This window comes from Achroia grisella, unplaced genomic scaffold (genome assembly GCF_030625045.1).
Source record: "Achroia grisella isolate CSIRO2021 unplaced genomic scaffold, CSIRO_AGI_Agris_v1 utg215, whole genome shotgun sequence".
Lineage (NCBI taxonomy): Eukaryota > Metazoa > Arthropoda > Insecta > Lepidoptera > Pyralidae > Achroia > Achroia grisella.
Window position 1 is genome coordinate 1,630,540 of NW_026712713.1, and position 121,896 is coordinate 1,752,435.

The following is a 121,896-nucleotide window of genomic DNA, read 5'->3' on the forward strand; positions in this document are numbered from 1 at the left end:
GAATCGTTATTATACTTTTAGCCTCTGTTTAAATGGCAACTCTTTTATTATTGACACAGAACACTATTTTAAAGAACCTTTTATTTCTACACATACGTACACTGTATTAGTATTACGTAATTAGTATGAAATCAATGTGGAAACTCCATTAATTGCATAAAGAGTTACAAAAATCTGTGAAGAACTTCCGAAAATACCTACTTACAGCAAAAATTCATAAACAGTCAGAGTTGCAGAGGCTAGTCTAAATGTTATTTATAGAACTTAATAAATTATTTACTACATTTTTAAATGTCTAGGACATTGGAGAACTTGAATTATGAAATTTTAGAATATGATGGTGAACTTTCGTGTTCAATACACATTATTTATATAGCGAACCGGGTTTAAACACCAATAATTTTAGGAAAAATAAAAGTATAGTACCTCTCTCATGTATTTACTAAAATATTTTTATGTTAAATATAAACACTTAAATAATATATCTGTCGATAATATTATGCTGTATTTATTCAGTACTTACATACATAATATTATAAGTACGTATGTAGCATAAAATCAAAAACAAATGCTCCCACGAATTTATTCTCACTTCTTAACGTCTATCTAGAATAGGAAATAAAATCATTTGTAAATCGTATTGTAGCAAACTTGAAGTTGGCACATCTCCCAGACTCGATGTCTGCCTGTCTGCCACTTTTATCATTTTGGCAAGAGATGATACTTTTATGTGGCTATTACTAACAATATATTTACTTAGGATTTTGCCTATATGCTTTCAATTATTCAATGGGCAATAAATATAAGAAGCTCGAACAAATTAATACGATACATTGACGTATTTATTAAAGGTACTATAACAAATATGATAATAACGTAGTCCAGTTTAAATTTGATTAGAGTAATTTTTGTTCAGACATTTCCTATGGTTATGTAATTGGAACGGTAAATTGACTGACAGCTCAACGAGCATCACTTTGTAAGCAAATGCAACTTGTCCGGATTAGAAGAAAATGCCCTTAAATAAATTAAGAAAAAGATGACACAAATGGCATTATTCGTTACTGGACAATTGTTTTCATGATATTAGAGATTATATATCTGATGATTATTGTCATTTTTATATTGTATATAATTGCTACTATTAATATATAACTTTAATTGTGCATAAGACCTTAATTTTTAATTATGACGTTATAGATACCTATTGTTCTTTAATTGTAACATATGCAAAATTTTGCAAGCAATTTGGACAATTAAACTTGTCAATCATATTATTACCTGAACACATTACCATCATCTAACTGTTTTTTGCAAATGAAATTAATTTTATTTCGTGCAAGTTGTTTGGTGACTCAAAAGGGTGAGACTGAGATGACTTTTTACATTCTCACTCGGTGATTCGTAATAAATTAAACAAACTAAATATATTTGACAATATCCTAATGTAATCAGCAAAGAATTGTTAGTTGTACAAACCTTTATCATATTGTGTTTTCAGCTTGTCGACGTTCCCCCGTAGTCATAGCTGACTACGACCGCGCCAACGCCGGCTCCCCGACATTTTGTACTTCTCCCACGCTATTTTGTCAGTTCCAAATATTCCACTCGTCCATCAAACACTTATCAGAACGGCTTTAAAATCATTGCACTACCGTTTAATTGCACATTTAGAGCTCAATGGAAATGACTGGAAACTATTATATATAGATTCATTAATAAACATAGTTTGGATGAGGGAGGGTATTGTTAGTAATGATAAGAACTATTTCTCCCATTACCAACAATGCCGTCCCTCTGGAAGCAATCGTGGCAAACTCTGGATGAATTCAGCATGATGGATTAATTAATAACTACACGACCTCTCACACTATCATAACTGGTGACAACTGGTGGTGCAGGAAGGAGCACCGTTTCATGACCATTCAAATATTAATAATATTATTTAGGTACAGTATGGATCGTGTGGATTTTTATCTATGATAACATATTTGATAATGATGTAGATTCACTAATGTGACAATACCGGGGGTATATTATCTGCAGGACTTTAAAAGCCCGTGTTTCCTTAGTAAGCTGTTTAGAATATATTTTCTACTATATAGGAAAATCCTGCACTTTTGTCTTTTATAAGAATGTGTATAAAACTTTAAAGTAATATACCAAAGACTATTCTAAAGTTACCGTTGAAAAAATTTAAAAGATCTGTTTAATCATTATGATGAAAGTACATGGCAATAATTGTTCATGCACGGGATTTTCATTTAATATTAGACATAGAAAATGTAAGTAAAAAATGTTAATAAATTGGCTTTAAAAAAAGAAATTTAGTTTAATTTCTTGTCAGTTCTTCTCAATTGAATCTATACATATACCGAACTGGACGATAGAGAAAAAAATATTAATACTTACATTTGTGTTCATAAACGGCTATGACGTCTTGTCTTATCTACCGTCTGCCACTTCGCATGCTTCTATAGATGTAAGCGTTTTTTAAAGCGTTTATACATATATAACGAAAGAACATTTTTTTTCAGACTAACCGTATCTATGCGTGGTTCAATATTCTTTTAAAATTTCGAAATATGTATAACAATAAGTTGCATAACTAAAATAATTACTGTTTCGATAAATATATACCTAATATACTTTGAAAACAGTACATATAGTGCATATTCTCGATGACACACATGTTTGTTTTGCGCAAGTATCGAAACCGCGACCACCGAAAGGTTAGTAATGTTTAAAAAAAACTACACCACCATGGTCGCTCCATTAAAATAACTAATCTAACGTAATTTATTGCAAATACGTCTAATTTTAACGTATTTGCAACAATAGTGAAAATTATAACATTTGAGTCATAATGATGTCTTTTAACTTTCACAAGCATTACAGATTTAAACGACTTGAAAAAGTTGAAGATATCCAACTTTTGTCCTGATCTATAAATACAAATAAAAGCTCAATTATGAGATAAGTACAACTTGGTTCTTAAGACAAAGTTCTAAAATTTTTTTATCGCTTGCATTGTGGTGGATTTTAAAAATAAAATCGTTGTATTAATATTTATTTGCTTATAAATTATTGTTATTTGCACAGATTGGGTCTTATGTGACTAAATAACAATTTCTCAGCAATATTTACCATTATCTATTGTTTAGTTGTTATAGTCTATTGTTTTATTAATTACAGTGGCATTGCATTAAAGCCATAACAAATTTACTTTTACATGGAATATATGTATATGTACACTGCATGATACAATTGTATTGACGTAATGATATGACATTTCGATAAATTATTTTAGTTTTATATTTAGTATGACAAAGATTACAGTTCATTATAAAACTTTAAAATCACTGTCAATCAGTAAGTAACTCTAAGGCCAGAGTATAGGTGTCTAACCTATACTTACCTACTCTTTATTTACTTTTTCTTATAGTAGGGTGAAATAACATATATCGTGGTTCTAGGTGACACGATGGTCGTGATGACCGTGTATCATCGATCATCATTTATCATCAGATGGAACGTCACCTTGATTATAATTTCAATAAAAAAAATCACAAATCTGAAAACTGTTATTGGCTCCTGTTTGTCTAGAAATGAAATGTTTATTTTATTAATTTGATTGTACGCTGTTCGATTTCTAATAAATAAAAAAATAATTGAGTTTACAGTTTAATAAGCAGTAAATGCCCTGATGCATGTACAATATCAAGTGGGTCCTTGATGCACTGTATTATTACAAATCAAATAGTCAGGCTTGATAAAGGGTTTTGTAATAGGTACTCTAGTTAGAACAGACATCTGTTCTCACGGTCTCCGGATAGTTTGCTAATTTATTTACCATGTAAAGTAGAGGCTTTGTTGTAAAGAGTACTAGTATCTTTTTATTTATATTTATGAGAACATTGGTATTCTTAGTTTCTCTGCTTTATTTCCAGTTGTTGCGGTTCCAATTCTCGCACAACACAAACATTTAAATTAATGATTATCTCTTTGTAATAGTTTGGTATTATGACAGTGTATTTTATTTATATTACGCATGTTTATTTATCGGTTGTCTTGTAACTGTAGTATCAGTTTTGTTTAGTTAGAAACTTGATGGCTTTGTGTGGATTGCTTAGAGATGTTATTATTATTATACTCATAAGATAAATATATGTACTTTATTATTATAAAGAGGATCTAACTATAAAAAAGTATATCCTTATAGTTAGAAAGCAAGGGAGAGTTTTCTTTTATTGTCCCGCTAATGGGCCAAAATACTAGGACTACATAAAATGGTGGCAATTAAAATACAACTTATATATGATTTTGTGAATAACGCAACGTAATATAATCCAAATACTAGAATAAATAAACGTTGCAATAATTTCTTTTAATATTACGTTTCTTTAAGACATATTATAACTCTACTGTAACTCTGCCTTTACATTACAGAAGGTTGCAATATCGATTAAAAAGCATTATGCTTCAAGTATCAAGCTTTGAATAAGATTGGTAATAAAATCTGTGATTTTAATTACATAAATATCTATATAAAATATAGGTCTAAGGTCCAATCACTAAGGCATAAATCTAAATTCCATACAATACTGAGTTATATATCTTTCATTCATCAATCAATACGTTCAATGATTACTAAAATAATATTTGCTATCTGTTAGAAAGCCGATTACTTTTTGTATACTATCGCATCTAAACAACTAAAGTACTCAGGATGTTAATATTGACGTAAACATTAGCAGCCATACAGTCAGCTCCGTCTGATCTAAAAATAATAGTTGACAAGGAGCGGGCTGTACGTTATTGGATAGATAATCGTGCAGAACATTATCAAACAGACATTAGCCACGGATCGCCCACGTCATCGTCATTCATCCTCTTCGATCGCACACACACACACACATACATAACCCACGCGGCACACCACACCCGCGGCAGTCCCGCACACCATCATTTCACACCAGCCCCCAACCTGCACAAAAACCCAGCAGACACCATAAAGCATCATAAAAACCAATTACGCTGTCGCTCTACACTCTCACACGGTCGTCCACCATTTTAAATTCATTCACAAAAATCGCCATGGCTGAGCAACTATTTGTTTACCGTTTTACGCCTTTCTGAGCATTGAAAACACGATTGACAGTCACTAGATACTCCTTTAGATGGAGAACTTGTGTTATTCACTTGTTTTCGTAATGATAACACGGTTTAACTCGATTTTTGTTGGCAATACGGTCGTTTGGTTTTACGCGGGGTCATGATGTGGAGTCTACGCGACGTAATGTGTGAAACTGAAGAATGGTGGCAGGACTGCGGCGACCACGGGACACGCATGCGCTATTCCTACCCGCCAAAATACACCTACGCGCATGTATGAGTAATGTAAGTATTGGACCCTTACAACTTACATTGATATATTATTATTGTTTTTGGAATCATAATCATTGTTTTTTTTATAATTGGACTTTATTAAACTTCACGTAGCTGTCTACGCTCGGTTCGTACTTCGTAGGTAATTCGGTAGCTATTGAAGCTACGTCGCTACGGAACAGCGCCGCGTAGATGTTCTACGGTTGTTACTTTCAATACAAGTATACTCTACTTTTATATCTATGACATGATTTCATAATACTTTGTTGTGATTTCAATACACATTATTCAAGTACATATTTATGTTTTTCTTAGATATCCTTAAAGATAAAATTTATAATTGTAAAATAACTAATTTATAAATTAGACAGAAGAGAGTTTGAAAGAGGTCTAGTAAAAAAGACCAAATTTGAATATAGAAAATTTTACTGCTTATTTGCTTCTTCTCTTGATCTCAAAATATTTCACTGTTAAAATATATTTTAAGGTAAAATATATTTCAGCTAAAAATCTTAATAACATTATTAACGAGATGCATCTATTTTGCAAAATACTTGCAACTTAGTTGGGATTTGAATAAGTGTACAATGTATATAACGGCAGTCATATATAGACGTATCGTAATCGCATGTATTATCCATATTCCGGAAAAAATAACCGAAGCGATATTGAAAACTGCATCAGAATCATTAGCGAAATTTAGAAGAGGTAATCGAACAAACGCGAAGGGCTACTTTGCCACATAAAATATGTATTAAATTTGATGCAATTGAATTTGATATTGCATTTATCATTATATTCCTAGTCTATGTATCAAAATAAACGAACTTTACTAACAATTAATTCTGCAGATATACTTAGCTCTTATCTAGGACAAAGGGCTAGAGCTGACTGTATTTTTAGAATTTTGCGCTATCCAGCTATTGAAGACTGTGACGCAATGACGTAGGAAGATCTGAGACACTCTGGCGCCGATATGGCTAGACCGAGGTCATGGGTGCGCCGCCGCCAGATATGTAACGTCTTTATCATTTGTTTCGGAGAAGAAAAAAGTGTTCTCGGGGTTCTAATGGTCGTTATTTTTAGGGTTCAATTTATATTGGAACTATATAATTGTGTATTAGTTGTAACTGCGGCAAAAGCTTTATTAAAATAAAGCATAAGTAATTCTTAAGTAGTGTTTTGCCGCTAACGGAAATGAATATGAAAATATCTGCATGTTTAGGGTGACTCAGAAATAATGTATAGTTATTGATAAATATAGGACTGTAGTAGTACTATAACAAATTATTATTAACATATATTTCACTAAAATACAAACTAATTGCCTCTTTTAAGTAGTAGTAGAAGCAGTCTTAGAAGTAAAGGACCTTTGTCATCTTATCTTATCTTAATAATATTATAAACGCGAAAGTTTGTAAGTCTGGATGTTTGTTACGCAAAAACAACTGAACGTACAGTAATATATGTATGTACCTTATACATCAGAATAATTTTATTTTAGTAATTTTATTTTATATAATTTTATTTTACACTCATCTATATTATTATTCTTAATATTATAAAACTGAAGAGTATGTTAGTCTGTTTGAACACACTAATCTCAGGAACTACTGATTCGAATTGAAAAAATATTTTTGTGTCGGATAGTCCATTTGTCGAGGAAGGCTTTAAGCTATATAACATTGCGCTACGACCAATAGGATCGGAGCTACAATGAAAAATATTGCAAAAGGTGGTTCCCCACCTTCCACAAATTCAGACGAAGTTGCGCGTGTCAGGTAGTATAAAATATTTAGCTGATTAAAAGAAAATAATTGTTGGTTTGCACTAAAGCATTAACTTTAATCTTACTATATGTATGGAAACCACAAAAATGTATTATTCCAGTTTTACGGCTTACAAACTAGAGTCGCACACGCACTGTTACTGTCTCACCTATTTCTGCCGCCAAGTAGTAGTAATAGTAGTAGTGTAGTAAAGGCAGTGAAATTACAGAGTGTAGAGGCAAGACAGCTTAGCCCAATGAAATTGCAACGCATCACAGTAACTATGGCCTTCACAATGTCATGCATATGTGGTGTCTAATTACCACTTTCTATTAAATGGGTAGTTACGGTGGAAGGGGGGGGGGAGTCCTTAGTAATGTGGACTAAAGACCAAATTGCTAGCAATGTAACATATTAGGTTGACCTACACGCGGTACCCTCTGGAAACTATCGTGATAAATGCCTGGTAATTAGTCACCATGGGCTAACTGACCTGATCTAATGCTCATTTTATCATTCTCCACTGGTGCCCCGCCTGCGTAAACCATTCCAATATCATCGATTACAAAATATGAGTAGTTACGTTAGCTTATTTTATAACCAGGTGAACTATAGATACAATGTAGAGTGTGTGGGCCGGTCTATCTCATTTATTTTTACCGCCAATCAACTTACTTGCAACTTGTGTGACATAGTGTTTAATAAAAACAGTGACGAAACTGAGCTCAGACACAGCCCTGCTTTGTAAAGTTTATACGTTGTAAATTTTACAACAATAGAAAATTAAAGTTTATGTTCGGAATTTTATTCTAACTATGAACTAAGACGACAGGCAAATACGTTTTAAGTCTTTGCTTTAGGTACATTTGTATATCTGAACAACAATTTTGATTGAAAAAAGCTAAGATAATTTCTTTATTTGAACTATATATGTACATACATAAATATGAAATACCTACTAATAAGTAACAAAAAGATTTTACAATATTTTTTATTTGATTGCCTTTGTGGTGTTGCATATTAAATACTATATAAGTAATAATAACTAATAACACTATTTTATAACGGGGTTCATGAATCCGTTATTATTATTCTGTACATAATGTTGTTTATTTTCACATTATATTTTTTAAGTTAGCACAGACAGGTGTAACTTATCATTATCATTCACAAAAAATAGGGTAACATATTAAGAGATTGTATATATTACGTAAACAGATATATAAATATACGTAAACAGATATATAAATATCTGTTTACGTATTCCTTGAATGAGGTAACGGAAATAAATATCTAATGAGAAATAAGAGGCACTTGTACAAAATCATTTGCATTGTACCTCTATCCTACTTACTTAATTATTCTGTTAACGCCTAAGTAATTACATACATCAATGCATGAAGCCTATTGTTTAAAGTCCACGGTGTAGTTCTTGAAACTAGAGGACATTTACTATTTTCTATCAGATATGGTAATCTAGGTTCTTTTTCATATTATATTGTCTGAAAACATTGTTTTAAATATTTTGTAGGTAAAATAGTGTCAGATTTATTTTAAATCAAGTTTGCAATCTAATTCAATAATTTCTTATTTAGACTGAAGTAGCATATTAAACTAATTTATTTACTAACAAAACAAAACTGTAAAATGAGACAATATCGTAAATATCTGAATCACAGTTCTACCACATTGACGCCGGAGAGTCACCGCTCACCGCTACGCACGAGACGCCTACGGTTCCCATTTTCCAAGCATTCATATATGCTAGAAAGAAATGGAAATAGTGCATTTACATTGATCTACTCCAGTGGAAAAGAGTCAGTGAGAGTCATCGATCGGATTGCGTCACAGTACCCGCGTGGGCGCGATGACGTCACGATGAGCTATCAAATCAGAGTGCATGAAAAAGGCGCCATAATTCGGAGAAAAGTGGCGGAATGTCTGCATTTACTTTTTTCAACTATGGCTATTGATTATTACGTCAAGTGGTTAGAATTAAGGTCAGATAGTTGTAAGTCTAATATATTTTTTAAACATTTCTAATTTTTATAGTATTAAACTAAATATGTGGGCATAGTTTTATAACAAAAGTATTTTATCAATAGAGACTAATATCTATCTTTTATTAATAAAAAATACTAAATAAAAGTATGTTTTAAAATTAAGGTAATAATAATGTTTTATTTTATATAGGTTTCTTAATTAGGAATATAATGTTACAACACGAACACAATTCACTTTAGACAATCATTTACGTGGGTGTAGAATTTTCTTTACTAAATATTTACTTATTTTATTTGCAATACATTGTTCAATTCAATTTATTCAATATACAGAAATCCAATTATAGGTAGTAACGACATCTGTGTAAACTGGTTTATAGTTGTTTGATATTGTGGTTAGAGCGACATCTATCGGCACTCAATGTACTTAGAGAGTAGAAACTTTTTACTCAAATTATTATATTTTTCGCTAGATGTCACTAAACACAATTAATATTTATTACAACTTTTTCGTGTATGGTTCATTAAATAATGTGTACATATTTAGAAATGGCATAACAGCTGATGAAGTAAACAAGAGAACAATTAAATTAGTACAAGAAAGAAAAATCGAAATGACACCCAAAACCGTTTAATCAGTGTGGACTTTCTTTTATTAAGTTGGAATTTCTAGTTAGACAACTGACAATCCACATGTCGGAAAGTGCCAATAGTCGTCATGTACATGAAAAGCACGGAAGACTATGGTTGTAGTTTCCATGTGCTGTAATTTTACTATCTTGGGTAACTAACTACATATCTCATCTTTCAAACCGAAATACAGCTTCCAATGTATGCTGCTAGTTGGCAGAATTAAATGAAACCGAGTTACATAATTACGTAGGCGACTTATTATTAATATTTTTATTAATTTTAGAGTATTGACCAAACAATATTTAAAGGATAGTTGCCCTATTGCATAATACTCGTAGGTTTACATTTTGAAACGTGTAGTATGGCAATTATGTTACATATACTGTGACTATTGAATATCTGGATACCTTTTGAAGCTTCTTTTACATTTTTTATCAATATTATTTCTTTCTATAATTGGCTCTTAGATTTTTTATATTACACGATTTAATAAAGTTGTTTTATAAATTATAACATCACGTTTAGATATAATAATATAGTATTGGCCACTAACCTTTGGCCATGACCTCAACCGTTTGTTAAATTAAAGGCCAAATTAACTCATCGATGATACCTGTCTGTCATGTAAGAAAATAACAACTTTACAATACGAGTTCAATGAACTTTGTTTTGCTACATTATAATACAAAGCTTTATATAATCATAGATTCTAATATATTAGATGTCTATACGCGATATTATCTGTGTGAATTTAGGAATGTCGTTATTTGCGTTTTATTAATTAGGATATAATTTACTATGATAGGTTGCCACCCTATTGGTTATATAGTTAAAATTAGATCGACCCACAAAAAAAGAACTTTGTGTGTCAATTTATATTTCTGAATGAATTCTCGGTGAAGATCGGTATCTGGAATGGGAGTAGGAGTTCATCTTGTGATGAACTCAACACTTGACATATAAGATATTTGACAAAAACGTTTTCATACAGCCAAAAACCGTATCAGATGGAGTCAAATTGCGAGGAGGTCAGTCGCCAAGGAGGCCAACGAAGAGATACCATAATTAACTACTACTGAAGAAGAAGTCCCCATTGTCAAATACCCACCATTCATTACTTTACCCATCCGGCAATGTTGTCCGGGATAATAGTCGCGACTGTATGTAATTTTAGTTATGATCTATATTTATATATTTACTAAATATTACAATATGTTACGTGATCTCTAACCTTGATTGTGTATGCACCCCTTTTCTTCTTTGATGGTCTTTAGACGCAATACAAAAATAAACATATTGATTTAGTAACTTATAGTGTGAATAAAGCAAGCGTTGTATGTAACAATAGAAATCAATGGCAATCCTCTCCCTGCTTACCTCACGAGATATATAGCGTGAAGACTGATTAATTGTTATAAATAAAATAATGTAATCCACCGCTTAATAAGATGCTATTAAATATTATAACAATATCACTCGTGGGTATTGCAACTACATGTTTTCAATAGCATATAAAAATTATGTAGGAAACAAAATACATATTGTACTACAGGTTTTCCCACGTCCACCCTCTAATTGTGTTTCGAAACGTCCAGATGACGAAACACTTCCATTCTTTTAATGCGATACAACAAGCAATTAGCAGACCATGCTAAAATCTATTTCGTATTTGTATTATTCTTACTTACTAGACCAAGAAAAACGTCAAGAAGGAGCATTGTGTGAAGTATCTATGCTCGAAACACATTAACGGGCACTTTATGTATATTTTATACGTTTAACCAAAATATTAACATATTTTTCAAAACAGGTTGTTAACAGAAATAAACTATTAGAAGAAATTAAAATAGATATATTTACTTATGTTGATTGAAAACTTATTAAACAATTTATCTAGCATCAATTTATTTAAAGAATAAAAATTTATCTAAGAAGACTTGACTGCTAGGGCTGTCAATACTGAAGGAGTATTTCTATGATAGCAAACCGCGATGCATAAATATTTTTTAGCAAGCTATTTTTTACGGCAATATAGGAAATCCTGAATATAATGCCCACTTGTGAGATTAGATAAAATGCGGAACTTGTAAAAAAAATTATATTGATAACAATTCCATAGCATAATTTATAAAACATACATAGCATAATATACAATACATTTATAGAAAAATGGTCTTATTTTTGTTTTATATAGCTTGTCCCATCTTGACTTTTCATTGCTCTGAGATATTTACAAGCTTTTATTTGCTTACATCGTTCATATGTTTCCGCCTGTATTTCCGGTTCATTGTAATTTATTTTTCAATTACTTGCTGGCATTTGATTAAGCTGAAATTTCGCGTAACATATATAACTTCAGTACCATTGTAATAATATATGCGATGTCTTGGATTTGAACAAAAAATTGAGCTAGCTGATGGTTATAGGAATGAATAAATCTAGGCTGAGTAAGATATGATGATCTATGTCTAATTATGACAGCTGAAGGTCATCACAAGAATTCCGTCTAAGTCTGCCGTTTATTTCAGTTGATCTGCGAGATTGCGTCAGCCCGAATGAATATCATCACAGTGCATTTGTATGGGAATTTACCAATTCACTAGAATTAACGTTTTTGTGTCATTGACCCTATTGATAGAAGGGTGTTACAATGTGAAAAAGCTTAGTTTTTTTCAATCAACTGTTCAAGTTCAACTTTTTGCTCATCATTGATTTAATAGATTTTTTGGTCGGATGTGCATCAATAAAAAAAACAAAGGCCAATCGTGACAGATGATCGCTTAACTTTTGTGGGATTGTGTGTTTTTACGGTTGTTTTTGCGTTTACTCTGCCTGAATGTTTGATTTGAGCATTTTAATTTTGTTACTTAGTTTTTTTTTCATTACGTAAACAAGCTAACATACGTCGCGTCTGGTAATATCTGGTTAACCTGCCTGTCTGCTAGGGCTGTTACTAGTATAAGAAGTTTCAAAATGATACAAATTCGCAATGTTTATATTACCAATTAAAAGTAGCTAGGTATATAGGCTATAGTTTATATAATGCAGGCAATCCTGATTTCAACGACCACTTGCGAGACAAGAGAAAATGTGGAAGTTTGTAAAAATGTTTGAATATTCATTAGCTGCTAGCGAAAATGTGCAAATGTATAAAATGTTTATTACTAAAATCACGCTATATGTGTTTACATATAGGTACAATAAATAATCACCCATGCGGTACACACACCGACCGCATAGTAGACAAGTTGTTAATTTCACAAATTGAGAAGTCTACCAGTTCAATTTAATGAGTAACTTTACTTGGCATAATTCTACTATCCTTCTAATATCAAACCTGATGAAAAATTTGGTATCACATGTTTATTTTGACAAGTTACTTTACTGTTGTTCATTCGTAGATTTCTTTAAAGGTACCTACAATTTTTTTTTTAAATCGAAGATACTGGGAACTGTGAATTCTGTCCACGCTCAGAGATATGGGTAGTAAGTTAACAGATAAGACTAAGTGAAGATCATAAGTGACAAAAAGAATATAGGTTTTTGATAAAAGTGGTATATAAAAGTACCTACCTAAACTATTAGAAAGAGGCGCTATCTTTTACTTAAACAGACGAATTCGAGTCCGTCCTCGTGATATTAAACCACTTACATGTTTATATTGAGATCAACTTTCATCAGTTGTTTAATTATGAGGAGTAAACATAACAAAAAACTTCGATGGTCTAGTAGTTTAGCACACTGCTTTATTTCCGATGGCCGCGGATCCGATTCCTCACGGTTAAAACGTTTGTGTCTATTCATGAGTTTGATTGTTTTTATTGTCTGGGTGCTATATATATATGTATATTATGTATATGTTTAAATATATCTATCAATTATCTAGTACTCATAACACAAGCTCTGCTTAGTTTGGAACTAGATGGCGCTGTGTGAAGTGATCAGGGTTAGTATTTTTATATTAGTCAGATATACTTACACATTTATAATATTATAATGGATATCGGTAGTCTTTCTGGCGTAATCATCGATCTATTAGCCTTGTGTTGTTTCCACATCATTTACAATCAGCCGGACCCCAAGAAGGAAGTGAGTGGCTTATAAACAGTAAGGTATCGTTATTAAGTATTCGCCCCAGTTTTGTTATATGAAAGGTTAAGGTTATATGAAAGGTTAATCTTATATAGGCGTATATATATTTCGTTATATTTCGAACAACAAAATTAAATAACCAATTTACAATTGTATCTAATAAGCCGACAAATTATAATGGGTATGGTTCAGACAGGTTATTTTAGTATTTATTTTAATTAGTGAATATGATATGATGCTTTTGCCTGCGCTAACGGTATACTCTGGCGGGGAATCAGTAGAGGATATAGTAGTGGTCAGTAGGTCTAATGTAGGGGCAAAATGTCATAAATCAACCAGGTTGCTTTCTAGGGAAGCCGCTGGAAGTCAACTTGATACTAGCTTTCTTTAGTGGATGACAACGAATGCACCAGCGTTACTGTGATAGCACAGACGAATACAATGGTGGATCATTCCATCAACACCGTTGTTGACAGAATGAGAAAGAACGCAAGTCAGTTGGATGGGAATTTTCATGGAGAACCTTTTTTTCGGACTACTCTAATGTTGTTGCCCGCAGCTGGCCTTTACAGCTTCACCGAACCGATAGGGGGCGAATACAGATGGCACTCCAAACCCGCGGAAGCACTTATGTAGTGGCAAAAGGCCAACTCCCGCCGGTCGTACACGACTTTAGTCTGAGGGCACCTCTAGGGGTTCGAACCTCGGCTCAGGCCGTTGTAATTTAGATTCCCGTTTGAATTGGACGGGGAATCGATCGGAGGCGACATGGGGAACCGCGTGGAAGTAAGATGCATTTTTAGCAATTGGATGATTATGAACATGCCATCTAGAATCTATGTACCTACCACATTAATGAAATTTAGCTGCAGGTATGTAAAATGCAGTAATAGAATATTATTATTATTTTCATTGGTATAATGACCTTTTTCTTTTTATTACGTAAATATAAATAAAACCATTATACAACTATTATTAGCAAAATGATTGGATTGTATTTGACAAAATGGATCAATTGAACATTGAAAGCGGCTTTGACAAATAGAAACGCAATTCAATTGGGCACTTTCACTCGTCTTATTTTTAATGTCTGTAGTTTAGTTATGTCCATGAAAATACATGGCATGTTTACATTCATGTTTGTGACAACAATAACATGTAACATGTAAATTGGGTAGAGACACTCATGACAACGGCACATCAGTAAACGTGTATAAATGTGGTTTTAGCATACTAAATCACCTTCGGTATGTCTGTATTCTTAAAAATGTTGGATGGTCAAGAATGTTTTTATGAAACATATTTTCTGTCTATATTAACATTAACACGAATCATAAAGGGTATAAGTGCAGTTTAAAAGCCACGTTTGTGTTTATGAAACTTAAACTGATCTCACAGTAAAACAAAGTAGAAATCTTATCATAAGATGTACAGTAAGATGAAGGTTCTAAATGTTATTCAGTTTTATGAAAACCAATATTGGTGTATACTACAGTACAGTAGCATACTTTTCCCTCATATTCATAACTATACCTAGATTTCAAAAGTTCAAAAAAAGTTAATACAACAACTATGTTTTATTACTTTTTAAACTTGCAGTATAGAGTTACTTAAGTACCTCACTATTATGAAATACGGCTGTTATGTAGGTACAATATTAAATAATAAATACTTGTATTACAGTGCATCGGTTCTAATTAACGTCTATACATCATTACAATTAATATTGTTGACTACGATTATGTACCTACCATACTAATTACAATAATTTATTTTATTATGTCGATGCATTGAATAAATAAAGTTGTGGTGTTACAAACGCCTAATGGTTTTGACACTCCCATATTAAATCCCATACTAAAATATGGTTCCAAAAATATGTATTTTGGTATAATACCTATCATAATAATAATAATACGTACTTACATTGTAGTTGAAGTTTTATTGTAAGTGTAAAAAGAGTGCAATCTCTAATAGGCTTAGGAGTCACATAGTTAGGAGGCTAACACAATGTATGCCTTTACACATTATCACCTTATATTTATATGTATAATATCAATTATTTATAAGTGGCGTTTGCTTCAGCCACAGATAAGATAATATTAAATCTTGAGTTCATGTTTCTTTGGTCGTATCAAATGGTTTGTTATTTAAAATTAAATTATTAAGTATAGTAGCACAAAAAGAATAATATTTGTGTAAGCAAATGATTTTAAACATGTAAAATTATCATAAAATTACAAAAAAAGTTCCTCCCCGGCGGGGAATCGAACCCCGGTCTCCCGCGTGACAGGCGGGGATACTTACCACTATACTACCGAGGATACGAACCAATATGTCGAAATTATGAATGTATAGATTTTAGTACAACCAATAGCAAACATTACAATGTTTTTATTAAGATGGTATCAGTAGATTAACAATTGAAACAGTTTAATATCAAAGCAATATTAATAATATTCTATTCTATTTATTAGATCCTATTTATACCCATAAAACAGTTATTATTTATTTAAATCAAAATTCAAAGATCCTTCTTTTGTCTATATGTATGGTCAATGTAATTTATTAATTTAATTAAATATTTAAGTTATTATATTATAAATCAATATTTGATTTTAGAGTTTAATAATAATAATTAATTACTGTTAAAATAACACACCTGCAACAACAAATAGGCAAATAACAATAAGAATGTTATTTCCTGTTTGCATCAATATCAATAATTAAATTATAACGTAATATTAAGTACATTATAATTTGCTATTTTGTTTGTTGAGATGGTTTGTATATTTACCTGTTTTAGTGACATATGTAGCTACGTTACCTGATTATAAAATAACTACCTAACCCGTGCAAACTCATCTGCTTCACATCACCGACGGACAATGTCGGGTCATTTGCAGTGGAGGTAAAATCGAGTACATGCCATGATTTCGCTGCACACAAGTCGACCTATGAAGCGATCTCCCCACCACTGCTATTGTTGCGATATTGTCCCGATTTTAGTAACGTGGGTAGGTCGTTTTATAGTTCTGCTGTGTGTTCAAAGATGATACCACGGAATCTACCTACAACAAACATGTGTAATTGTACCTACACACGAATTAAAGTCACGAAACTTTGAAATTGCATATAGTAGATCACAGTAGATCCCTAGTTTGCGAGTGATCACTTAACAATTTTGTAACTATGAGTACTGTCATGTTAGATTGGAGTATTTCTCCCTAATTTTGGGGAATATTATAGTGATGATCTAAAATTTGAAGAGAACGAAGATGGGATGTGTGAAGGAAAAAGGTTAGGAGGGATTTTGAAAGTTTTTGATATTAATAAACAAATGCATCAGCTTTTTTGCATATACAAACAGTGAACAAAGTCTATAGAAAATCTGTTGCAGGTCATGCGACCTTGAATAAAATACGTCTTCTTTATCCGGGAATTTCGATAAAATTTGGGGAGAATACCACATAGTCATCTGACAACACTGAGTGAGTGTCTTTTAGTGCGTTCTGGTCACGATGTAGAACAGTCGTGACGTAGCCGACGCCCAGTCCATGCCCTTTTCTGTACTGTATCATGGCACCAAATAGAAATATTACATCTTGACTCACAGAATTTCTGGGAACATTTTTATTATGGCATATTAAAATAATTCATGGCAGTAGTATTTTATCATAATTGTAATTTCATTGTAAAGGGATTGTAATAGAAAAATATTTTTTTAATACACTTTTAAGTGTAAATAAATATATATTAACCATCTTAATTAGGTATATTATACATTACTTTTCGACAATTCATAAAAAAGAAAATTACTTTTCTTGTTTATTTCATCCATACACTACTTCTATTATTTTAAACTGACTACTTACAGTTTCATTTTCTTATTAATTGCGATTCTCCTCATCCCTCTTGGTAAGCCGCACAGATTTATGGTCCCTCTAAATCCCTTGCTACTCCACTTGTAGACCAAATTAAGTATAATCATTTAGTACTTCACATATAGAACAAGAAAGATTAAGTTTCTTTCCATAGTGTTTGACAAAATACAGAAAACGAATGTAATCACTAATTTCACATTAGTGCTCATCTGCCTCCGTGGCGCAATTGGTTAGCGCGTTCGGCTGTTAACCGAAAGGTTGGTGGTTCAAGCCCACCCGGGGGCGATTCTTTTGTAATTTTTTTTAAATAATTAATTAATAATATTAAGTTATATATACAAAATTTAATTTAAAAATTAAATACACATAAAATTGACTGTGATGCTAGCACTCACTATCTATGTACTTACAAAATAAAATTCACTAACAATAGACAGTGAACAATTTGTGTTATTAGAAAAATATATAATTGTATAAAAAGTCAATAAATTTAAGAATAAGTATTTCTGGTACTTAACAAGTAAGATAAAAATGATTATTTGGGAGATTAAAAATTGTGTTTTGTTACATTTGGAATATAACAAAACACAATTTCATACATTTGGAATTTCCAATACTACTTCATAGATGGCGCTGTTAGTAAAATAATTGAACGAGGAAGGTCTGTACATTATTTTATTATAGAAATTATTGATTTTATATTTTATTTACTCTATGATTTATACGTACATGTAATATTATAAATTATTATTACATTTTTATTTATATTAGATCAATTGTAAATTTGTACGTTAGAAATATATTTTTATTATTCAATAGAAAAATGATATCAGTAATGAATGAGTTATTGACATTATATATAGATTAAAAAAAAATTAAATGAGTATTTTTATACATTTAAAAAGTATTCCATACTTTCACCATCGTCGTCGTCGCCTTCGATAGCTCAGTTGGTAGAGCGGTGGACTGTAGAGGCATTAACGATTGTAATCCATAGGTCGCTGGTTCAAATCCGGCTCGAAGGAATCTTTTTACATTTTATTTCTCTATATCATACCTTGTGATATTGGAAGTTAATCAATAAACATTATCATAACAAAAATATATTTAATTCATATTTTTCAGAATATAGTCAAATGTAACTAGTTAAATGAGTGACATATCAATGAACAAATAAACGTAACTTAATATATAAATACCATAATATAAAATACCATAGACAACACACAATCTGGTCCCTTCTATTGCCATAGTATTATTTATTTATTGAGAATGTATAAAATTTAATAAGGTATTGTCACAATATAACTACCTAAATCTTATCAATTTTATTATCAATGTAAGTATTTCTAATATGTTTATTGCTGTGGTATATTGTTATTATAGTCCATATCACCAGATAAAATATTGTTGCATTTTATCTTTATTATTTTTTGTACAATAAACAAAAACTATTGATAAAAATATGCTGATTTTTTACCAATAGTTTTTATCAAAATAACAGTGCGTCAGAGTAAAGCTAAGTTACAGTTTATTTGACTAGGTATATGCGTATTGTTACTTTAAATCTGTTTAACTATTTATTAAATTCTAATTTTATAAATGCAGTGGTATCTCGACATACGAGTTTAAATCGTTCCACAACTTTGCTAGTATCTCAAAGCAATTTTCCCTATTGAAATTTCAGCTGCAGATCGTTTATAAGAACTGTCCAAGGAGGTTTGTTTCTTCGTCCCTTTCAGGAACAACTCCGATGCACGACCAGTTGCAACTTTGTCGTAGTGATTTTTATCTATGAACTCTACAACTGTCTCCCACATTCCCAAGATCTCCTTTATATCTCTTATAGAGATAACCTTCTGACAGACTCTGGCACTATACCGCTGTACACAATACCTTCATGCGCTTCGCATGTTGGGTTAGGTATAGTGTGCTATTCCTAGTATTTCGAATCTTGCTCTCATCTCAAAATAAAATATCTCTAGCTCGGCTCATATCTCAAAACACTCGTATATTAAGAGCACTTGTATGTATATGGAGGTACCACTGTAGTAATAATGTTTAAATGGATAAGATAACTGAGATCGTTACAGATCAGATATGTTCTAGTTTCAAAGTTCCTGTCAGATTTGACCGCGACAGATTGGCGAACCGCCTTGAATTTAATATGTAGATACCTTTCTAAGATTTTGTATACACGTGAGAAAATATTCGTACTTTAACAGTCCAGTCGTTACATCACCGAAGTTTTTTCGATTTATGATTATGGAAATATCCGGTTTTAAAGGTTAGCTACAAGATTGAAAAAATATATTATAATAACATTATGCATTTATCCTCCGTCCTATTAAGTAATATTACCTTATCTGTAGTCCTCAGTCCTAGGGGACACTAGAAGCACAGATAACATAATATTACATACTAGAAGGGACGACGGACGATAAGTTTACGGTAAGTATTTTTTTTTAGTAAAATAAATCAGTTTATATCAAAAGTTAATTAGAGGAGGCGGCATATTTCCAGTTGGCACCAGACAAAGAAAGGCCATACTACTTCACTGGCACTACCACCACTCCATTCCAAACACTAGTTACATATATTACGCACAGGATTTCAAAAACAATGTAGATGAGCATTTTCTTTGAGATGTGCTCAGAGGTCGTATAAATGTGGTATCTTCAGAATTATTCTGTTCATCAATAGCATCATTTAGAAAAATGTTTTGAAATATATGACACATTAATTAATGGAGGAGAAGTCCTCATACATGAACGCTTCATATATGAGACCAGTTATGAATAGGGAAGAAGCAAGAATTACTATGTATATATGTGAGGATTGGCTAAAGGTACTGTAAGTGTGAGAGATAACACTATTTATATTTATATAACTGTGTATATATGTACTCCTCAGGTTCTTTATTTACGGAGAACCATTACATCTACTCGATGATACAAAGTATAAACATATAAAATGAAAGAAAGTAAATTATATTATTTTTCTTAGGACACAAATTATAACAGATTATATTTGTCATAGTAAAAAGTGGCTTTTCTATATATATACTACATATATATAAAAGTCACATATAGTAATGTCGCTATACTTATAGCGACATTACGTGGAATCCACAACAGAAAGTATGGACGTTACGAGCACAAATTACACATAATTACATATTCCAGAGTTCAGATGTAGAATGCATATTTATTATGAAAGATTATAATTTCTATTAAGTTGGTGTTATATACACTAAAACACTCGGTTCACTCTGCACACCCGTTAGTGGTCTGGTGTGAAGATAAATAATCTGGATTCTCTAATATAATCTCTATACAGTTCATTTTATCGTATCTGCGACGATATATATATATATATATTGGAATATAAATGCATCATTTCAGAAGATAAAATTATGTTTTTGACGTAACAATGCGTAATGTTTCCTTTAAGTGTCAATTTTCATGTACGGCAATTTTTTTATTTATGTTATGAGAATGGATTAAGCCGTCATCCATGTCATCTAGATTCAAATTAAGCAAGGATCAGTCGATACAAGTATATGTAGACTTAAATGGCGAAATTATCAAAATATACTGAAAATAGAGATAGTATATCATTAACAATTATCAATTGATTTATTATCTCCTAATTATACAAAACTTGTATAATTCAATCAATTTATTACTAGTAATAGTGAGTATCTAACACTACGCGCCTGTTGAAAGTAGTGTTTAACAGACTTCATTATTATATTAAATAAGAATCATTGACAGTCTGCAATGTCAAGCAAATCAAAAGGTATCTGTTACAGCACTAAACATATATACGGCAAAGTGGTCATAGTAACCGGTGGGAATGCAGGAATCGGTTACGAAACGGCGAAAGACTTGGCCTTCAGAGGTGGCCGTATCATTTTAGCATGCAGAAACGAAACTCGTGGAATCACAGCCAGGGACAAAATAATTACGGAGACTGGTAATCAAGATGTGCACTTCCGTAAACTAGATTTGTTGTCGCTGAAGTCGGTGCGAGAATTTGCTGAGGGTATTCTAAATACTGAGAAAAGAATCGATATACTGATTAACAATGCAGGTATATATAGTAGCAAGTTTGTGAAGACAGAAGACGGCTTGCTAGAAGGAATGCAAGCTAATCACTTTGGTCCATTTCTGCTAACGTGCCTGTTACTACCAATGATCAAAGCGTCAGCTCCTAGTCGTATTATCAACGTGTCATCTGTAGCTCATTCGAGCGGAAAAATCGACATTGATAATTTGAATATGGAAAAAAATCGATCTTTCAAGGGTCATGAGATTTACTGTAATTCTAAATTGTGCAACGTCCTCATGGCAAATGAATTGACACGGAGGTTAGAAGGCACTGGTGTAACTGCTAATTCCTTACATCCAGGCGTTGTTAATACTGAGATACTTAACAGTGTCGACAATTGGATAGCAAAAACTGCACTCTCAATGTTAAAGTCACAGTTTAAGACACCATGGGAGGGCGCTCAGACTACAATCTACTTGGCTGTATCACCAGAATTGGAAGGTGTAAGTGGTAAATACTTCGCTGATTGTCATGAGGAAAAATCCTGCAAGAAATCCCGAGACCCAGAACTGGCTCGTAAACTATGGGAAGTTTCAGAAAAACTAGTGCATTTGAATGATTGACATATGTTTGTGATATATCGTTATTACAGAAATAAATACAAGCTGTATCGTTAGTGAATAAACCTATATTCTTCATTATGTAATTTGTGAAGTACATAACTTATTATCACAATACAAGGTCTCAAATATTACTAGTCCATTACTAGAACAACAACTGTTTGAAAGTGTGTTAAACACTTTCAAACTTAGTAATAGTCTGTAATATTATCTTATCTGTGGTAATAGTTACCTTATGAACCGTTCCTTGTTCTGTTCTTGTGACCTATAGAAAAATGGAATACTGAAATGATAATCATGATGCAATAAGTAATAAAGTCTTGTACAAAATTACAAAATATGATACATCTTAAGGGTCGGCAACGCGCATGTTACACCTCTGGTGTTTCAGGCGTCCATAGGCTACGGTAACCATTTACCATCAGATGAGCCGTATGCTTGATTGCCACCATAGTAGTATAAAAAAATTGTGACGCAGTCACTTGAAGATTTAATAAATACAATAATTAGAAAAATAAATTTTGAATAGAACCTTTGGTATTTTCAATGTCTATTGGTCATATGATCTTTTTTATTATTTCTTTCTATTTTCTTATCTTTTACAGACAACTTTTGAAAAGGTTAGCTAGTTAAGATTGCATAGCCATAAAATTGATTTCTGTAGATTCATATTTATATTGTATATATAAATATGTTTTTATGCTGCAATAAACTAATACAATAAAAGAATAAATAAAATTTTGTAATAAATTAGTAGGTGTAGACAGTGTTCACATAGATAACAAAACATCCGATAATGTTACTAAAAATAAAATTATTGGATTCGATTTGATAAAATTAATAGGACTGATATCTATGCATACTTGTTATTAATGTAATTTAGATATATTATAGATATAATATATTCATCCTTATCCCATTTAATATGTGAATTGTCACCGTTATTAGGATATATAGAAATTTAGATAAGTGTAGCAAATACTTTTTTAAAATAAGAAAAATAGATTTTTTGTAACTTTGAGTTTATCTAAGCATAAAACTACATTATGAAAAATCAAAATAAATAGAAATACTTAACTGAACAAGTTAAAACTATTTCGATATAATTCTATTGGTAGTTTTGTTTATCTTTTGATAAACATGCAACAAATATACATGTTTTATTTTTTATTGCGTTTTTCTTTTCAATAACTGCATTTTTTTTTATTTAAGTCAATGGAATGTCATGTAAGTTGAGCGCATCTGATAGTAAGCTGTAATCTACGCCTATATGCATTAACAGCACTTCGGACATCACATTATTATGTAACAACCGTGACAGATGAGTGCATGTGTTGCTATTCCAGATTACTAAGTTGTCATAGCTACTTCTCCTGTAATTTGCATTGTGTCCTTTGATCTCGTCACAATTTCTGTTTCTTAGGGTTTCATAGCTATACCTAAGTTACAAAAGAGTTCTAATTACGACTGATGTCTTATCAGTTGTAGACATTGAGACAAATTATATATTATTACTTCAGATTATTAAAAAAGGTAGATGGCGTTTTGTCGGATGTTTTATATCTTATCTAGTTATTCAACATAACGTGTAGGCTAAAAAGGTAGATAGATAGATAGATTTTAAACAATAGGCGTATCGTTTTTTTTTTCATAGAGTCGTAACTCTATGAAATAGACATATGTGTGTATATATTTTTAATGATTTTCATATCCATATTATACAATAATATGTTCTTTCAGTTAATTACTAAAATTTATTATTGTAAATATTCGTATTCGTTTTCCTGAAACTAATTTACTTTAACATTTATTCACCGCATATTAAGTCTAGCATAAAATATTGTACGATATATTATATATACAAAATATTCATGAATTGCACAGTATTCTAGAGTAAAGTCAGATATTGAAGAGAGACAGTAATGGATGCTGTGCTGCTATGGAGATTCGCATCAGTGAGGGACATTCAACCTGCGTTGACCGAATGTAAGGGGGAACGAACGCAGCGCTTGCCAAGTCGCAGTCGCCGTTTTGCACGGCACGCGACCACTCGTTCAAGAAATCGTAAAAACAAATACCGATTCGCGATTAATCTATTCAGACTGTACCCTGAGAAAGTGACCCATAACAAGGTTCCGTTTAAAAACCGGTGTTACCGTTTAACAAACGAAAGTTACGGATTTTGGTGGTGCGAATGCTGCATCTTGTACCTGGCGGTAAGTGAAAATTGTTATCAAACCGATTAATCGTTTAATCGTATGATACAATTGTATCGAGATGGCATGCAATTTTAATTGTATCGATTGAGTTTTCATTTCTTTTGCAGATTATCGTTTTGTTATGTCATTAAACTTGAATTTATAATGAGTTGTTTAACTGCTAATTATTGCGATTATGACATTTAGCATTAGTGGAATATATACATTAAGAATAGAGTTCAATGCACTCAAGTATATGCGACATAAATAAAATAAAAACAAATTAGAACCTAATACATTATTAAAATCTAGAAAGTTGTTACATACCGAAAGTATGTATAAGGATTTATGGCAATACGGGTTTAACTGACCATGAATTCACGAACAAGTAAGAATAATAAATTAATTAATTTATATAATTACATTATTGTTATGTAATTTTGCTGTTGTTAATTTAATTAAATACAGTGGAATTTCAGTTACTTTTTAATATTTAATTAAATAAACAAATTATCATGGTTCGTATAATTTAAAAAATAAGCATGATATAATGCAAGATGTTGGAGATTAAAACCTCCTTGTTAATACTTTTTTTATAGCCATATACTCTTTAATGTTCCTGTCACTGTTCTTCTTTTGTTTTTTCATTGCATTTGATCTTTTCACAATATACGGAAGCAAATTAATTTCATTTATCCACAATTACCTAGTTTTATTACAATCACCATAATAACCAACTGAGAAATCCATAATACTCCCCAACATGGTCCAAGATCGAAGCCGGATGTAAGAATTTATTGAATTAATTACAATTTATTAAGAAAAGGAGTTTTCCAAATTACAAGAAATTGTCGCTGCCGTTGCCGTCACGTTTTCCACCACATTCTGCAAGGAGTATCGCTTGGGTCTATACCAAACAGTGTGTGAGTATTATAGTTTATACCCAACACTTTTAATTGCATATTTTATTATTAGTGTGTTTATATTTTTGCGACACGACTCCCAGAATGACCGATGAAAAGGGATTAATTAGGAAGCGTGGTAGTTTCAAGGGGCGTTTAACATCATTTTCGACATACTTAAATTCATTAGATGTTTCATCAATGAGTCCCACTGATGTCAAGGAATTGCAGTTCCGGATTGGTAAGATTGAATTATTATATGACCAATTCGATGAAGTACAATTGCAGTTAGAATGTATTGTCGAAAACAGTGATTTACAAATTTCTGAAAGGACTGAATTTGAATCTCAGTATTATAAATTGCTTGCATTAGGACAGAAAATACAGTTTGATTTTAGTAGTACATATGACCAACATTTGAACGTAAATAGTGAAAAGTGTTCTCGATCTGGTAATAATTGTAAACCCGTCCGTCTTCCTATTATTGAAATAAAAAAGTACAACGGATCGTATGATACCTGGATTGAGTTCCGTGACACATTTACAAGTCTAATACATTCCAATGACGATATTGATCCAATTAACAAGTTTCATTACCTGAGAGCGTCATTGGAAGGTACCGCTGCGGTTGTAATACAATCATTTGAATTCTCTTCAAAGAACTATGAGATAGCTTGGCAGCTCTTATGTGAACGGTTCGATAACAAACGCTTGTTATTACAGAATCATGTTAGTGCTTTATTTAATATAGAGCCGGTCACAAAGGAGTCATCAACAGTGTTAAAACGGGTAGTAGATCAGGTTAATAAAAACCTCCGTGCTTTGGAGTCTCTAGGAGAGCCAGTTAAACACTGGGATACCTTACTCATTCACATTGTGACTCATAAATTAGATTCAAAATCATATCGTGAATGGGAGGAGCTCAAAAGTAACTTAGATAAAAATAAACCTATTACCTTTAATGATTTTATTACCTTCTTGCGTAATCGTGCGGATTTATTAGAGAGTCTTGAGTTGTCGCGTAATGTTAGTACAAGTAATCAGCCATCTCAATATATTAAACCTACGTCAAAGTGTAAGTCAATGGTCTCTGTACAAAATAATAATATAGTTCCAATGGTTTGTCCTAAATGCAATGGTGATCATAGTTTAGGTAATTGTCATCAATTTTTATCATTAAGTAACAATGAACGTTTTCAGTTATTACCAAATTATAAGGTTTGTTACAATTGCTTCCGTAAAGGTCATTTTGCCAATCATTGTAAGAAAACTGGCTGTAAAGTTTGCAAACGTAAACATAACACTCTCGTTCATGTGGTCGACCTTAAATCGGTTTTAAATAATGAGACTCTTCATTCTGATGTCTGTTCAACTTCAGAAACTTCGCGACCTGTTGTTAGGATACGCGATGAGTCTAATATTCCGATTTCTTTGTCAGCTAATGTTGCTGATATGAATGCCAAGAGGTCCTACTATCGACTGCATTAGTTAAGGTGTATGATATTCATAACCGCGAGCATGTTGCTCGAGCAGTACTCGATAGTGGTAGCACTTCATGTTTAATGACAGAGAAAATGTACAGTCAGTTAAATTTGTCTACAATTAATGTAAATAAGTCAGTAATAGGCATTAATAATATATCATCGCACGTAGGCAAAATGTGTCGAGTATCAATGAAGTCATTGAATAGTAGTTTCTCGGTTAATATTAATTGTTACATTTTGCCATCAATTACGGATAACGTGCCTTCACGTCAAATAAATTTGACGGATTTAAAATTGCCATCTAACATTCATTTAGCTGATCCCAAATTTTATTCTCCATCTGCTGTCGACTTAATACTCGGCGCTGATATATTTTGGGATTTAATAGGTTTACAGCAATTGAAATTAGGTATTGATAAGCCGATACTTCATGAAACCAAACTTGGTTGGGTGGTTTCAGGCCCAATAAACTGTGGCTACAAATCGTCGTCTTCACATAATATAAAATGTAATTTTTCTTCTATACACGATGAGACTCCAACTCAATTAACGCAGTTCTGTCAGTTCGAACAAGTCTGTCCTCAGTCATCTAATTATTCCGTTGAAGAAAAGTTATGTGAAGAACGTTTTATTAAAAATATTACTCGTTTGAAAGATGGTCGATTTTGTGAAAGGATACTGAAACAAAACTCTATCATGTTAAGCGATTCATTTCAGCGAGCTAAATATAGTTTTTCAATAGAGCATAAGAAAGTGAATAAACCTATATTTAAAATAATGTACACTGATTTCATATCAGAATATGAATCTTTAGGTCATATGACCAAATGTTTTAATAACAATTCGGATTCTGTACAATATTATTTTCCTTGTCATAGAGTTCTGCGTGAAAGTAGTCCTACTTCATTAAGTATTTCTTATAATAATTTACAATATGTCGGTCCTACTATACAGAAAGATCTTAGGTCTATATCTCTTTGGTTTAAGCAATATAAATACATCATAGATCTATGTTTAGAGAATATGTACAGGCAAATTATTATACATCCCGAATATAGATGCATACAATCAACTTTATTGCATGGCGACCCATTTAAGCCTTTTAAGTTGTATCAGTTATATATTGATTTAGAGTGTAAAGATGATAAAATCTGTGACATAATTATTCGTGATTTCAATGTCGCTGACATGCTCACTGGTGGGGATGATATTGGTGAGGTTAAGCAAATTCGTGAGCAGGTCAGCTCTGCACTTCTTTCAGCAGTCATTAATTTACGGAAATGGAAATATAGTAATCCAATTCCATGTGATTTTAATGACACTCTAGTTAATTTAAATATCGGTATGACTGATGAGTCAAGTAAGACTTTAAGGTTCGGTTGGCAACCAGGTTTATACAGCCTTTTACTATTTAGCTTGGACGTATTATATTTTTGTATAGTTAAGTTGGATCCTAAAGGACATACAAATTATGATATTTTGTTTATAATCGCGCAGATATTTAATTCCTTAGGTTTACTCTCTCCTTGTGTTAATATAATAAAATTATTGTTAAAACTCAGGATCACCTGGGATGAGCAAATATCACCAGATATTGGTCATATCTGGATTGAGTTTAATTATAATTTGTTTGCTCTAAATAATATGCAAATAGACACGACATATCGTGTACTCGTGTATGATTCATATAAGTTTATTGAATTGCATATTTTTACTAAATTCTATAATTTTATGATTCTTGTTTATATGTTTATAGTGTTGACAAATGTGGTAAGGTTGAAATATTATTCCACATCAATGTTTAAAACTGTCAACATAATTTTAATATCCAATTTAATATTTTCTAAGGTTATAATTTACTGCTACCTTTATCTTAGAATTTACTTATGAATAAAACTGTTAGTAAAGTAATAGTAAATTAAAAGAGCATTAATTTTAACTTTAATTATAGTTAAGCAATACTAATAGATATATTATATTATTTAGACAAATATATGATTAATAAAATTAATGATTTTGCATAAAAAGTATCCATTGTTAATGTTTAGAATTAATGCGTCGTCTTAAATAAATAAATAAAAATTTTAAATATAACAAAAGCACCTAATGTTATTATACAGTCCACTAATAGATTTACAAACTGCCTTCATTATGTGTTGTACTATATTCGTACGAAGGGTAAAACAATATCTCCTTTTATGAGTAATAAGTATACCTATTTATTTATAGTTAATTTCGGATTTCATCTGGAATTTTCCCTTTTAAAACTGTTGGTTTGGATTAAGCAAATCCATTCACTGTAGCTACTCGTCAGTACCGTGTCTGTAGGCTTGTAAAAGTATATGTTAACTAATACCATTCATTTAGAAAATGAATCATTTAATAAGGTAGGAAGTGACGAGTACAATTATTACTAGGTTTACGTAAATTTACATCTAGTATGGGAAATCCACATGATATGTTCATATATTCCGACAATTGTACTTCATTTAAGGGGACATATTATTTATCAAATTTTTTTGAAGAACATCTGCAATTCTTTGATTTATGGTGCAGCCAATGAGGATTTAATATTTCATTTAATACCGGCTTTTATTATATTGTAGTCTCTGGGAATCGGGCGTAATATCAAAATTTAAATTGAAAAGAGTGTTGGGAAATTGTCATTTAGCTTATGAAGAGCTCAACACTGTTTTGGTTCAAGTCAAGGACGTATTGAATTATCGACTGCTCACTCTGACAGCATCAGACCCAGAAGATTAGAAACCGCTAACACGTTCCATCAACGGATGTTTTGACATCATTGCTGGCGCCAAGCTACATACAAGATGCTCATCATCATTAGAAGCGATTCCAGCGAATTAAGCAACTATGTCAACATTATTTCATCCCGTTGGAGTATTGTATCAGAATTGTAGTAAGGCATTACATGGCGAACAATCACCGATATTTTCAAGGTGGTCATTGTTCTAAGATGAGAGATGAGAGGACAATCTTCCGTTATTTAAGTAGAAGTTGAGACGGTTAATTATCATTGAAGCAGGAGGACGCAATTAGTCTAGTTGCTGATATCAAGACAGATACTGGAATTGTCTGCAAGTCATTCTCACATATATCTCGTCCACTTCTTGAGTCTGAAGATGGTTGAAAGTCAAGGCTTTCAACGCCCGGGGGCATGTTGGAGATTAAAACCTCCTTGTTAATACTTTTTTTATAGCCATATACTCTTTAATGTTCCTGTCACTGTTCTTCTTTTGTTTTTTCATTGCATTTGATCTTTTCACAATATACGGAAGCAAATTAATTTCATTTATCCACAATTACCTAGTTTTATTACAATCACCATAATAACCAACTGAGAAATCCATAATACTCCCCAACACAAGATAATTTCGTTATAGACACAGAAATAAAAAGAAACATCATAAATGTTGCATTATAACTGTAGTAGTTTTGTAAAAGAAATATTTATTACTTTTTTTATTATCAATTAAATAAAAGTCTTAGGAATGTTTCAATGGAAATTTATGTAATAAAAATCTGGTATTTCTAGTTTTGAAGTACCTATATATTTATATATCTGAATGTTTACATAATTAATAAGTTCTTTCCGTTGCGACTGTTTTTCTGCTATTATCACATAACCGCTCGAAAAGACATCAACGAGTGTTAAAGTTACGCAACTTTACTGTACTCTTTAACTATAAGATAAATGTAACTAAAGGTATTGTATATAGAAACTGGAGCAAGTATGTCGGTAAGTTTCAATTATAGCAGCTACTGCCTATACAATTATTAATTGAAAACTTGTTATCAGAAGTAGCTAGTGTTTGTTATGTAAATTATATTAAGTACAATTTCAACTGTACCATTCGTATAGATTTTCAATGTACATTTATTACGCATCTTTGTAAGGAATATATTATAAAAGACATTTTATATGAAATTGAAGTAAAAATAAGTCCACGTCTCATGATTAAATAGTAGGTAGACAGGAAGGAATAAAATGTATAGATACATTTTAAAATATCTTTTTAGATGACAAAATATTCAATATTATAACAAAATTATATAAATAAGTATTTTATGAGCAAAGGGAAACTAAAATAAATCTGCATATTTTAAACAAATAAAACTAAATATTAGTATTTCTAAAATCTTAAAATATTATGTAATTGATATAAAATTATATAATATGAAAATATATTCGGAATAAAACTTATATTTTATATGTATAAGTCCAATATTTTATTTTAATTTGGCCTAAAAGAGAGCTTTGCTACAACTTCCAAAATTGTGTAATAAACGTTGTTACTAGTTCTTCATTAACCATTTTTCGTCTCTTATATATTCCTATTGAATAATATACTAATTTGAATATAAGCGTTTATACCTACAACAATGGTTGTGTGGGTTAAGAAAAAACTTTGAACATATTAGACACAAGCGCAAGTATTACGTTGATAGTAAACCTCTTTAATGTAGTCACATGTTTGTTGTATCCATTGCTTCCTTTATGTAAAAAAAATTAGGTTACAATTTAGAAAAAAAATATTTTATGAGCTGAACAAAATTGTGGACTACACAAGGTTAAAAGAAAAAAATATCATTACCAGTAGTAATGAAATTTAATTATTGTATGAATGTGTTTTATTTTTAAAACTTTCTCGCGGTATTCATACCGGTTCACAATTGATCCGGATATCGGAAATGTAGATCAAGACATCTATGAAAGTAGACATTCAATTAACGTAATTCACAATACGTAGGTACTTAGTAATTATAATAGTCGTAACCATAACCAAAATTCGTCTGGGGTAGACTGTACCTACTGACTGTATATTTCACCTATTTTAGGCACCAAGCAGCTTGCTCCGTAAGATGTGCTCCGTTGTTGGGTGCGATTATGCAGTGAAATTACAGGGTGTCGCTTGAGTCCTCGGGCAGAATGGCAACACATGTGATGAGCTGTATCACAGTTGTTACATGATAACATGATTCCCGTAGTATTGATTATGTACATATACATATGCGACGGTTAATGCTTAATATCAGGCGGACCCTCAGCTTGTTTCATCATCATCATCATCTGCTTCTTCCTTATCCCATTCATTTGGGGTCGGCGTAATATGTTTTTCGCTTCCATTCATCCCTGTTCGCAGTTATCGCGTTATTTACTTCCTTTCTTACCATATCATCTTTCACACAGTCCATCCATCTCTTTTTCGGCCTTCCTCTGCCCTTATAACCATCATCTCAGCTTGTTTATCATTACTATTACATTAAAAAAATAACCACAGTGTAATGGACGCGACAAAGTAAGGGTACAAATATCACGCTTCTTAGCCTTTTATCTCCAGAATGAGAGGTCGCCACTTTTGTCATTAAAATGAGAATTATCTAAAAGGCTTGATTATCATTTTTAAAAGTAGACTGACAAAAATATCATTTTAAATTTTGTTAAATTAAAATGTCGTTTCAGTATTTAATATTAAAATAGTAAAATTTGCAACTTAATAATACAACCTTGACTTTTGTGAAATACAAAGAACACGGATGTATTGCTATGCAAAAATGTAGAAATTGACCTGACCATTCACAGTGATGGCAGCTGTATCGAACCCGTAAACTGTACGTTTTATATATCGGTACCTACATATATGATGAAAGCATGTCGATTTTTATAGTATTTTATATTGCACATGCAGCTGTGAACCAATGTTAAACAAGGAATTTTATAAAAAATATGTTACATATAAAAATAAAGTGTTCTAAATTTATAAACGAAGAGATTATAAAAGAAGTTTACAACAGCAAAGAAGTCACCAACATAGCATACTCTTTTTGATGTCGTATGATGAAATTTGACCAGAATAATTTTTGATACTGTTTACTTGTATGCAGATTGGATATGATATGGCGCAGTTAGATAACTTCTATAATTCTTGTATTATATACGTGTATAATATTTTTTTACATTTTGATTTTAATAAATGAAAAAGGTTCATTTATAACGTCAGCCTTCCGAAAAAGTATATCTAATTCTATAAAGAACTATTAGCATTAAAAATTAAGCATAACTATGTAATATTAACCTATCTGTGGTATAACTAAAGTTTTATTAATCGTTATCTTTATATTGGCTTATTTTTTATTACCACTAGAGTTCAAGGTTCATGATAGAATTGATAGAGGTATCAAATTGAAAAACGTCAAATGGTATTTGTTAAAAATTATTGATTAAGTTTTAGCAAATACCATTTTTAATTGAAATGTTAGAGAAAAATTGTTAGTACCTGTACCTACAAATAAAAATACGTTTACAAGATAAAAATCTAATATCTGTTGATTTACATAATATAACATCTCTTTGATCCTAAATGGATCATAACACATGTCATTGTTCTGGTCGTTTATCTGGTTGTAAAGCGTAAGTTGTAAAGCACACGTATGTAGAAATAATGTTTTATTGTAGTCAAAGGCAACGGTGAGTGAGACTTTAAATACATAATAGCAATATCGTTATGCAATCAGTTTGTATGCTTAAAACAAGTGTACTTTCCGTTTTACTGTTCATAATACAGCTATATAGGTATTTATTTTGTATGTATGAACGGATGGAATGTGTGAAATATTACATGTTTAAATAAATTGAACCCGAGTATCCTGGCTGATGGAAATCATAAGAAAGAGACGAGAGAAGAGATCCGTAAACAATAAGAGTACTAAAAATCATATAAATTAGGTAAGTATAAATAAATATTAATTATTAACTTTTTTGTTATTAAAAAAAATATATTAATAAATTATATTGTTTTTATTATTAAAAAATATCACTGAATGTCTGTATGTAGCATTTAAGACCAACATGGATGGAAAAACTATACATTTCACAAATAATTATCGAAATCAGTTCAAACTGATATAATTAATAAAAAAATATGCGTTAAGAATACTTTTTATACGTCAATTGTTTCTATTTTTTATTCATCATATATTTTGGATACAACCTACAACATGCAGGTCGGAATTCATTTTGATATTGACTTAAATTGCGAGAAGGAAGACATATCGTATTACTAAAATATTACTGTATAGATATAGGTTTATTTTTCAATATGAGATATAAACATAAAATCACTATTACTCCTATATATGTACTAGTTATATTATTATTATAATAATATACCACACATATATGATATAATTATCTAACTAATATAAAAAAAGGAAACATTCAACAAGTGTTAAAAATAATAGTTATTTTCATGAATACAAGTGACGTACACTTCTATTTCATTCAATAATTCTATTTTCATTCCTAAGTACCTATGCAAGTACGTAATGTTTCTATTCAAGAAGCAAATAGGTCTTGTTGAATTCCGATGCAAATATTTGCAATAAATTCCGTATAAATTATCATATAGCGCTTGTTACCGAGGTTTCCTTCGATTTTTTTAATCAATGTTGGCTACATAGGTAATATTTAGTTGATATTGATTACAGATATCATAATATATGTAACATATATTTATATTATATATTATGCTTTCTTTTCAATCAAAATGTTTATAATGCATTAATTAAAATTTGTAGTTAAATTAGTTATTTATCATTTAACTAGAATTTTGTTAAATTATGTTAAAATTATGTCTAACTAGTTATTTATATTATGCATTTTTTAATATAAAATATTTAAATTTATTTTGGTTTCATTATTAAATATATTACAATTTAATAATTATCAATGCAACAATATTAAATGAGTAGTAAATAATTTTAATTTTTCATAAACAAATATATTAAACATTCAATCATAATTAAAACCCCATTACCTGGATCAATTTAGCCTTAGTAGTGTATTATGTCATTAGATCGTAACCTTGAGTTGTATAAGATCAGAACTAAAATCGTTTGCAAAATTAGAAACAAGTGTACGTAATTAAACAAAGCCTTTTAAAACAAAAAAGAATAATAAAAGCAAATTTATTAAATTGTCTGTAGCTTCGGGCTATTTTTGGTATGCACACCCACAACAATAGCTTCTTGACCATCAAGAGATGTTGTTTCTTAGAATTTCCATATATTTTTGTATTGATTAACAACATTACTAATTTAAGTAGGTATTGTTTATTTGTGCATGGGAGTTAACAAGAGACGTAACAGAATGTAATACTTACTCAATATTAGACTTATGAAATTATTTATAAAAACGATATTACTCAATTGTTTTTAAGTCTCATAAATATGTAAAGTGAGGTGATGTGGTATCAAAATAATATATAAAACACGTATATAGTCACTCATACTAAGTATATTGTATAATTTCTGTACAATCGAATATCGGGGAAGTGAGTTAAATATAATTTCCCTATATTTTTTGAATACTAACTATTTTTTAGTTATTAATGAAGTTACCAAAACTATATTATAATTTTTAACAATAGTGTATTTATCAGTAAAGTATGTATGTAATGTAGTAAATATTATTATATTCCATTTTATGTGTATGGCAGCACACACAGTCACTGCAGACTAGACGACGTCCGTAGTCATAGGTAAACCTTAGTATCTAATGCGAATATAATTGTACTTGTATATCACAGTTATGAAACTGGGACATGCTATTTTAGTGTTAGAATTTAAGTAATTTAGCTTACCTCATATTTGATGTTTGTATTATTAGTAATGATCTATATGCGAGCTAACTTTAATTAACCGTTTATAAAAAAATATTCCTATGCATGTTCTAAAAATAAATATAACAAATTTCATTCATAGTAACAAAAAAGTTTTATTTATAAGTTTGTTGTTATTATGTTTTACTTTATATTTAAAAGAATTTGATTTTAATATTATTTTTTTATTCGCATCCTTCGATGTGTAGTCAGACCTATCGGCTGAGAGTCGCTAACAAAACGAGTTCAATATTATCTAGCAATTCTAATATTAAATTACAAAGATATGCGAGACTATGAATATGCATAGTAACCTCCATAATAACTGAATTACTTATACCAGAACAAAATGAATACAATATATAGGCATAAGTGTAATGTATAATAGGTACTACAGATTCAAAAGATTATTTGTTAATTACTGTATTCTAGTTTTAAATAACATAATTCTAGTATGAATTAATTTAATTCTTGCAAAAATGATTTTTTAACGCTCACCTTGGTTAGTAATATTTGTCATATTATATTCTAAAAATAAGTAATCGCATATTCACATTTATATACAATTTAACCATTATAATCATACTGATAGAGTAGGAAATATGTTTAAGGTTATTAGTCATATTAAAGTATAGATTTTAAAATGTGGCACAATGTTGTTGCTTGTCGACTCCTCCCCTCTTAATACCATATAACGTGATTTATGGATGGTCTCTAATGGATATACAGTTTGAAATTACCTACTACATACCTGGATCCATACAATTATTACGACCTTCATGGTGTCCATTACAATTTAATGCACCGTGCACATTTGTAATAACGAGTCATTACTGAGTTAAAGATCAACTGATGCCACCTGAAGGTAGAACTAAAGTGTTAATTAAAAGGTCTAGACGGCATCACTGTCAATAAATCATAATAATAAAAATTCTGGTGAATAAATTATATATTACAATTATATGTATATACATACACTTAACCGATTTGAAAAGAGGTTTTCTTGAACATTAATTTCTGTTTGTTATATAAACGCAAAAAATATCTATTCTATTATACAATAATTACACTGCATTATAAATCTGAACTGATTTTGATGATTATTTTTCAATTACATGATTTTTATGCACATCGTGGGATACAGCTGTGTTACTAGCTTGTAACATTTATTTTATAAACGACGATGTTAGGGAAGCCGCCTTCGCTAATAGGCTATCAGTAAAAGATAACTTGATCAGAATTACGATCGATTAGGCTACCGTGAAAATGATTACTAAATCTACTGTATTTCCAGAGAAAGTTATTATGTCGAGGTGCAGTTATTAGCAATTCGGCCGCTTTTTTTCTCCTCCATCTTATATAGGTATGTGTAGGACACATACGAATATCTGTATATATATACAGATATTCGGGTGATTTTGTAGTTAACTACAATTATGTATAAACAATAATAACTAAGGATATAACAATTATGAAGTCTGCAAGTTTTGTTATAACTCATTGAACCTTGGCTAAATATTTAGACAAAAGCTTTCAATTGTATGTAGGACGTTAAATCGTAGGTTGCTGCCAAAGTTAATTGAAAAAAATACAGTATGTAATACCTTGAGGCAAATAATACAAGTATTTCAAAATAGTATGTAGATGGAGGTCGAAAAGATTATTGAATAACAAAATAATATAGACAAGGATTTTATGAGGAATTTTTATTGTCTCTGGTATGTAATAAAATTTTGCATAGATATATTTTATGATGGCAGTTATCAGACAGGTATGAATAAAAATGCAGTAATTTATTTGAACCATGTAACACGATTGTGAACACTTTACAATATAAGAGACATATCAAAATTAGACTAAACAATATAAGTTGCTAATATTACTATGTCAACACTTTTGTACCTTGTTGAAGTAACAATAATCTACAATATATTTTTTTTTCAATATCGTCGTCCCGGATATGAATTGCCAGGCATATTACTAGTTCATACAAACTAATTCTTTATTACATATACATACATTTTTCACGACTTAAGTACCTTATCCCATTTTCCTTATTTTTACAATTTTATTATTTACTATAGTTTGTATTCTTAAAATACAACTTAATACAGACTTATTTACTATTTTCTTTTACTCTTTTAGTACCTACAATAATAGATTCCCGTGACTTCGTCTATCTCTTTATCTATAATTTATTTATTTCGATCATTTGACATTACGTAGGTATAACGATACGATAAAGGGTGCTCTTCACATATGATTATGTAACGACACAATCATATGTGAAGAGCACCCTTTAAATAAAACAATTTGCGACATAAAATCAAACATTCTTTAAATTGCACTTTATTTAAATTAAAAATACAGATGATTAATAAATTCAAAGATAACGAAGATCACGCTTATATTAGGCAAAAAAGGAAAATACAGATGAATTGAGTACCTCCTTATTTTCGACATACATTATGATAATTACAGCGTGTTTCTTAACATTTCGCGGTTGACTCACAATGCAAGGTCGGATGGCATTAATATGAGTTTATTTTCTTTTATTGTTTATGCATGTTAACAGTATTTAGATTACAACCGTGAAGATAAACGATATTAAACTTCATGGATATTTAATGTTCTTGTGACCCATGGTTCACTCGCAGTTTAAATGACTACAAATTATGGCCTGGCACTAACGCATAATAAAGATGTATAAAAAATATGAAAAAGTATGTAGGTAGTATCTTCTTATTTGAATCATAAACCTATCCAAAAGTATTTTAAAATATATATTGTTTATTGTTTTTATATATTTTCTTTTACTCTTATACTTCATTTCCCTTTAAGAATATAAAGAGATCGAAGTTAACCTACTAAGCTAAGAGATAGTCACCGTAGAAGATTCCGTTTTATCCAAATCGAATTAGTCACGGAATCTAAAAAAACAATGAAACACGTGGAAACAGGGTTTGCATCATAAATTGTTAAGGTGTGATCGTAATAATATACTAACAGACCGAGCCTAATTATGTAGTATGGTCAATAAATTTTTTGGCACATAGCAATCTCATGTAACCCACCTGCATATATATTACTCAAACTATTTAGATCGTAATTATGGAACCGCCCCATTCAATTAAACAAAAGCGCTTCAAGCGCTTTATACCATATTCTTTTCTTCATAAAATAGAATCATTTATTAACACTATTGTAATATGAATACATAACAGATTTGTGAAGGCGGGCTCTAGCATGCGGATATGGAATCTAATGTTAGAGTTTTACAAACTTTGAAGGCTGGTCAGCAAAAAAAAAATAAAAAGACATTTAGGATTTTAAGAAATTTAGTCTAACTGTCTTATACTTAAAGAAATTTACAATATCTTTTTGTAAATAACTGAATTTTATTCAGTTTAGAAAATCCAGATTCAACTAACTTGACTTGAGCTTTTTTGTACAAAATTTATAAAACTGTGAATGTTTATGTTTTTGTCTGAATACGTTTAAAAAAAAGAGTAACAAATTTGATTACACGTGATTACGTGAATAACACATAGTTTTGACCACGTTTCACCAAATCATTTGATTTACAAAATGAAGAAATTCGCTGTCCTTAAAATATTTGTAAGGATATAAGAACATTATTCTAAAAAGCGACATAAATGCCCATCCCATCCATCCCAAATGAGATTGTTGTCGTGAACATATAATTACTTTAGTTAAGTATTAATTTCATATAACAACGCATATACTATGTCATCACACAAGTTTTTGAAGCATATTACAATTTGACTTGCTACAAATAAGTTATGTAATTATATGATTGATGTACAGTTATATTGGCTTCGTGAAAGCAAAATTTGTCTGGGTACATTGTTATAACCATTTGACAATGAAAACGTGAGTGGACATTTACGAAAATTCACGCCTTGGCAAATAAATCATCAAATCTTATAATAGATAGTAAAAGTATATAAAATCCAATATATATTACGAAATAAGCCAGGTTTTCATACCAAATCTGTTGCTGACGTACTGTCCATATAGTTTTATACTTCATATTTATATTGTATTTTCTATTAAAAATTTCATTAATGTATATTTTTTGTATATCGAATAATTTAGTCTAATAAAATTTTTGACAGACTACAACAAAATCCTTACTTTATTATTATGAAGAATATTGCATACAACTATCTTATGTACTTTACAATAGATATAATTCTATGTAATATAATAATGGAACGAGCTAACTGAATATATATATATATATATATATATATATATATATATATATAAATAATAATATAATAAATAAAATAATATACTTCTTTAATTATCTAAACTTTGTCTTCTGTGTCGGCTTCCTTTCATAACAAACGTAATGCGCCTTGCTAACACAATCACAGCTTTCACTGGTGTATAGTTAATAGTATGCAATTGGCCTCATAGTTGTGCGTGGTGTACACTAATAATATAATAAATACAATATTATTTTTCCACTAACTTCTTTAATTATTTCTAAACTTTGTCTTCTGTGTCAAATGGCCCGTCATTGTCCCTATCATTATTTTTATGTTATCCTGTCATTTATTACAATCGTTGATTTGTTCATTGCCAGTTTTGAATGCATCGGTTGTTCCCATCTTTGGTTTTGTATCTAATTTCAAATTACAATCACAGCTTTCACTGAGTGACAGATATATATGAGATATACGTGAATATATATGAGTAATACTCATAATATGAAACCGGACTCATTTGGGGCTCTCTAATTAAAAAGAAAAATATTACTTACTGGCTGTATCTAGTCGTTTAAAGTAAAAGATTTTTATTAAATAAGTATATCTTGTGTTTATCAATTACAAACAAAAATAGCTTATTTTTGGTTTAGGCTTTGCTCGCTCTGTAGACGGCGCTGGTTTACTGTCCCTAACGGAGATCATAATTACGACAACTTGAGCCGTAGTTCGAAATCCTTACAATGCCCTTACTAAAGCCGTATCGGCCAGGATTTGGCCTGTAACCGTTCCATAAATCCATCCACTGTTTTGGAGTGCACGCCCTTATTTTCGTCCGGTGAAGCAGTAAAGACTAACTGCGGTCAATATTAGAAGAATAGTTTGATTTTATTTCATAGTGGAGTGTAACCACCATCTATGCAACCGATTGCATTCTGTGGTGGTACTAAAGCCATTTATTGAACAACACCATTACGATGTGTCATTTGTGTCGCCAACTCATTTATGAAATCAGGAGCACGTTAATTTACCACAATAGTTTTTAGAGGAGGCCGCAGAGAGTCGCATAGTGTCCATTTTTTTATAGAAGGTATAGTAATACTGTTCAAGGCGCAATGGTCAATGCAGGTGAAACAACTGTGAAAGATGATAGGATATGAATAAAGTCAAGTCTGTTAGCCGACCGTATCTAATTTACCAGAAATTAAGCAATTGGTTTCTAAGAAACGCATGGAAATCTACCTAATAGTGTGCATTTGCCAATCCCAATACTACCCATTACTAACAAGCTTCACTGCCGATAGAATAATAATTTTCATTAGTTTTCTGTCAACGATGTTAAGTTAGGTGTACTAAAAATAATTATTAATGAATTATACTCTTGAAATACTCTGGGAGAAATATTCTTAATTTTGGTTAGACAACTCAATTTTGGTTGCTAAATAGCCAAACTATTTTATTTACTGATACCGCTTGTTTGTTCGTAGTAATTTTTTACTATATAAAGACTATACTTTAACAATAAAACCAAAATATTCTAACTTATTGAAACTTTTTTGAGTGTAGGTACAGTAAGACTAATGTTTAGAGGTATAGTTCCGTATCCTATTAACATTTATTTAAAAACTAACCACAACACCTATAGAAAGAGCTACTTCTTAAATTGCATCTAATGTGCTCTTACCCTTAAAAGACACTTAGTATCTCAATGTACAGTGTCGTAACCCATGAATAATCGTTTAACACGAGTTTTTACTTACGTCTATTCACGCAATTTATTGTACTGAATATATTTGCAATAGAGACGAGAATCGAGAACGAAATATGCGTAAATCAATGTGTTTCTAGTACATTGTTATGTTTTTGCTTATTTGCATGTTGAATCATATTCTTGAGTTAATGAAGACCTTGCTCATAAGTTCTACGTATGCAAAATTGGAGAGCGGTCTTTGTTTTATTTTTTTATTTTTATTCTATGTAGTTTTCACCCGCCATCATGTTTGCTGACTGATAAAAACTTACTCAATCTCAAACTGATGTAAAACGTAAAGAAAATAATTTTTCAGTGTTCATAAATCAAATGATTATAAATACCATAAAAATGTGCTAGTTGAGTTTGTTTCAAGTATTTCTCAACTGTTGTACATACATTTCTCAACAGTAGTTAGCCGAACGAATGGAGGATAAAGATAGTGATAAAATAATTTGATTTTTATATGTAAGTGTCCTATACGAATGAAGAATTTGTACTTAAAAAAATACTTACAACTTTAATTACAAATTTTACTGTAATCTTTTAGCCGCTAGCCAATAGGTAACAAAGAAACTTTCATATTTATTTAATAGTATCTAGTGAGACTTTCACAACAATGAATACACAATTGGTATTTAACACCTGTTATTATATATCACCTATACCTACCTAGGTATTATATCTTTCTTAAGTTGAAAAAGTATTCCATTTAGGCCACATTCAGGTATTACTGCGAAATATTAGGTATAGAATTTAATTTTCAGTTTTTAAATTCATAAAAATAAAAATAAATCGTTAAACAAACATTATTGGATAACTTCTTTTGATATAAAGAAAAAACCAACTCCAATGAAATGTAATATTATATTTGTAATTACATTTTGAATAGAATAATAAAATTTAATCAGTTTATGAATTATTTATTTATTATGTAAATTTTTACTTCGGTAACAAACAAAGACCCGAATTAGGACCTCCATCTTTTTTCGTCAAGTCGTCTAGTCAAACAAAATATTCCATTTAAAATATCCACCCGATTATTTCTAGAAGGTACCACTTGAAAGGTTAACCTGATATATACCATACATTGCTAATATATTATTAAAAATACTCAAATAAATTCAATAATTAATTAATACTTTTGTATGTACTATACATTTTTAAAGTGGGCAGAACGTATATATTAACAATTTATAAAATGTCAAACTTATTTAGAGTTATTAATTAATTCACAATTAACATGTAGGTCAAAGTAATTTAAATTGCATCTTTCACTGTAAGTAACTGACTGTAATTAATTATGTATAATAATTATATGCCGTTGTAATATATAACAAGCGTGTCAGTTAACTTGAAGAGTTAAGTGGATTGAAATTAGCCAATACATGTAATCTATAATACCGACATGGATTATGGGATTCTTAGTAATGGTATATTATCTTATCTGTGGTAATGATAACTATAGGAGTCTGGGACTCCTATATTAATGTTCATATATCAGTGTTTAAGACGATATCATCGTGTAACTGTGCCAGCAATAACATGTGAACCAAAACGCATTATTAGAAAATTTAAATATCCAATTCTATTTGTGAAAACAACATTTGCAAAGAAGCAATTTAATTATATAGCACCTCGGTTATACAATGCATTTCCTAGCAAGGATAATGATAAATTAAAGGATAAATCTAATCAAATCATGATATACTAAAACCACTCGAGTATGAAAACTGTGAAACACTAGTGTCCCCGTATTAATATCTATCTCTCCTTCTTCTTAATGGATGGATGCAAAATAAAAATTATTATTATTATTATTATTAACTATTACTAAGAAATAATTTGAATATTTTTTTAATAATATGATAGCAATCTATGCTGTCGGGTTAACCTTTCATGTGGTACCCTCTGTAAATAATCAAGTAATTCATTAATTGTAAATGATCGCGATCTGACCTCATGCTCATTCTATTATCCTCCATTGATGCCCCGCCAGCGCAGACCGTTTGCGTAGGCGGGTGCACCATTCATCACAAGAACAATTTAAACCATAATGTCCTATTGATAGTTATAAATAGATATTGTTGATTGTTAGTAATATGTTAATAATACTCTTTTTAAAGTTACCTTACCCTTATATTTTTATTATAATCTCTTCTGATCTTAGCAGTTCATTGAAACTTCAGAATAGAAAGACTTTGCTGACCGAGGAAAAGTGGAAAGAATAGTTTTTTGTATCAATTAAGAAAGTATATATCAACTATATATAAGTATACATACATACTACATATATATCAACTTACTACTTTCATATAAATGTCAGATTAAAAAAAAAGAACTGCTTATAAATGGTTTAGAGCTGAAAAAAAATCAGAAGCCTTATGGTTTTAATGATACTGATATGTTTATGAGAGTTACTTATTTAAAACAAATTTATTAAAAACTTGAATATATTTTAGATATTTATTATATATACAATCTATAGACAGAGACTAGATCCTAATAACTTATATTATCCTAATAATTTGTCCTAATAAATTATCAAAAATTCAACTTACGAGTACTTATTTATTCAATTATTTATATAATAATGAACTTAACTGTACTGTAACAAAGAACAAAATATTGAATAGCCATTTAAGATACATTCTTTGATGACTGAAGAAATTAGAATACAATGTACCGCAGAGAATTCCCACAGATCGCAACTCAATTAGTACTAACCTGTGTATCTATACAATGTACAGCATACTTACGAGCTTCTATTTGCAGAGTAATTCTGTAACGAATTATTTTATATATTTTACTTTTTTTAAATAATCTATATTTAATGTATGCTTTTTTATTTGAATAAAATAAAAAAGGGGTAATACTATTTATTAAATGCATTATGGATTTTAAATTACCATTATATATAGTTATTATATTATTTGGTATATTTGTATTTGTAAGATTTTTAGAGTATGTATACTTTTTTATTGTATCTTAGAAATTATGCGAAAATTATATCAAACGAAATCTTTAAATGAATAAGGAATGAAAATACGCATAATAATAATTCAGAAAACTTCTGAATATTTTTTTCATTTACGGGGTACACATAGAACTAAGTCCTACAGGTTTCGCAGTTAAAAAACAATTCTAATAATATAAAAAACACAATAATACAATCTCTTTTAGTGCCTCTAACATAAACACATCACAACTCTGGTAGTCACGTTGAAACAGTTTCCTTAAGTATTACAAAATTGGTGTAAATTGTATAAAGTACCGAATGACCAATTTCAAATAGTGGAATAGCCCTATTAATGGAGTACAAGTGGAGTAGAGCGGTTGCGTCACAGCTCGCGATGAACTGGCTTTGTTTTCTCCACTTTCGATTTTATTTCGCTGCGTCCGCGCACGTCATCGCACCGACTGGTTTCATGTAACTAATTTTATAGTAATGATGTCATAATGCGATAGAAGCATTTTTTAACATTTAATTATTCAAGTTGGAACAGAGAAAAGAATTACAGTTCTACCTGAGGAGGTCAACCTGACATGGTAAAAACTGCAATATTGTTCATATGTATAAATAGGACTTTAGAAACATCAGTGTTAATGTGTTGAGAAATTAAAATTACGAAAATTAATATATACGAAACTGGGTAGGTTACATCTGATATGAGTAGAGGTTCATCTGTGATATATCGTTATGATTTAAAAACGATTATATCATTAATAACATTTATTTTTTAATTTAATATTTTTAATTTAATTTATTTTTATTATTGTTCAATTCATTAATGTATATGTGTAATAATAATGTACTATAATATTTTGGGTTTTTTAAATACTTTATTTGTTAAATTACAAACATTTGTATTAAAATGGATTGTACTATGTCAATTATATGGTACCTAAATAAATAAAATAATAATATTATATTGGCAAGTACAAAGGTGACAGACTGAGAGAAAAAAGATTACGACATAATATAGTAATGTTCGTAAATCATTTCCTGGTTATTATGTTTTTCTGTCTATACACCTATAGGTATCTAAAGCCAGAAAAAATGCTACAAATAATGATAGTGTATTACAAGCACTTTAGATCTAAATACACATATTATGCCGTTTTCTAGCCACAAAAGTTTTTTATACCCAGAACACATCAGACAGAGCACCTACAATTCCAAACTAAGCTGACCTTGTGTCATGGTACATAGAATTAATAGAATATGTAATATTTATCTTTTATATAAGTTCCTATATACATATATAAATACATAATATACACGTACCTCTATAGTACACCATACCAATTATAAATAATCATAATAAAGATTGTATTGTACCTACTGAAAAAAATATCAACTAAATTATTTGAGTTACTCCAGAAGTAGCCAAAATTTAATAAAAACAACATTTGTATACTTAATTTCACAGATATGAGCTAAACAAATAATTAAATTATTTTAGTTACTAATACACCGAATTTGTCTATATATTATATTTTGCTTTTTATTACTAAAGCTTGCTAGTCACTTTTTTAATGTTTGTATTGTAATATTACTGTATACCTAGTAATCGAACCCGTGACCGTGGAAGGTACTTTATATTACTACTATCGCTACGCAAATCGCCATCGTCTTTCACATCATAGAACGTAACTAATGTGCCTGCAGCATTTAGGAGTGCCCTCTATCACTTGTATTATGAGAAAGTATAATATATACAACGTGACATACTAATTACAGGGTATTATAACTAACAGTCTCGAAATATAGGAGATACCCCGAATATCATTATATATCTATACTGTGATGTCAGAGGTGCTGTTTTTGTGCATAGGTGACGGCTACTATTTTATATTAAACATGTTCGCTTTTCTTTTATAAATTTATAAATAATAAAAAATACACAATTACTCCTCACTTCGTATATTTATCCCAGATGGAGACAGAGGCATTGTTAACTGTAAATGTTGTGGTGTGCACACTTAACATTTAAAAAGAAATATGATTTCAATCATTAACTTAATCCAGCGCAAACTTTACGCTGATTTCAACTGCCGTCTCTTGGATTATTTATTCTCTTTTAATATTTTCTTCATCGGGAAGCGTCATAGTTAGAAATTAAATTAACATCCAGCTACACAGAATTGGCTTCTAGATCACAACCTTCAAATTAATATGACTAAGACAAAAATTATCCAATTTCGACCTTACCAGAAAACACCGCTAAATTTAATTGCCAGCTAATTACAGATTTCAACTTACTTGGCCTGAATTAGATACATACGTAAACTGGATATACAGATTTATATATGCGTTATCGATGCAATTGAATGCAACGTGACAGGCTCAAACGCCGCGGACCATACTATGCCGTAGCAAACATCGATTTGACAGTTGCAAACCACACTTTAAAAAATTAAAAATTTTTTAGTCTATTTATATATTAATATATCCATTTATCATATAATTTTAAATGTAATAATAGATTAAAAAGCGTCTAAAATAGTTAGGGCGAATATAATATATAATAAAATCCCGGAAACCATAAAATAAAATTAATTTATTTAAAAAAAGGCTTAAACAACTACTGACCGACAAAGCTTACTATACAGTAAAAGAATATTTAACAGACGTACTATAGGAACTAACAGGACACTACAACAGAACTAAATTTTAAATTTTATTATTTGAACTCACTTTACCATGTGTATTTTAATTTATCTTATGTAAATTTATGTATAAGTCAAATGTAAATAAATAAATAAATATTTGAAAACCATTATACCACAACGTTGTATGGTTGTATATATCTTTATATAAAATCTTAATGAAAACGTACATCACCACCACTTAACTACATGACTTGTGACGGAAAAGTTGCGTGATAAAAAAGAATAACAATAAACATTGTTTATGTTATCGTAACAGTTATTACAAGTTTTGATAAAACTGTTATTATGTACGCTAATTACCGATACTAGATCGTGATCGTGATGAGCATTAACAAACGTGTTCTATCTAGTTGCCTGTCGATTTCAATTAGTAGATGGACACACAGGCAGCAGAATATGTGCATTGTTCATGACACCCCTCATGCGTTGCCATACCAAAGAATTATCATTCTTATAGGCACTCAAAATCAATATAAAAAATCCTTTATTGACAAATGTCAATATTAAATATTAATAATTCATCATTGAATAAATATCATCAAACAATAATTGGTAAAATGTAAATACATTTTACCAATTATTGATGAACATTTTAGCTGCTTATGAACGTCCAGTTTTTGTATAACACTCATATATAGACACATGCTATGCAGTTTCCATTGTCTAATTTAGCATACCGTCTTACTTCCTATGATCGAGGGTTCGATTCTCACACAATAGAATCATTTGTATTCATGAGTATCATTGTTTGTATTAATATGGCTATTTTCTATATACTTTTATAAAAATGTATATGTACAATAGTATGTATAATGTATATATACATTAATTTAAAACCCTAATAACAACAGCAATATACAAATAAAATTTTTGGACACAGTGTCATCTAGTCTCAATATCTGACGGGGCTATGGGAATGGATACGCCGTGTAAATTGTTCTCTGTTAATATTAGACATATTTTTTATGTAATTTTCCTTTGATTGGATGGATAGAAAGAAAGAATGAAAATATTTAATTTGACAAATATCTTTTCGGGTAAAAAGTTATAGTATTAATTATCCACATTATTTATTATTACTACAATAGAACCACTATGGGTTAATTTAAATTTATTACTAAATATGTTAATTTTAACGATGAATATGGAATGGTGCAGCCTGTACTATTTGGTATATTCTGGCGGGGCACCAGTAGAGAATAGGTTGAGGATGAAGTCAGTTAGCTCATCGGAACTGAATGTAGTTAATATAAGTAGATATAGTTAGTACAATATACAGGGAACCCTTCTCATGCGTGTTTAAAACGCATTTCTTGTCTATTCACACGTTGGTTTGCAGTCCTGAGTAATTAGAGGTAATCCATTATGAGCATTTTAAACATCATCTGGCTTAATAATGCTTTCTATTTCTCTGCATTACATTTCATTGCAATTGCTACAATGTTGCAATGATATTTATTTGGGACTTCTGTATAAGTAATGATAATAGAAAATGAAACGATATTACTACTACAGAAAATAACACTTCAATAAAATTTAGGAACTAGCGGCAATAAATTTATGTATTGTTTAAATATTTAGAACTTAAGCACTTAGCTAATGTAGGATTTATATGTAATAAATATAATAATAAAATAACAGAAGAATATAAATAAGATACGATATTTTTAAACAGTACAAGATATACTTGTACATTTTAATATACAATAATTATACATTGAAATGTATTTTTTTTACTTTTAGGGATCAATACAATATAATTTAAAGAAAATAAATCTAATTAATAATATTTATAATCATTTACAATAGATATAAAATGAACAGCAATTGTCTTTGTGTTTACCACTTAAAAGTCTGGTCTCATTTCTTCTTTTATAGCCTCTTTGTTACTGTCGATAAGGCGGTCGAAAATTTGTTTATAGGAGCACCTAAATAGATTATGTGATGCAATAAATACAAGTTTATTCTATAACAGAACTATTATCATTTAAACCAAAGCGTAAAGTGAACCTATAAACCAGTTTTATGTTGACACATATAATACAATCTAGAAACCAGCTCAAAAAGATACTACTGCTGCCAACCACATAGTTTACGCGATATGTAATTTTAAATCATGATTCAAATGAAATTAATTATTAAAAAATAAGAATAAAATAAATGTCGCTTATATATATTTTAATTCATGGTTTAAATAGACAAATATAATATTTTAAAGAAAGTATTACATATGAATGTGAATGGTTATGAGGGCAGAGGAAGGCTGAAAAAGAGATGGATAGACTGCGTGAACGATGATATGGCAAGAAAGGGAGTACACAACGAAATGACTACGAGCAGGGATGAATGGAAGGAAAAAACATATTACGTCATCCCCAAATGAATGGCATATGGAATAAGCAGACGATGATGGTTTAAATAGATAAAAATTAAATAAGTTTTTTAATAAAAGAGTATGTGCATATGCTACATATTTACTTCATTAAATATTTATAAGTATACTCGTTCCACATTTTCTGTCACAGTGTGAGTGGATATTTAGGCGAGGCTATATTACAGGTTCAAAATACAAGTTGCTGTTGTCTATTTCTAACATCAAGACTGCTATTTCAATAATTTACTATGCACTATCCATTGATCTCAACCATAGATGCATTTCAATTTGCTGTGCCTACGAGTCTGCATCCGTCTCCGGGTCCACATACAATTGCTCTGTTCATTTGGAGTCATAGCACGAAATCGAAAGCTCAGCACCGTTAGTCATAGGTACATTGTCTTGGCACTGTTATTAATGAAAATTATCATAATATATGTAGATTGCCCGTAATAAGGTATAACGTAGCATTTAATTAAAAAATATATTAGTAAATTAATATTTTTTCTGTTGGTCTTATGTTAGTGTTTTAGACGAAATAAAGAACATTTATGGATTGATTATTAATTAGAATGAAAATAACACACTTTAGTATGTACAGCTATTTATTTGGTTCTGAAGCTTTCATTTTTATGGGTGGTTAAAGATTTTCAGTGTTATATGGTATTATTGTATCGTATTGATTTTAATGTAATTATTTTATTGAAATACATTTATTCGAATATTTTTTTTATTATTATACTTTTATTTTGGGGATTTTTGTATGAAATACAAGTAACATATTTTCGAATTTAATTTAAATAGGTACTTTTAAACATATTTCCTACAATTTTTTTGTGAATCAACCACGCCTCATAAGAATGAATAAAAAACATCAGACTCTTATCAAACAACATAGTATATTGGAATAAACTGCCTAATAATTTTACGATTTCTAAAAGTGTTAATAACTACGGAAAATGTATCCTAAAATTGTATTTACGTGTAATGCAATCATAATATATTGAATAGAAGACAATTAAACAAAATATAAAATTACTACAAATTATAATAACAAATATTGATTTTATAGGTCAATGCTGTAAAGATAATAACAAATATCATTCACTATGATAGACATAATAACATCAGATTACTTTATTATGATCTAATATGTATCTATAGATCTCATATTAACAATAATCTTTTCGAAGATCAATAGTCATCCAATGTTGTAAATAATTTACTATTTGTTTTTGTTGTAAAAATATGTAGTAAAATATGTAAGTAAAAAATAATTGTATTAATATTAAAAGAGATTCTCAACAGATTTGACTATATTACAATAATATTAAAATGAACTTCGACAACATTATAAAATATCACATTAGTACCATAAGAAGTTTAATGCCTACCTGTATAATGGAAGTGAATGAGTGATGCCACGGACATTCCGTAATACCCGTGTCTTAGTTACATTTCCACTTTCCATCCGGTGAACTTGCCCGATTACTATTTCTATATAGTATAAAAAACAGCCCAAAGCGTATCTGATACTCAATAATTCCGTATTAAAGCATTTATATTCTCGATTGCTCATTTATATGAGTTTTGAACCAAATATTACTCTATTCAGTTTTTTGGCGGCGTAATATATATATATATTATTAAATATAATAGATTTTTTGTGTTGGTCTAGTATATTTTAAACTTTGCAAAGGTTAATCTAGATCAATGACAAGTGTTTTGCAAGTATATTATGTATGTATGTATTTACAATAAAAACAGTACATTAATTTTATTATTTTAATTATTGCTTTCGGTACCATAATTAGTTTGGGACTAGATGGTACCTACTATGTGAATTGACCTGTTTTTTATTATTTTTATCTTTTCTCTCTCTTTTTTTACAAATTTAAAAGAAGGTAATACTCACCTACACGGGCCTTAGCCAAGTGTGGAAGAGGTTGTGCTATGTGAAGATATTATTGAGGAGTTCATTATTATTATTATTATATATATTTGGGTTATATATAAAGTATACCTACACCATATAATATTTTGTGGGAAATAAGTATAGTTTACATTAAGCAAAAGGTTTCATTGGATGTAGACGATTTTTAGGGAAACATCTAACTCATTATAAAGTCAAAGACATTCATTACTTAGTCCTTGCCCTTGTAATGTTCAATAATGATTTTGCATTGTTTTCCGCCCATTATTTTTGTATACCTACAAAGTTATCTCTTTAAAAGAGAATTAATGAAGCGGAATTAATGATTTTGTAAATCTAATATAAATTTTATCATTTATTCCTAAATTATTTTATTCAAAAATTTCACTATGTATACCTACACAATATTTATAAACTATAAAAATAAATTATTAAAAACAATTTTAAATAAATTTTTCCACCGGCAGCATATACTGCTTACTTTTTTTATTTTTTTTTACTACTTATTTTTTTTATTTAATCTTTGTAATTAGTTAAATAATATACTTACATATTATTAGTTTCATTCCTGTAACATGTTGTGTAATTTATTAAAGTTTAATGACAAGATCTATAAACGCTTTAAAACCTATATTCAATCGTAAATCTTATCTCAGTCCAGTTACTAAATTGCGCATTTATTCTACCCTTATTAGACCCTGCCTAACCTATGCGGCGCCTGCTTGGAGCTGTTTATCAGACACCAATTATAATAAACTCCAAGTTATACAAAATAAGGCCATCAAAACAGCTTTTAATACACCGCTTAAGTGTAATTTAAAGAAATTACATTACAACATTAAGTTCCCTTTTATTAAAAAACATATCTTATCTATATCTAAAAGATTTTACCTGAACAAAAATCCAAAACACCCCAATCTTCTGGTCTCAGCAATAGGAAAAACTAGATTGCACAACTTACCATACTCAGCAACTTATCGTCGATATCGCTTACCCCATCACTATTTTCTTAATGAATAGTGGGTATGGGCTGTTGGCGACCGACCGATCTAAACTTTACACTTCTACCCTCAAATCGCTAATTCATGACATGACTCATTATTGTAGCTCTAATACTAGTTGTATATTATTTTTGTTTCATTGTTGTATTATGTGGGTATATTTATCAATGTACATAAATATTTTTATAGATTTAATTATTGAACATTTATTGTATATATTATTTTCGTACTGTTATATGTTTAAAAAGACTTATTGTCTGTGTTTGTCTTAGATGTATATCTATTTGTATTGATTTTGTTATACTTAAATAAAGATGAATTAAAATAAAAAAAAAATAAATAAAATGACAAGATCGGAGGGACGTATTAAATTAAAGAGCAGGATGAGCTTTAAGTCAGGTGGTATAACAGTAAAATACGAGGCTTAATATTAGTATCCTGGTAGATGGATCATGAAGATGATGAACTATCCTGTGATGTTGACTATCATTTTCTATTCGACGTGCTATTTTTTTATTTTATTGCCATTTCAATGTATAAAAATGCTAGTTGTTTCCGGCGTCTTCGTGTGTAGTTTAGATAAAAGGAATCTGATATATTAAATATTATAAATATATAAAAGATAATAAATTTGTATTTGTACGTGATATAATCAATCTTCATATCTAATTGTTTTAAGACTTGTTTAACCGTGTAGCTTTGAAGAGTTAATTAACAGACAGACGGACAGACATACTTTCGCATTTATAATATTATGTATACTAAATGACTGCAGGCGGCCATATATGTAGCAGACATCAACATATACTTATATACATGTAGCTGAGAGCTCGTGCTCGTTTTACGTAATTTTTATATAAGAAACCGGATCAACCGGACCAAAATGCAGCGTAGTCGGTTGTTACGTCCAGTAACTTGTATTTAACACATTACATGCTATATCACAAGTAAATAATTAAAAAAATGTCTAGTAATAGTAAGTAATCACCGAAATTACCGGTCATCGGGTTCCCTAAATTTGAACAATGAAATTTATGTCATCCGTCATAACCTTGATCGGATGCTTATTTTTCAATGTAGTTACAATGGCAAAAAGGTGACAGCTTGTCTAATAGATAGTAATGAAAGTCTATATACATGAACAGGATACTATGGGCATCATGTTATCATGTACGCTCGTGATGTCACTCATATTTTTCCATTCCAGATGACTAAGATGTCATACCGCTAATCCTGTAATTTGACTGTCTAAAATACACACAGGTACTCACATACTAGTCTATCTTACTAATATTATATAGAGGTAAAGTTTGTAAGGTTGTAGGTGCAATCACCGGATTTATTGAATGACATTATGGTGCAACCAATGGAATCGGAGCAACCATGAAAAATGTATTAAAAACTGAGAAAATGTGACACAGACGAAGTTTCGCGGGATAATTGTTTAAAATAACTGTGATAGCACTACACACATACGTTGGTCTTCCAGAGAACTAAGATGTTATCCTGTAATTTCACCGCCTTGTCCCACTTTTCAACCAAAACAACACATCTTATGAAGCAGGCAGCTTCCTGGCTGAAATAGGTGAGACTGAGGTACCCACGCTGACTACTTTTTATAAATTTACTTCGGCTTAGATATATTTATATATATTATATAATACAACAATATTATTTGTTTATTAATAATATTTAATACTTTGTAATCACATGTTATTTGATAGTTTGTAATGTGTCTCATATTCACACAAAAATATGTGAAGTGGCATCACATTTGCTTGAAACAGTCGAGTTACTTGCCCATATTTTTACCTGAATCTGCATTCCGAATGTATTGGTAAAGTTCAAAAGTGAAAAAGTGTGTACATGTTTATTTGAATAAAGATTATAGCTATTCTACTTATTAAACGTCAATTTTATACGCTTGCCAGCAGTGCCCGCAAATTTTTGCGCATAACCGTTACAATCATCAGTTACATTTTGTAAATAACAATGCATTTTCTGCAGTAGAGCATAACATAGTGACATTTATCCTATCATCATTTCCACATTGATGTATGAAAATCGCTTTTGTATACACCATAATTAGTATGATTGCACATTAATTTAGGTAGAGCAATTTGCATAATCATTCTAATGTATGGATGCTGTCTAAAATGACTAGTTTGAATGCAATTTTTGTGCGATATCACAATGAGTAAGCAAACTGACATTAATAACTAGATATTATGAGATGATAAGGTATATATCAAATAAAAAACTTAACTAGTTAAAATAATTATGGTTATTCTTCGTTGGAGTTTTGTTTGTATAACACAATATATTTAGATACACGTATTTGATTCCTTTCGAAGCAATAAATTTTAGTATTATTATTTTTGACTGTTCATAATCACTAGATTTGACCGTGTTAAAATAAACAATCTCATTTTCATATTTAATGCATTAACATGGACTATTGACATTAAACAATATTATTTTAAACATTACAGATCATTGAAAATATAACAATAATCAGGTTGGCATGTTGGAACTTGTCGGAAGTTAAAATTTATGCAAAGTAAACAATTATGGTTGTTGTAACAACACTGCAAGTGAATTGTACCATTTCGTGTTGTGCAGTGCAATTATACAGGCACTGGCTCCAACGTTACTTGCAATATCTGTTGTGTTCCGCATTAAAAGGATCTGGCAAAATTCACGAAATAAGGTCAACTTCTCTTTGAAAATAACAATACTGCATTAAAACAATGAACTACACTTAAAATCAGAATGTTGGAAATGTGAATAATATTTAGATTTTTTTAAATTTGGTTGATTATAATGAAATTTCATATATTCGTACAAAAATATCGCTAAGTCGTAATCTATTACAGATTAACACACATTTTTTCTATTCTATTCTTGTTTCCAATTATAATCAGTCAGCTAGGTATTAATGTATTGCAATGCCGATGAACAATGGTAAAGTGGTAAACTGAAGAGGAACGGGTTTATAAAAGACTGATGGTTAAGGTAATATCTATCTTGGTGTTAGAGAATATTAATTAACTCGAAATATATTAAAACTATATCTATTATTTTCCACCATTGTCACTACATGCATAGTGACATTTTAATTTTACAAAAGACAATAGCGACCACCCAACACAATGAAAATGTGGTAATTATGTTAAATGCTTGTAATAAGATGTCACAATAAAATATAATTACATAGACGTATGTTGGAGTTGTAATTAAGAGAATACGATACTATCTTTATGAATTGAGGTAACATTGTTAAAAAAGAGATAATTATCAAGATATAGATGTACATTATCAAATCAGAAGGATGCAGGTTACAGGGAACTCCTGAACTGTTATTTAGGATCTGATAGGTAGATTTACTATATCCTGATGTGTTACCAGAAAAAGGATGTATGAAACTAGTAAGTTGATGTCTTATGATAAAAATAAATCCGTGACGCAGGTCGTATATTAAATTACTAATAAATACATACATTCTTCCATTATCATCATTAGAGACAATTTGCTATCCCTATCCAATAATAAAATACAATAGGTATTTAGGTAGGTACCATAGGTATCTAGATACCTATGATACCTATGGTACAACCTGCGTCACGGATTTATTTTTATCATAAGACACGCGTAATACAACTCATGTGTTGACCTGTATGATGTCATTCCGATGAACACTGTAATTTCACTACCTTATCTCACCCTTTAACCGAAACACAGCTCACAAGCAAACGTATGAAATAGAATAAAGTAGATATTTCAATGTATTTCCTCGAAAAAAGATCATCAAATTTTTGTTGACATAAAAAAAAACTTATTAATTGACGTACTAGTAGTTAGACAGTTTACAAGTAGCAATTGTCTGATTAGATCTTCTTTAATTGCTTCAGATCGTTTAATTGTTATGTCGTAATTGGTACCTGCCTGTTTTAATTGAACTAAGGTTGATATACCTAATTACAATGTATAACAAAAAAAATGTGTAAATGTACTTTACATTTTAATTAAATCAAATATAATTTATTTATGTAGGACATTAGGACATTAGTAGACAAGTTTTATGTATTAATATTTTTACCTACCGTAAAACTACAATAAAAGTACAAGTAAAATATACAGTGTAATATCTGAAAAAATGAGCAGGCATAATATAAAACTAAGCAATACTTTCTGTATAAATAAAAATGGCCTTATTGTTTCAATAGAATCATTGTTTTATGTACGAGTAGCTATGAATATCATGCTGTTTCTATCATTCTATCATATTAGGGTTTCTGCCCACAATTTTTTTTTTCTGTAATTGAACTGGTTAATAATTTACGGCTCATATAATAGTAAGTGGTAATTTTCGCCTATATATGAACAGCACTACAAACATCACGTTATCATGCGACGCCAGTGATCTTGCGTTGCCCATTCGATGGACTAAGATGTCATGTCTATTCTGTAATTTCACTGTTTTCACTAGTTTATAGAATTTAACATGTGAATTAAGTACACAGAGGTACCCACGCAGACGACTTTAAACTATACCTCAGTATAGATTTGTAGCTTTGTGTTTACATCAAAACCTTTGTTTTGCATCATTGACAATCATATTTAAATACAATAGATCTGATCTAATAATTCAACATATAATTACATAAATGTAGCGTGATATCGCATAATTAACGTTATGACGTTTTTTATAACTTCTCTATCCAAGGAAATTAGTAATAACCGGTTTTATTTTCTAAGGAAATTTCTATAGTTTAAGGGTAATGTAAATTGACAGCTACATATAAGTTATATAGGGCTAAGACTTCGCATGTACAAAAGGAACATTGAATTAGGAGTAGTTTTGTTTTAACATTACTAATGCCTAATTTTTTATTTTAGCTAAAAATCCTAAAAAATAACAATGTAAATAAAATATACAAAGTATTCATATACTGTCTTCATATGTCTTCATAGACATCTCCGTAGTTAGATATATGTAGCCTGTAATTTAGCAATGCCTTCACATATAATGTTACACTATTACGATAGGAAGCGACATAGTGCATGAGAAAAAAAATTGCATCAGGCAATCTGTTGTAATGACTACGCTTATTTTTAAATGTCAGATATAGTGTAAAGCATCGAACCTAATTTACATAAACATATTTAGATACAGAATAAATTTCATCTTATTATCTTATATTACTGCTACTAACTCACCCGCGCAATTTCGTTTCCGTTATACCATATTATGTTATTTGTAGTTATATATTTGTGCTCCGCTCCTATTTGTCGTGGCGTAATGATATTTAGTCAATCTCGATATATGCTGATTTCTGCGGAATGTTGTTATTTATAGCTTTTTAACCGACTTTTAAAAAATTGTTTATAATTCGGAATTAAGTTTTAACTATATTTTTTATTGTTTTTAAACATTTAGATGTCATCTTACTGACCTTAAGAAGTGGAAAATAATAGGAGAACTACGAATGTGACATTTAACATGTGAGAGAAGGTATAGTGGGAGGGAAGAGTCACGTTTTGCCAAACATATAATTTCTAAAATTTAAAAATATATCCCATTTCCCATAGCATATAATTATATAATTTTAGTTTTTATTTTCTTTGATTGTCTAATATGTCGGGTCATACTAAGGAATGTGAGATTTACAGTTACATGTGTAGCTGTGATATGGTTGAGGGAGAGTCATATATTTTGAAATTGCGTGTATTTGTGTATAGCCCATATGTATAGAATGCTTATTTTGTTTCTATGCTACTAGTGGTATTTCCTAGTTTTTCGTCCTTCACAAATCAATACATTATACGAACTTGACATATATTTTAGTATTTACATAAAGTGTTATAGGAGCGATATTATTATCTTGTCATTGTGATTCTGTCAATGTTTTCTGAGACAAACAATTTGCTTAAGTGCATATATCTAACGTTATGTGTGTTGTATTATGTTGTGTTATTATGAGCCGTGCGATGTCGGTAATGATGGTCTCTATCAAGCTGACCCCTAGATGTGACGAGATATCACTAAATTACAGCTTCAAGTGTGCCACGGGCATATATTCACGTTCACTTTGTGGTTCCAATATGTGTTACCTAAAATGGGTTTTGCCTATTTTTAAGAGGTAATCTAAGTAACATATCAAAGCTTATTTTCTGTAGTTTACTTTTTAAAAGAATTTTAATAATATACTTTAGTCAATCAAGTTTAAAGCCTTTATAGACAGAACAGACAACTCATTTCAACGAATTGCTTTATAGTTTGTTAAAGTTTATACATGAAATAAATTGTTTTTAATTAATAATTGAAAAAAAAAAACTTATTTATATTAAGAAAAAATTACTATAAGTACAATATTTGTTTCATTATTAATTTAACGAGCTCATATTATCCTTCACAGAAATTAATAGGTTTGTAATAAACATACTCATAAAAAGGAATTTTATTTATAGGTCTAAAATAATTATACCTAAATATTCAACATGTGGCTTAGGTGATGTGTTGATGATAGGAGACGTCAATTAAAGATTTTATGCATAATAATAAAATAAAAATAATTACAATTTTCAAGATAAAATTAGCAATCCATAGAATAACATTTCCGACTGTTTCTTTTTCAGTGCCTGTTGCCTGTGCCTTTATATTCACATCAGTGACTGTTGTGAATATAAAGAGGTTGATATAGTTCACTTACTAATAAATAAATAATTGATACCTTAGTAAAATTCATGCTTATTATCCTTAAAATATTTTAGTAGATAGTAAACATAGAAGGTTTGGACATTTAATTAGATTAATTAAAAACATTGAATTAAGTAATATCCATATATTATTTTGAATAAACTATAATAATGTAGCTTCGCCTAGTAGATTCGTTTTGTATTTTAAATGTTTAGAATACCTTTCTACTTTATACATCAATATAATGCTAATAGGAATACATTTTATTGTGTTATGAAAATATCTGAAATTATTGATGCCTTAAATTATGACATTGTCATCCGACGTATTAATTTGTTACCTATTTATTTATGTCGTTCAGCACAATTATTACAATTATTACAACAGGACATCAGTATATTCATTGATCCATTCCCAATATTGTATGTAGGTATTTTTTATCGTAATGTAATGAAATTTAATGCACCTACTTTAACGAGTTATCGACCATATCTACTATATAATGTACAAACCATTCATTATCAATAACATAACTATGTTTTGTTACAGATAACTCGTCAGATGCTGTGAACGTCCACGTATAGAATTATATTCTCATTTCTCAGTGGCCTCTTTTGTTATAAACTGTAATGTCAAACCGTAGCTGACATTTTGTTCACCACCGGTATTTATAGTGCAATATAGGTACGTGATTTTGTGAACCAAAATCAAACAGTGAATGGAATAAACTATGAGGATAGTATCTTTAGAAAGATAGTATTTTTTTAATTTCCCGGGTCTTTTAAGTGAAGGTATGGCGTCTCGGAAATCATGTATAGGGTTGTGGACAGTGTGTATCGGTTTGTGCATATTAGGGAAGATATCCGGCTTGGACAATGGATTGGCGCTGACTCCACCGATGGGGTGGCTGGCGTGGGAACGGTTTAGGTGTAATACAGACTGCAAAAATGATCCGGACAATTGTATTAGGTGAGTACACATAATATTAAAGAGCGCATAACACTCTTGAGTAGTTCTTTCATACATGTTGCTGTTACCAGTTGCAACTTTCTTACCGAATCTTTCAACAAAGAAAAATTTTAGCTTTTGCTTAGGCGTAACGTTCTCGTCATCAGAATTAGATAGGGTAGATGCCACGAATGATAACTCGCACCTCTGAAAAAAATAAATAGATAATAGGTACTCAATCAATCCAATCTTTGTGAATATAGGAAAATATTAACAAAAAATTTATTTTAAATTATTTGCAATTATCCATACAGTTATTTCACAAAAGCAATTTTTTTTATATAATTACGTGTGTAGAAGGTAAGCTTAATGTCACATGGCGGTATAATTATACGATATTATATTTTTTTATAAGTGAAAAACAACGCATATACGACATGTATAATTTACTACTTAATAAATTGGTTAAATTTTTGTTAATTTGTATTTTACTTCATCTCGCGACGTCATATTTGTCACCATAACTGATCGGTATAAAAAGTAGGCTAGGTTGTTTATTGTCGTTATACAAAATGCTATATTTGGTATCTATACGTCAAATTTCATAACGGTTGAATAAGTTGTCAGCATAACAAGGAAACAAACTTACTTTCATATTTATTAGTTACTTTCGGATTTATTAACTTACTTCTTCACGTGCTAACTAGTCGGTATTTGACCGATCAAGTACCAAATCGTGTCATCTATTGCTTTTAGTGAATAACAGTTTTTTTATTTGTGACTCAGAACTGTACTAAAATGTAAAAAGAATATACCGAATAAACACTCGACAGTATCAAGCCGGTCACTGGGAGTCAAAGGATGCAACTTTTTTTTAGATTCTCCCTTGTACAAATTTTTGAGGTAGCAGGTCTTATAACGACTTAGATTTTCTGCTATTACCTATTTCAGTGGAGAAGTAGCTAGGTCTGTAGGATGTGTTTTGGTTTATTATAAATTTTCTACTTACTGTTTTTCTTATTGTATTTCTTCTATGTGCACAATAATGAGTTTATTATTGTTATTATTGATATCGTCTAGTTCTAGTATTGGATAGTTATAAGTTTGTTAAATTTTGCAGTGACCGACTATTCCGTACGATGACGGATATCCTGGTATCGGAAGGGTATGCAGCAGTTGGCTACGAATATATCAACGTAGATGATTGCTGGCCGGAACGCGAGCGAGACCCCCGCGGCCGCCTCGTGCCTGACAGAGAAAGATTCCCGTATGGCATGAAGAGTCTTGCTGATTATGTAAGTACAATAATTTTGTACCTCTTCATTTATTAAGAAAATCTATAGTCATGCCGAGGTGCTTTGGTGCACTCCAGAACCTTGATCTAGGAATTCAATGCCACTTCCATCAGATTTCCGTTAGCTCAATTGCCTTCCATACTTCACACAATGCATGCACTATTTATACATATTAATTTATTACTCCCATTTCAATAACTATTTTCAAACAAATATGCGTATAGATTTTTTTTTAATATTAAGAGGATTCGACAGTAATATCCTAAGATAATTAATGATACTTTGCGAATACTTTTATTTTTCCGTTCTTTATAGCCCGGTAATAAAAACCATCCTTTATATTTTTCTTTTACTTTAATTTTATTGTATTATGGATATCTAACCGAACTGGTTTTAACCTCCATGACATTAGCAAAGGTGTTTTCATGACATCAGAATTTTATACTATTATATTTGTAATAAAATAAAACTAGCTGAATCCCATATACATATGAGGATAAAAAGTATCCTATATATAATCCAGAAAACTATTTCTATTTTATTCAGAAAATAATTTCAAAATTCCAACGCATACATGTACATATAATTCTCTTACAAGTTGTTATTTAGTTTGTTTGTCACGTTCTGTTCTATGATTATCTTTTTAAGCTCTTTGGTTAAAATCACTAGCTTTAGATGTAGTACCGAAAGTTGCTTTTTTAAAATCAATCGGTTGATAGGTACATATAACACCAATATATGTATTCGTAAATTCTTCTAAGTCTTAATAATCTAATCACTTAATTGATGAATTGAAAACTTTTTCCGATAGTATTCTTTAAAAATACTTTTTAATTTAAATATTGACAACTATAATATACAAATTTAATATGTATATTTAATAAATTGCATATCTTGAACGTAAAAGATTGTTTTGATGTAATACTAGATACCTATTCACTTATTAAAAATGTTCAAATATTAATCATTTCAGCAAAAAATAGAAAACATATGGAATTTGAGTTATTCATGGATAAGACATGTCTAATTTTTTGTTAATTTATTAAGTTTATTTGTGAATATGTTTTAATATCGATGTAGATATTCAGATCCGGTTTTTGATACCAGGAATGGTGTTTATTATTATCTTGTCACGTTTTTGTTATATTTTGACATTCTACAGGTTAACCACACCTAAAGCGAACAACTTGAATCACCCTTGACTTTTGTACTAAAAGGTAGCTATTAGTACCTATATAGTTTACAATAAGAACATGTACAAGCAAGGTCATAACATACTAATTTACTTAATTTACTAGTCCACAATGGCCCAGTATGAAAGTGTAATTCAATATCCTAATGTTTTCTTTTTTCTAAAATTGATTCCGATCGAATCAAATTTAAATTGATAATATTTCGAATAGTATTATTGAATACCGTTGTTTCAAGCTTAAATGTTAAAGGAATTAATGAAAATACGGTAATGTAAGTAAACTGTATAGTATATGTGAAATAAATCTTTGACATTGCCTAAAAAGTAAATATATATTTCTAATAGAAATGTACGATATAAAATTTTGATTTGATAACGATTCGCTTACGGCAAACGTTAGACTGCGATGTCAAACATTATAAACAAAAAATGTTTTTTCAGAGTTTGTATAGTATCATGGCTATTATAATATTTGATTCTGCTGCTCTATAGAGCGAGGTTGTTCTACAGCCATTCCCGCAAATTCCTCAGACAGGACTGTCGCCTCCTGCCGACACTTACTTAAGAAAATTATATTTTGTAATCAAAACTTATTTCAATGTTATTCTTATTTATTCGCAATAGCATAGTAATATTTTTGATTTAAGTGTATATATGTCTGACTATATAGATAATTTGATTAATTACTGTAATATTTAATATACTCACATTTCGTGAGTACTTATTAATTACGATTATTTATATAGATATACTTGTCATGACAGGTGACTTATCTCTTTCTTTTGATTTAATTCTTTGCGCCTGTTAATAATTCATTTATGTCACTTAAATCTCATAGCAGTATTACTTAACAAGCTAACACAAATGTGTGTACGGTCTTTAACCCGCCATTGTAGTATTTGCAGTAAGTAGCATGGACTTTTCATGCTTTGTTTATTGTTCGATAATAATTCTCACGACTATCGGTATAGAAATTAAATTGGTCGTCGTGATACTGTCATAAAGATCAAAATATAAAATCGCTTGCATAACATATTTGACATGCAAAACGATATGTAATTATATTAATTTACTAGAAGAAAATACTGAGATATGTTTCGCACAGAAGTTGTTTACGTACCTGTGGGAAATGTAGACATACATTTTATTTTATTTCCCTTTACCTAATTGTTATCATTATCGTAACATATTAACGTCCCAGTGTTGGCCATAGGTCTATTAGATCATTATTTAATATTAACGAAATTCTCTAATATGTGTGTGGATGGATGTCTGGAACCTAACTATATAGTTATTTATATTTATTCATTCGTATATATTAGAAAAGATCGTAATATTAAACAGAAAATTATCAACAACTATTCTCACAAAACAGACAAAAATATATGTATATTATCTAATTCACAAAATTTTATGTGATTCAAACAAGTTGTTAGTTTTGATGAATTGAGTGAAAACATACCTGTATCTATAATGATGGTGAAGCTGGTTTTGTTAAAACTAGTTGTAGAGATGTACCAGTTCGTGTGACTAAAAGGAAATGTATATTTATACTTCTTGCACGAAATGTTTAATTTATCATAACCCAGGATATTTCACACAACGCATCTATTCCCAAGTTAGGCAGAGTTTGTTTAATAATATGATACATATATACATAAAAACAATCAAACTAATACAAACAATCATACTTCTGAAAATGAATGTTTGTTTCGCGCATGGAATCTAATCCACGATCATCAGAAGTAAGGGGATATGTTAAACTAAACCATTAGGTCACCGAGGCCTTCATAACTTATCATTTTATACAAGTATGTATAGACTTATATAATATGATAAGTATGTAATATTATTTTCATTATATACATATACTTATTATCACAAATAATACTTATTATTAAGCACAGAGTATGTATTTTATAACAAGGAAAAAGTCTAATTATAAAATAAACTAGAAATAAATGGAAGTTAAAGGTGACATCATTAATTTGAAAGTCGTTGAACTTTACTATAAATTGTTGTATAAATGATATTCAATAAGGAATTTAATGTTAATGATATTAAATTTTAATGTTGACATCTGATTTTTCAAGATGTCACTATTATTCGATAGGCATTCCTTATAAACTTTATCAGTTAAAATTTTCATAATATCGTAAAATCGTAATGTGGAGGAAACCGTGTTTTTATCGGTTTGTATATTGTGGATTTATGTAAAAATACGGGAAGAATTATGAAATTTTCATACAAATATAACATTAAATATGGAGTAAAGATAGCAGAGAAAAATTATAAAAGACAAAAATCCAAGCAAGCAGTCAAAAAATTATGTGAAATTTTCCAATATTATTATATGATATTAAACCATAATAATAAGTGGAATATTTAAAAACGTAACTAATTAATTATTTTAGTAGTGAATTAATGAATGAAATAGTATCAACTATTTAATTAATTAATAAAATAATTTATTATTATCGTTTAATAATCAGCCATAGATGGCGTCTACTATTACGTCCTAACACTAATCTCCATGATCGCATTGACACGATTTAGAACAATTTTAACTATCATGTGAACTTCTCGAAATAGAAATTCAATGATTGAGAAATTATAACATAACTATTTAACTGCTATAAATCATGCTATTTACTTGTTTTAACAAATGACCGTGGGAATTGTATACAGATATCCTCGATACACGCCTTGTTATGAATATTTAGTTAGATTAATAATTACTTGTCTGCCTACGTACTTATTGCTGTTACTATTAGCTGTTCCCGCGACTTCGTCCGTGTGGAATTTAACTTGATTTTTCTAAAAGAAATTAACCCTAGGTTAGGCCTAGGTTGCTAAAAAAAATCGGTCCTGCTATTTCAGAGATTAGCCAGAACAGACAGACAGACAAAAATTGTAAAAAATGTTATTTTGGTGTATGTACCGTATTTATATTCATATGTATGTAAAAAAACGGTTATTTCAATATTACAAACATACATTCTTATTTTATATATATATATAGATTTATATGTTTCCCACTGTTAATATACTATTAACAACAAAATGATAAATACAGAAATACTTACGTCATATTGAGAAAAACGTGCTAGGTTTATATACATATATATAAATAATTGTATTATTTTGTCTTTTGATTTCAAAGAAATAAAAATAATTGTTCAAATAGATTTGTAGGAGTTATAATTTTTAATTAATTAGAAGCATGTTATAAAAACACATTGTAGTTCTTTATCACGCTATATATGAAGACCACAATATAATTTTAAACAAAGAAGTGTTTAATGTGTTAGTTTATTGGGTAGTGGAAAAAGGTGGAATAAATTTAAATGAACAGTTAAGTTGTCCTAATATCATAAAAACCTACAAAATGCAAAAAAGACGTAGAACAAATGTTCATTGTTTCGGTGTCATAGAATGCAGTATTTGTTGAAATGATGTCGCAATAATTCCTTTGTTTAAATGTAAGTACATACACATTAAGCTCATGCCTGCTATGTTAGATTGGATTACTGTCTTTAGTTGAATTTATAAAATTTTGGTCACTTATATTTTTTAAATTTTTTTATCATAAAAGACGTCAATTGTAAGAACAACGTTACAACACTACTTTTAAGTAAAATAATTCTAAAAAGTGAATCATGAAATAAATAACAAAAAAAAAACAATAAAGACTTTTACCAACAAAACATTCTAGATGCGTAGGTATCAAATAAATTACTCAATAAGTCATAATAATAGCCATTGTAAATATTCAACAGACGTACGAACAATGACGTCGTAAAAGTAGGAAAGTGTTTAACTTGATCCGAGGAAGAAAGTGTTCATTAAACAATAATTTTCCTAACATAATTTATTGGAAAATGTTTTTCACTTCTGCAAGTTACACGCGACCTTAGTGACGTGGTCACATGGTCTAGTTATATGTAACATGTGACTGAGTTACAAACATTCAAACAACATTACAAAGTTTAACAATTATACAAATAGTAGATTATTTGTAGTGTTACTTGACTACCTGAAAGAGAAAAATGATTGTTATTTTGCTTTCTCTAGAAATCAGAATGCAAACCGTCACAAATATATGAAAATAAAAACAAATAAATTATATGACAAACATTTAAGAAAAAACAATATGAAGCAATAAAGGTATATATAAAGTATAACAAGAACAACAGGGCAACATAAACCGAAACCGAAATGCACCGTTCACATCGGAACTTTCGCTTGAATCCTAATTGCGTCTTCAATAATTGAGGACGCAATTAGGATTCACCGCAAATAAAAATTTATCGACACTAACCCTGCTGCTGTGACTAGGGTTAACATCACTAAAATCTGGCAACTAGGATTAGAAACACGAAATAATTTTTAAAAGAAACCAAACCCTGGAGTCCCTAGGACAAATGCGAGAAAATCCGATTACAGATGGTAACCATAGCTATAACTAGCCCTTATTTCCTCTAATCAATAGTATTCTATTGATTAGAGGAAATAAGGGCTATTTATAGCTATGGTTACCATCTGTTTAAAATTGTAACTTCAGTGTTAGATTAATAAGAGATTAGGATAAAGAAGAAGCAGATGATGTTAGTTTAAAGACGGTTAACTAGCAAAATACAAATATTGTCTTGTTTACGCAACGACGATAACGAGGAAGTTAGGCGTACGTCTTCACTCATTACGACCGCAAAACAAACGCAATGTTTTGGCAAATAATCTTAACCGCGACTTGAACGCGCAGTAACCGCATACCGGTGGCGCCTGGCGCGTGCTGTGAAAGTGCTATACTCACACTTGACTAGTTTAGTAAATGTCTTAGTTATTTTAAATATAATAATGCCGCAAAAAGTAACGAGTGAGTAGTATCGCGGGTATAACATAACACATAATAACACATATCATATCATTTAGACATGCGTGAAATTGAACCCGCGACCATTGGAAATAAAGCGGCATGTGAAACTGCTAGTCGACCACGTTTTACTTGCAGCATCCTCACAAGGTCACTTACCATAATTTGCAATATCATCTTCACATTCGTGCGACATGATTACAAAATATCACCCAGTTCTGCTGCATTGGCTAAAATTATTGCATATCGTGTGGGAATGTGTAGTAACCAGCAATCAATTGAACCACTGGTTAAGTGGTGATGTTACATTATCGGATTACACTCACGTGTATCGGCACATTGAACCTTTATTCCGTGTAAATTTTCTATTTAATTGTAATATGGTAATTTAGTAGTTTAATTACATCAAATTAATTATTTTAATCACAAATATTTATAGTCTGTAAGTATGTATGTTAGATACAATTTTGACAGTTACAATAATCAATATTAAGTAAGCATTTGTTTTTACTATAATTAGTGGTCAGTGGTCGAAATTCGACTATAGATTTGTAATATAAGTACTATAAATCTTCGGATCAGTAATAACAGATAAACATGTTTTGAGAATAAAGAAATGATATATATATATATATATATAACAGTAGAAACGGTATATATGCATGTCAAATACATTATAGTGTATGTAAAGTTTTTTATTGATTTAATTTCTTTTTTATAATATCAGTATTCTGCTCTCCATCTCTATATAAACTATAAGTGTGCAAAATTTCATACTCCACCGAAGTATGTAACACTGTAAAGTTGAGCTGGCTATAAAATAAACTTGCTTGAACGTGTAGACTAGATACGAATAATCATTGCATTATGTATTTAAATCATGTAATTTTATTTTTATTAGTCAGTAATGTTAACTATCTTAAAGTTTATTTAGTGTCAACTAAATTTGAAGTTACGATTTCTTTACGCTAAACTAAGTTCTCAAATTTTATATTACATTAATATACTATTGTAATATAGAATTTTCCTTTAAGACTAATATTGATATAAATTATGCTGTATAACAGCAATATAATTTTATTATTATATATCTTAAAGGAAATGTAGGTACTATTATGAATATTCTGCAAAGTTTTGTAACAAGTATTGTGTAAAATATACAGGCTCATATAATACCAATCTCCTTTCAAACACTTCGTGTTTATCGTCCATTAGGTAAAGCAATTCAGATACAGTTGCTTAATTAACTCTATCAATTGCCAATTTTAAAAGTAAAATAGCTTTAATTGCTACATGATCTTAAAAGATGATTTATGAAGGAGAAATGGGTGTACTTACAACCTTTTATGGTTTGGTATCATCATTTTTACTGATTGTTGATATGGAATTATGGATGTGCGAATATGAATTACATTGTAACACGTCTGGTGTTACATTAGTTTTTCAAATAATAAATCATTACAATTGCCTTGCGATTGAACGATAATCACGAGATTTTTCTTAATTATGTTACTAAGTCTTAATGAGTAAAAATTGAGATTGAGAGATTGAGAGTTTGTGATAATTTTCTTTGATTGTAGAAAATTATCACAAACTTTTACTCAGTAAGTAGTAAAACCATTTCGTGTAAATATATAATTTGCACACATAGTAAGTATGTGTTACACTTACCGGTCAAACATTGTTTTGTTTGGAAAAAACACATATCATACCTACTAGGGATATATAGATACTGCTATATAACTACTAATACCTATATCATAATCGGTTATACTTTTAACCTCCTCCACCAATTTCGTCGTAAATACTGTCGTATTTATGATGAAGTTTGTGTGACCGTCATGATTCAAAGATAATGAGTCAGACTATAGTTAAACTTACATATTAAAGTTTGTTACGATATAACATCGTATTCATAAATATAATTCTTTTTTTATTTATTCACGATAATTGTTGGTGATTACATTAATTATTACCGTAACTGTAATTTACTATTTACAGCGAGGAAGCAACAAATAAGTATTGCACAAATACGAAGCGTGGTTGCAAAAGATTAGAAAATCTTTTGCTTACTTTCATTTACATTTTGATTACAGACTTGTCTAGATTGAATTCATTTATGTGGTTTTCAGCTACTTACTCATTATATGAATCATTTTTCTTTATTCGTTGTATTGTAATTTAGATATTATAATACAAGATCAAGTTACGACATCCTTAATATGAGCGATCTGATAATTTTACCCAAATATCTTCCATTAAATTCTTTCACGTCTATGATCAGAATTAGCATAAACGTTATCAAAATTTTAAGAATTTTATTGATCGTTCTACAAGGAAACAAACCGTTTACCATCAGATGGGTCGTAAAGATATATTATTTGCCAACATATATCTTTACGGCCCATCTGATACAGTAGTATAAAAAAAAACAAACCCAATGTTTTATTATTATGTTTCCTTTAATTTCTTTCAAAGATTTTTCTTTGAGAAACTCTCCGAGTACATAGTGTCATATTATTTGTGTATGTTATTTGTTATAAATTCAATATTTTTGTATACACTTTTGTTTACTTGAGGCAGTAAGAATTCATTAGATTACTCATCTTATTTGGTATAAATATAACGTATACGCGTATTCCATTATCGAATAAGTTCAGAGTTGTAATAAATATCGTGTATTATAAAAAAAAATATACAGTTAAATGAACTCTATACTTTTAGTCTTCTTTAAGTCGGTGATTAATATTCGTATAAATATTTATGTTATGAGTGCTGCCTTGCTGACTAAACAAATTAGTTGGCTGTTAAAAATGCTAACAAACGTGTGTGGTAAATATTTGTCGTATGACATGAACTTGTCCTAAAAGGTGAACAAACTTTGTCAAAATCTGATCTTACAGAGGGTATTGAAATTAACACTTATCGCATTTTGTCTTATCCGAGGTAAATGCCCGTTGGAGTGTAAAAAAATCTAACAAGATTCGCTACACGCCGCTGAATGTTTTGCACTTGACAATGTGAAGGGGAAACGCAGACTTTCGTTTAAACGCAAGAACTCGCAACATATTATATTTTCATCTTTGTTACGATAATTGACAGATTTGACATGACATTGTAGATTCAGGGTTGATTTCCTGGTTAAACATTTGTCCATGTCTGTGTTGTCAAGTAATGGCTATCAAAAGGACTTATACTCGTATGTTTACTTTTTTTTTAAAGATTACAATTATAGTCGTATTGAGGTTCATTTTATCGCTCATTTACTATTTACTCTGGAAATAATTCTGAAAGCAGTTTTTTTCTATACTTTAACTTACTTCAAAACATAATCTTTACATAGTACAAAATGAATGCTTCCGCTGACTATTCGTTTAGCGCTTTTAAAATACGCAACAGATTTTTACAATAGATGCAGTTTTAGCAATAGATACAGTGATTGAAGAAGAAAAAGAGGAATTTTATGTGTATCATGCATGTATCCCGTACGAAATTGGGGCGGGTAGTTAGTAAGCTAATAAAATGAACTATTTATTGTAATAACTACTATTATTATTCTACATCCATCCACGTTAAAATTCAATATCATCATTTAATGAATTCACAACTATACCTCATTGATACGACTTCCAAACTTCCTCTTAAGATATTATTTATTGCCATAGTAATTTAAATCATTATTTTCCATTTGTCATACACGTCTTTACTTTGTGGCCTATATACGTAATAATATATTGGTCTAATCACTCCTCTTCATTGTAAGGTTGCCTGGAACAGGTCGCTATTTAGCAATAAGGTCGCTTCCATTGTTACCTACTTGTAACTAAGTTAATAAATATATTTTTTGTAATAATTTTCTGTTTCTCTCTTTCTCTCTTTCTCTCTCACTCTTATATCTAATCTCTGCATCAAAAAATATTCTTATTATAACTGCACATACATGCATCTCATGCACAGAGGATAACTTGAAAAGTTTCAGTGAAATGATCTTAACAATCATCTGCATCTGGCAAGCAACCTGTTAACCTGCTTTCCCGCAGTCAAATCGTCCGTGATCAGGCCGATTTCTAGACATCCCAACTGTGTTACGGTATATAAACAAATAATTGCATTTTACGGCGGTAGACTTTCTTCGGATGCTCCTCGATGAGCCTCCATTCTTTGTGACATTTACTAGAAACCTAACCTAATTTAACGTTCCGCATTGTTGCGGTTATACTGTAGTGCACTTAGGTTTTTGCATCGATGATGTTCTTATCTATTTTCTATTATTTTTTAAAGCCCTATTTTTTATTATTGTGCATTGGTGACGTTGGTTTATCACCGTAACTTCTTATTTATAAACAAATTAGAATTAGTATCTCAATTAACTAATTGTAAACTTAAACAAATTATTAAAGTTGCTATTTAAAACAATTTACGAATGTTTGAGTTTATATTCTGTTTTCCCAAACTTTTTTAATGCTGTTGGCCGCCACAGTCCTTTACTGCTTCACCGGACATCCATAGACTATATTTATGTCTGTCTGTCAGTACAAATAACCGATACCTGTTAGACTATGGAGAGAAATGGCGGTTCTTAAATATATACTTCCTAAACATCCCATACAAGTCATATGCAAATGAAACAACAATCATTATGCGTCTCCTTTTACGTAACTACAAATATTACGTGTGGTAAAAACTTCATAACTTAACCTTAAACAGTAAAAAACAAGAACATAATTCGCCTTTCCTTTTCGGTGGTTATTTTGGTTACTAAAAAGGACAGGTTATATGACCGTGTTCTACTTAGCCTATATTACATTGATCTTATTTCTTTTTTTATATTAATATACTGTATAGGACAACACATGATCGCAATAGATTAACTAAAGGTCGAATGATTAATAGCTACTGTCTATCAAATTAATTAATAATTATCTATACAGGTGATCATTTTATGATTATCTTTAAACAGTAACAGAAACAGAAACATCTTTAGTTAACCAGTTACATTAGGATGAATCCAATGAGCCCCACAAATGATGGGATTGCATTGTTTAATACAAAATTAGTTTAGAGAAGTAAATAATAGGGGCTACATTGTATCATTATACTTCGTTAGGTCGACATTAACGGGGTCTCCCATAATCTTAATATTAAATGACCATATTTCCTTATCACAATTTCATCCTTCACTGATACCGGCTAGCCTATAGGCTACTTAGGCTGGTACAGGTGGGATCATCATTCATAAGATAATATTAGGATTATATGGCATATCCCGGTTTTATATAGAATATGCTTTTTTATATAGAAAAATGTTATATCAACATTATTAACCTGCTGTTATTTGCTTTACATTTAATATGTATAATTATAGTATTCCTTTCTAAAAACCGTCTTTCCTTAATTATATTAACAGCTTAATATATATTATATTATCTGTGATATATGTATATACAGTCCTTCGCTCAAGTAGGAAAGACGTATAATACGTAGGTACATTATACGTAGCATTACGAGTGAAATAAAAACTTTTATTAAGTGCGAGTAACGAGTTTAATGTACCCTTATTTCCTTGCTTTTAACAACCTGAAATACAATATCTCGGTAGCACCTTGCTGCTTATGAATATTTATTTACATCACTTCAAACACGTGAGCTGTATGCAAAAAGCAAACATCAAAGACGTCGTACGTGACAGACGAATGATTTATAGTGTATGATATTCGATATAGCAGTTTATTAGGAATATATTACGAATGTTGACAGTCTGTTAGTAGTTTTTATCAGACTTAAACTAAGATTTACAATAACGTAAATACATATTACGAATATCACCATTTGTAATTTAATTTGTACCATACTAGTTTCTTATAATTAAAGTTTTATTGTAGAAGAATATTAATAAAAAGTACTTACTTATAATTGATGTGTCTTGCTTTGAACATGTTAATAATAATAAAAACCCAGGACAATTTACACAGTGTGACTGTGTAAATCTATCTACTTAAGCAGAGCTTGTATTATAGGTACTAGACAAATGATAGATATGCTTAAATACATTTTTTTAATGCGTACGTAATACATAAAAAACATACAGACAAACAATGATACTCTTGAATATAAATGTTTATAGCGTGCGAGGAATCAAACCTGCGACCGTCGGAGTAAGACGGTACGCTAAAACGCTAGACCACAATGGCCATCTAATATTGTGTCCTAATGATAATTTGGTAAACAGTATATTTTTTTCACAACATACCTATTCTATTTTTAATGACAGATATAAATGATAAATATGTTTTAAATCTATAACATTCAACATTTAAGTTCCATCTCGCATTGAACACGCAGCCGAATCGGTTCAATGTCATCAGATTTAACGCACAGTTTGCCATGAGAAAAACAGTGGGCCCGTTGAATCGAGAAGTGCACCGAAGGTCGCAGTAAAAGTATTAAAAAACCGGATTCCAATAAGTTAATGAGTAACGAGGCCAAGTGCAACGGACACGACAGTTGGCAGTGGGACAAGTTCATTTCTCGCAATTTCCCAAAACGTCCCAATGTTCACGCTTTCCGCTTTCGTTCATTATATACCTAATTGATCGATCCGATTCGAATAAATTCAAAGCACGAATACACTGTTTATATAAATTATTTTCAATGTTGTTGAAAATGTTCAATTATTTTCAATAACATTGAAATTAGACTGCAACATAATTCTATGCATGTAAATGAAAAGTTTGAGTCTAAAAATAACTCTACTAATATTATAAACTAAGATCGTACAGATGGATTGAATTTAAATGTATAACGCAAAATTACTGGATAGATTCTAACAAAATAGTATACAGATAGGTCATATTGTATTTACATACATATACGCAGCTAGTAATGTAACATTTTTTAAGTCAAACATTCAATACGAAAATTATATACATAGTAAATGCGGACTGTGACTTTTACATTAGGTGGTCATAAAGATATCTCTTGAGTCTATCCGGAGTAAAGGCCGTACCCTTTTGCACCCAACTAGGTGAGACTGGCATGGCGAAAGAGCTAACTAGATAAACATCGCCTATACCTGCGTATACAACATGACTATTACTTACTTATGTTTCATGGAAAAATTTTAATGATTATATGTATTATGATATTCCCAGAATTCGATAACAAATATTCTAATGATTATATCCTGGTGGTTTCAAAACGTCAGGTATAGTAGGTATAACTTACTAGAGCGCGTCGTTTAATAAAATCCAAGTACCGGTACCAATGGTACCTGATTTTCTGCGAATTTATATATTTTTATAATCAAAACGTAAACTTTAGTTTTTATTAATATAAATTCTCGTTTTTTTGCAATCAAAATATCAGTCAATTCACGGCGAATGCCAATCCACACCATGCCGTGACCAATTTGAATGAATGAAATCTATTAAAATGTGTGACAGGTATGTACGATACACAAATTCCTATTATTGTCGAGTGCTCCACTGTTGTCACATCAAGGTTGAAGAGCGTGTGATAAAGTGCTATTTGCAGTCGGATATGGATAGCCATTAATGTCGGATATCACGAATTTATAGCTTGATATTGTCATTATCTGTTATATACCTACGTCTAAATGAAAAGTCTGTTTAAAATACATGTATACAAAAACAATTGCCCAATATACTGTAAGCGCATCTCATCAAATCAGCAGTAACTATTTGGCTAATTCTAAAAATAGAACGACGATAAAACTTGCATTTTATATAAATTATTATACATACATAAGACAAATATTAAAAGGATTGAGGTTCAGTTATTTTTTATTCGAAGCCAAGTCTGTTACGAAGCCGGGATTTGCAGCTAGTCATTCATGTATATATATATATATATATATATATAAACAAACGATACTCAAAAAGTAAACTTAAAAGAGGTCAGTATTAGAATTCGTAACGTCTTTTGTTATTGTAACGAGACGCGGCGAAGGCGTGAGAACTGTGGCCGATCTTTACCGAGGTCGCCAGATGGAGATAATATCTACAAGATATACCTTAAGCTGTATCACTTTATTGTTTGTTGTTGGCACGTACTATTGTTACCTTATTCACATCGCCATAGGGCTATGGATTTCGACATGACGATTGTATGTAATATAATGAGATTGTCGCAACGCAGATTCAATCATTTATTTGGATGTGAAAAGTATAAGGTACAGTCTTTTATATACAAAATTATATGTAATATAGTTTGGCAATTATTGTAGTGAAACATATTTCTCTGCAGATAGATAGACAAAACTTTTATTTGCATTAAAGTAGATACTAATTACAATACGCTCAATTAATAAAATACAATATAGGTACAAAAAACACGTGAGTAATGTAGTGTGTGCATCGCCCATACGGTGCAAACCACTGATTTACAGGTATTTCCCAAGAACATACACGATAGAGAACATACAGATAGACTTCACTATTAGTACCTAGTATTAAAAGTATGTTAAAGTTTCAACATATGCTGCCTATATAAATTAATGTATACTGTGCTAATAGTATACATTAAATTACATAAAGAAGGCTCTGATAGACGAAAATACCATATGTTTTAATTCTATTGCATTGCTCTCCCAACCTACATATTTATATATTACTTTAAGATATAATAAACACTTTTTAAAAACTATTATGGAATTTTTCAGTTATGCAAAAGCAATCTATTATACTATTATAGTTTCAGTTGTAACCATACATCTTTAGAAGTGAACAATTGAACAAATGTATAGAATATTTTATACAATTCACGGTATCTTACATGTATTGTTATTTGAACTAAGGCATTATGCCTCTTGTCCAGAGACAAAACAACAGAATGCATTGACACCTGTTTCATTGCAGAAATAACATAGAAACTCGTACGATGGCAGTACTAATTGATGAGCCACACACAACTGCCATAGATAAGTGTTTGTTTTCTTTACTTTATTTTTCAGCGACTGGGTAATAATATACTGATAATTTAGTTTTATTACACTAATGAAAGTAAATAATTATACTACTATTCATTCATTCATTAAATTGTAGGCGGTGTATCTATTTTTATTATTTCGATTTTGTCCAATTCTCCTTACACTTTATTTAAGAACATATTCAGTGAAAATTTCTCCAGCATTTTTACGTGATTCCTTAATACAGCAGCTTAGGCAGATGCCAACACTAACAGGCAGTTTTAGCCGCGTCACGATTTTATTATATGTGTAAAATAAAGTACAACTCTATATAATATTTTGCAGTGATTTTAGATTATTAGCCGAAGAATGATGATGCTAATCTGGATGACCGCACCCTTACTAGGAGTTATTTATTGATTTAGAAATATATTGTTTCGCTCACTTCCAGGTCAGATACGTGACAACCTTTTCTTGCAAATGGCGATGTAGTTAATGGTATTTGATATTTATAGTATACTTGTTCGTTTGATTTGAGTATTGCTCTGAGGTTGAGGTACTAAATTGAATTATGTGCAATATTTCATGAATATTGAATAATTAATATTATTGTAGTCATATCATTTGACCATTCTCTGTCGCCTCTCTAATGCTTCATCATATATGTTTTCTTTAATAAAATTACAAATTAGTAGAAAATACTTAGATAACGCAACCTACTTGCTGGTTTTTCCACGGTGTGGTCGCTCAGATTAAAAGATTCTCTCTAAGTTCATTATTTATTTAAAATATAACGTTTTCGCCTAAATATTTAATACATTATGGTTCAGTTAGAGCGACTATTATTAATGATATTCTGTAAGAGCCTGAACTAAGTAAACTCACAGGTTTACATCAGAGTGTTTAAGGCAATAGATCGGTTGATCGGTAAGTAAGTACATAGAAAATGATAGTTCACAACTGCCGGTGTGAGATAAAGGAAGCCATTACTCGTTTCGTTACGGTAGCACATCTCTATTGCACAAGTTGAATATTCCCACGATCTATTGAGACGGTATAGACGGTGGCGAAAATTGACGCCTTAGAAGATAATCTGGACCAAATCGCCTTTAAAACATTTCTGTGCTACCCTAGAATAATAAAGAAGTCTGGAAGATTAAATATTAAAGAATGTATTATGATTGACTTTACTAGTAAAGCGGATAGAATCTATCAATGTCTTTTTTTATATAGAAAATCTGTACTTATAATATAGGTAAATACTATTAAAACAATTATAAAATGGAAAAAGTCTTATGTCGTTATATTTTCTACTATTGCTTATCATGAGATGGAACAGATTGTATAATTAAGAATTCCCAAACATAATAGAAATTTAGTCAATTTTTTTGTCTACTGCTTGAAATTCGATATCATTATGTATTCATCTATTGTTATTATTACAATGTGTTATTTTGCACGATATTTTAAATGTTAACAAAACAACTTTCACCCTAATTAAAGTGGACATTGACAGAGCATCTTCGAATCTTAGTTTTGTCTATAAGTTCAATGTTTTATGCTCCAATAACTAGCTGATTCCGCAAACATTGTTTTGCCACATAAATTAAAAGGGGATGATGGTAGAAGGGTGAAAATTTAAGGCTGCATGTTTTTATAATGCCGAATCATTAGAAAATAAAAATAACAATTTTTAAAAATGTAGATGTTGGCCGATTCTCAGACAAGACAAAATTTTATAAAAATCGGTAAAATCCTTTCGGAAAAGTATAGTGACTAACATTATGACACGAGAATTTTATTATATAAGATAATAATAAAATCACAACAAAAATTCCACAGCGCCACATAATCCCAAGCTAAGCACACCTTGTATTATAGGTACTAAATAACTGATACAAATGCTTATATATTTTTTATAAATACGTATATAATATACATTGAATTACAAACACTATGTGCTACACACGACTTCGTCAGCTTTTTGAGATGAAAAATTTTAAGTTTATCTAAACGTGATACAATCTTCCAGTCGTAATCGTGTAAAAGTACACAAAAAGACAGACGCGCTTTCGTTTTTATAATATTAGTAACGTATACGAGAGATTTAATGACCTTGTCAGTTTTAGATTTAGTGACTAGTCACTCGCAAAATCTTACAATCATGCAATGACCAAAGGTTATAATAAATGTTCGAGATAACGATCATGGTTTTTATATATGTTTCGCAAGAATGAAACGAAATTATCTAACAATGAGCAAATTACAGTCATGTTACAATTTAATACGCCCATTGCAAATTTATTGTGTCGGTAATCAGACCAACAGCGATTACAATATGAGATCCATCTCATAATTAATGATACAACAACAGGAATTATGTATTGTATTATTTAGATGTTCAATTTAATATACAACGAGTTAGAAATGTAATGCAAGTTATTGAAGTATTAGTATTATATTATATTAGCATGCTTAATTGGTACATGTACATTTTTTTGTATTAGATATAATTTATTTGAAACATTCATTTTTATTTAGGTAGATAGAGGGATGTATCTAAAAAGGACAAATCTAGATGCTACATCTGAGAAATCTCAGTACTATATTATTAATATTATAAAAGTGAATGTTTAAGAGTACAGATGGATGGATATTTGTTACTGTAATATGTAAAAACTACTGAATGGATTTTGATGAAACTTTACAGTAATATAGCTTATACATTATAATAACAGTAGATTATAAATTTCAAAATACACTACACAGCCGATGCCAACAATTTCGTCGACGTAGTATTACCACATTACTAATCTATTTTTCGACTATTATGAGTTCTATAGCCCTTGATAAATAAACTTTTTCCTCATATAATGTTTCTTCCGCTCTTTCAACTTTCAGTTCCAACTTTCAAGCCCCTTGAATTTTTGTTGTCGCGACAAAAGCAACCTATACCAAAATATATTAATAATATTTAAAACAGCAGTTTAGCGAAAAACCATAATAAACGAACTCTATTTGCATCTGTAATTTCAATACCTATAGGTTGTTATTAAAATCTTTTAATATTATTATAGGCTCTATGTACTACGTATTTTGTACATAACTTTTAACTACAAATAAATATAAATACATAAACACAAATGTTTGTACAGTGCGAAAAATAGAATCCACCGAGGTTGTAAATACTTGTATCATTATATTAAATTTTTCTGACATAATTATGAAAACAAAATTAATAATAATAGCTAATTTTGAAAATTGTGTTACCTAAAACTACTTCTATTTCTTTCCAGGTGCACAGTAAGGGACTTAAGTTCGGTATCTATGAAGACTACGGCAACTTCACCTGTGCAGGATATCCAGGCGTAGTGGGACATCTTGCAGGCGGTAAGAAATTTCAAAATAATATCTATATATCTGAGGGTACTTGTAGATTTAGGAAGGGATGAACGCTACAAAATACAATAAAACTCATAACATCCATACTATATGTACGTCGCGGGTTTCGGACAATGATATCTGGTAATGATAGTAGCTCTCGTAGTCTATTAGACTGGTAATATACAATCGGTTAGGCTGATAATACACACGATAATGATGGTAACCCTCGTAGTCTATTAGACTGGTAATATACAATCGGTTAGGCTAATAGTACTCACTCAGTTTGTCTTAGTCGCGTCCAGGTATTAAACCTGGACGCGACTAAGACTAACTGAGACTAACCTTTCAATAGACTCGGATTGGCGTATTCCGGCAAGCTGACGCCTAACCAACTATAAATTATAATCTTTAAGTCTATTACATCATATTTTTTTCGTTTACTTTTATTACATGTCATACAATTAACTGTTTCTTTGATAAGTTTTGACAGATTACACTAACACAATGTACAGCTAATTAACATTTACTATAACATTCATTGTACGTCGTAAAAGTTAAGAAATAATTAGACAGGTGCGTACTTTCAGTTTATGAACGATTAGTCCATATGACTCTTAACGCGTTACTCAACGAGATGGTGTTATTTAAACGTTAATTAATTAAAACTTAACATTACTAACTTTTGGAAATATGTAGATATTTCATGCGATAGAACATATTAAAATATATTAAAATGATACATTCATCATGTACTTCTTCCTTATCCCATTTATTTGGGGTCGCCGTACATTGTTATATTACGTTGGCATTAGAATATTCGAGATAGGTAAAAACAGACGTATTATAAAAATGTATAACTATATTATTAACGATGGCCTATATATGTAGATGCTTATGTAGATGATATAGTTTCAAAACGAATTTTATTCATTGTGGCACTATTGTTACGTTTTAGCATTTAGGTTTTGAGGCGTTACAACCTAATTAATAGAGTATATTGCATTCGAATTGTATTCGAAAGTTACTTTCTTTTTTAGTTATTATACACAAAAAATTAAAAAAAAATATACGAAAAATTATACAAAAATTGATATAGGGCCGAGACGAGAGTAAATAGGTTCACGATTGTCATAGATATCGCGTGACCTACGTATAGAAAAATACAGTCGTATTGAGGTTGTTTTTATATTTTAAAATTGATTAAAATAAATAAAATTGTGAGGGGGATCATTTTCTGTGTGTGCGATATCGTTAATTTCATTGCGCGACCTATGACTGCCTACTAGTTACATAAGCTGGCGTGTTGCAAAAATGTCTGACCAGTGCCCCTTCCTGAGCAGTGCAGTGAGTCAGTGGAATACAAAATACGTACATGCAACTTCCTCTAGCAACGTAACCTGCCTACCAGACATTGCCGTTGCACTAAAATTGCAGTGTAGGTACTAATAAATGTGTTGCAGTGCATTTATAAACACGCGACTACTGAAGTAGTTACGTTTTTGCACATATTATATGAACGTATTGCTTTTTTATTACAAGCGTGTTGGTATGTATTTATTCAAATCTATTAATAGAAATTTATAGCAGTTCCTCCCATCAGATTGGACTGACATTTGGAATTCATATGTAGTTAAATGACAATAGATACTATTTTCTAGTTACAATTGAATCGGTTTCATAATAGAGATGGGTGTCAATAACTTTGAAGCAAATAATAATATAAAGCAATGCTTTCCTAGAAAGGAGCGAGGATAAATAAATACAACTCCAACCAGTTTGTGCTTTAATTTGTCTCACTTTGTTTCATTTATTTATCCAAAAGATATTAGTAAGCGATCGTGATTCCATTGAGGTAAGTATTCTAAACAGAATTACGTTTTCTATTAGATTTCATGAATACTAGCACTAGAATAAACTCGGATTAGTATATATGAAAATAGAAATAATATTACAAATTTTGAGGAAATCGTCTGGGTCAAAATGTAACCTAAATTATGATTTTTCGACAAAAAGTAAACTAAATTCCAAATTCATGATACTATTTATTGAGTTTCGTATTTTAATCATATGTTGTAGGATAATAATATTAATAAACTGTTTTTTTTTTCAAAGACGAATAATGTTAAATCATAGTACTTAATAATTTTATACAACTTTGAATACCCCAGGGAGCCATTGTATAAAGCCGGCTTGTTATGGGTACTCCTGTTGCACCCGCTTCTTTTATAAAACAGCTTGCTTTGCAAGGTCCATTCAGGTTTTTAATCCAAGTATCATAGTCGAATTAGAAGTTATTTTAACATTTAACATTTTAGTCCTTAGGATTAGGGTAACAGCTAGTGTTTTTTTTTTCGAACTATTCGAAAGTTGTTGGCCGCAGCTAGGCTTCATCGAACGTTATGGGGTGAGTACAAGGGCGCTCTAAATTCGTGGATGAACTAATAAAAAGACGAATGCCACCTCCTATCTGACGGATATGACTTCACTCTAAGTATGGAAAGGTGTTCGAACCAGATCCGCTCAAATTTGATCCCGTATTGAATGAGAACGGAGTATCGATCAGAACTGTAGAGGAATTCTGGAACATTCCAAAGTATAATATGATTTTCATGTTTCATTGCGGTGTTAATCACTTTCTTTAAGGTGGGACATTTGCTCATTGACATTCCGGTTATAAAAAAAGCAAGCTCGCAGTTTGATGTAAAGCGGTAACTGTTGCCAATATACATAAATGCATGATTTATATAAGTTCAATAGATTATTAATCCTTCATAAATCACTGAACTGCGATGTAAATCACTACAGCTTAATCGGAATTCACTTCCTTATTTCACCTAATTGCTATTGAGATTTATTTATTGTTTCGCACCTATACACCAGTATTTATGTCTTTTCTTTAAAAATACTTATTTGGTGGTTAATTACTTAACATAGTTGAAAGCAATTATGTGGGTTTTAAGTATGTAGTATATTTAGTAAATGAATATAATAATAGGTTTTATTTGCAAGTTAGGTAATTGCTTACAGAAATAATTACCTATGTTGCCAAATAAAGTTTTGTTCGTAACAGCAAATTTAAATTTTATTTAAAAGTGACTTTTAGTAATTACCACACAATACATGTAGATTATAACTGCAATTAATATATTAGGCAAATAACTAGCATCGCGACTAAATAACTGACAAAATTATAATTATCAATTATTTATTTTCATTCGATCACGTACATATACCTACATCTTTTTATTGTTATTATAAGTAAGAATTATACATAAACTAGCTAGTTTATGTATAAATCTTACTTATACGGACGGGTACCCGTTCGGGCTACGCACGGATGTATGATAAACTATATCGCTCTATCTATTGCTAAAAATTGCATTAAAATCCGTTGCGTAGTTTAAAAGATCTTAGCGAATAGATAGCGAAAGCGACTTCATTTTCTGTCAATACAAAAAAATATCGTCGAAAGCCAATTTAATATAGAACTTTTCTAGCTCTGTATTCTTTTTCTGTTCTTGATCTTGTTCTTTTAGTTCAATCGTACCAAGCAGAGTATGACTGAAATTGAGGCTATAGGGATATTTCACTCAAAACTATAGTTAATATAGGTGATGATATCTGTTATATAAAATCCAATGCTTATATTAGCTTTTGCTCGCGGCTGCGCTCGCGTTAATTTATCCCCTTAGGGATGGAATCTATCAAAATCCTTTCTTAGCGGATGCCTACGTCATAACATCTACCTGTATGCCAAATTTCAACCCGATCCGTCCAGTGGTTTAGGCTGTGCGTTGATAGATCACTATGTCAGTCACCTTTGAGTTATATATATTTAGATATTAAGGTAATTAGAGTTCTTTTGGGGAAAATTGTTTAAATCTCGAAAGTCACATTCGTCATCACCGGTGTTACGTCCGTCTTTGTGACAGCAATTTTGTTTTACAAAAATATTCTACATATCTACCTATGCCCAATAAAGTTAAAAAAACCTTATAAACTCTATTGTTTTTCTCCGCTTCACAGACGCCGCAACTTTCGCATCATGGGGCGTAGACTATGTCAAGTTGGATGGATGCTATGCTCTCCCTGCAGATATGGACCAGGGTTACCCAGACTTCGGCCGTCAATTAAACAGTACTGGTCGTCAGATGGTGTACTCTTGCAGTTGGCCGGTGTACCAGATATACGCAGGCATACAAGTAAGGCGATGGGAAAAGGAATGTGGTATTTTATTTTCCTTTGTTTTTTTAATTATTTAAATTTACTCTAAAGATATTTACATTATTTTATTATTCAATAGTCCTAATATAAATTATGCGTAGTTATTATCTACGGGGGTAACGTTGTCTTACCTTTTTACTTCTATGCAGCTTGCCTAATTAGCTGTATTTCGACTTAAGGATGGGTCAAGCCAGTTAAATTAGATAGACGGACATCACAAGTTGATTTTGAGTCACATAATTAACTTGTATAGTTGACTTAATTGATGTAGTGGAGTAGTGTTATATCCAATTTCCAATGTCTTCCAGCCAAACTTCTCATCCATCATAGAGCACTGCAACTTGTGGCGCAACTTTGATGACATCCAGGACTCGTGGGCCTCCGTCGAGTCTATAATAGACTATTACGGAAATCACCAAGATGTCATCGTACCCAACGCTGGACCAGGCCATTGGAATGATCCTGATATGGTAAATATAAAATAATTGTGTGGGACTGTGTGTAGAGCGTTAGGGTCGGTGCAGCCAACGATGGTAGTAATTAAAGGCGCAATATGGTTGCGAAATAGCAAAGCTGATATAAGTAAATAAATAGTTACTTGAGTAACAAAGTAATTCAGTCATAGTTATCAGAGCAGATCAGTTCCTACAGCAGCACCCCTGCACGAATATAACGGGTGAGCGTGCCATCACTGCACTCAACCATATTTTAGGGAGCCGAGCAACGAAATTACAGGATAAAAGGCGTAACATCTTAGTCCTCTGAATCACGAATGTCACATTATCACATAATATCCGTAGATATTTACATATACGCAATGGTTACTGCTTAATACCAAGTGGCAATTGGCAAGCAAGCCGTCTGCTACTCCAATTGTATAAAAAAAAAATAGCGATGAATTTATCACTATTACTGCAATATCGTGTATATAATCAATATCATTGAATCTATTGGTATTAATAATTATGCTTAATGTGTCTTAAATGTGGGTTTTAAACCTCCGTTACTTCAAGCGCCTAATGCTCCATAGGCTACAATTATGCAGTATTTTAATAGTCAGGCGTTTCAAGTGATCGTTGCTTCACGAAAATCCCAATCACTTTTAAATTTACAATGAAATAAAAACAATATTTTTTCTTTTCTAGTTAATTATTGGCAACTTTGGATTATCGTACGAACAAAGTAAAACCCAGTTTGCTATTTGGGCTATCTTAGCGGCACCGCTGCTAATGAGTGTGGATTTGAGGACTATCAGACCCGAGTACAAGGCTATCCTGCAGAACAGGAAAATTATTGAGGTAGACCAAGATCCCCTTGGAATCCAGGGCAGGAGAATATACAAGGTAAGCTTTGGTACATAAGATACCCCGATATAACAACGATAAGTAAAGTAAAGATAAAATAAATAAATAAATAAGTGTCAGTTAAAGTACATTTTACATTTTCATTTACAAAACAAACCAATCTAAAACGAGATTTGTATATTGTAACTTACTATATCCTTTTTTAATAACGTATTAAAAATTTATCTGAAAGACGGCAGAATCTACCAACGTACCATGGATTTAAATACACCCAAAGAAATGTGTCAATGTTGTCAATTTCCAAACATTATGACTATCGAATCTGTACTCTTTGTCTTAAAGATTATTATTATAACAAATATTGTTATAATAATGATAATGATTACAACAGTAACAGTTTACAACTAAAATGAAATAATTTTGTAATGTTAAATATATATCTTTTGATTTTCCATAAACTTCTTGCAAAACATTTCAGATCTATGATCTATATAATGATTATGAAATTTCTTGTAACAGATACAAAATTAGTCATTCCTTTATTTAACAAAACTTCTTTGGCGTGTTAAGCTTGCTCTTGGAGATTATATGACTTTTCGGTTATTTTCAGCACCGTGGCATAGAGATCTGGTCTCGTCCAATTCTACCAATCCAGGGACAGTACTACTCATACGCTGTTGCTTTCGTGAACAGACGAACAGATGGTACGCCATCAGACGTAGCTGTAACATTGCGGGAATTGGGTCTGAATAACCCTGCCGGATACAGAGTGGAGGTTAGTTAAAACAAAAAGCAATTTTACAGAAAGTGACCAGCCTTACGAATTGTGTATATAAGCCTGTAGCACGATGGTTATCACCATACCACTGTAGCATTATATGTGGTGTGATGAAGTGATGAGGTGTTGCTACTTAATTTATTTGTTTCCTGTATTATCTAGGTAGTGAGTATACAGGTGCAATGGTTGTACTACATTAGTAAATTTATTTTGATCGTGCTTTACATGTTATATTATAAACAATAACACTCAACTCGGAGTCGTAATGCGGAGACTTTACACTGAACCGAAATCAAAATTGTGTGGAGACATAAACAACTGGAAGGATGCCGAGTGTTGATTGAAATATTAAACCTGAATAACAACACAGAAGCCCAGTTCAAATAGTACGTAGCGTACTCCGTCCAGAATTCTATGACACAAACATTCAATAAAAAGAGGCATATTTTGGTTATTTTAAATTAACATACAGTATACCTTTATAATATTAGTAAATCTTTCCACATAAAGAACAAAAACGATATTGTGTAAAGTATAGCAACAGAGAGACCCAGGTTTTTAGCTCTACCATGCGCATATGCTCTAGTACATATACATATGAAGTAGATTCAAATAATCTTAATATTCCAAAAATTTGTATCTAATTTTATATATTTATTTGCAGGATTTATACGAGGATGTAGACTACGGCGTGCTCTCTCCCCAGACAAAGATCAAAGTGAAAGTGAACCCTTCAGGTAGAAAGTGTTGCTCTAATTCTCTATGCAATGGCTATTTATTCACTGAATCAACTATTACACTGGTAATGTACCATACACCCAAGCTGCTATCAAAACCTAACTTTACCATTAGTGAAGATTATTAATTAGCATAGGACAATTTACTATGACATGTCAAATTACACCGTTAATGTTCCTAAAAGAATACATTAATAAATAAATATCAAAACATACTGTAGGAGCTGATCTAGAAAATAATTTGTATCGTTAGTTATTTTTATCAATGTCGTATATTAGACTAATACCTCGTATTTTCATTATATATTCATACTAATAATGTTAAGGTTATATAATGAACAACTTTATAATTTCATAGAAAGGTAATCAAAATTTCAATGTCACATTTAATGTACAAGACCGCATTATTGAAAACTTACTACTACTTACTACTTTAAAACTTACTACTAACTTGCATTAAATCCGTGTGATAATAAATTAATATTATCGATAATATTAAACGCGATAAAACCTGTTTGTACACTTTAGGCCAATAAATCTTATTTCAACAATGTTTTGAAAATCTCGAAACGTAAGTAATCTACTGTGTTAAACGTAACGTAGTACTACTTATTGGTTACCAGAATATTTTTATACTACGTTAAAATGTCAACAAAATGATAAATAATACAATTTTCATAATAGAATAATTTATTGTAGTATTGAAGTTAACATACGTACTTAATAATTTCACTACTATTGAATATATCCCACATATGTATATAAGCTTGGCTTGCTTGGTGGCAGAATTATATGAGACAGATGCAAACGTCGCTGTATGATACTCAAACTTATATTTTTTTTATGTGTAACAGGTGTTGTGATACTACGTGCTGATGCGCAGCCTTCTTACGCATACAACTCGATTCCAACGCGGACACCATACGCCCCTCTCAACGATGTATTCAGAATAAAGAAAAAGTAGTGACAACTCTACTATTTTGTCACCAAAACCTTCAATGATCATAAATAATGACTACTGCCGGGGCAGCGATTCAAAAGTCAATTTTAATAGGATCTACAAGTACAATGAATCAATTCGAAATCTCTTTAACTCAGATAATCATACTCTTTGATATTGGTGTAAAATATAGTTACCAAGCGATGTTTTTCAGTCTTGCCCTTAGGTTACATATTTATGTTGCATTCTCTCTAGTGTGATTTTGAAACGTGTAAGAAAATGTGTGGAGAATTGTTTTTTGCCATTACGTTGTACCTAGGTTAAGGATGTACATTTTAGATGCCTATAAATGTAAGTTTTGTATAAAACAATAAATAATGTAATACTTAGTATATTTTTATTTTTCACTATTATTTAATAAACATCCAAACATATATCGTCACTCTCACTATATATTTATTATATCACATTATATTACATTTCATGTACCTATAAGTAGAATGTGGCTTGATGAGAATATTTTTAAATTGTATAATAATGTTAAAAATAAATCGAACACTGCGTATCATAATCTCAAGAGATATATAAATTGTTTCCACGTTACACGTGTACATTCTTGAAAATAAACTCGCCTTGTGATCGGGCGTCACGTGCACTCCCAGTAAATTTAAATCCTGCGACTGTAGAACCTAAATTCTCCTCTTGAATTATGTTGATATTGGAATTCCTAAAAAAATATTCTATTTAAATAATAAATGTTAGTTATATACTGTTTTAAGTTTGACGCGGTCATTATACATCACAAATAAAACGTGGTAAGATCCCGTGATTTACTAATTATAACTTATAAATGTTAGTTGTCATTATGATTGATAGCAAAATAATATTGTCATATAACATTGCTAAGAAATGTAATTCAAAACAAAACATTTTGACTTCAATAAAAAGGCCATTCGTAGCAATATTTGTAATGTTTTTAAGTAATTGGAATGACAAATTAGCGGATGCCTCACCTGATGGTAAGTGTTGACCATCGCCTATATACATGAACAGAACCAATGATATCAGGTTATCTTGTGAGGCACGTCAAACCACTCATATCTCGTCATTCCGGATGACTTCAATGTAAAGCCTCAGAAACTAATAATTCACTACACAAAAATAAAACAGTTGGAGAACGTTTTTGATGATGTTTAGCAGTGAAACTTAGACAATTTCTATAGCTCATAAAAATTACTAGTAGTAGTTATTGCAATTAGTCACTATTAATCATTAGGTTAAAAGAAAAGAGCGCGTCATACTAAATAGGATAATAATAATTCTCACAAGTTTATCGTAATTTGTAACTAATAAAATGTTGTAATTAAAATATTACCTTTTCAACCGTATTTTATCGTCAGTCACAAAGTTTCGCAACGTTGTATCATCGGCCGTTAAGTTATCAAGTAATTGAAGATTACCCGATTTTTTTGATTGGTCTTTTATGAATATAAACTCATTATTATCCATCATTTCGTTTGAGACATCTGAAGAAATATGTTTATCACTCCAGTCTGTAACTTCTCCAAGTCCTGAAATAGATAAACTTTTCATTTCAAATTTTTCAGTATGTGATATCTCTTTTCCTGTATCGTTTGTTTCAGATAACTCTTCCCCAATATTATCTATCATATCGGTTGAAATTTCTAAATCATCATAGTTATTTGTTTCAGTGTTTTTAGATACAGTATCATCACGCAGATCATTCTGCATTTCTTCAAACTTCGGTTTATTATATACAATATCCTTAAGTTTATTGATTCCCGTTTGCCGATGTATTTGATTTACAAAAGGATTAATAGTAGATTCCACAAAATTCGTGAAGGGAGTTCCAGTTACTGTTAAAAACTGAATATTTTCTGGTTTTTCAATATAGGGTCTAATATTATCCATTTGAAGAATTTTTGCTATCATAACAGCACGTGGAGTATATATTCTCACATTTGAATATGGTTTAGATGTTATAACGTATTCATTAAATTTCTTTGTAATGATTGCCTGTTTCAATCCATCATCAGTTTCATAAGATAAATTATTTATTTCTGCTTTAACTTCACTAATTATTATAAACACAGTGATTATGTCCAGTAAAATCTGAAACAAGAAACATAGTATATTTAAAAGAATATAAATAACTAAAATCAACAAACTATAAATCACTGAATAGAGAGAAAAGGTCTTACCGGCACACGGATGATCATTTTAGTTTAATAATTAGGTTTTCACATTACTAGTTCGCTTCATAGTAAGAATTACTGATTAATGAACTAAATTATAATTATGCAAAGTTTAAATACACACTTCAACCTATTAATTGATTGCTTTAGTTCGAAGAAATATATAAAATTATTAGCAACATGCTTTCCTTTCTATTGTGATTATCATTTACCTACTGAGAAACAATTAATTTTACAATAGATATCTATGCATTTATAAATTGTTCTACTTAAGTAAGTATCTCATAATTATTAGGTATTAGTGCAAAAACTAATGAATTTCTCGTTTTTTATACGAGAATTTAATTAATTACTTCGTTATATTTAAATGTTTCAAATGTAATGTTCGTACGTAATATCTAACAAAATAATATAATAATATTCTTTTATTCATTACAAAGAAAGTATAGGAGAATCAATATGTATTCTCTTAGGTCGCGTTCCGTATCTTCATTGATAACCCCTACATTTCCAAACGCAAACGCTCAGTACGTTTACCCGGCATAGTAATAGACAAAATGTATAAATTAGATAATATATTTTAAATGTAGTAGTACACTTAGGTTAAGAGTCCTGTAACTTCAAATACTGGAAGTTGATGCACAGTTTGTCTGAAATCCGGAACAGTACAACAAAACGTGTAACCTTCGTTTGGATTATCAGGATGCCAGGATAACCAGGCGAAGTATCTGCTCCCTCTACAAATGTCTGCACAAAAGAACAACTTGCGAGCTTCGGCCAAAGTGTAATAAGGATTGTTTATACCCACAAAGGCAATGCCTCTCTTTGTACCAGGTTCATAGACAACTTTATAAAAATATTGAGGAACCGGTATTACTGGATTATTATTAACATCAGTATATAGAAATATGTCCACTCTGCGGCCAAATTGATTCAACAATTGGGTAACGCCAAACGTCCCCGTGTATACCACTGTATCATATTCAGCTACATGCATGTGGTTTCTTAAATCTACCTCCAACGTATTCCAATTTCCTCCATTAAATCCAGTCCACTGCGGAGCACAATTAACGTAGTGAAACGTAGCTCGCTCTCCAAAGGCGAAAACAAAATCAGTTTTTGCTGCTAAATGACCTCTTGAAAGAAACTCATTTTTAGTAACATACATATCAATCATGGGTCCAACTAATTGAGCTACTGCTGCTTTTTGTCCTCTTGGAGAAAATAAAGATTCTACTGGTACAAAACCATAATTATCATTAGCTATAAAAAACGGCCGCTCAACTTTGGTCTGATAGTTTGCATTATACGCTTTCTGAGTATATTTCGAATACACAGCATTGAGACTAGCTTCGTTGAAGCAAGATTCGTAAACAGGATAAAACTCGTTCTGAATTCTGTATCCTACCTCGACAATGGGATTGTCATCAAAACAAGTGCGGTTGGTACGAAAACTACTATAATTAGGAGGATAATGACATCTAAACATGGCGAATTTCGCTGGAGAGTTCAGCCATTCATCATTTTTGAAGTTATCTCCACCTTCACATGTAATGTCAGCTGATATTTTTGCATGTTTTGCATAAGGATGAGTTACATGACCGGAACCTTCACAACTCAAGGTAAGAGTTTCTCCGTATTGAAGATCAACGTTTCCATACTTATCAGTGGGTTCCAGAAGTCTTCCATTTCTCAAAATTATAGGTAAAGGTTCACTGAAATGCGTCCGAGAATGAATCCTGCATTTTTGTCCTTGTTGAATATTTAGTGCGCAAAGTACTACCATAAATATCTTTTGAAACATTGCCTTGATGTTAACAAATGAAGTATTCCTATTATTTCTATAACCAGAACATAATTTTATTGTTGTGTTTATTTCTAATTGCACTTTTAAAATTTATATTTATCTTTTATCGAAACGTAAATAAACACTTGACAAATTTGTCTACAGTATCAAAAAGGCGATGTCAAATATGTACCATAAATAATTGTAATATATTATTTCTAAGGTTATAAATTTCATATTTCATTATTTTATATGAATAAAAGATTAGTAATACCGCTTAAATTTTTTTTTAAAAAGTATGAATTTGGGTCGAGATTTTACATTAATGTTGTAATAATACATAATTTGGAAGCAGAGTTAAATAAAGGTACCTATTAATTCAACTTTCATTTAATGATTTCAGGTAAGAGGTTCAATATGAGAGTCATTGTGTTCATTTCCATTACTAGATGAATAGAGCAATAGGAAATAAGTTTTTTTAATGTACCCATCCACATCTGTATATTTAATGTGACAAACCTCGAATATTTACTGTACATGTCATATGCAAGATTGATCACGGATTACTAATGGACACGTACGAAATTCTACCCAGTTTGATAGTAATCTCTTACATAAAATCACGCACGCTGATAATACTATTAGAGGTACACTCAGCTTCGCATAAATCTACTAGTATACAATCTTTTTAGACGAAATAATATAGGAGTCTACAATTTTGTGTACTCCCTTTAATTTTCTAAAGAAAGCCACAGAATTTAAAATCAGTAATGTCAAATTATAATTGAGATATAACAAATCCCCAAGTAATATAATTGTTTTTGTTATCAAGTATTTGACCATATGAAAATTATGAAATAATTACAGAATTTAGGTAAGTATGGCCATTCAGAGAGACAACGCTGCACATTGAGGCAGCGTACCCAGTATCTTGAGTACGCTGCCTCAATGTGCCGTGTTGGATTACAATGATTGTTTTTATTTGTTATTAATTATTAATATGCCTAAAATACATTTAAATCTACTTTCATGACTATATATTTATTTAATCCAATTTCGTTCCTTACTGGTATATGTGTGTCAATGTTTTTAATACTGGTATGTTTGGCATTTTTTGCAAGTTTTAATATAATGGCCTTCGCTAACAGCGCGAAGAGAAACTTTTATTGAAAAAATAAATAACGAATTTGCCAGGGGGAAACTGCGTAGAGATAGTTTGATAGAGGAAGATATATTTAAAATGAGTGTGACACGCTATAAATTTACGATGTAGATATTCTCCAGTATTAGTTCCAGCTTTATTCAGAGACCTTACGTCTCATGTCACGTAAGCGGGATAGCAATACTTTCAATCAAAATTTTACAGCAAATATTTACGTTGCGTTCTATTCATTCATTCGTTCTATTCAGCTTACTCTATTATTACAATTCATTATAATTTCAATGTCTTGCACATTTCTTAAATATTATATATTGTCTTGGTTCATACGAATGAGGTAAAAAATAGGCCCTTTTTTTAAAGAATATCGGTGTAGCAGTTACGTTTAATTTTAAGATAAATTTATGCATTAATTTCTAAAAGAAAAACCTTTTCCTACGTACAAAATTTAATCGAGTTTTATTAATTACTGCAGAAAAAAATTCTTAGTAACATGTTTTGTATGGAGCGGGATAAGGGACATGCCGCTTTACCTTGGTATGTTTTGAGTTTGCCTAGTGAGGAAATCTAACAAAACATAAATTCAATGGTTAGTTACGGACCATGAGAAACTAACTGCAGACTACGTACATTCATATTCAAACAAAGTTAAATCAATTTGCGGTAAGTAAGTACATAATATCATGGATAAGATAATATTACACAGTAAAATTACGGAAGTCAGTTTAGACTTATTATTTCATTCTGACATATTTATTGACTTTTTTAGATATAGGTTACCTATATGTTTTTGAAAACATAGTTTTAGTTTCGAACGTTTGCAGAACATTCAGTATATCAATCGATACCAATGACTCCATCTATGCTATGTTCGTTCCAAGCAAGAATCCGCAGTAGGAGATGGTAAACTGTGGTAATACAAAAATCTTTATTTTATAATAGTACCTATATACCGCTTCGGCATCCCCCGATTTTGTCAATAAACATCATCATAATTTTATTTTTTATATATATTAATATATTACTCTGGAATAAGGTACCTTTCAAACAATAAAAGAATTTCACTGATATTATTCAGTGGGCCCGAAATTTGCTTTTTTCATAACAAAATCCGTCCTCTTTTTTATAATTTTACTGTAGAATTAAATAGGTAGTAAATACCAATTATACCTATATTACTAATACCACCTACTACTAACTGAATCAATTGAGTAGTTTATCATAAATTACTCACACACAACTATACATTTCAACTAGTACCTATATTGATGTAAACCAACTTCTTAGACAAAATAGGAGGAAATAAAGATGTATAAGAAATTATCATATTATCATAGTAAATTTTAGAGATATTAGCTCCTATAAATTCGAATTTTACCTGTAATAGAGAAGCACCTTTTTTACAAAGTCATTGTAACCTAAAAACAAGTTTGTCGGGTATCAAGGCCACGATATTTTTCCTTAACTATGGTATAACTAAATATTTCGCATATACAGAATAAAAGTAATGGCAATGGCAATATGATAAATATGACATGCTAAAAAATTCTATCAGTATCCCAAATTTAAATGCAAATATCCTAATTAACATTTTATAAACGTATATATAATAATTATACAGGATAATTTACACGACGTCATCAAGTACAAATATAAGAATTCGTATTATGGTGTGTGGTGTGGCTAATACCACACACAACAGTATTAGACAACTGATAGAATTACTTAAATATTTTATAAGTACATAGATATAAAAACCTCCTAGACCGATACGAACATTATGGGTACAATTGTTTGTGCCGTGACAGAAATCGAAGCTGCGATCATCGGAAGTTAGACGATGTACTAAATTGCTAGACCACCGAAGTCATCAAATGAAAGATATAAATAACGTTGGTTGCTAATTTGTTAGATCAACGCAATCAAATCATCAAAACTCGCCGTTTCGGATGCAACATTTCCTCATTCCCTCGGAATCAGCCTGGAGCGACACACGCTCATAATCAATTAACATGTATGAAATATAAAACAAGCTCATTGTTAAATGTTTATTCAAACATAAACACATCTATGTGCTCTATGTGTCTCTATGTGTGATCATTTGCTTATGTGACGGCCTTAACATGGCACGGAATTTGGTAAGTTCAACTATTCAATAATATCTATCTAGCTAATAAGAAAATTTCTTCTAAGTCACTGTTGTTTATTTATTAACTATAATTCAGTTATACGTACTAACTAAAATTTAATATTAAAGTGTACTTTTTTTTAAGTTTTAAAATACTAACCACTGAGCAAATAAGTCGATTTAAAAAAATATATATTAGGTTATTTTTTACTCTTCTAATTGAAGGATTGTAGCTAGCAGAAATGTTGTGTTGGAATATTAGTTAATATAAACAAAATATATTGTAGTTTTATTTTCTTGATCTGGCAAGAAAATCAAATACAATACTTTTAAATAAAATTTTAATATACCATTTAGAAAGTGTAATATATTATAGTACTAATAATAATTCCTGCTTTATATTGTAATATGTGTAATACCATAACAGAATAAAAGTAGTACTAGCAAGGACTAAGTTTTTAATTTTAAGTGATAACAAAAATAAATTTTGTCGTATTCTACACGATATACGAATATACAATACACTAAAATATATGTAATATGAATAATTTATATACATTTTAGTGTATTAAATAGGTATCTAAAAATAGGTCTCAAAATAGGCCCATTGCTTCTATAACCATGATAGTTCATTTTAGACCTCAATTTAATTAATAATTACAAAAATTACACTTACTGAAATTATAAAATAGGCATGGAAATTTTCTCAAGTTCAATCTAAAATAATTCATATTTAAAGTCTTTTTATTTGGGTATAATATTTACCAAATATATACTTTATATGTAACATACAGTAAAGAAAAGACACAAACAATATATTGAATACATATTATATATATATACATATATAGTTACAATAAGGCTTAATGTATTTGTGTTAATATAGCTCTTCACATAAACCATTTATATTTATAGATTTTTATTTATTTTTACTATTTATATTTCAGATCATTTTGGTAATCTCAATTATGGTTTTCGCAAGCGGAGTCACTGGGTATGTACTACCTGCTATCGCTGTTGCAAATACAGAAATCTCAACACAAGACGTATCAACATCAACTCCCCTGAATGACATCTCAACAGAAAAAGAATCAAAAATATCGGACGATTATAGAAAATATAGTTATATAATTACGACATATTTATAATTAAAATTATATTATAGTTATCTACTCCAAAATTTAAAAATAAACGTAAATTATGTGACGAAATAGGTATTAAGTACCATTAATGACAAACAGTGATATTTGAAATACTTGCAATTACCCGCGGCTTCGTCTGTATAAACTTTTATCCTCTATTTAACTCGTTTTAAATTATTTTTAATTTGATTAAAGTTAATCTATGTCCATCGTCGTTATACAACCAAACTTTATGTCAAATTTCAATAAGATTCGTTCAGCTGCAAAATCCTGAAAAAGTACCTAACAAACAGACAGTCATATTCACATTTATAATATTAGTATATATTAATATTAGGACATATACTACAGTATTTCATCATAATTATATTATTGACAAAAATAAACTTAATTTGCATTTATTATAAAGTGTTATTGTGATATATTAAATATAAAATCATGTGTAAGTGTTTATAATTTAATGCAGGCAACTGTACAAACACATATTATGCAGTGATATACTATCATATCATCCCGACGTCCTGTTTCACCAATATAATATAATAGTCTTCTCAAATAGTGACTTAAAATGGTGTTTTTGTAAATACAGTTCATTTCGTAGTAGTCATAATTCCCTCTACATACTATCAAACATAAACTCACAAAACTCACACCTTTCTTTTTAATGTAAATATAGACTTTGACCCATATTTATTGGGGAAAATACAATTTTTAATAGTTATATCTCTAAGTAACATTTTCTATCGTGTGCGTATATATGTGTGTAGTATGTATGACTCGTGTAAATAAAGTTATTTCCATGGCGGACAGATCTTATATACATAAGTAAGCAAATAGTCAATTGCTGAGGCCACGAGTACCTAAGTATAGGGTCATAACACGTGTGTTAGGACCCTATACTTAGGTACAGGTATGTAAAGATATATTATAGAGTCATTAATATTTTATTATAGATGTTCTATGGCCATAATATTAAGAGTTCCTGGTCACATAGGTCGCTTCCGCTGTCTGTTAACTTAGATCTTTTAAACTACACAAAGGATTTTAATGCAGTTTTTAGGAAACAACAAACAGACCGACAGACATATATTTGAATTTATAACATTCAATATGGATTTACCTCATCATATGTATAGGTATTATTTAACTTACACTGATACAAAGTATTTTATTAATAGCATAATTGAACATTGATTACAAATAACTATTTATATTTCGAAATATGTACATTGAATAGATTAAACCTGTTTTATTATCGGTTCTAATTAAGTTGTATTAAGAATAATGTTATACCAAGTATTTTAATCGAAAGGTATAATTTGTGGTAAGTATTGTGATATCACTGGCTTCATGTGAACTCTATATCTGTATGTTTAATTCATGTTTGACCACAAGTATGAAACGGTTTTAATTTCAGTATTGGTTATTGTGGTATTTGACTGCACCAAGTAAAAAAGAGTCATTACACTATCAAATATGTATAATTGTTGGATCAATGTATAGAACTTATTAGAACTGATCTATTTAGCCGATAAAAATGTGTGTACAACTATGTGTATAATTTTATATTCATGACTGATTCTACGACAAAGGAAATACCCATATAAAATCATAAAATAATTTGAAAGATAGCGATAGGCTAGGTCGCTGCCAATTGAATTCCAATGTACCCAGCGAAGTTGGTACCGCAACATGAACAATTTACCAATGCCTCGTGACTGTTCCAACGAGGATAACAGTCATGACGGTATATTTGTTTTATTTTTATCTAATATAATAATATTAATAACTCAGGACAAATCACACAGCGCCATCTAGTTAGGGACTAGATGTTACCTACTATTGTACATCTGGTAGGCCAACATATCATTTTTAACTACATATGTAGTATATACATGCAAAACAATCCTACTAACGAATACAAAGATTTGCATTATGCGAGGAAGCGAGGCCGCGACCATCGGAAGTGAGACGGTGGTATGCTAAACAAACAAACTAAAGCACTAATAATTGATAATGTAATATCCCCTGCATCAATCGAGTCATACATATTACTAGAAGTATATCAAATGACTCACACCACAATGTATAACGATATTTTTTATGGAACATAAACAAGCTGACGGTCTCGCTGACCACAAACAACACAAAGGAGCTTGTCCAACGATACTTTTTTTAAAATTACTATCATCATGTACAATGCCTGTTATGATCAATTTACGTTACGCTAAACTGTGAAAAATGTATTCTTGTAGAACTGGAATGGCAAACTAGTTATTGTAGTTACCACCGGGTGGTAATTAGCAAACGTTGTCATTTACACATAAAGAGCGCTGTGCACGTTTATATCACGTTTTCTTCATAAACCCCCAAAGCGTGTACCATGAGTGGTCATTCTGGGAGGACTAATTGTAAGATCTTATACTCTATAATTTTACTGTTATATTGCATCCTCCAACTGCAGCTTACAAAGAAGCCGCAATAAATAATAATATAGGCTGAAATAATAATATTACACCTGGACAATTCACACGACGCTATCTAGTCCTAAAGTTAGCAGAGCTTGTGTTAAGGATACTAGACAACTGATATAAAGACTTAGATTTTTTTTGTAAATACATATACAATTTTCATAGAAAGCATCCAGAGCGACATAAATAATCCTACTCATGAATACAAATGTTCGTTGCGAGGAATCGAACCCGCATCACTATCGGAAGTAAGGCGGTGCGCTAAACCGCTAAATCACCGAAGTCGTCAACACATTTATTACTATTATATATTAGTTTGTATAATTACTAAAATACAAATAGAATTATTTGTACGGTTACTTATATATGTATTTCTATATTAGAATAATGGTGAATATTTCTGCTAAATTTAAAAATGCATAGAAGTACATTGTAATGAGTCGCTCAGCGAGAGCAATATAACGTTAAATTGTAGACAATTCGACGTTTCAATGACGCAATGACTAATGAGTACATAATTTAAATTGCGGGCCCGATTGTATTCTAGACTGTGTCAACGTACAGTTGTTAACTATCTGGTGTGAACTTTGGCCCTGCCACTCATGTCAACGGTCTCTACTGAACGGAACAATACCTATTAAACGGAGGAAATATTGTACAAATTGATAAAGATGTAAGAATTACTCACGTAATAATTAGGTACGGTACGTTTTATGTGCCTATGTACTTACGTAAGCAGTACCACATAAATTATGTCATGTGACGCTCGTGATATCTCCCTTATCCATTCAATCCATTTCAATTCCTGAGGACTAAGATGTCAATCCAGCGTAACTTGTAATTTCACTACTATATCTCGTTTGCAAAGCAATCTGCTTCACTTAAGTTAACAGTGATCTGTGGACTGTCTTCCGGCATAGTACAAATCACCTATAATCTTAGGTAATAAATAGACATCTTACGCAATATAATTATATAATTAAAATGACCTATTATCTTTATCTTCCCCTTTATTGTTTGCTACAATCACTAATACAGTTTCGACATTAATTAAACACAAGTATCGTCCGCTCTTCTTCTAGTTGAGGGCATTGGTTCTTTGAACCTTTGCATAGATCTCCAACAAGATTTCGCCGTAGCACTATATGTGTCCATATACTCGGTTCTGCCGGGAAATTCTGTGAACCACGTTTGTATGGATTTGGGGGCGACCCCTGTATGAACTCTACCTGGAGGATGGATCGTTGGTCTTACAGTAGGAGGGTATTCTGTAAAATGCGTCGGGTCTTTGTAACAGTGGAGCATGCCGAGACGATTGGTTTCTATGGGTATTGGTGCGGTAGATTGTGCCGCTGCTATGATTGATCTGTAGTCTGATACAGGGAAAGCTATAGACAAAATAGAAGGGAATATATGTATATAGATACGATATAAGAATAAAGATAAATATAGCCTTTATTCAAACACAAAAGTTATTAAAATTATTTCATGAAATTTGCTACAAACTATACCCAAGACCACATCTTCAAATAAAACCTATCCTTCAAATAAACCTATGCAGGCAAATGTGAAGCTCGATTTCACATAAAAAGAATTATTACAAGGAGTCGATGGATGTTGGTTGCTCAGGATCCTACTTTTTAGTGGACGATAGACAAGTTTTATCTAATGATAATTGGTTCTATTTCTATGTAATTTAAATGGCAAATAAGCTGACGGCCCATCTGCTGGTAAGTGATAACCTTCGCCTATATATATAAGCAGCACCAATTGACGTCGCGTTATCATGTAACTCCCAAAGTAGAGGACTAAAATGTTATGCTTCCATATTCTGTAATTTCACTGCCTTATCTCCACCCTTCAATCAAAACATGCTGCTAGCGGATGATATGGGTAAAACTTTTATAAATTCTACCTCTGTGAATGATGATTTCTTATACCTAGTAGATAACAGAACAATAGAATTGAACGGTAATCCGAATGAAACAAATCATAAAGTAAACTATACTAACATCTCTTCTTATATGTAGCCTGGTACATTGTCATCATTTTGCTGTCTAAATCGTCGCATGGATGATCCAATATATCATTAGTTACGTCCACCATCTAAAAATAGTATAAACATCTATAAATACTATTATATATCTAATGCGAAGATATCGTAAATGCGAAAATTGTGAAGGTGTTTGTTACTCTTTCACGCAAAAACCACTGAACGGATTTTGATGGAACTTTACAGTAATATCACAATAACGCAGGCTATAAATCTCAAACGGTTGAAACCGCGAGCATAGCTAGTAACGAAATATATTATATACCTTTTATTAAGTTGAAGGTTGAGGTAGAAGTTTTATATCTGCTCTAAACGTGCGTATATTCATAAATTTAGGCTAGACAGGATGATGTTATCTAATCAATTATGGTATAAATGAGGTTGTATCATAAATTGATAATTCTAAAAATGTGTCAATTGATAAACCTATTGCCATAATAGCATTCTACCAGGGGGGCCTAATGACGTTGTTTTTGTACGAACCACGAATCAGACCATTGTGTACATTAGGGATATTAAGGAGCTCCGAAACCGTAACCGAAACTATCGGATATGCGATATAAAAAAAAATATCCGTAACCGTAACCGAATCCGAAATAAAAGTTTCGGACAATATCGGATAGGGGCGGAGACTAATTGAGACGCGTTATGTAACCGTTTTATTAGCTATTTGTATTTTACTTTTGAAATTCCTTAAAACATTAATATCCGTAATCGAAATTATCCGAAACTAACGGATAATCCGAAATAATTTCATATCCCCATCCGTATCCGGTATAATAATCTTTACTATATCCGAAACCTATCCGTATCCGAAATTTCATAACCATAACATCCCTGGTGTACATGTTGTCGATGAAATATTCTAATCTAAATTAGGTGGGTTATGCCAGAAAATCCTATTATAATTCATATAGACAACTATTGAGTAAAATCAAAACTTCTTATGAGCAATGCAAAAACATTTTTGTACCTATTTATAGCAAAAAAATTTGATTAAACATAGCACGAAAATATAACATTGGTACTAACATAGTCTAGTGAGGCTATCTATTAGTAGAATTAGAATTTATTCATTATACTGTTTATCTATTGTTATTTAAGCAGGTTTATATCTAAAATATAAAGTTGACGACCTCGGTGGTCTAGCGGTCTAACACACCGCTTTACGTCCGATGGTCGCGGGTTCGATTCCTCGCACGGCAAAAACATTTGTATTCATGAGTATGATTGTTTGTGTCGGTCTGGGTGTTTTCTATGTATATTAAGTATGTATTTACGAAAAAAAAAATATCTATGTATTTGTATCAGTTATCACTAGATAACTGATACAAATACATAGATATTTTTTTGGGTACTAACCCATAACACAAGCTTTAGCTAGCTTAACTTGGGTCTAGATGGTGCTGTGTGAATTGTCCTGAGATTATTATTATTATTATAAAATATAAAGTACCTGTCTCCTCAACAGTTCATAATCTTGACATAACTTATGCTCCTTCTCCAACAGTTGCTTGTATTGTTCTATTCGTGGTGAATAAGAATGTGCGTCGCAATGACAGTACGGTGCCACAGGAGCTGGCCTCACTGTGGGCGCCGCGGTTGGACTCGGAGGCTCGCATGGTCTGAATTTTTTGTACAGCATTACAATTTTTTCTGTTACAAATTCAATTCAATAGTCTGTGCCAGTGGCCTCGTCGTTTATTACGCCATTTATTATTCTGAATCGGCGGTCAACAAAAGTGAACTAAAAATGATTAAAATATAATCATCATCTCAGCCCGGAAGACGTCCACTGCTGGATCTCCACGACGTTCGGTCCTGCGCTACTCGCATCCATCGCCTTCCAGCGATCTTGACCAGATCGTCGGTCCACCATGCTGGAGGCCTCATAGAAATTTAGGTAGTTATGACAAATGTATTAGGACCAGGACATCAAGAATTGTTTGAATTATATTTGGATAGACAATTATATATATTAAAATATGACTAAGAGGCATAGTTTATTTTCAGTTAGTATCTATCATCAATTTCAAACAAATAGAAATCTCTTTATATTGATCTCATAATCGCATAACTCGCATACCATGCCATGGCCTATATATATACTTACAACTACATTTAATATGTGATATACATATTTGAAAATGGGGACGATTACTTGGAACTAGTACTAATCATTTTAGATAAGAATGGCAAATAAATAGACGTCATTAATTAAATCAAGAGAAGTGCTAACCATTACTCTACGTCATACTTCGACTTACAGTCAAACATTAAGTATGTATGTATTTTCTAAGCGCTAATCTATTTAAGTCAATATTTAAAGTATTATAATAAGTTGACTTTCTTACCTGCTTCGATATACTAAAAGATATATTCATTTATCTATTTTATAGAACTAAAGAAACCATTTGAACCTACTTAAATTCTCTAGCCGTATTTTGTCCTAGGTAAATATTGCTCCCATTTAATTACTAGGAGCTAGAGAAATCAAAGTTACATACTTTCCTACGATAGGCTTCGGAAATGGCCACTGATAGTCAGTATGATAGGCAGTTTCAAAATCCATTTCTTCAGTATCTGAAAGTTGTTACGATAGTGGTATCATAGAAAGAAAAATTATCAGATTAAGTCAAAGTGAAACGGAACTGGTTATTTGAGTTTACAGTTGCAGAGATACGTGTTAAATCAAAGAAAGTGAATAAAGGACAGCAAGTAAGTAGCATAACATTATAAAGTATTCCAGAAGATTCAAGGAAATATAAATTTAAAATATTCTGGTTACAATAGCCAATTACTACAAGAGTTCCACTAAATTCAGTTATACCTTATAATCAATTAATAAGTACATTAATATTTTTTAGATTTATTAAAAACACTCTAGCCAAATGACACCCTACATAATTTAGAATTGCTTTTGAAGCCAAAAATTTGAGTTGTACTAAAATTTCTTCAATCAGGGAAGATAAAAACATTTTTGACGCTTTTGTGGTTTTTTCATGACTGAATGTCAGTTAACGATCAAGGTAAAATCTATTAGCAATTGATGAGTATACGAAACTTTTTTAAAATATAGAAATAAAATATCTCATATTCGATTTATTAATTGATTTCGATGTTTCTTTATCAATTCAATACTATTGTAGTATGTAGTTATTAATAAACTCTAAACTTATATGTTTCATTCTTATTCTGTAATAATAAAATTATTACTATTATTAGACAAAGGCAACCCTAGAAATGCTAAAGTTTAAATTTAAACCAAAGTATTCAATAGAATTTTAAAGTCTTAGATTTTAAATTTCATTTTTATTATACATATATTAAAAATATATTAAAAATTAATTTATAGTTTTAACACTGGGAAGAAATTATAATTATTTTTTTAGGTTTTGCTAAAAAGGACTTGTATCCAGAGCCGTAAAATATTAAATAAATAAATAAAAAAAAAAGTTACAATTTCTACCAAAGCATTCTATACATTATAAAAATACAGACCCAACAGAAGAGAAATAAAAATAAGTACAGACAATGACGTAAACTTGGTATTAGCTATCTCATTTTAACACACAATGAACAGTAGCCTTCATCATTTGCCCTTGTCCGATAGTTTCGCACCTTCCTATGGTACTTACCAGGTCTCAAAATCATACCATTAATATTGGAAATTTTTAAATTAAGTTACATATAGTCTGAAATTAATGATATAATTTATTTTTAAGCAACTAAAAATAATAATGATTTTTAAATAATTACATTGTATAATTTGTCACAAATTCTTAATTTAGTTTCTGTTCTATTAGGTTCTAGTATACATTTTATTTTTGACATTAAAATTTTTTGGGTAAATTATTTTTTGTATGGCAATAAATAGTAGATATTGTATTTTCGGATCTGTTAACATTGATTTGTTTTGCTGTCATCAGTCATCAAATCAGCTGTGTATCACACACAGGGAACATGTAATAATAAATGTGCGTATTAAATTATCGGTGTGAAAATGTCCACTGAGACAATTGATAAAAAGGCAACTCAATGTTTATGATAAATTCACGGTTAACGAGACATGGCGCGCCGGAGGAGCAGCGGTATCACGAGCCTGGGGTTTAACCAGGATCAAGGTTTGGGCTTACTTCCTAGTTCGTCAACCTTACTTCTTTGTTCTTAGGATGTGCATTATTCATGATGTGGATGAGGTGAACGTGTGGTTGTAATGTCAAGTGGTGAGATGAAGACGGCGTGGTCAACGCGTGGTCACTACTGCGTTATGAACGACGCGTAGTTCGCCACGCTGTTACCATTCGTCACTGCTACACGTGTTGTTTATATTTTTAGCGCGCCCACGCGCAGTTTCTTGACTTCGTGCTATTGTTCGAGTCTAACTTTTATTTGCCCTCATTATTTTGAAACTTAACAGATTACACTAATTGTGTTTTGTTTTTATTTATAGAGCAAATCTAGTGAACAATTTGCATGGCTGCATGTCTCACCATGTAAAAGGAAAAATATGCATTGATACTTAAGCAACTAACATCTACATCTATCTATTCCAGATTTTTTTACATTTTGAGCAATACCTACTGTGATAAAAAGTCTCCAACATTGTTTACTAAACTTACCACATTTATAAATCACAATTTATTACTGTATTATATTATAACTATGTATTCATCATTCTAAACAACATAATATTATTCTTGTTTAATTTATTACATTAATTTTTACTATAAAAACATTATTATCTATTATACTATTAGAAAATTACAATGTTTCTATACTTAGAGACACATTTTATGTGTAACTTTATATTTCCAATATCTTGGTCATATAAAATTCCAAACATTATTGTAGGAAATCATTATTTTTTGATTTGATCTAAATAATCAATGTCTGTGAAAATTTATATCTATGAAAACCTATGCCTTCTCACCTTTTATGCATATCTTACATGTGAATTAATATATATGGAGCATATGCTACATCTATATTTTCTTTGGTGTTATTTTCTCCTTACTATCCATTTCTATTTAATATCTTTTTAAAACTTGGTGTCCAATCCTCAATATGGTATGCCCAAGCCAAGATGATCATGTATTTCATAACTTTTCCTTTGCTGCTACAACTTCAAACTTCCATACAACTCATAATAATAATATTAAAACTGCTATCCTTATTTTGGGAAGGAACTGACTTTTGATATATAGCATACGCTAGTTTGGGGGTCAGGACTGTATCAAACTGTACACTCATTAGTGTAAGGTTTAAATAAATAAATAAAATATGAGATTATAGAGGGGATGGGATTGTTAGTAATGGGAACTAGCGGTCCCATAACCAGTACCTAGGTTATTGGTCTGCTTCCACTTGGTTTAGATCATTATGGCTAATTAATGGAGAATATGTCATGACGGGAACTGACCTGACTTTATGTCAACATATACCATTAGCGCAGGTGCATATACAATAGCTTTGTCATCTCTAAAATTTATAAGAAATAGTCTTACATACATACAATTATCAAGCATAAAGTTAATATATAATCATTCTACAGGCTGCTTCACTTGCTGCCTTACAACTGGGCTGCGCGTGTACAATGTTGAGCCACTCGTTGAGAAGACCCATTACAGTAAGTCTACATATAAGTATTTAAGTAGCACCTCACACACTATACAACTATTCTGCCATAGCTTTATATAACATTGGTTTACTTGTCAAAATGTAACATATTTTTAAAGTTTTGTATGGTGTAATGCATTTTGAATCTAAACTGCTGCTAATAACCAGTATTGCTATTTTACAGGCAGCAGTAATCTCATAAAGTGTTGAGTGAGACCAATGCTTATGAGACTGTTTAATGACTATTATTATTATAATAACTTATATAAATGTCTGTTTAATATTTTCAATTCAACAACTTTGATCTTTATGATTAATAATTTAAACAAATGTTTGTCTTCTTATTTTTTTATTTTAGTCAACATAATGCTTTTACTAGTTCCATGTGATAAAATTATAGGGTTATTGCTAAAATAGTATTATTATTTTGCTGGAAACATTTCACTGAAATAATTTAAATATTTTAACATCTGATGAAATTGTTTATTTGTATGTATAAATAAATTTGCCAAATAATAATGTGTAGATGATGTCTGTGAGTGTGACACACAGTACCATAATTATGTATACGTACATGTGTCACAGTTGTTGTTTTTGTAATTGCGTATGTTATAAATGCGTAATTAAATTGTTAATATTACAACCCTAGTCAAGTCATTGCCAATTTTTTTATTAATATATTTTTAATATCTAACATTTTAATTTTAACATAAATATATGTATAGACAAACATTATTTTAAAACTAAATTAGTTATCATACATGGCTCGTGATAACCGATATAAATTTAAATTACTGTATATCAAAAAGTAAATGTTCGTAATAGTGAAAGAATTTTTCAAATGTACTGCATCAGTCTATGAAATCGTAATCGAATAGAAATCTTTGAAAATCACATTCTACGTACAAAATATTTTTATTTTATACGTATAACTGAAATTGCAAAAAAGCTGACGGCCCGCCTGATGTCATTAACAGCATCATTTGACATCCGTGATATACCACATATATTCCCATTCCATATGACTTAGATGCATACCCTGTAATTTATATAGACTTTGTAATATTATAATGGCGACATTTGATACTTTAACTCTGTCCGTTACTTCATAGAGAAATTTCTTTTTATACTTGTCAAGAATAACAATAACATAAGTAGGTAATCTGCTAAATTTAGACACTTGTTTAATCCTTTGTAGTGTAAGACTAGAGCCATTCAGTAGCACAAGGTTAAAATCTGACCTCATCCAAAATACTCTCTCTGTATAATACCCCAAAATGGTATATACATATAGCGCTTTTCTTTTACGCTATTCTACTTATGCCTTGTGAGTATTGAGTTTACTAAAGCATATTTAAATATTTGAAGCTCATCTTATGAGTTAATCATTGTTACTATTATTATATATACCTATTCTTTATGGCACAGATCATACAGTAATAAAATAAATTAGAGATAAGGTGAACAAAATGGACTTATTTCTGGAATAGATTATTGACCGGGATAAACAGTAATCTATGTACTTTTTACTCCCGAAATGTTGAAAATTTTCATAACACTATTTAAGGCGTGAAAACGACCCAAACTGACATGCTTTCGTTTTTGGAAATAGTGGTGCCCGCAATATTGTTATGTAATTACGCGTATACATTTTTAAATCTATTGATGATCATCAAACGGTAACAATAAATAAAGCTTTGTACAAAACTATTTATTAATAAATTATTTAATAAGATGGGCATATGTAAATATTCACGAAATAGTTCCCCCCTTTCATTTTTCTCAGCTTTCTTTAGCCATATTTAATAACATCTATTAAATTTTCTTTGTTATTCATACGCGAAACACACAAACAGACAGTTTTTATATACTATTTTGTCTCGTCATGATTTTATTATAATATTTAAATATACGTAATATGACAAACAGGACAGTATTTATCTATATAACAATATCTACATGTTAATTTAAATTTGTCATTTTTAACATAACCACACATTATAACAATTTAAGATCACGAGAAAACACTTAGGTATATACCTATTATCTCACTCTTATCTATTTTCCGTAATGGCCTATGGATGTTTTATGTTATCGCTAGCCGCAAGAATATTATTTAACATCTGCATTAACTATTCCTAATGTCCAGCCAAAACTTTGGTTTTACGTTTTACAAAAGAAACCGAATAAAAACGAAACTATCTATTGATGTATTTTTAAACGAGGTTGCCTGGTTATATATTTGTGTCAGTTTCACGTAGTTAAAAAAAATACATTACTATATCTTAGAAATAGTAGGTATAATAAAGTAAAAATATAGTGCTGTAAAATAATTATATTGAGAATCAGTTTTGATTACAGATCGATTATAAATTACAGAATTTAAGTAATTACCTAATTACTTCTTATGAACGTAGTAGTAATTTCACGAAGATTTACGACCGAAATCATATAATTTCATGTCATTCACCACGTTTGTATATTGTTTTTATACAGAAAACCATTGTGTACAGTAAAGCAATATTAAAATTGTTTCTTATTTTCTTATCGATGTTTTTATATGAATTACCACATACCTAAATGCGTATTTTTTGTTTTATCGCAATAAATAAATTATCGACTCATTGTAGAGACAGTATATGCGTATGTTTTTTTCGGTCGACGTACAGTTACAATTTTTTATGTTTTCTTTTATTATCTTAGTAGGAGACCAAGATAATAAAGAAATCTCTTTTAATCAGTCTACATTTTAATTGTAATCTTCCGGAAATAATTGAATTTCGCAATATGATGTTTTGATAGGAACTGCGTAGTGACGGTCGACATACAATGTTCATCAAGGTTGCAATTAATTACGCACTCTTTTATTCTCTTTCTTTCTTTTAATTTCTGTCTGATTTTAATATCTGATATCTAATATTTATTTTAGATATCAGATATTAAAAAAACATCATAATCTGGAATGAAACAAAAACTGTTTTTTATTGAAACAATTATTTCAAATCAATAACTCACTTTTAATCAATATTACACAGAGATTCTAACCTAACACCTAAGACATCAGAAATGATAACGCTCAAAGAAATTTATTATCATGCCTGCCACTTTTTCTAAATCGACCGTCACCTTGTTTACTATCACTATCACCTTGTATACTATTCATAAAATCAATACAGCAACTTTGTAGAACGACTGCTATGAATTGTAGCAAATAAAGCTTCTAGTTTAGTGTAATATGTATATTGAAATACTATACTACAATTATAAAAGAGAAGGTGTGTCTGATTGTTTGTTACGTTTTCATAACTAAAGTAGTCGTGAGCAATACGTAATGTAACCTACTATATAAAATAAAACAAAAAGAGTACAAGATCTATATGTGTATATTGTTTTTCTTTTCAAATATGGATGTAGGTATATGAACATAGAAATCTTGTTAATATTATAAACAATAAATTTTGTGAGTATGGATGGATGTTTGTTACTCTTTCATGCAAAAACTACTGAACGGATTTTTAAAAAACTTTACAGTAAAATAGCTTATACATCAGAATAACATGTAGGCTATAAATTTCACCAATAAATAACAAATAAATTCTCGTTCTATAACAACGGCATTGTTTTAATTCTAGGCAAGGAGGAGCTGGGCGAGGTGTCGCTATGCGAGATGGTGTTCCGCACCAACTGGCTCCTGGTGGTGAAGGCGCGTCGGCCCTGCAGTCTCATGCTGCTTGATGACCAACAGCGCGCTTATAGAGCCGAGGTGCAGTTCAAGTCGCCCATAAGAGCACTGCGCGCTAGGAGAGATAAGTATGTTGAGTTATTTATTTATTAGGTCACCAACAAAGTTCACACCAACACAATTACGTTATATATAACACATTACAATATACTTAATATACTTAGCGGAACCTTAATTATAGGCAACTACGACATTTATAAAAAAAAAGGACTTACTGTAGTCATTTACAATAACTATCACCAAATATGTCCACTGATAAATCATTCTTATAATAAGAGCTATAAATTCTTATTAGTCCTTATTTATATTAAACGTTGAGAAATGAAGTTAGCATTTTTTTAATACGTGATAATGGTATGCTGCACCCACCTGCGTATACGCTGGCAAGGCTTCAGTGTGAGATTATAAGATGAGTATGAAGTCAGATCAGACCAAATTAGCCCATCATGACGAATTCACTAGGAATCAACCACCATTACTAACTATAAAGGTTTAGTGGGATCAGTTACAATTTTCATCGGAATTATTGTGACATGATACCGTGCAAACAATGGGTCCTCCAACATCTTAGCTTTCCCTAAATTCGCCGGACGGCGGATTTATCGAATATCAGGGGTGAATAGAATAGAATAGAATAGAAAATCATTTATTCAAATAAACTTACATTGAAGCACTTTTAAATAGTCATTACATTTTTTAATCTACCGCTCGTTCGGAAAGCTGTCTCATCACAAGAAGAACGAGCAAGAAACTTGCGTGTTGCTCTTTTAAATAATTTTATTATTACTTTACATTTTTAAGTTTAAGTGTATGAATACAAACCACCAATTAGCACTAATTCTATTAAATACTCAAATAGAAAAAATATTGAATATATAACCAACTGGTTAAACAATTAATAAGAGGAAATCAGTCATAGTGATTAGAGCAGACCAGTCCCTACAAGCAGCACCCGTTCACGAGTATGACGGATGAGCCGGCCATCACTGCGCTCGACCATATTATAGGGAGTGCAATGACCCGGCCCACCACGCCACCACAAGTCTGAACATTTTAGTGAGCATGACTACTCAAAACACCAGAAACTCAGACTCAGTGAGAAACTCAGAGCAGATCTTGAAGCTTCTGACGGGTGTAGTTTAAAGGGATTCCCTACACATCAACACTAATCCCCCCTACTCGTGATGCTTTTACTATCCAGCCAAATTTTATATGAACCTGCTAATGTAGCTTATTATACTGAACATCTCGTATGAGTCAGATAAATGTTACGATTTACGGTAATATATCACGTATTTCTTTATCTTGTAAGTAGGTATAATAAATACGAAAGACATATTTAATTGAAATTTAAATATAAATTAGATTGTGATTGATGTTACCCTGTATTTTGTTTATTAGTTAATATAAAATATACAATAGGTATTATTTGCGACAAACAACCTGCGAATGGTTCAATGACATCAATTTCGTCATAATCTAAATTCATTATCTTGTAGGTATCTGTATAAAAATCTCGCACGTTGTTTATCCGTCGTAAACACCAAAAAACACCAACTAATTTCTACGACATGCTCAAATGCGTAAAAAATAGGATAGTTTTTATGGATCTTTATATCAAATTAGCACAGCGCTTCGTGATCGCCTCAGCTCCTAGCGTATACAGTTTCTATATTCATAACTTGCTAATAACAAAGTTTTAAGTACATGCAGTATTTCATGATGTTCTTAACTATGAATGACGATTAGAACCGATGAAGTGAAACAAAATCTTATTCATTGATCTATTTTATCAGTAGTTCATGTATAATAAATGAGTTGAATTTTGATATAAATTATACATATAGATCCAATATATAGATTTCTATATTATGATAAATGGACAGACAGTTGGATAATTTACGATGGCAATAAAATAGCCACTTTAAATTATATTAGGTAGATAAGATAATATCAACCTTGACCAAGTGGCCTGATTTACAATTGTCTAGTCAGATAAATTTATATTTCTTTATGATGAAAATTTTTATATAAAAATATGTAAATGCTATACGATATACGATTTTTGTCTGAGGGCACCACTAGGGGTTCAAACATCGGCTCAGGCTCCGTTGGAATAAGACAAATATCAATTTGAGGGAACAAAGGCCAGACTGCGTACTATTGATAAGTCTCAACGTAGTTTTTATCTCTCAAATCTGTGGCTATCACCATAATACTTACATTTTGGCCTTTGTTGACAAAAACTGTCTGCGCACGTCTTGAATATGCTACTGATATTATAAATTCTGAAGTGTGTGACGATGAATGCATGGATACTTTTTCACCCAAAAAATATTGGACGTAGCCACAGAACAAAAGAAAGAATTCTGTGGGATGCAACAAGTGAAATTTGATACAGAAATGGACCATTTACAAATAGGATACTTTTTACTCGATTGCATGCAGGCAGTCCCGCGCTCTACGGCTAGTCATAATTACAATAATAGCTCTATAAATACCGCTTATTCGACATTATTGTTTTTTCTTGTTTTCATTCCGCTAAGACATCATATAGTTGTATTGTTATACGTTAGTTAAACATGGCATGAATCATAATTAACTAGAATATTAATGCGAACCGTTGTCAAAGTCACGTGTATATTTATATTGTACGTGTATTAAGGCGGGTCCAGATAGTTCTTATTAAAAATGTTGCCTGAAGTTAATGAAAGCAAAGCTCCAAACTTCCAAATATGTAGAATGGATAACAAATACGTGATTTATTAATGGTTGACTATGTCAGTGCAGTCCAATGGAAGTTGGTGAGACATGAGGAATTTATTTGGAAAAAACATAATGGTTTCTAGGGAGCACGATATGAAAATGCGTCTGATAGGGCATATCTCTAGCAATGGGGCCACTATGTTGTAATTGTAGCCATTTTTAGCATTCCACCAATAATAAACAACCTCCACCAATAATAGTAACGAGCGTGCCGTCCGGTCGACATGGAAAAAAATATTATAAATAGAATACCGGATCACATATTTTTATTGATGCTATGAAATATAAATCTTATCAATTGTTACGTACGAAAATAGTTTTGATGATTTTTTGTATCTTGCATACATCATTTAGCATTAACATAAATCTACGTGGTTTTCAATGCTATATGAACACATTTTAGTTATAGTTTTTTAATAAAATAAACACCTACTATTATAAAAAAACCGGTTTTTCTCTATCTTATCTAAAACTATATAAAATTACGGACAATAAATGTGTCATAAAAAAATAGTGATCTAGCAGTTTGGTAGACTCGTTTACTTCTCTAAATTTACTGATAGGCGTATTCGATTATTAAGATATTGATTACATGCACGTTACTATATTAATATGATGTAAATATACTAATGAATCTCTTTTTAGTCTTTTTATTTACAAGTGGATATAATCATTCATGTTCTGACACTGTTAAAGATTGCACCGTGCATTCAAGATATATGAATCAACATGTTATGTAACTATGCCATTTCAAGTTATATGTCATATATAGTTATATGTCAACCGCTAAGATAAATGCCAGTGAGATAAATACATGAGTAATCTTATACAGGTTCCGGCTGTAGTAGGCGGCAGGGGTTCAAATATTTTTTTCTAAAGCCACAAGACTTAACTATGGAATGGTACGAATTGGAATGGTATGGAATAGTTATAGCGACTAGCTTCAATCATAATAAACATTGTAAAAATCTTATATTGCATAAATAATCATAAAATCTACTAATTTTGTCGATTATTTTTGCAATGAGTCGGGCCTAAAGTTCTGATATTTTCGTGTGACACACTGTAGTACTCGGCATTTTAATAGGTTCCGTTCACCCGTTTGAGTTAAAAGGGACAGGCTATAGATTACTATAGTGTATTAGTAGGTAATTCCGTCATTTTACCTAACTAAGAAAATACTCCAACCTCGTGTTGTTCCAGTATTTATTTTATCACATAATATTATAAGGATATCCAAAAATTCTGTAGAAGAAATTGTTATGCGATAATATATTTAACACAAAAGACTCTCTTTTCTATGTTAAAATGTAGGTATATTCTTTGTAAAATTTATAATACTTCTGGTGCAATAATATAATAATAATATAATTCATTTATTCAGATTACTCAGATCTAATTTGTTAGTAACAATGATATTTATCTATCTTAGTATACCTAAAATTTCATATTTTATCATTTAAGCGCCCAATAAAGAGTTTTTTTTTTCTTTATTTATTTAGGAGCATAAAATCATGTTAACTCCGTTATATCTTCTTCATTACATTACATAGTATAAAACAAAGTCGCTGTCGCTATCTGTCCATCCCTATGTATACTTAAATCTTTAAAATTGCTCAACGGATTTTGAAGCAGTTTTTTTTATTAGATAGAGTGATTCAAGAGGAAGGTTTATATATATATAATACATGTACACCCGGGCGAGGCCAGGGCGAGTAGCTTTTAATAAATAAAGTATACTTTGGAGCAATAATCTTGATTAATTTTATTATGATTTCCAGAGTGGCGGTGGTGCTCTCGTCCAGCATCCAAGTCCTCTCGCTGCCGTCACTCCAGCGCGTGGCTTTGCTCCGCACACCCCCTACAGGGAGGCCATTGTGCGCGCTCTCCACAGATTCCAACGCAGCGCAGATACTCGCCGCGCCCGCTCATAGAAAGGGCTCGCTACAATTGCTGGTGAGTAGCTTTAAATTATATTGTTTTCGTTTGTATTTGAAAGTTATTGACCCAAAGAAATACGGTCAAACTTGTAATTTATAGCCCAAAATAAAAAGAAATGAGGAAATACGATATTTATTTCACAATTTTTTAATTTTGTGTATTGAATACCTATTACTTTTTAGTTTCGCAAAAGTAAAGCAGTTAATTCTTTGTTTTTGACCCCTAAAATGCCAAAAAACTCTAAAATCTCTTTTCAAGCTTTTAAATTAATTTATTATTTAAAATTCTGTCCTTAGTGATATTAATTTACTTGAATCAAACAATTTAGTATAAACAATTAGGGATTAACACATGTATTTGTAGTTTTAAAAAATATATTTCGTGACTTATTCACTGAATAGTTTTGAAATACTCATGAAATGCAAATCTGCTGTTAACAACAGTAAATAGCATAAGGAAAGTATGAATAGCATATTAAATTATATTTATGATTTATCTTCAGGGCCTCGGTTTAGCACACCGCTTTACTTCTGATGGTCGCGGGTTCGATTTTTCGCACGGTACAAACATTTATATACATGAGTATGATTGTTTGTATCGTTCTGGGCGATTTTCTATATATATATTATGTATATGTTTACAAAAAAATCTAAGTATTTATATCAGTTATTTAGTACCCATAACACAAGCACTTACCTTGGGACTAGATGACGCAGTGTGAATTGTTCAGGAATATTATTATTATCTTATTATTTTTTAATAAAAAGGTAAATAATACATATAATAGCACCGCCGTGTTCTAAAATAGACGCCCGCTCACGAGTATGATGAATTTTTTTACAGGATGTGTCCCGAGCTGTAAAAGGCGCGCAGTCGAGCTCACCAGCAGTCGTGTGCTGCCACCAGACAGATCTAGTCTGCTTGAGTCTGTCGGCCAACGGCGCCAAATTGGCCACCGCATCAGCCCGAGGCACCATCATACGGCTGTGGGACACCGCCTCCAAACACATGCTGCACGAACTGCGCAGAGGGTCTGATTACGCGGATGTGTATTGGTAAGTTATCATTAGATGACTTTTTTTAGATATTTTCTTTGTTAGTTTCACGGTTGAGACATGTGTATTAATAACAAAGTCGCTGTCGCTGTCTGTCCGTCCCTATGAATGCTTACCATAAATCTTTAAAACTACGCAACGGATTTTGAAGCGGTTTTTTAATGGATAAAGTGATTCAAGAGGAAGGTATTTTACATGTACACCCGGGCAAAGCCGGGGCGAGTAGGTAGTTATTATATATACGTACTATATATATATATTTACGTTTGAGCAGTATAAACTTCAACCCGTCGGGTTCGCTGGTGTGCTGCGTGTCAGACAAGGGCACGGTGCACGTGTGGGCGGCGCGAGGGAACTACACGCACGTGGCCGCCGCCGGGGCAGTCGCCGGCCCTACACCCGCCAACTCGCAAGCGCCCTACGCACGCGCACTCTGTGCTTTCGCGGACGATAACAACGCCGTTGGTAAGTCTTCCTTTGTAATATTTCGGTAGTTGTACACTTTGTACATAGTCGTCCTCGCTTGCCGCTTAGCGGGGTAATTATAGACAGATGTACAGAAACAAAGAAAGACACTAAAATTCTTCCGCCAAGCAGCATGTTTTGTTGATATATGTATTAACTGTGCCCGCGGTTTCACACGCGTGAATTTTATAGCCTATGTATTATTCCGATGTAAAAGCTACAGTAAGTTTAATTAAAATCCATACAGTAGATTTTCTTGAAAAAGCAACAAACATCCATCCACATAGACAAACTTTGACGTTTATAATATTAGTAAGATAAGATACATCACAATACATCCTAATATTCTATGTATATTTTAGTCCTAAATATTTAATAATTTAAAATTAGGCTCGTTATTTTGTAAGTTAAAACTCTATAACTGTCAATCGCTGAAAGAATTTCTCAAATACATTTTTTGGGGTTGCGGAGTCTACTTTCATTACAACATAATTCGCCTCTCTCTGTCTCTTTATAAAATTTGTAATATATAATACTTGTATTATTGCAGTAATCTGTGAGGATGGGACCTTCCACAAATTCACATTCTCAGCTGAAGGCAACTGCCACCGAAGTGATTTTGAATATTTCTTGCAGGTTTGTATTTCTCATTGAGAATAACATAATTTACAAATCTTATACATAATTGAAAAAGTATATGAACTTGTATTTATATAAAGGAAGATAATTATATCTCACATTCACTTAATTAAGTACGTCAATATAAAAGCAAAGAACTGATATAGAAGTAATTTAGTCAATTCGTTTATTAAAGATATGGTTAGACATCATGTACCAAAAGTCCTCACATACTTCTCCAGTCTCCTGTTTCACTAAACTCATCTCAAGCTTATATAGTAGGTAATTACGAATATTTTTTATTTTCCAGGTGGGAGACGACGACGAATTCCTGCAATGATAATTTTTTAATTACAAAATTGACTTTTGCTTGATAATTCTTAAGTGACAGAAGTGACTACTGAATAACAACAAGCGACTTTACTATTTCATATCGTGATAATTTTCTATATTAAGCTATAATATGGTACCATGTGAAATGCTGTGTGTAATAGTTTAAATAATATTTACTCAAACTACATAATCACCAGTTAAACATATATTTGCATGTGGTTTCACGCGTATTTATAATTTCTAGTGTTAATATTCTATTTATCAATTTGTGATTATTGTGATATGGATATACAACTGATGGCAATTTACCATTTTGTCTGTTATAATAATATATACTTGTTTTACTTATGTAACATACATAGATTTAATTGCTTACTTAAGTATAATAATACTAAATCATTAGTAGTATTAAATATGATCGGTGACGTAGCTTTGTCCTTCATTTTTTTAGTCTACAATTATTAAACTAAAAATCTTCGGATGAAAATACGCTTACTCGGTCTCAAATATATCCTTGTTTATGTCTCTATGTGTTCACTATGTTTTACAATTATTTGCGTGATATATAAACTCGTGCAATGTTTCTCTGTCCTTAATACTTAAGTTTTTGTAATAAAATCCTAGGTGTAATATTGACAAAGCTTATTGTTTAAGGTCGACATGTTTTTACAAAAAAAAACATTATGCATAGGGTCTAAAATTATTCGTAATTGTAAAAAGACAAATGGTACTAAATTGCATTTTTATTTTTTATTCGATGATAAGTGAAATGTATGGTTAGCTGAAATTATATATCTGAAGTGTATTTAATTATGTAATGTTAAATGTAACCGAATGCTGAACATGGTGTCTTTCATTTTGTGGGTTTGATAGAAATTTATTTTTTTGCATTTGGTTGCATTATAAAGAGTTTATGTAGAATGTCTGAGTAGCCGTTTATGTAGTGTCCAATTTTAGCATAGAACACCTCCAGTCTTATTGCAATATACGGAAGGTGGAATAAACATATATGTATGATTTATTTTATTAGATTATTACATGCCCAAATTGCAGCTTCGCGCAATTGTATTGAGTATTGAATACATTACATGTATGTGCTGTCTATGCAACTGTATGTTTTTGTATTAATATTAAGTGACGGTAAATCAATATTTAATTTATATTTCCACTCTCTTTATGCATATATTAACCTAAATCATTGTTAGATAGTCTATTTTGACTGGTGTTAGAGAAATCATTTTGTAACTTTAATTCAAATACTTCTTTTTTGTATTTTATCGCTCAATATTATGTTATACCATATTGCATTTGCTCATTCTAGAAATGTAATTTGGTAAATCCATTTAGCTTTAATTTAAAAAACTTCACAAATTTTGATGTCAAATAAATATAAATATAGGTAATATATGCTGTTTAGTCATATGTTTGACTGAGAGAAGTTAGGTTAACATAAGGGTTTCTTATTGTGTTATAAATTTATATCAAAACACATGTTCAACCCTGTTATGTAAAATTAAATGTAAAGTTTTTGTGTAATTATGTAAATATAGTTACATATAGTTTTTATACTTTGTCAGTAGAGAAATAGCTATAAATAAAATAATGTATGTCTCAGCTATGCTATAATTATGATAATTCAGAACACAGAAATTGATAATAATTCTATTAGAAAAAAACAAAGGCACATTGTAAATAAAGCTTAAAATGTCAGATTATTTTTCTATGTTATTATGAGGATTGGAAATGATTGGTAGCAGTTTCTATTGTTGGTCCATGATGATATTGTATCAACATTGAAAATTCAAAATAAACATTTTTACTACACTACTGATGTATTTTTTACCCTAATTGCATTATTACTTGCAACCTAATTGCATGATTATTCATAATAATCATGAATAATCATAATTTCAATTTTATTTTTCTGAAAACTTGTCATAAATATGTATAATGTTCAGTGCTTTCATTTTTATTTTTCTTTATTTTTGTAATCAAATAGTTCTAACAACTAAGCAAGATTTACAACTACAGGAGGGGAATTTTAGTAATGGAATTTAATATCCTTATGATCACCATCTGAGAACTGGTATGTTTTATTCCTAAGGGATTTGCCTTAATTGTCTATTGTTGACCTGCAACATTCACTGTTAACACAGGTGCATGCAACATCCATCACTATAAGAGTCAACAGCATCTAAGATGGAGTAGTCTCTGACTACAGTGGTAAATGTTGTTTTTTAATGGATGGAGTGGAAAATGATAAGATGAATATGAGGTCAGGTCAGCTAGCCCATCATAACAAATCTACCAGAAATTTGTCATGATGGTTTCCAAGGGGAACAGCATGGAGATAAATGTGATGGGTGGAACATGGGCCATTCGTTACTAAAGGGGTCATCAGTCCACATAGACTAATGACCCCATTGATAATAGCAACAATTAACAATCCCATTCCCAATGTGACATTGAGCATGGCTATATTTCATGAGGATATTTTAATTCCACTTGACAATAATCTTGCTATATGGACAATTAACATTACCATAGACCATTTTTATTATTCTAACATTACTGGAGATTATTAAAAATTTAATTTTTATGGTTTATTAATTTTGATACTTGTGGTCTATAAGTTGATGATAATAATATATAAATAAACTCACAGGTATGGAACAAATTAATAAATATAATTACATTTGCTATTTATTAACAACTAACATTGAACATAATTTATATTAACTAATTACATTATAATATTTACATAATTACTCTTATGTTTCAGGTTTTTTTCTGTCAAATGGATCTGTCCAAACTTTCATATCTGAAATAAATAATAATAAATAGTATATAGTATAGATTAGGTTTACAGGTCATTTACTATAAAAAACAAATAACTCACTTCCAGGCTGAACTTGTTCCCTATTTATATTTTTCCTTGTTTCTTTTTGAATTTCTTCTGTAATTGTACAAAATAAATATATTAAAAATTACTTCAACAAACTGTTAGCTTTGTATTTCTACTTGCCCTTATTTTTTTTTTAAATAGAGATAGGTAGTAACCAGTAAGTGTAATATGTATATATTCTCATATATTAATTAAAAGAAACTTACTATATTGTGAAGCATCTAACATAGGACTTATAATTATAGGATAAAGTGTGAGTCCTATGAAACCAACAAATCCACCAATGAAGGCGGCATATCGCCAACCTTTCAAAAATGCCATTATTTATTTATTAATATTTATTCAGTACTTTATTTCATAATTTGATTTGAAATTCGTCACAGAAAATAAAAAAACAATATTTATTTATATAACCTTAGATAAATTCTAATTATTTGAAGTAAGTTTCAATGTGTCAGTGAAATATCAAAAATTTGACATGAACGAATGAAAATAATGAATGATAAAGATTGACAGACATTTTCTTTTAATATTTTCTGGGCAATCGTAAATCACGTAATTATTTTACAAAACTAAAACTTGTCTTACAGGTATTTTAGTACTTTCTATTTCGTAGTCTTCGATAGCAGTTTGGCATTTCCTTCCATTTCATCAAGGCTGCTTTAAAACTAAAAAAGACTCTAAAATAGAAATATATACTTTTTTAATTAAAAGGCGTATCAAATAGAGAAAAAGTGGAGTCTAAAATTCGAGCCAACTAAGTTTAAAAGCTTATACTTTTGGCATCGTTTATATTAAGAGTTATTAATGAGTTAGAAGGGATCGTGTTTACAAATGTCAAATTGGCATATCTTATATATAAAATTCTCGTGTCACAGTTTTCATTCCCATACTCCTCCGAAACGGCTTGACCGATTCTCATGAAATTTTGTGAGCGTATTGAGTAGGTCTGAGAATCGGCCAACATCTATTTTTCATCCCCCTAATTGTTAGGGGAGTCTACCACTAAATTTTTATTTTTATTTTTAGACAAAATTTTTGGTTTCTATTTTTTTATGATACAATATGCAAAAATACATACAATCCTAAATTTTCACCATTCTATCATCAACCCCTATTTTTTATAGCGTTATTAATTTATATGGCAAAACGACGTTTGCCGGGACAGCTAGTATTATATATATGCCAATTATAAGAAACAACAGAACAACAGTTTCTTTTTAATCCGGACAAAAATAAAATCTGTAGTTATGTTGTTTTTCATAATTGAGATTGTTAGCTCTTTTTCTTAGGTTTAAATTTGTAACCTGATTCTGAGGCTAGTTACGCACTTATTTAGAAAACTAGTCTGAGGTGATTGACAAATATTCATGCAGGATTATAAACAATACTAGTACTAGTAAGGGGGGAAAGGGATTGTTGGTAATGGGAACTAGTAACTCCTATTGCTAGCAATGTATGGTACATTGCTAGCAATAGGAGTTACTAGTTAGGTCGACCTCCACGCGGTCCCTCCTAGAAAC

General features: G+C 30.6%; 7 protein-coding genes, 1 long non-coding RNA gene and 3 other non-coding genes across 13 annotated transcripts; 6 read left to right on the forward strand and 5 right to left on the reverse strand.

Annotated features, from left to right (window-relative positions):
* Positions 1–16,137: 16,137 nt before the first annotated feature.
* Trnad-guc (transfer RNA aspartic acid (anticodon GUC)) lies at positions 16,138–16,209 on the reverse strand. The gene has a single exon. It is a non-coding gene; the product is annotated as a tRNA-Asp (tRNA).
* A 1,771-nt stretch (positions 16,210–17,980) lies between these two features.
* On the forward strand, positions 17,981–18,054 carry Trnan-guu (transfer RNA asparagine (anticodon GUU)). Its single transcript has one exon. It is a non-coding gene; the product is annotated as a tRNA-Asn (tRNA).
* Positions 18,055–18,704: 650 nt separating this feature from the next.
* Positions 18,705–18,794, forward strand: Trnay-gua (transfer RNA tyrosine (anticodon GUA)). The gene is given in 2 exon segments: positions 18,705–18,741; positions 18,759–18,794. It is a non-coding gene; the product is annotated as a tRNA-Tyr (tRNA).
* A 1,240-nt stretch (positions 18,795–20,034) lies between these two features.
* Positions 20,035–22,445, forward strand: LOC131842213 (retinol dehydrogenase 11-like). The gene is made up of 3 exons (XM_059190747.1): positions 20,035–20,056; positions 21,007–21,033; positions 21,571–22,445. Exons 1-3 carry the CDS (start codon positions 20,035–20,037, stop codon positions 22,443–22,445), a joined length of 924 nt encoding a protein of 307 aa, XP_059046730.1.
* A 2,029-nt stretch (positions 22,446–24,474) lies between these two features.
* Positions 24,475–88,344, forward strand: LOC131842192 (alpha-N-acetylgalactosaminidase). The gene is made up of 10 exons (XM_059190726.1): positions 24,475–24,658; positions 59,923–60,342; positions 61,442–61,616; positions 79,904–79,997; positions 84,018–84,193; positions 84,524–84,685; positions 85,361–85,558; positions 86,130–86,294; positions 86,962–87,034; positions 87,889–88,344. The coding sequence occupies exons 2-10, from the start codon at positions 60,167–60,169 to the stop codon at positions 87,996–87,998; spliced, it is 1,329 nt and encodes a 442-aa protein (XP_059046709.1). The 5' UTR covers positions 24,475–24,658; positions 59,923–60,166; the 3' UTR covers positions 87,999–88,344.
* A 20-nt stretch (positions 88,345–88,364) lies between these two features.
* On the reverse strand, positions 88,365–90,293 carry LOC131842193 (uncharacterized). The gene is made up of 3 exons (XM_059190727.1): positions 90,197–90,293; positions 89,350–90,107; positions 88,365–88,701 (listed from the first exon to the last, which is right to left on the reverse strand). The coding sequence occupies exons 1-3, from the start codon at positions 90,212–90,214 to the stop codon at positions 88,575–88,577; spliced, it is 903 nt and encodes a 300-aa protein (XP_059046710.1). The 5' UTR covers positions 90,215–90,293; the 3' UTR covers positions 88,365–88,574.
* A 376-nt stretch (positions 90,294–90,669) lies between these two features.
* On the reverse strand, positions 90,670–92,135 carry LOC131842199 (uncharacterized). Its single transcript, XM_059190730.1, has one exon. It carries the CDS (start codon positions 91,992–91,994, stop codon positions 90,789–90,791), a length of 1,206 nt encoding a protein of 401 aa, XP_059046713.1. The 5' UTR covers positions 91,995–92,135; the 3' UTR covers positions 90,670–90,788.
* Positions 92,136–93,690: 1,555 nt separating this feature from the next.
* Positions 93,691–97,954, forward strand: LOC131842202 (uncharacterized). 2 transcript variants are annotated; one of them, XR_009357482.1, is made up of 4 exons: positions 93,691–93,798; positions 93,960–94,048; positions 94,944–95,273; positions 96,211–97,954. It is a non-coding gene; the product is annotated as an uncharacterized LOC131842202 (long non-coding RNA). The 2 variants fall into 2 exon arrangements; XR_009357483.1 differs by having other exon boundaries at positions 93,701–93,798; positions 95,048–95,273.
* Positions 97,955–98,927: 973 nt separating this feature from the next.
* On the reverse strand, positions 98,928–103,946 carry LOC131842224 (uncharacterized). The gene is made up of 5 exons (XM_059190759.1): positions 103,760–103,946; positions 103,437–103,512; positions 102,386–102,554; positions 100,889–100,982; positions 98,928–100,264 (listed from the first exon to the last, which is right to left on the reverse strand). The coding sequence occupies exons 2-5, from the start codon at positions 103,499–103,501 to the stop codon at positions 99,927–99,929; spliced, it is 666 nt and encodes a 221-aa protein (XP_059046742.1). The 5' UTR covers positions 103,502–103,512; positions 103,760–103,946; the 3' UTR covers positions 98,928–99,926.
* A 910-nt stretch (positions 103,947–104,856) lies between these two features.
* Positions 104,857–117,986, forward strand: LOC131842177 (WD repeat domain phosphoinositide-interacting protein 4-like). The gene is made up of 8 exons (XM_059190707.1): positions 104,857–105,053; positions 106,484–106,558; positions 110,181–110,358; positions 114,838–115,012; positions 115,841–116,052; positions 116,327–116,517; positions 117,068–117,153; positions 117,446–117,986. Exons 1-8 carry the CDS (start codon positions 104,999–105,001, stop codon positions 117,473–117,475), a joined length of 1,002 nt encoding a protein of 333 aa, XP_059046690.1. The 5' UTR covers positions 104,857–104,998; the 3' UTR covers positions 117,476–117,986.
* On the reverse strand, positions 117,255–120,816 carry LOC131842179 (small integral membrane protein 20). 2 transcript variants are annotated; one of them, XM_059190709.1, is made up of 4 exons: positions 120,580–120,816; positions 120,368–120,424; positions 120,238–120,289; positions 117,255–117,466 (listed from the first exon to the last, which is right to left on the reverse strand). In XM_059190709.1, exons 1-3 carry the CDS (start codon positions 120,692–120,694, stop codon positions 120,240–120,242), a joined length of 222 nt encoding a protein of 73 aa, XP_059046692.1. In that variant the 5' UTR covers positions 120,695–120,816; the 3' UTR covers positions 117,255–117,466; positions 120,238–120,239. The 2 variants fall into 2 exon arrangements, with proteins under 2 accessions (XP_059046692.1, XP_059046691.1); XM_059190708.1 differs by having other exon boundaries at positions 120,230–120,289.
* Positions 120,817–121,896: the final 1,080 nt, after the last annotated feature.

Bases quoted from the DNA above. Each gene is read 5' to 3' on its own strand.
- LOC131842213 (XM_059190747.1), top strand. From the start codon at position 20,035: ATGGAAATATCCGGTTTTAAAG. The intron at 20,057-21,006 runs GTTAGCTACAAG...ATTTCTATTAAG, and splicing joins GGAAATATCCGGTTTTAAAG to TTGGTGTTATATACACTAAA. The intron at 21,034-21,570 runs GTTCACTCTGCA...GCAAATCAAAAG, and splicing joins TATATACACTAAAACACTCG to GTATCTGTTACAGCACTAAA.
- LOC131842192 (XM_059190726.1), top strand. From the start codon at position 60,167: ATGGCGTCTCGGAAATCATGTATAGGGTTGTGGACAGTGTGTATCGGT. The intron at 85,559-86,129 runs GTAAGCTTTGGT...GGTTATTTTCAG, and splicing joins AGGGCAGGAGAATATACAAG to CACCGTGGCATAGAGATCTG. The intron at 87,035-87,888 runs GTAGAAAGTGTT...TATGTGTAACAG, and splicing joins AGTGAAAGTGAACCCTTCAG to GTGTTGTGATACTACGTGCT.
- LOC131842193 (XM_059190727.1), bottom strand. The intron at 88,702-89,349 runs GTAATATTTTAA...ATATTTTTTTAG, and splicing joins GATAAAATACGGTTGAAAAG to GAATTCCAATATCAACATAA.
- LOC131842199 (XM_059190730.1), bottom strand. From the start codon at position 91,994: ATGTTTCAAAAGATATTTATGGTAGTACTTTGCGCACTAAATATTCAA.
- LOC131842224 (XM_059190759.1), bottom strand. From the start codon at position 103,501: ATGGATTTTGAAACTGCCTATCATACTGACTATCAGTGGCCATTTCCG. The intron at 100,983-102,385 runs GTACTTTATATT...TACTATTTTTAG, and splicing joins ATGAACTGTTGAGGAGACAG to ATGGTGGACGTAACTAATGA. The intron at 100,265-100,888 runs GTTAGTATAGTT...TTTTGTCTATAG, and splicing joins GGCTACATATAAGAAGAGAT to CTTTCCCTGTATCAGACTAC.
- LOC131842177 (XM_059190707.1), top strand. From the start codon at position 104,999: ATGGCGCGCCGGAGGAGCAGCGGTATCACGAGCCTGGGGTTTAACCAG. The intron at 110,359-114,837 runs GTATGTTGAGTT...TATGATTTCCAG, and splicing joins CTGCGCGCTAGGAGAGATAA to AGTGGCGGTGGTGCTCTCGT. The intron at 116,518-117,067 runs GTAAGTCTTCCT...GTATTATTGCAG, and splicing joins GGACGATAACAACGCCGTTG to TAATCTGTGAGGATGGGACC.
- LOC131842179 (XM_059190709.1), bottom strand. From the start codon at position 120,694: ATGGCATTTTTGAAAGGTTGGCGATATGCCGCCTTCATTGGTGGATTT. The intron at 120,425-120,579 runs GTAAGTTTCTTT...GTACAATTACAG, and splicing joins GTTAGATGCTTCACAATATA to AAGAAATTCAAAAAGAAACA. The intron at 120,290-120,367 runs GTGAGTTATTTG...TATTTATTTCAG, and splicing joins GGAACAAGTTCAGCCTGGAA to ATATGAAAGTTTGGACAGAT.